Raw genomic sequence first — 121,896 nt, forward strand, 5'->3', positions numbered from 1 at the left:
TTTTCTTTGCCAGGGGATGGAGGGTGGCACACACCCGGCTATGCTCAGGGCTTACTCCTGGTTCTGTGCTCAGAGATCCCTCTTGGAGGTGCCCCAAGAACTCTATGGGGTGGCAGGGGTCGAACCTGGCTTGGCCGCTTTGGAGGAAACTGTCAAGGTACAATCAGATTTAGAAATTTAATTTTTTTCTTTTGGGGCAACAACCGGTGATGCAACAACTGGCTCTGCACTCAGGAATCACTCCTGACTGTGCTCAGGGGATCATATGGGATGCGGAAAATCGAACCCGGGTCGGCTGCGTGCAAGGCAAACACCCTCCCGGCTGTACTGGTCCCACATTTAGACATATTAAAGCCATGATGGATGCTCTTCACGTCCTTCCCATACGACGGCGCTGAGAGGCGAGGCTTTGTTGCCCCATTGCCAACGCGGAGGAGATCAACATCCAGGTCGGTCCGATTTCCAAGGCCCCTTTCCTTGGACTCGGCCCGCCCAGGCGGGGCTAGCGGACGCGCACTCCGCACCTAGGCCCCGCCCCCTAGACACGCCCATCACACCACGCCCCTAGAGGCGTGGCTTCCCGCGGCCTCCGCAGCGACACTCGGCGATTGGGCGGGACCGAATCCTTGGGTGGGGCTTCCCGCCGGTTGCGAGGCGGCGAGGGGGCGTGCCCCGTGGCTCCGCCCCTGCGCGCGGACTCAAAGTGGTCGCTGGCCCGGGGGGCGGGGCCAGAGCTCGGGCGGCCGATCCCGAGGCGGCCGCGGGGAACCCGGCGCCCGGCAGCGCCCCGGCGGGGCCCGAGCAGGTACGGAGCGGCCGCACGGGGCGACTCGGGCCGGGCCGGGCGCCCCGGAGCGGGGCGGGGGCCGCCGGGAGCCCCGCAGGGCCCGGTGGCGCGGCGCGAGGACGGGGGTGGGGGGGGGTCGTGGCCAGCGCGGCGCTTCCTCTCGCGGGGCCCCGGCCCCTGCCTCCGCCCCCGCCCCCGCCTTCCTGCCGCAAAGCCGGCTGCGGCGGGGCCGGTTGGCGCCTGCGCCGCTTCCTGCGCCCCGGACTCGGCCCATGCCATGGGGCCCCGGCGGGGGAGGGAAACTGAGTCACGGCGGGCGGGTAGCCGGCTTTATGGGGAGGAGGCACCACCCCGCCGCCGGGAGCCCCAGGAGGGACCCCTGCCCTGGCCACCCCCGGAATCCTTAGTCTCTTCCCCCTTATCGCTCCCTCTCCACCCCCTGTGGAGCCCTCATGGGCCCAGGGGTGCCCGCCTGGGCTCCCAGCCGCCTTGACCGATCCCGGAATGCCTCGGACCCACGCCAGCCGCCTCCCTTCCCACCCCTCCCCCTCGCCCCGGAGCCCCCGCGTGCTCCTCTGCTCAGTGTCAGTTTACACGCCTTATATAGCCCGAGCAGGCTCCAGTCCCGGCCAGGCCGCCGGGAGGAGCCCAGGGGCCCCTGACTCACCCCGCCGGCCTGGGGGGCGAGGCCCGGTCAGAGCACACCCCCCTCTTCCCTTCCCTCCCCTGCATGGGGGCCCCCTCGGTGCAGCAGCTCTCTGGGCTGGGTGCGGGGTGTCCGCCCCGCAGCCTCCCAGGGACCGCTGTTGGACCCGGGTGAACCCAACCTGAGAAGAATCCTCATGCCCTGGGCCCTGGGTGTGCATTGGGTGCCCGTGCGTGCCGGGCAGCGGCCCAAGGCGGGGCCGGGCCCCAAACCAGCCCTGACTTCCTTTCTCTTGTCTTCAGAAGAAGCAGGGGGGGACACGATGGAGTCGTTCAAGGTGGTGTTGGAGGGGCCAGCCCCGTGGGGCTTCCGCCTGCAGGGGGGCAAGGACTTCAACGTGCCCCTGTCCATCTCCCGGGTGAGTCTCCGGTGGGGGAGGGGGCGGCCCCAGAGCTCTCGGGGCGATCAGGGCTTCCAAGGGGTGATGACGGGAAGCATCTTTCAGCAGCAGTGAATCAGGGTTGAAAATCCAAGAGGTGTCCTGGAGCAGAAAGCAGCAGAGGAAGCCCCCCCTGGCCTGGCCCCCAGAGCCCCTCCCATCCCTCCTGGGACTGTACTTGATCTCGATCCACAAAGTTTTGAGGACCTTGAGGGTCTAGGGATGGAGGCCCTGAGCACATCCATTTCACAGGAGGGTAGCCTGAGGGAATATGGGAGCCTCTTAAAGGAGCAGTGCCTGGACCCAAGCCATAGGACAGCCGGAAGGGCGCTTGCCTTGCATGGCTTGGGTTTGGTCCCCGGCATCCCCTGGGGTCCCCCAATCATGGTCTGGAGTGATCCCTGAGCACAGAGCCAAGTGGAAACCCTGAGCATTGCCGGTGTGTGCCTTCCCCCGCCCCCAAATAATAACAACGACAACAAAATCACAGCCCGCGCAATAGGACAGCAGGGTAGGTGTTTGCCTTGCACGCGGCCGGCTCGAGTTCGATCCCTGGCCTCTCGTAGGGTCCCTCAAGCCCTGCCAGGACCTTGAGCATTGCCCGATGGTAGCCCCAAAACAAAAGAAACAAGACCAAGAAAAAAAAACCAAAACACCAGTCAGTGCTTGGAGCCAAGCCCCCGGCGGGCACCTTGGGGGCCCAGGCTCACTGCCCCCCAACCCCAAGAAGTAACCAAGCCCACCTGATCTTCCAGAGGAGGGAACCCAGATGCAACAAGTTGCGGGGGCTCCTTCCACGGGGTTTGAAGGAACAGCCCGGGATGGGTGCACTCTTGTAGCTAGAAGGGGGGTTCGCTCACCAGTCTCTGCGGGTCTCCATCCCTGTTCACCCCGGATGCACCGGCCTTTTACCCGCCCCCCCCCAGCTGGCTTCCCAACCCATGAGGGCCCACCCCCTTGGGGGCGGGGCCCGGGCATGGCCCCGCCCCTGGCCCGGGATTGCCTTATAAGCCCAAGAATGCAGCTCCACATCGTGATGGCCAGTGAACGTGGCCAGCGAACGGGTGGCTCGCATCTGCGGGACCTAAAAAAAGGCTGGCGTGGGCCCTTGAACCCCACGGGTGGTCCCCCTCCTTTGGTCACCCTCAGGGCCATGGCTCCGGGCCGTGGGGTCAAGTGGGGGCCACCAACAAACAAACCGCCTCTGGCCTGCAAGGGTGAGGCCAGACTCTGTGGCCGGAGGGTCAGCAGGGGGTGGGGACTTCCTGCCCCACATCTGCCTGTCCACAGAGACCCACCCAGGCACCCGGGGGTGGGCAGGCCGCTGCTGTTGGCAGGGAGCCCGGGGTCTGCAGGGGGGCAGAAGGTTTTCTGAAAGGGACTGCCCAGCCCAGAGACAGGGGCCCTCGGGTGGAGCCTGTCTGCAGCACTTGGGTCTGGTGGCCACTGTCCTTCCCAGGGGACCTCGCCACAGGGGTTCTTCTGGAAACAGCCGCGCCAGTACGGGAATGAACCCTTGCTCCCCTCCCCAGCCCCCCACTCTCAAACCTTGCCTGCCCTGAAAACCTATCCGGCGTCCCCCCTCGCTGGGAAAGTGCTGACCGCAGGGCTGGCGAGCCGGGGCCTGGCCCGGCCTCAGGCCGGGTGTCCGAATGGGCGGGCCTGGACCAACTCAGCGGCCCCGGGAGGTGCAGTTCCTGGTGCGGTCAGACGGGGGCGCTCTGGAAGGGGGGGTCGGGTGGGGCCCTCATCAGCATGTGGGCGGGGCCCCGCCCGTGCAGCCCCGCCCCGGAGCTGGAGCTGAGCCCCTCCCGGGCCTGGCCTGGCCAGCGGCGAGGAGGGTCTTTGCTGAGCTGGCCTGGCCCCCTTCCTCTCCCCTGACCCCAAGCCTGGAGGGAAGAGGGAGGGGCTAGGCCTGGCTGTGGGCCCGGGCCTGGGAGATGAGGTAACGTCTGGGGCTTAGAGGGGGGGTTGGGCTGCCCCCAGAGCCCTCAGGCTGACTCACCCCCACCCCAGGCTAGTGTCCACCCCCGAGCTTTTCCCCTCCTGAGTTTCTGCGCCTGCCCAGCTCATAGCACCGGACACAGACCAACTCCCCCACCGCTGTTCCTGAACACCCCGAAGCTCTCACCCGGTAGGCAGCCCCCGCCCCCCCACCCCATTTCCCTTGAACTGGCCCCCTGGGTTCTTTTTCTTTTTGCTTTCTGGGTCACACCTGGCGATGCACAGGGGTTATTCCTGGCTCTGGACTCAGGAATGACTCCTGGCGGTACTTGGGGGACCCTATGGGATGCTGGGAATCGACCCCGGTCAGCCGCGTGCAAGGCAAACGCCCTCCCCTCTGTGCTGTTGCTCCAGCCCCCTCCCCACTTTCTGAGGCCATCATGTGCGGGCGGAGGGGGGCAAAGGGACGCCAGGGCTGGAAGTTGGACCCCCGAGCCCAGCACAGGGGGGTTAGAGTCATGGGGCCTCAGGGCTGGGACCCCTTTCCCCCCAGCCTGCCCTGCCCCTCGCCAGCCGGAGGCCTGGGCAAACCCAGGAACACGTTTCCGGGGCGGGGGGGCGGGGAGCGTCCAGTGTGGTTGGACCGATCACTCTTCATGACCCTTCAGGCCCCTCCCTCCCCAGGGCCAAGCCCTGATTCTGTGCCCCTTCCTCCAGGTCCTCCCTGCTTCCTGAGGGGGCCGGCCCTCCCCCCCACACCCCTGCTTCTCCCCCAGCCCTCTTTCGTGGTTTCACTCCTGCTACGGGCGGCCCATTTTTTGCAGACCCGCTCTTGCCCCTCGGCCTGCAGGGTTGAGAGGGGAAGGTCACGTGATCATTGGGGCTGGGGTGGAGGCGTGGCCTGGGCTTGGTTGACCCTGACGGTCGGTTCAGGACTGGCAGCAGAGGTGAGGAAGAGCACCCAGGGGTACCGGGGAGGAAGTTGCCACACATGCCGGCCCGCGGGCATGTCTGGGAGGGGAAACAGGCTGGGCCCGAGGCCAGACGAGGCTTCGGACGGCAGCGGTTGGAGCCCCAGAGAAGCTTGGGGTGTAGCTGCTGACATCACAGGCTATTTCTGTGTTTTTTCAGTTTTGCTGGGGGGCCACACCCAGCGATGTGCTCAGGGCTCGCTCCTGGCTCTAGACTCAGGGATCACTCCTGGCAGGGCCGGGGCGCGGGACCCGGGGTGGCCGGGATCGAACTCGGTGGCGTGAAGTGAAAGCTCTGAGAAATAGAGCGTCATGGGGGCTGGGAGCATTGGGCCATGCTTGGAAGCTTGCAGGGGGCATGAGGGGGCAGTTGGGACAGAGGAGGGACCACTGGGACAATGGTACTTGGAAACGATCACTCTGGACAAAAACTGAGTGCTGAGAGGAGGGAAGGGGATACACATGATACCCTTTCCGGGCCTGGATTGCAAACCATAATGCCCAGAAGGGGGGAGGGGAGGGAAGGGGCCAAGAAGGAGGGGTGGTGGGAGCGACACTGGGGACATTAGTGGAAGAAAATGCACTGGTGAAAGGAAGGGTGTTGGGACATTATATGACCGAAACCCAGCCGGGAGCAACTTTTTAACTGTGTTTCTCACTTGATCCAATTTAAAAATAAAATTTTGAAAAGAAATGGGTGGGGGTGTCCTCCAGTGGTCCCCCCCACTTCCTTAAGCTCCACCTCTTCCCCTTCCTCCCCCCCTCCAAGGGGAAATGGCCCCCGGAGAAGTCCTTGGGTTCTGGGTTTTTTTTTATTGATTTATTTTTTGGGGGGAACCACACGTGGCTTGCTCAGGGCTCTGTGCTCAAGGATCATTTCCTGGCTGTGCTCAGGGGGTCCTGTGGGATGTCTAGGATCCAGCCACAAGCAAGGCAAAGCGCACTCTCACTCTTGCCCCTGCTTTTTTTTTTTTTTCCTGCTTTTTTGGGTCATACCCATTGATGCACAGGGGTTACTCCCGGCACTGCACTCAGAAATTACTCCTGGAGGTGCTCAGGGGACCCAGTGGGATGCTGGGAATCGAACCCAGGTTGGCCGCTGCAAGGCAAACGCCCTTCCCGTTGTGCTATCGCTCCAGCCCTTGGCCCCTGCTTTTTTTTTTTTTTTTTTTTTTGCTTTTTGGGTCACACCCGGGAATTCTCAGGGGTCATTCCTGGCTCTGCACTCAGGAATTACTCCTGGCGGTGCTCAGGGGGCCATATGGGATGCTGGGAATCGAACCCGGGTCGGCCGTGTGCAAGGCAAATGCCCTACCCACTGTGCTATCACTCCAGCCCCAGCCCCTGCTTTTATGTTTGTTGGGTTTTGGAGGCAGGGCTGCACCCGCTCTGCGCTCAGGCATGGCTCCTTAAACAGTGCTCTGGGCGGATCACAATGGGAGGCCGGGGATCGAGCCTGGCCGGCTGTGTGCCCAGCCAGCTCCCTCCCCGTTGCCCTGTCCTGGGCAGGGGGGTGGCCCGCCGCGGTGACCCTCCGCTCTGCTCCGCCCCGCGCGCACAGCTCACCCCCGGCGGCAAGGCGGCGCAGGCTGGCGTGGCGGTGGGCGACTGGGTGCTGAGCATCGATGGCGACCACGCGGGCGGCCTCACGCACATCGAAGCCCAGAACAGGATCCGAGCCTGCGGGGAGCGCCTCAGCCTGGGGCTCAGCCGGTGACTAGGGGGACGGGTGGGCGTAGTGGGGTGGGGGCCCGGGTGGGGGTGTTGTCCGTGGTCCCAGCTTAGCAACATCCCTGTGCCCCCCTTCTAGGGCCCAGCCGGCTCAGAGCAAACAGCAGAAGGTAGGGACCCATCTGGGTCGTCAGCGGGTGGCGTGGGGGTGGGCATGGACACCCTGATGGATAGAGAGACTGTCCCCACGGTCCCCGGTACCCGCCAACCAGGCAGGGGGGTGGCATTGGGGGCGGGAGGGGAGCAGGGGAGGATGCGGGCGGGGGTGTGGGGAGGTGCGCCAGGGGCTGCCGCATGGTCCGGGCACCCCACGGTCACGCATGCCTGCCTGTTTGTGCGTGCGCGCCTGCACCCCGCTGCCAGCTGCCCTCCGCCCTCCGCCCCAGGGCCGCGTGGGGGTGACATCATCCCCTCTCCCAGTCCCGGTCCGGCCCCTTGAAGCGCAGTCGCACCCCCACCCCACCCCACCCCACCCCACCCCCACCTCCTTCCCTGTAGCCTCCAGCCCCAGTGTGCAGGGGTGTAGCGAGAATATCCTTATCCTCCTGGCACCGGGAGGGTGGGGAGACCCATCCTGCCCCCACCCCCGCCCTGCCCGTGCCCCCACCCTGCCCGGCTCTGTCTCCTGCCCAGGCCCCGGCCCCCGCCGCGGACCCCCCGCGGTACACCTTTGCACCCAGCGCCTCCCTCAACAAGACGGCCCGGCCCTTCGGGGCGCCCCCGCCTGCTGATGGTGCCCCGCAGCAGAATGGGTATGTCGGCCCCAGCCTGCCCACTGCCCGCGCCCCGCGCCCCCTGCTACTCCGCCTTCTGCACCGCACAGCGCCCTCTGGCCAGGCGGGACCCTGCGGCAGCGACCCCTGGCGGCCAGGGCAGGGGCTGCAGGCACAGGGCGTGTGTGTGTGTGTGTGTGTGTGGGGCGTGACTGCTAGTTGGACCTCGCCCTCTGGAGGGGCGTGGTCTTGCTGTCCCCGCCCTCTAGGGGGCGGGCTCAGAAACAGCCCCCCTGGTTTTGTCCCACCCAGGGAGTGGGGTGCAGTGTCTTCAGGCCAGTGAATCCCAGACAGCCATGAGGCCTCTAACCCCCGGCGCCTCTGATCCCTTGCCGTCTCTCTTCTTCCCATGTCTGTCCCTTTCTCTGTCCTTCTGTCTTGTCTTTCACAGGTGCAGACCCCTGACAAGTCAGTACCCGCCCTCCGCCTGCCCCTGTCTTCCTTGCTTTTGGCACTCTGGGTGGCAGCCCCTCCCCTCACTCCTCTCACGGTGCCCCCCACTCCACCCCACGCCTGGCCCCTCCCCCACTCTCCTCACACCTCCCCTTCCCTCATGGGCGGGTTCCCCCATGGCCTGACCCCATCCCCGACCCTGGCAGGGGTTCTGAGCTCCCCCCCTACTCTCCACAGACAGCTGCTCCGGCCGCTGGCCCCGGACCCCAGCAAGCAGCGGCTGATGGAGAACACGGAGGACTGGCGGCCGCGGCCGGGCACTGGCCAGTCCCGCTCGTTTCGCATCCTCGCCCACCTCACAGGCACCGAGTCCAGTAAGTGTCAAGGCTGCGGCGGCGGGCGCCCCTGTCCCCCCGCCCCAGGGCCCTGGGCCGGTGGAACCCCGTGTCCACCTTCCCCAGGCCAATGCTTGCCTCTGCCCTCCCAGTGCAAGACCCGGATGACGAGCAGCTGAAGACATCAAGGTAAAAGGGGGCCAGGAGACCCTCTCACTGCAGCTCCTACCCTGCCACTGCACCTGGGCCTAGGGGTCCCCAGCCATGACCCCCCACCCCTCCTCCATCCTTTCATTCTCCCAAGCCTCCCTCCAGCCCACCCTCCTCCATCCTCCCCTCCCTCCTCCATCCTTCCTCCCTTCCACCTCATGCTTCTTCCCCTCCCTCCTCATCCTCCCCTCCTTCCTCATCCTCTTCCTCTCCTCCCTCTTCCATCCTTCCTCCCTCCTCATCCTTCCTCCCCTCCCAGCCCCTTCCCTTCCTCCCACCCACCCATCTGCCTTTCTCCTGAGCGTCTTCTGCCCTCCTTGTATTTCTCCTTTCCCCTCCCCCTTTCCTTCCTTCCCTCCCCTTTCCCTCTTATCTCTTATTTCCATGCATCCGTTCTTCCACCCCCTTCCTCTCGTCCTCCCATCTAACTCCCTTCCGGCTCTCCTTCCTTCCTTCTCTCCTGTCATCCATGTTTTCTTCCTTCTGTCCATCCATCCATCCATTTTTCTTCTGTTCTCCCTTTCATTCCATTTATACTACTTGTCTTTCTTCCACCCTTCCTTCTTCCTTCCATCTATCCTTCCATTCACCTCCTTCCTTTCCCCTCCATTTTCTTCCTTTCTTTGTCCTTCTATTCTTTCCTTCCTTTCTCCCTTCTCTTCCTCCTGCCTGCTTTCCTCCCTTCCTTTTCCTTCCTTCCTCCCTTCTCTTCCTCTCTTCCTTTCTCCTTTTCCTTCCTCCCTCTGTCCTTCCCTTCCTCGCTTCCTTCTTACCTTCCTTTCTTCCTTCCTTCCTCTGCCCTCCATCCTGCCATCCTCTCTCTCCCTTCCATCTCTCCTGCCTCGGCTCCTTTCTCCTTCTCTGTCTGCCCCTTTTCAGGGAAAAGTTCATCGCGGAGCTGCAAAGCCCCCGTTACACGCGCCTCCGAGACTGGCACCACCAGCGCTCTGCCCACGTGCTCAACGTGCAGTCGTAGCGGGGGCTGGCGGGCCGCGGGCCTCTCTCCCTCCCTGTCTGTCCCTCCGCCCCGGGCACCCCCTCGGTGCCCCCCGAGCTTCTGCCTCCCTCCCCACTCACCTGCCTGGGCACTGAGCCTTCTCCCTGCCTGGCACCGGGCCTGGCTTCTGTCTGCCACTCACTGCCCGTGCTCTGCCCCGCGGCTCTGCCGTCTGCCAGGTCTGTGCCGGCTGGAAAACGGAAATAAACGTTCTCAGCGCTGCTCTCTGCGCCTCTGTCTTCTCTCTCTGCGGGCTCCCCCTCACCTTCGGGGCGGGGGGGGGGGTGGGGAGGCGGTGTTGGGGTGGTGCCGTCTGGGGCTCCCCCTGGGAGACAGGGGCACTTGACAAAGGGGGAGCTGCCCTCCGGGCCGATGGGAAGCGAGAGGGAACCCTGCTTTTGGTTTAAAACTTGGCTCGGAGCAGCTGGACCCCCTCCGTGGTGGTGATGGCGGGGGCTGATGGGGAGAATCGGGGTCCAGCCCAGCCACGTGCTCAGCACCCCACCCCACCCCCCTGGACCGTGCCACGGGAGCAGCACTTTGGGGGTTCAGCCTGCAGAGCCTTGAACGACAGTTCTTGCAGCCAGGTGCCCGGGACAGAAACCCCCGCCCCAGCCTCCGTGACACCCCAGGAACCGTGGCCCGGTGAGACCATGGAGTGGGAAGGGTGGGAGGGAGGGATCGCTCCCCCCAACCCCCGCCAGGAATCTCCCTCACCCCCACTGCCCTCCCCTCCCCCCCGGAACTGGGGGAACCCCGCTGGAGCGCCCATCTCCTTGATCCCAGCAGGCCCCCCGACCCCCAGCCCCACCAGCCGGCCGCCCTGGGCCGTGGACCCCGACTTCGCCGAGCGCTACGCCCCGGACAAGACCAGCACGGTGCTGACGCGGCACAGCCAGCCCGCCACGCCCACGCCGCTGCAGAGCCGCACCTCCATCGTGCAGGCCGCCGCGGGGGGCCAGGGCAGCACCCCTGTGTGCCACCGGTGCCGCAAGGTCATCCGGTGGGTGGCCCCGAACCCAGGCCAGCCCCGACTCTCCCGGCCCCCGTCGGGGGTCTGAGGGACCAGGCCCGGGATTTGATGCATCCCAGGGGTGGATCCCAGTGGCGCCCTCGGGCTGGGCCCGGCCGTGCCCCCCATAACTCATCCTCCGTCCCCGCTCCCTTGGTTGGGTCCCCTAAGCTCATCCCTAGCTGCACCCCTCGGCTCTCTCTCAGCCTTGCTTCCCGGGACCTGGAATAGTCCTGCAGCACCCGCTGTCCCTCCACGCACCCACACGCAACAGCCTTGCTGCAGGCTGCTCAGCTTCTAGAACCTTCCTCGGCCGCCTGTTCTGCCAGGCACATCCCCCTTCAGACAGCCCCCCTTTGCCAGGGACCGGGACTGGCTCAAGTCACTGTGGGTCTCCTGGGTTCAGGGGGGTACTCGGGGGGGATCCCCGCCCCTCAATTTCTCCCTGGGGAAATCCCAAAGGCTGCCCCCACCCCCACCCCAGCGTGTCACCTCTGCCCGGTTCCTAGGTGCCCCCGGGCTGCCGCCTTGTCATCCACTCTGGGAGAACTTGGCAGGTCCCCCAGCTGACGAGTGTGCCCTCTCCCCCACTCAGGGGCCGCTACCTGGTGGCGCTGGGCCACGCGTACCACCCCGAGGAGTTCGTGTGCAGCCAGTGTGAGAAAGTTCTGGAAGAGGGTGGCTTCTTCGAGGAGAAGGGGGCCATCTTCTGCCCGGCCTGCTATGACGTTCGCTACGCGCCCAGCTGTGCCAAGTGCAAGAAGAAGATCGCAGGCGTGAGTGGGGCAGGGAGGCGGGCATCGAAGCTGTGTGTCCCACACACATGCATGCGCATGTGCACACACACACTCACACACACATACATACGCTCACACACACATACACTTACACACACTCAAATGCACTCATACACACACACACACATGCACATACACACACACACTGACAGTCCTGAGCCGCTAAGACCCCTGCCTCAGGGGCTATTCCCAATCCTTTTAGCAAACTCTCAGAAGCCCCTCAGGTCAAGCAAGAACAGCTACGGGAGGGGCCAGAACCAGAGACGTAGGACAGCGGGGAGGGCATTTGCCTTGCACACACTGACCTGGATTCAATCTCCAGCAACCCTGAGGGCCCCCCTAAAACCCCGCCAGGAGTAATTCCTGAGTGCAGAGCGCCAGGAGTAACCCCTGAGCATCTCCGGGTATGACCCAAAAAAGGGGGAAAAAAAAAAAAAAAGAAGAAGAGCTATGGGAGGACCAGAGCTGGGACAAGAGGGAGGACACGTGCTTTGCATACAGACACCCTAGGCTTGGTCCCTGCCGCCCTGAGCCCTGCCCTGAGCCGGGAGTCAGCCCTGAGCACTGCTGAGTGTGGACCCGAAGTAGAAAGACCCCGAGTTAGGAGGAGGACGCAGGAGCCAGCTCAGTGCTCTGGGCTGCGGATCTTGCCAGCAGGAGCCCTGGGTTTGATTCCCAGAAGCACATAGTGTCCCCAACGCCCCCCACCCTCAGCACTGAGGGGTGTGGCTTAAGAACTGGGAAAAAAAAAAAGGAAAAAACGAGGGCTGGACGGGGCCACAGTGAGGGGGGCACTTTCCTTGAGTGCGAGCACCCCGGTTCGATCCACAGCACCCCGCCCGGTTGGTTCCCTGAGCCCCGCCAGGAGTGATTCCTCAGTCAGCCCTGAGCACCGCCAGATGTGGCCCCCCCACCCCCCTGCAAAACACAGAGGACTGGAGCAATATCATACAGCAGGAGGGGGCTGGTCTTGCACTTGGCTGACCCAAGTTCAATCCCTGGTACCCCATAGTGTTCCTGGAGTGCCCCCAGGAGTGATCCCTGAGCTCAGTCAGAGCCAGGAACACCGCTGGGTGTGGCCCCCAAACCAAAGAACCCTGTGGTTGAGATGTTTCATTCCCTTTGCTTGGTTTCGTGTTTCTTGGCTTTTGGGTCCCCTCCTTTGGTGTTCACGAGGCCACTCCTAGCTCTGACCCCGGGCATGCTTTGTGTACCTTGGGGTGCTGGGATGGAATCTGGGCCTGCCATGGAATCTGGGCCTGCCTTAATTGCACTGAGCTCCTGGTGTTTCTCTCCAGCCCTCCTGCTGCTCAGGGTTGAAACGACAGGGTTTTGGGCCCAGAAAGATGATGGCACAGGGGGCTGGGCACTTGTCTTGCACCCTGCCAACCCGGGTTCCATCACTGCCACCCCCTTAGGGTCCCCCAAGCACTACCAGGAATGATCCCTGGGTGCAGAGCCAGGAGTCAGCCCTGAGCACTGCCAGTTCTAAGCAAAAAAAAAAAAAAAGTTAAACTAAACCAAAAAGAAAACAGAAAAGAAAAATCATAAAACAAGGGAGGATTGTTTCCCTGCCATCCAAAAATCCCGGAATTCTCGGGAATTCACAGCAGCCACTCAGGAATGCACTGGGGTGTTTCCCTCTTTCGGGTCGTCGGAAATGCTTGTTCTGTGACTCTGGGTCCCTAAGCTCTGAGCAGATGACCTGTGACCCCACAGCCCCTCGCCTTGTGGACTTGGGACAGGAAGCAGAGGGACAGGGCAGGTGCCATCTTTCTTCTCTTTGTCTCTTTTTGTTTGCTTTTGAGCCACGCCTGGTGACATCTCATCTCAGTCCCTTCCCTGAGCTCAGCCTTTCCCCATCCTTTGAAGATTCTTGGCCTTTGTCCTGGAGACCAGAGGGCACTGTTGGGGGCTGGATGAGAGGATGGATTAGGCAAGGAGGGTGCAGGGCGGCCAAGTGACCAGCAGGGGGCGCTCCTATCCTGCGTGGACAAAAATCTGAAGCCCAAGAGAGGGGCAGAAGCTGCCCCTCCGTTGCCCAGTGTGCCAGATAGCCAAGCCAGGAGCAGTCCCTGACCCTGGAGACACTCCAGATTTGGTTCTTTTTTTTTTTTTCTTTTTAGGTCACTCCCAGCGACACACGGGTTACCCCTGGCTCATGCACTCAGGAATTACTCCTGGCAGTGCTCAGGGACCATATGGGATGCTGGGAATCGAACCCAGGCCAGCCGCATGCAAGGCAAATGCCCTACCCGCGTGTGCTATCACTCCAGCCCCCAGCTTTGATTCTTCCCGGCACCACTACCACCGTCCAAACAAAATCCAGGGTGATGCCAGGGAATCAAATAGGGGTTGGCCACATGCGAGGAGAGCAGCCTGGCCTCCCGCACTGTCTCCTCAGTGTCAGTCTGAGTGACCTTGACTGGGCCAGTACAGCGGGGAGGGCATTTGCCTTGCACGCGGCCAACCCAGGGTTCGATCCCCACATCCCATATGGACCCTGGAGCCCCCCAAAGTGAACCCGGAGTGCAGAGCCAGGAGTATGCACTGACCACTGCTGGTGTGGCTCCCAAACCCAAAATTAAAATTATTATTATTATTATTTTTAGAAAAATGGCCTTAAGGGGCTGGAGCAATAGCACAGCGGGTAGAGTGTTTGCCTTGCATGCGGCCGACCCGGGTTCGATTCCCAGCATCCCATATGGTCCCCTGAGGACCACCAGGGGTAATTCCTGAGTGCAGAGCCAGGAGTAACCCCTGTGCATCGCCGGGTGTGACCCAAAAAGCAAAAAAAAAAAAATGACCTTAACCTGGGGTGGAGTACAGGGGGTAGACCCAAGTTTGCAACCTGGCACCCCAGAGCCCTCTCCCTCCCCCCCCCAGCACCACCATAAATGATTGATTGCAGACCCATGAATAAACTACCGGTTGTGACCCCTCCCCCCCCCACACACGCACCCACAAAATTTTGTTTTGTTGTTTTGGGGTCACACCCAGCAGTGCTCAGGGATCACTCCTGGTGGTACTCAGGGGACCCTGTGGGATACCAGGGGTAGAACCCAAGTCGGCCGTATGCAAAGCAAGCGCCTTACCCACTGTGCTATCACTCCAGCCCCCTGGAGTGCGTGCTTTGATTCCTCCGTGTTGCATTGCATGGTTCTTCCTGAGCACTGCCAGGAGAGCCCAGGTCGTGGGTTTGAGCAGCAGCCAGTTCCATGGATTCTGCAGTGAACTGCCAGTCCAGTTGGCTGAGCAGCATCACCAAGAGGGAGTGCCAGGACTCCTGACCGCTGCTTGGGAGCTCAAATAAAAAGAGAGAGGGCTGGAGCAATAGTCCATCGGGAAGGGCTTGTGTGACCCAGCATGCCATAGGGTCCCCTCAGTACCACCAGGAGTAATTCCTGCATGCAGAGCTGGAAGTAGCTTTCCCTGCCCATCACCAAATGTGACTCAAAAAGTTTTTAAAAAAGGGGCTAGAGCAATAGCACAGTGGGTAGGGCATTTGCCTTGCACGCAGCCGACCCGGGTTCAATTCCCAGCATCCCATAGTGTCCCCTGAGCACCGCCAGGGGTAATTCCTGAGTGCAGAGCCAGGAGTAACCCCTGTGCATCGCTGGGTGTGACCCAAAAAGCAAAAAATAAATAAATAAATAAAAAGAGGCGGTTGTGGGGATGGGGCTAGAGCGATGGCACAGTGGGGAGGGCACTTGCTTCACCTGGATTTGATCCCCAGAACCTACTCTGATTCCCCAAGCACCACCAGCAGTGATCTCTGAGCACAGAGCCAGGAGTTACCCCTGAGCACTGCCGGGTGTGCCCTCACCCCCCCAAAAAAAAAAAGAGAGCAAGAGGAGTTTGGAGCAGCTCACAGGTTCTTCCCGCAGGTGCTGGCAAGAGCCAGGACACCAGGCGTGGGCACAGAACCCATCTCTGTGCTCTGTGGGCTGTGTGATCTGGGCCAGGCGCGCTCTCTGGGGCCCAGGAAGAGGGGGGCGGTGGCAATTCCTCCTCGCTGTGGGGACCATGTGGGATGAGACAGACACAGTAGGCGGCACCCAGGGGGTCTGGGGAGCCCCAGAGGGTCAACAGAAAAAAATGTCATCTAACTTGGTGTTCACTTGTCTTTTTTTTCTGGGGGAGGGTCACATCCGGTGGCACTCAAGGTTGACTCTCGGCTCTGCACTCAGGAGTTACTCCAGGTGGACTTGGAGGACCCTAGGGGGTACCTGAGATTGAACCCGGGTCGGCTGTGTGCAAAGCAAGAGTCCTCCCCGCTGTACTGTCGCTCCGACCCCATCCGGTGGAACAGTTTGGACCAGCTCCCCAGCCCTGGCTGGGCGCTGTCAGGGTCTGTCCTTAATGGAGCGATTATCAGGCTGGAGAGGTAACACAGAGGCTTGCATGTGTCCAAAACTGTTGGATCCTTGGCAGGCCTCGGAGCAGCCCTCAGAGCACAGAGCTGGAAGTATGCCTCTGAGAACCTCCAGGGGTGCCCAACCCCCCCCCCAAAGAACTAGAGCTAGAGCTACTCTTTATATATATTTTTTTTGGAAGGGAAGAGATCCATACCCAGTGGTGCTGAGAGCTAACTCTTGGCTCTGCACTCAGGGATCGCTTCTAGCAGGTTCTAGGGAACCATAGGTCAGCCCCATGCAAGGCAAGCACCCTCCCACTGTACAGTCACTCCAGCCCCACGCAATTCTTAAATGTGCCCCAGTCTTATTTATTTATTTATTTATTTATTTTTGCTTTTTGCGTCACACCTGGCAATGCACAGGGGTTACTCCTGGCTCTGCACTCAGGAATCGCCCCCTAGCGGTGCTCAGAGGACCCTATGGGATGCTGGGAATCGAACCCGGGTCGACTGCGTGCAAAGCAAACGCCCTACCCGCTGTGCTATTGCTCCAGCCCCCATGTGCCCCAGTCTTCATGGTTAATCAAGGAGAAAGGAAGAGGGGCAGATGAGAAACCATTAGCCCCAACAGATCAATTACCTGGAGTGTGTGAGTCAGAGAATGTTCTAGAAAAAATAAAAAAAAGGAAGCCCTTTGGGAACATGGCACAGGGAGGTTGAGCTGGCTATGAGTGGGTGTCAGAATGGACCTCGCTCGAGGAGAGAATATTTGAGCAGAGCTGTAGAGGAGGTGAGGGTGGAGCCTTGCAGACATCTGGGACAGAGCTTGACCCAGCAGGGGGACAACCAGAATGACCCCCCCCAGGACAGCTGCACCCCGTGTCAGTCAGGGACAGGAGGTGTAGGGAAAGGAGCAGAGAGCCTGGATCTCCCCTGGAGACGGGAGCAGGCCGGGACCCCCACAGCGAGGGGGACTGTGCCCCAGATCAGGGTGACATTCGCCTGGTAGTGGTAGTGTGTGCCATCAGGAAGGACAGAGGTGTGTGGATCACCCCAGTGGTGCTCTGGGGACCAGGGGGTGCTGGGCAGGTAGTTAAACCGCTGCCCAATGCCTCCAGCCTCCAATTTTGGCTTTTGTGTGTGCGTGTCTGTTTTTGTGTCACACCTGGCGATGCTCAGGGCTAACTCCTGGCTCTGCACTGAGGAATCACTCATGGCGGTGCTTGGGGGACCCTATGGGATGCCGGGGATCGAACCTGGTTCTGCCGCTTGCAAGACTAAATACCCTCCCCGCTGGGCTATCGCTCCAGCCCCTCCAGCCTCCCATTGTGTAGCTGTCTGCGCCACAGTCAGCAGTGCTGGAGGCCTGCTCCCAGCTCTGCTCAGCGGTCACTGCTGCTGATGCTCAGGGAACCATGGGGGTGCCAGGGATCAAACTAAGGTTGGCTACATGCCCCCCCCACGAAGCGCCCCTAGAGCATCTTCACACCATTTGCCCCAAAAAGGTTCCTTGATGGCACTGACTGCAACTGTGAGGAAATGGGGAATGAGGCATCTGGCAGCCCTGAGGCTGTGATGTGTTTGTGGTGGTGGGGGCCGAAGCACCCGACATCCGTGGCCGTGGCGCCAAGGACCTCCAGGAGGCTCAGTGCCCTGGGGATTGTCGCCTCCTTGCAGGAGATCATGCACGCCCTGAAGATGACGTGGCACGTGCATTGCTTCACCTGCGCGGCCTGCAAGACCCCCATTCGCAACCAACCCTTCTACATGGAGGAAGGGTCGCCCTACTGCGAGCGAGGTAGGGACAGGTGGAGGCTGGCGGGGGCCACGGGAGGAGCAGGAGGGAAGGGCTGGCCGGGAGCCAGCTCGCCCTTCCCCTCCGCCTCGACCTCCCCCCGATCCCACCCCCTCCAGACTACGAGAAGATGTTTGGCACCAAATGCCGAGGCTGTGACTTCAAGATTGACGCCGGGGACCGCTTCCTCGAGGCGCTGGGCTTTAGCTGGCATGACACCTGTTTCGTGTGCGCGGTGAGTGTTGTCTCCTCCCCGTCCCCCAGAGCCCTTTATTCTTCACCGGCCTCCCCTTCCGCTTCCAGCCGCGCGACCCCCCCCCCCTGCAGTGCCATGTGACTGGTCTTGGCTGTCCCCAGATATGTCAGATCAACTTGGAAGGAAAGACCTTCTACTCCAAGAAGGACAAGCCCCTTTGCAAGAGCCACGCCTTCTCCCATGTGTGAGCCCCGCCCATGCATTGATTGAGCCCCGCCCACCGGCTCCTGCCCTGCCCATAAGTGCCTGCCCTACCCACCACAAGGCCCCGCCCAGCCCCACTAGCCCCTGTGGAGCAGTGGCTGGAAGGGGCTAGCATAGGTCACCTCAGCCCCGACTCCTGGCCCGAGCCTGGGGTTCCCTGGACCCTGCCTCACCCCCCCCCCCCCCGTCATCTGCCCTCACTTGCCCCACCTATACCATCGCACACCGGCCCTTGTTCACTTCCAGTGCCACAATAAAGATGTATTAGCCACGTGTCCTATATTGCGTCTCCCTGACCCCCCCAGCCCCATCCCACGTGTCGGGAATGCGGAGTTTGAGATGCACAACAGAGTGGAAGTTTAAGTTGAACTTCTCCAGGGGTCGGAGAAATGGTACAGCAGTAAGGTTCATGCCTGGCACGGCGCCTCACCCAGTTCCATCCCCAGCATCCCGTAAGGTCCCCTGCCAGGACTAATCCCTGAGCACAGAACCAGGAGTCCTACAAGCATCACCGGGTGTTGAGATGAAAGAAAGAACAAGCTTGGGGCTGGAACTCCAGTACCACAGTCGACCCAGGTTCGATCTCCAGCACCCAGTATGGTGCCTGAGTGCAAAAACCAGGAGTAAGCCCTGAGCACAGCCAGGTGTGGCCCAGAAACAAAAAGTGGGGAGAGAAGGCGGCCCAGGTAGGTGCCACATAGGAGTATGAGCTTTGCTTGCAAGAGCCCCAGGTTCCATCCCTGCACTGAAGGATTCCCTGAGTACCTTGGGTGGTGTACCCCCGCCCCAAGCAGAAAATAAGAGGAGGAGAGAGGAGGGGAGCAGAAAAAGCGGGGAGAGGGCTAGAAAGATAGCACAGTGAGTAGGGCACTTGCCTTGCATGCACCTGACCCGGGTTTGATTCCCGACATCCCATATGGTCTCCCAAGCCCTGAGTGACCCCTGAGTGCAGAGCTATGAGTAACCCCTGAGCACTGCAGGATGTGGCCCCTCCTAAAAAAAAAAAAATGAGGGGAGGGGCTGGAGCAATAGCACAGCGGGTATGGCATTTGCCTTGCACACAGCCAACCCCGGTTCAATTCCCAGCATCCCATAGGGTCCCCTGAGTATCACTAGGGGTAATTCCTGAGTACAGAACCAGGAGTAACCCCTGTGCTCGCCAGGTGTGGCCCAAAAAGCAAAAAAGAAAAAAAAAGGGGAGACAGCGTCTCAGTTGCCCAGGGGACTGGGAACCGCTCAGTGTCTTCAAACACCTGCCAGGCCTAAGGTCATGAGTTCAGTCTCCAAGGCTAAGTAAGGTCCTTACACATGCCAAATTAGATCCTGCCCGAACTGCTATTTGAGCTTGGCAGTCTTGCTGTCTGGCATCCCTGGGGCTGAAAGCTATTTCCGGCCTCTCTGCAGCCAGGTGTGTGCAAGCATCACGTTAAAAAAAAGGGTGTGGCCGCTGGCGAGCACCACCCGTGCCAGGAAGGCGATTTCTGGTCAGTAGCCCTGAGGTCTCTGCAGCGCCACCCAGCGAGCACAGCTAGGAAGTGCAACCCTGGAGTTAAGAGTGCGAGGGATAAAGCCCCTTTGCCCAGTGTGCTAGGTAGGATACCAGTTCGATTCCCACCACTACATGGTCCTCTGGCTGATGCTGTTCTGGGGGTCTAGGAGCACCTTGAATGACTCCCCCGGCCCAACTGAGAAGAGTTAGGCCAGATAGAACAGCAGGCGACGTGGGGCTGGAGAGATAGGACCGCCGGGAGGGTGGCTTGCACGCAGCCAACCCAGATTTGATCTCTGGCATCCCATAGGGTTCCCCCAAGCCCGCCAGAAGTGGTCCCTGAGTGCAGAGGCAAGAGTATGCCTTGAGGGGGCTGGAGTGATAGCACCAGCAAAGAGGGTAGGACGTTTGCCTTGCATGCGGCCAACCCGGGTTCGATTCCCAGCATCCCATATGGTCCCCTGAACACTGCCAGGAGTGGTTCCAGAGTGCAGAGCCAGGAGTAACCCCTGTGCATCGCCAGGTGTGACCCGAAAAGCAAAAAAAAAAAAAAAAAAAAAAAGGAGTATACCCTGAGAATTGCCAGGTGTGGTCTGAGAGAGAGAGAGAGAGAGAGAGAGAGAGAGGGAGGGAGAGAGAGGGAGGGAGGGAGAGAGGGAAATGGGACTGGAGACATAGTATAGCAAATAAGGTGCTTACCTTGCAGGCAGCTGACCCAGGTTCAATCTCCTCATCCCGGTGGGTCCCCCGAGCTACCATGAATGATCCCTGAGAGCAGAGCCATAAGAAAGCCCTAAGCACTGCCAGGTATGGCCCACAGAAGTGTGACCTATAGTTGGCCGACCCAGGTTCGATCCCTGGCACCCCATACAGTCCTCTGCGTATCAGCAGGCGTATCAGCAGGAGTGATCCCCGAGCGTAGAACCAGGAGTCAGCCCGGAGCACTGCTGGAAGTGGCAAAACAAAACAGAAACAAGGGGCTGGAGCAACAGCACAGCAGGTAGGGCGTTTGCCTTGCACGCGGCTGACCCAGGTTCGATTCCCAGCACCCCATATGGTCCCCTGAGAACCGCCAGGGGTAATTCCTGAGTGCAGAGCCAGGAGTAACCCCTGTGCATCGCCGGGTGTGACCCAAAAAGAAAAAAAAAAGAAAACAGAAACAACCCAGGGAAAGGCGGAGGGAAGGATCTCTGGGTGCTCCCTCTGAGGACCTGGAGCAGGCGCACCAGACTTCCTGTTTGTGTTTGTTTATTTGTTTGTTTGTTGCAGGGAGGGGCCGTACCTGGCAGTGTTCAGGGTTGCCTCCCGACTCTGCACTCCTCAGGGATACCGTAATGCAGTGCCAGGGATCAAACCTCCTGGCTCAGCAGTCTACACGGTGAGCTCTTGACCCACACACCCACAGTCTCTGTCTGGCCCTCCTGCTATTTTTCGGACCCTGCCAGAGCCCCGAAGCCCCCTTAACCGTTGAATGAATGAATGGATGAATGAATGAATGAATGAGGTTCGGGGGAGACATTCAGGCATGTGGGCAGCCAGTGACAATCCCAATGCACTTCTCCCCTCCCAGGCAATTCGCCGTTGAGCTGGGGGCAGGCTGGGGCCACTGATCATAGCTGGTTGTAATTGATGCCCCGGGAACGCTTGTGGGCGGGACGCGTGGGGAAACGGGGGGTGGGGGGGTAATTCAGACTTCAGTCACCCTGGAAGAAGGCAGCCGGCGTGAGCCTCTGCTTTCAATCTGGATGATCTTTCAACCCCACAAAGGAAAGTCCCCTCTCACTGTTTTCTTGAACCACCAAGCCCTCTGCGGCCATTCCCGGTTTCCATGGAGACAAGCCCAGCCGCATAGGGTGGGAGGTGGTCAGTACTTTGCAGAGCCGCAGACACTTCCGCCTGCTGGCCCAGTGCAACCAGAGATTCAGGCTTTTCTTTCTTTTTTTTTTTTTTCTTTCAGTCTGGGGACCTCACCCAGCACTGTTCTGGGTTTATTCCTAGCTCTGCACTCAGGGAGCACTCCTGGTGGTGCTCAGGGGACCCTCTGAGATGCCGGGAATTGAACCCAGGTCAGCCCTATGACTCTTTTTTTTTTTTAAATTTTTGGGTCACACCTGGCGATGCACATGGTTTACTCCTGGCTCTGCATTCAGGAGTTACTCCTGGTGGTGCTCAGGGGACCCTATGGGAAGCTGGGAATTGAACCCGGGTCGGCCGTGTGCAAGGCAAACGCCCTACCCGCTGTGCTATCGCTCCAGCCCCAGCCCTGTGACTCTTACTCGAGATACTGCAGGCAAAGCGCCTTGCCCACTGGATTAGATTATCCCTCCCACCCAGAGATTCAGACTTTTATATCAAATCTGGGTTTCACTGGTTGGATTTGGGCACAGGGGGAGAGGGGCAGAAGACACCCACCTGACTGGGACTCAGGGCTTCTTCCTGACTCTGTACTCGGGGATCATTCCTGGTGGGCTCAGGGCGGAAGGGTGGACCCTGTGGGGTGCCAGGGATCTAACCTAGATTGGCCGAATGCAAGGTAAGCAGCGTGCCAGTGGGGCTAGCTCGGGCTCATTGCTGAGAGAGCAGGGTTGGGGGGTGAGGGGGACACCTCCCTCAGATGCTGGAGTACCAGGCCGTGCCTGGGCTCAAAGCCAGATCTCTTCCAGGCAGACCATGTAACCAGCCTGCATCTCCACAGCCCCCAGATCCAATTGTTCAGACTTTTGCAGTGGGGGGTGGGGAAGAAGGCTTTACTCAGGGTTTACTCCTGGGTCTTTTTGTTTGTTTGTTTTTGCTTTTGGGGTCATACCCAGTGATGCACAGGGGTTACTTCTGGCTCATGCACTCAAGAATTACTCCTGGCGGTGCTCGGGGGACCATATGGGATGCTGGGAATCAAACCCGGGTGGGCCGCGTGCAAGGCAAACACCCTACCTGCTGTGCTATCGCTCCAGCCCCCTCTTTTTTTAAAAAAAGAAAGAAAGAAAGTTCCCTTGGTGTGGGGCCCACACCTGACAATGCTCAGGTTTAGTCCCAGCTCTGCACTCAGGGATCATTCCGGGCAGGCTTGGAAGACCCTATAGGATGCCGGGATCGAACCCAGTTCGACCGTGTGCAAGGCAAACGCCCTCCCCATTGTCCTGTCTCCCTGGCTCTGACTCTTTTTTGTTTTGATTTTGTTCACAAAACCATCATGATCAATACATGTGCCAATTCCATCCAAGGGGAGGATGATCAGCCGATGGGGGGAGGGGGAGGAGAGAGAGGGAGAGAGAGAGCACCGAGAGCTCACAGGACTGGGCAGAGAGAAGGGGAGGGGCCGCCAGGGACGGAGGGCCAGAGTGTTTCCAGAAGTTGCCAAAAAGTGTCAAGGCCAGATAAGGCCGAGGAGTCCCGCTGGGCTTTTGCAACGAGGTGGCCCTTGCCAGATCAGTTTAGCGAAGAGCTGGGGCCGGCTGCCAAGGTTATCGGAACCCAGGGCGAGGGTGGAGAGGAAGTGGATGGAGGGGGTGTAGACAGCTCTTTGAAGAGGCTTGGCCGCAGCTTCCCCAAGACGAGATGAGGACGCTGGAAGGATTCGCTGACAGTCACAGAGAGCAGAGTACGTGTGTCGAGATACGTTAAGGGGACCCAGAGAGCCAACTCCGTGTGCCAGAGTGCAGGTAGTGTTGGGGCCAGGTCAGGCCTGCAGGTTTTGCGTTTTCGTTGTTTTGGCTTGGTTCAGTTTAGGGGCCATACCCAGCGGTGCTCGGGGCTCACTCCTGGCCCTGTCCTAAGGGATCGCTCCGGGTGGGACTTGGGGGACCATGTGGGGGGCTGAGAATTGAATCCAGGTTGGCCACATACAAAGCAAGCTCCTTATTACCCTCCTTATGATGTCTCCAGCTCCTGTTTTTCTTTAAAAAAAAAAAATATATATATATATATATATATATATATATATATAAATAAGTGTCCTTAATTTTGGGGACACACCTGACAATGCTCAGGGCTTACTCCTGGCTTGCACTCAGGGATCACTCCTGGGAGGCTTGGAGGACCCTATGGCATGCCGGGGATTGAACCTGGGTCAGCTGCATGCAGGGCAGGCACCCTTCCCCCCCTCCACGCACTATGGCTTCAGCCCTCCAGCCCCAGTTTTTTAATTTTTTTTTTTTTTTTGGATTTTAGACCATATCTGGCTGTGTTTAGTGCTTCAGTCTCTCTGCTCAGGGATCACCCTTTATTTTTCTTTTCTTTTTTTCTTTTATTTTTTTACTTTTTTTTTTGGAGGGGGGGCGGTGTCACTCCTAGCCATGTTCAGGAATTACTCCTGGCTCTGCACACAGGAATTTACTCCTGGCGGTGCTTGGGAGACCCTATGGGATGCCGGGGATTGAACCCGGGTCGACCGTGTGCAAGGCAGATGCCCTCCCCACTGGACCCTCACTCTGGCCCCTCAGGGATCATGCTTGGCTGGGCTCGAGGGACCCTTTGGGTAGTAGGGATCAAACCCGGACAGTCTGCAGGCAAGGTCAGCGCCTTCCCCGCTGTACTCTCTCTGGCCGCGGGCTCTGGGATGCACACTTTATCTCTAGAAGCTCAAGGTTTGATCCCTGGCATGGCCCCCATCTCCCCCCGTCCCCCCTCTCCCACCACCGGGCATTGCCAGGAGCGGCCCCTGAGGATTAAGGGGGGAATTGGAGGACAGTCCAGTGAAGAGGGCACTTACCTTGCAGGTTCGATCCCCGGCATCCCACAGGGTCCCCTCGCACCCTGCCAGGAGTCCAGAGTGCAGAGCCAGGAGTCAGCCCTGAGCATCACCGGATATGACCCCTGCCCCCCCACCCCCATAAAAAGGAGAATGTTCTTTCCCTCTCTCTCTCGCTCAGCACTTGCTCAGACGTTGCCAAGATGAGGGTGTGCCCACGCCCGGATGCCAGGCAGTCGGGGCCCTGGGGGTGGTCCTGGAGCCAGGCAGGGGAGACCATTAGCACCCTGGGAGGGAGCTGAGCCCGGGCAGGGCCTGAGTGGGCTTCACAGTGGCACAGGCTGGAGAGGACATTTTCCGGCACGGAGCGAGGCTGGAGCTCTTTGGCGGAGCCGAGAGAGAGGCGGTGAGGGGGTTTCTGCGAGTACAGAAGCAGGAACTTGGGCTTCTGGTCCTGCTGCGTGTTCCCACAGGCACGCTGGTCCTACAGGATCCGGGGGACCCCTCCTGCGGACCCTGAAGGTCCTGGCACGAGGGCCGTGGCCCAGGGCGGGCTGGGGTGCTAGGACGCCAACTTCAGTGACCCGAATCCAAATGCAAGTCAGAGGAGGCTGGGAAGCTTCCTTCCGGCAGGGATAGAGTTGGAGGGAGTCCAGGCTGGAGAAGGGGGGTAAGGAGGAACTTGCGGGGTGCTCACGGAGGACTCAGGAGGCAGGGGCAGCCCAGGGAGATGGTGCAGAGATGAAATCACCCTGCATGTTGGAGAAAGCCCCGTGGCCAGCCTGGAGGAGGCGCCCCAGAGGTCAGAGCAGCTGATGGTGGGAATGCCTGCGGAGGGGCTTGAGGGGTAGGAGAGCGGGGAACATGCTTGCCTCACATGTGGCCAGCTGACTCAGATTTGATCTCCAGCACCACATAGGGGCCCCTGAGCACAGAACCTGGAATAAGCCCTGAAAATAGCAAGTGTGACCCCCCCAAACAAAAACAAAAAGACCAGTGCTGGGGCTCAGAGGGAGAGCACAGGGCTTATGGCGCTGACTCTGGAGTGACCCCTGCCCTCTCCCAAGCACTGTGGGGGTAGACATGTAAGAGTGGCTTTCCTTTTTCGGGGGCGGGGGATGCTTACTCCAGAGCACTCAGGAATTACTCGTGGCGGGGCCCAGCCTGCCATATGGGATGCCGGGCATTGAACCCAGGTTGGCCGCACACAAGGCAAATGCCCTCCTTGCTGGTCTATTTCGCTGCCCCCCAAAGACTGACTTTTATCTGGGGCATTGGGGAATGTGAAGGAACTTTTGTTGTTATTGTTTTGGGGCCGGACTGGAGCAATGGCGCAGCCAGTAGGGTGTTTGCCTTGCACGCGGCCGACCCGGGTTCGATTCCTCCACCCCTCTCAGAAAGCCCGGCAAGCTACCGAGAGTATCCCGCCCCATGGCAGAGCCTGGCAAGCTACCCGTGGTGTATTCGATATGCCAAAAACAGTAACAACAAGTCTCACAATGGAGACGTGACTGGTGCCCGCTTGAGCAAATCGATGAGCAATGGGATGACAGTGACAGTGACAGTTTTGGGGCCACAGATGGCAAAATGTTCAGGGTTTGCTGCTGGCTCTGCACTCAGAAATCACTCCTGGTGGCGCTCCAGGGACCATATGGGATGCCGGGGATCAAACCCGGGTTGGCCTCGTGCAAGGCAAGTGCCCTCCCCGCTGGGCTAGCTCTCTTTCTTCAGGAGGAATGATTTTAGGCAGGGTAGTCAGTTCCCAGGGATGTTATGCATACTCCCTCCCCACCCCCCAGCCACACACACACACACACACACACACACACACACACACACACACAGAGCTTTCCAAGGTCTGGCTTTATTCTCAAGCAGCTTTCCCCTGTCTCAGCAGAGAAGGGAGAGTTCTGGGCCACTTCCGGCCAGCTCGGAGTCCCTAGGGAACCCTTCCTAATGGTTTCAGCAAAAGTCCCAGGGCTGGGGCAGGAGAGATGCTAGCACAGCGGTTTAGGCGCTGGCCTTGCACATGGCAGATCCAGATTCAACTCCCTGACACCCCAGATGGTCCCCCCCTCCCCGAGCACCTCCAGGAATAATTCCTGAGAGTGCAGAGCCTGGAGGGGTCCCTGAGCATCGCCTGGTGTGTCGCAAACACCCTCCCCCACAAAAAAGTCCCAGGACGGACCCTCATTGGACGACACATGTGTCCATCAGCCATCGACCTGAGTCCCACAGACTGGATGGGGATCACATGGAAATCAGGTCTGACCCTGGGGGGCCCGGCACCCCTCGTCATACCTCCCCTTGTGTGGGGGCTTCCCTGGCACCTCCCCTCAACTCCTAATAACTCCTGACCCAGCCCAGCCTCCAGATGAGGAAACGGGGTGCCGGTGAGGAACTTGGTTTGGGGGGAGGAGGGCTTGGGGAATGCCAGAGGAGTACAGAACCGGGTCCCCAGGCTGAACTTGCCTCCTACCAGCTGTCTCTGTGTCTGGGTTTTCCCATCTGGGAAAAGTCCTGCCAGCTGAGCCAAGGCACTGAGGTCACACCTGGCAGGATCCAGCCGAGGCCACCAACAGTGCCAGGCAGGGTGATGTGATATTGGGGGGGGGGGTCAAACCCAGGGCTCTTGTTTGTGGCATGCTCCAGTTCTTGGAGCCATCTCCCCCCCCACCTCATGTTTTCTTGCGGGGTGCTGGGGATGAAACCCAGGGGCTCACACATGCAGGCAAGGGCTTGACCACGAATCTAGACAGATCTCTGCCTTATGCATGGGTCACTCTGGACACATTTGAGATGTCCTTTCAAACATGCTCTGCTGAAGGGCCGGAGCGATAGTACACCGAGGAGGGCTACTTGCCTTGCACGCAGCCAACCCGGGTCCTGTCCTTGGTCTCCCGTCTGGCCCTCCCCTAGCCTTCCAGGAGTGATCCCGAGCAAAGAGCCAGGAGTCAGCCCTGAGCACCTGCAGGTATGGCCCCAAAACAAATAAAATCCCTCTGTTGGGCAGGAGAGAGAATCCTGGGGGAAAGGCACTTGTCTATTTTTTTCTTTCATTTGGGGGGTCATACCCGGCGATGCTCAGGGGTTTCTCCTGGCTCTGTACTCAGGAATTACTCCTGGCAGTGCTCAGGGGACCCTATGGGATGTGGGGGATCAAACCCGGGTTGGCCGCGTGCAAGGCAAACGCCCTCCCTGCTGTGCTATTGCTCCAGCCCCGGCACTGGTCTTCTGTGCAGCTGAACCCCCAGCCCCAGTTGGATCCCCTGCACTGCCGAGGGTCTCTGGAACCCCCCAACCCTGGCCCAGGAGCAATCCCTGAGCACCGAACCAGGAGGACGCCCTGAGCACAGCCAGGTCTGCACCGCCTAGAAAAAGATAAAAGCCTCTGCCAGGTTCGGTGAGGTAGCTGGGTACCTCTGAGATACCGTCAGCACGCCCTCATCAGGTTCAGAATTGCAGATTAAATGACAGCGAAGCAACAGTGTAAGGTCACACGGTTATCAAGGTGTGTGGGCGGCCGCAATCCGCTTGGCAGGAGCTGATCTCCCGGCGGCAGAGAACTGGCCCCGTGCCAGGACCCCCCACCCCCAGAAGCACTGCCGGCGCCGGCGCCGCCACGGTGATGAGGGGGCACTTGGGCAGGTGTGCACTGGGAAGGAAGGAGGATGAGCTGGGAGGGGGGGAGCGTGGAAGTCCCAGCTGACGTCGTGTTGTTGCTCCCCTCCCAGAGAGCCTGGGAAGTGTGGGGGGAGCACAGCTCAGGAACGGGGGTGGTGTGGGACTTGGGGGGTGGGGTGGGGAAGGAGGAGGAGGAGGAGGAGGAAGGTGAGGCTCCAGGTTCCGGGAGGGAGTTCTCACTCCAGGTGACACTGTGGCACCGTATGCCCGACACACACTTCAGAGACAGGCTGGAGGGGCTGTGCCTTGGTCCCCCCCAAGCACTGCCAGGAGGAGTAATTCCTGAGTAGGCAGAGCCTGGAGGAACCCTCAAGCATGCTGGGTGTGGCCCCCAAACGGAAATTTTAAAAAGCAAAGAGAAAAACAAAACAAAACAAAACAAAAAAGCAAAGAGAAAAGGGGTAGGTGGGTCGTACGGTGGGTAGGGCATTTTGCATTTTGCACATGGCCGACCTGGGTTTGGTCCCCAGCACCCCTATCATCCCCTGAGCATGGCCAGGGGTAAATCCTGAGTGCAGAGCCAGGAGTAACCCCTGAGCGTCACCTCACCGGGTGTGACCTGAAAAGCCAAAAAAAGAAAGAGAGAGAGGGGGGAGAAAGAGAAAGGGAGAGAGAAAGAGAGAACAAAAGGAAAGAAGGAAGGGTGGGAGGGGGGAAGACAGCTCAGGCCAGAGCTCAAGTAAAACTTGAGGGAAACAACCTGGGTCCCCATCCCTCACACCAGAGGACCCCTTCAGTCACACCCAGCATCTCTCTGGGTGTGGCTCTGAACAATGACCATCAAGAGAAAAAGGAAGGAGAATCAGAGAGGAAAAGCATTTTGGCCAAGGTCACACAGCAAGAGATGTCTCTTCCGCCCAAGAAACTCAGAGCTGTGGACCCGTCTCTCAGCGTGATTGTGGTGGTGGTGGGGGGCTCATAATTTGGGGTGGAGAGAGACCCACGGGTCAACAACTTGACAGGTGATCCCCAGAGGCAGGAAGGCCTCCAGCACCCACTTGCACCCCTGCAGAGCTGGGTGGGGGGCGCAGGTTTTAGGGGCTACAGGTTTGCAGAGGAGAAGAGCGAACCGGACTTGGCTAGGACCCTTGAACTTGGCCATGTCATCGGGTGACCTCAGCCAGGGCAAAACCAGGGACAATGAAAGAGGCCCGAGACAAACAGCGGGATCTATAAATTTGCAGCCGGATCTATAAACTGGAAGACAAAGAGAATGGGGAGGTCCCAGATCCAGGAGCCCTGAAGAAGCGGAGGGGGAGGCAGTGCCAGGGCACATAAGCAGGGAACGCCCCCCCCCCCCGGCCACCCCTCCCCCCATGAAAACAGAGAAAACGGAGAGCATGGGTAGCTAGGGACATGATACTATCTTGGGAAGTTTTCTGGGGGAAAAAAAAAAGAGTCCCAAACTGTTCTAAAATGGAAAGTGTATTTTAAAATAGAGATGGTAAGGAGTGGGCGTGGCTGAGGGGGGCATGTGTCGTGGTAAGGCGAATGCTTCTGGGGGCCAGAGAGAGAGCACAGCAGGTAGGAGCTTGTCTTGAACCCTGCCCACCTGGGTCCGAGATCCTCCAAGTTGGCAATGATCAACTGAGCACAAAGTCATAAGTAAACCCCTCCCCCAAGCATCTTCGGGTGTGGCCCCAAAACTGAAAGGAAAAAGAAAACAGCAAGGGAAGGCTTCTTGTTGGAAGTGAACGCTAAGCCAGGATGAAGGGGGGAAGAGTCCCTTCCAGGAACCCCCTCAATACTTTTGGTGTCCTGGTGCCAGGAAGCCCCCTCCCCCAGCTTCCTGCAAGCCCAGCCTGGGTCTGGCTGTAAGTGAGGGCATTGGCGTAACCGGGTAGGGGGCACCTAGAACCCCCCCGCCCCCACCCCAGGTATGGGCTGGAGCGATCATCGGGGACAGCGGGTTGGGCGTTTGACTTGCATCCAGCCAACCCGGGTTCGATCCTTGGCATCCCATAGGGTACCAGAGCACCACCAGGAATAATTCCAGAGTGTAGAGCCAGGAGTAACCCCTGGGCATCCTGGATGTGACCCAAAGAGCCTAAATAAATAAATAAATAAATAAGAAATTCCCCAGTCAGGGATCTGTGAAAACTTTTGGGCTTACTACACCTGGTTCTGTGACGGGGATCCCTGGGCAGCCCCCCTCATGCAACCAAGGAAGGAGCTTTAGCCCTTTGAGCGAGACCCCTGGGCCTTCTGGATGCTTTTCAAGGGGTTTACCCACTTCCAGCTGGGGAATGCTCTCTCTCCTCTCCTGCTGGTGCAAGGAGTGCCCCACTTCTCTTTCCAGATTTTAGCTGATCTTTCGAAGGGGTTCTGTCACTTCCCCTGAGAGGATGGCGGGATGCTGGGTGTTTTTCAGGGTCTATCCCGCTCAGGAAGCTGCCCTGGTTACTGAGTCCTACTTCCCTTAAGGAAACTTCTTTCTGCCCCAGCTGGGGGCGGAGGAGCTGGGGAGAAGGGGGGAAGGGCCTTCCCCACTTGTGCTAAGAGCCTTGAGGAAATAAAGGTGTCAGAAGTTTGGGGTTAGATGCTGCTTTGGGGCTATTTGGGGCTCCTCTGGGAGGTGGGGGTCTAGAAATGGGTTTCTCGCGGGTGGGGACGGAGGCTAGGTAGAAAGGAAAGAACTGGGCGAGGCAGATGCAGGGGGAACGCTGTTGGGGTCTGGTCTGGGCGCTGGGAAGAGGGGCGCGGGCATGGGACAGTGGGGTATGGTGGGGGCCAGGCGGCAGGAACAGGGTGTAGCGAGGAGTGGGGTGTGGCGCGGGAGTGGCCGGGGGCGCACGTGGCAAGCTCCAAGACGGGACCGGGAAAGAACGGGGCGCAGGGCTGGGGAAGCAATTAGGGGCGGTGGTGGAGAGGCACGGGGCTGGGGCGGCAGCAGACGGATCGAACCCCAAAAAGCACGCCCGGGAGAATTCCCGGGAGGGAGCGGGCAGGACGGGGCTGGAAAGAGTCTGGGGATGCAGGATCCGAAAGTAGGGGGCGGGGAGCGGAGGACCGGGCAGCTGAGTTGGCAGCGGGACCGTCCGGCCGTGTGGACGCGCTCCCGGGAGCCAAAGGGAGGGGTAGTGGGAAACGGGAGTCGGGGGTGGCGCACGGAGGCGCCCCGGGGCGCGGCGCGCCGGGTGGGAGGCGCGGGGCGTGGGGGCGCCCCGGGGCAGGCCGGGAAGCGGGTGTGGGGGGGCGGGCCTCCCCCGGGGCCGGGCCAGGGCGGCGCTAGGACCGAGCGAGCCGGGAGGGAGGGAGCCGGGCGGAGCCAGCGCCCCCCGCCCCCCGCGGCCTGCTCCCCTCCCCCGGCCGCTCGCTCGCTCGCTGCGCTGCAGAGGCTCCGAGGCGGCGGCGGCGGCGGCGGCGGCGTCTCCCGGCTGCACCCCCTCGCGCCCGGCCGCTCCGTCCGTGCGTCCGTCGGTCCGTCCGCGCGCGCGTCTGTTTCCCCCCCCTCCCCTCCGCCCCCCGCCTCGGCATGGCCGGCGTGAGCTTCAGCGGCCACCGGCTGGAGCTGCTGGCGGCGTACGAGGAGGTGATCCGGGAGGAGAGCGCGGCCGACTGGTGAGCCCCCCGCCCCCCGGCCCCCGCCCCCCACCCCACTGCCGGCCCCTTTGTCCCCGCGCCGCCGCCGCTCCTTTGTCTCCCGCGCGCCCCGCCGCCGGTCGGAGCTGGGGGGGACCCCCCGAAATGGTGCAGCGGCCCGGGAGGGGCTGCCTTTGTGCGCGCCGGGGGAGGGGCCGCGCCGAGCCTGGCGGGGCGCTGCTGCGGGTGGGGGGGCATCCCCCCTCATTCTCCGCCGAGCGCCCCTGGGCGGCCCCGGGCGAGCGCACCGGCCCGACCGACGCGGGGGGCCAGGGGGGCGGCCCCGGGTGCCCGGGGGAAACCCAACCCCCCCGATGGGTTGGTGCTCGGGCCCCCCCTACCCCTCACCCGCGAGCCCCGGGGACAGGTGTGCACGGGGCGGCCAAGGGCACCTTCGCCACCTCCGAACTGGGCGAGGACCGGGCGGGGACGGGGCGGGGACCCAGCGAGCGGGGCCGGCCGGGCCGCGGCACAAAGGAAAAATCGGGCGGGGGAGGTGCGGGGCCGGCGGGGGGCCCGGGCGCCCCGCCCACCGGGGGGGCCAGGCTCGCCCACTTGGGTGTGATGGAAAAGGGGTTGGTGACCACATGGCCACCGCCGAGTGACTGGGGGGGTGGGGTGGGGTGGGGTGCCACCCTTCCCCCCCCACCTCCCGCACCTCCCCACCCCCTGGTGGCGGCGGCGGAGCCAGGGAGGAACCGCCTCATCCTGACCCAAAGGTGATCTGGAGGCTGCCTGGGCTGGGGCGCACACACGTGAGACGGAGGGAGCCCCTAAACAGGGACGGAGGGGCGCGTGGATTCCCCAGGGGCGCTCTTGCCCCTGGTTGTGGAGTTGGCGCATGTGCGGGCCGCGGGCCTCTCCCCCTTCCCAGCTGTTGCCTCTCCCTGCACGGAGAGGGGCCGCCACCTGGCCCGGAGCTGTGTCTGGGGGTGGGGAGGGCTCCCCAGAAAAAGCAGGGGCTCCACATACTGCCCGGTGCAGGAATCAGCCCTCACCCCCAAACTCTGTTCCAGGACCAGGTGCCGATTCCCTTCTGTTGTCACCCCCCCAAACATCAACGTCCCCACCCCCCCACCCCCCCCACACAAACACACACAAACACACAGGTCAGGCAGGAAAATTCAGAGCTGGCCTCTCCGGACTAACCTCCCCCATCAGACTGGGAAGAAGCAGAATTGGGGGCCAGAGGAAGGGACGGGCTGGCCAGCACCCCCATGCCTGGCTTACTGCAGCACTGGCCGCTGTCCAGGCCTGGAGGGATGGCCGCGGGAGACAGCCTCTCTCGTGTCCTGCAGGAGGAGGTCCAGCCCCGACCCAGCCCTGCCCCTGGGAGGCTGAGATCATGGGCGGGTTTCAGGGCAAGGGGCCCGGGCCCGGGCCTGGCTGGGGTGGAGGGACTCAGCCCTCCTCAAATCATCACCTCCCCTCCCGGCCCTGGTGTCACCAGCACCCCTTGCCACCCCACACCCCTGCCTCAGGCCACCCCGCACCCTCTGGACTGTCCAGGATCGGAGCTTCGTGCTCCCTTACCTCCCAGAGGACCCGCTTCCTGCTCGGCAGAGCCCCCACCGGCCCCCATATCTCACCCATGTGGCCAAAGCAACTTATTCATCGCTGGTTTGCGTCACCGCCCATCTGGGTTGTGTGTGGGGGACAGACAGACGCACCCTGCATGCTGTCCCAGACTTGCTCGCTCGAGCAAGGGCCCAGAGAGCATTTCGTACAAGGGGTGTAGTAATGACACCCCCCACCCCGCCCCTCTGCTTTCTGCCAGGGGAATGAATGCAGGTTATGAAGGGCCGCTTCCCCCCCCGCCCCCCCCCCACCCGCCTCAACTCCCTTGATGCCTCGCATCAAACCGAAGGGAACAGTGGGGTGGGGGTGGGGTGGGGAGGGGTCTCACCAGACTGCAAAAAACCACACTCGGAGACCAGAGGACAGCCTCGTGGGTAAATTGCTCTCTGGGCAAAAAGGGGGCTTGGGGGGAAGGCAGCAGAAGGCGCACTCATGGCTGGGTGGACAAACCACTTCCCTGGCCCTGGGGAGCAGAGACACCCCGCCCACGCCCCCCTCCAAGTCAGATCCCAGAGCATGGTTAGCAAGGTCCACTTCCGGCCCGGGGACCATGTGGTGCCAGGATGGTATCTGGGGCTCCCGCATATGAAGCCTGTGCGTTCCAACCCTCCACCCCGCTGAGAATGCGTCCCCAGGGGGCCCGCTATTCCCCAGTGCCCCCTCCCATCCTCAGCGTCCTTCCCCGCCCCCCTCCCCACTCCTGCCTCCCCGCAGGTCTGATGCTTTCGGAGTTGGTGAGGGTATCACGGCTGCCCCAGGCCACAGACAGTGTGGCATGTGCTAATCACTGAGTCAGACTCCTCGCCTTCCTCAGGCTGCTGCTGATCTTTCTAGGGTTTGGAACTGGTTAGACACCGGAGACTTCCGGGGTGTGTGTGGAGGGGGGGGAGCAGCCGGACGCCTTGTGCTGGTTGAGTGACATCTGGGGTTCTTCAGAGACTTCTTCAAGTGCCCTGGGTGGGTGGGTCAGGCTCGGTGGGGAAGTGGTGGTGGGGGGAAACGCTTGTGTGGGTGTTGGGCTAAGGGGCGCAGGGGTGGAGCCCAGGTCTCCTGCGAGCGCGTGCTTTAGGGCTGGGCCACCTCTCTTGCTTGGGTGTCCCTACATTTGGCCTTTATTTATTTATTTTTGGGGGGTGATGGGAGCAGCACTTGTAGAAGGCCCCAGCCCCGTGCCCAGGGAGTTTTGGGGCTCAGTGGGGATCAGAGCACCTCTCCATCCATGGTTGGAAGGGCAGGTAGGTTGGGGGTGGGGGGAACTCGATGGGGGCCCCCAGGAGGAGGGTCTTGAACCTCAATTATGGTTTCCCCTAGAGTGGGTGGGAACCAGGATTGCCCCCCCCTCCCTCCAACTTCACATTCTCCTCCGATGCTGGAGGCAGCAGCTCCTGCTTCTCGAAGGTTCTTTGTTCCCAGTGAGTGCAGTGGACAGGTGGTGGGACAGCTGTGTGAGGAAGCAGCTGCCAGGGCTGGGGTGTCCCCCCCCCCCCGTTTGCAGCTCATTACCCCACCTGTGCCCCTTTGGGAGGGGTTGATCCCAAGAGGTGGGGGTGGGGGTGGCTGAAGGGATCCGTTTGCACCCCACCCACCCCCAGCCCAGTGACTGCTGACCTCTGGGGTGGGATGGACCCTTTCCTTCTCGCCTCCCTCCTCTCCTCTATTTCGTCTTGATCCCTCCCCTCATTTCTCTCCTGCCAGCTCTTGGCTGAACCCTCCGGAGCGCCCCTCTGCCGCCACGGCTACCTGGGTACCCCGTTTATCCTCCGCGGCTTGCTTTTCCTCAGCCCGCACCCCAGTCCTCCCATCATCGGGGGTCCAGGGGCTCCCGGCTCCTTTCTCTTGGAAATGGTTGCGGCATCTCAGCTGCCTGGGGCAGAAAAAGCCAGGCTGGAGGAGGAGGAGGAGGAGGAGGAGGAAGGAGGGAGGGAGGAGGGAGGCGCTAGGTCAACGGCTTCCTGGCACCGGCCGCCTAGAACTGCAGAGCTAGGGGAGCTGTGAGGAGCGGGGGTGGGGTCGGGGAGGAAGCCAGGGGGGCGCGACCACCCTGCAGCCCGAGTGACCAGATGACCTCATCTCCATTTCCCAGAGGCGGAGCTGGCGGAGGGGGGGATGGGGGGGTGGGAGCAGAGCTCTGGCGGGTCCCCAGAGTCCTTTGTGTACTGGAGAATGCGGTGGGGGGCGGGGACGTGGTGTTGGTGGGGACACACACGCGCGCGCGCGCGCGCACACACACACACACACACACACACAGTCGTGTGCCAATTGCCGGGTTGCCGTGGTTACCGGGGGATGCCCAGAGCGGAGCGAGCACCGGGTTGTCGCTCCGCCCCGCTGGCGCCCTCGGGGCGGGGGGAGGGGCGGCGCATGCCCCAGGTAGGAGCCTGGCGCCGGCCAATGGGGCGAGGCGGAGCGCGGTCGCCAGGGAACGGTAACCAAGGAGCCCGCACGCATGCACACCCTCACTTGTTGGGTTGTAGACTGCCAGGACCCCGGGGTGCAGAGGATGCGATCTAGGGGAGGGGGGCAGATGCACCGCGAGCCAAGCCATGGGCTTCCCACTGCAGGCTCCCCACCTGATTCTGGCCTCCCTTCTCCCCCAGTTCCCAGGGGACCCCCGCTTCTACTGCCCCGGTGCTGGACACCCCCACTTCCCTAGCTCTGTCGTGACCAACCCGGAGCGCCCCAGAACCGCAACCCCCTCTTTTCCCACCCTCTATCCCTCCTCCTCCTCCTCCTCCTCCTCCCACTCCTCCCCCTCCTCCCCCTCCTCCCCCTCCTCCTCCTCTGAGCCGTCCCCACCCCAAATTGGCGGGTGCTGAGCTGGCCCTCCCTCTCCCCAGGGCTCTCTACACTTATGAGGATGGTTCGGATGACCTCAAGCTGGCCGCGTCAGGAGGTAAGAATTCCAGCCATTCCTCCTGCGCCTTCCTCCCTTCCCCTCCGCCCCCTCCTCCATTGTTCGCTCCCCGCCCGCCTGGCTTCCGGCCACCGCCTGCCGCCTGCAGCCCGCGGACCCACATTTGTCTGTCGGGTGTCATTCCGCCATGCTGCTGGTCATCTCTGTCATCCCCAGGATGGGGGACAAGGGAACCTGGTTGCCTTCCATGAAGACGGTTGTGCAGAGTGTCTTAGCCCGGTGGTGACAGAGGCAGGCTGGAAGTGGCTGGGCAGGGAGCCGCCCCGTGCTCCTCTCTCTCTCTCTCTCTCTCTCTCTCTCTCTCTCTCTCTCTCTCTCTCTCTCTCTCTCTCCTTTCCTTCCTTTTCTTCCTTTCCTCCCTTTCTTCCTCTTCTTTTCCCCTTCTTCCTTTCCTTTTACTTTCCCTTTTCTTTCGCTCCCTCCCTCCTTCTGTCTCTCCCTTCCTTCCTTCCTCTTCCTCCCTCCCTTCCTTCCTCACACCCAGCAGTGCTCGGGGCTTGACTCCTGGTGGGCTAAGCGGGGCTCTATCGGCCAGAAATCCAACCTGGGTGGGCCACGTGCAAGGCAACCTTTCTGCCTCTTCAGCCCCACCCTCCTGATTTCTTCAGTGCCCGGGCCCAGGGGTTACTAGCATGAGGATGTGGGGAGATCAGACACGTCCTCCGTCCGATTTGGGGGACCAAATCGAGACACGCCCTCACACCCCCATGCTGAAGCAAAGGGAGTTTTTTTTCCCCAGCAGCTGGTTAGGTTTGGGGCCACATCCAGCTGTGTTCAGGGCTTACTTCCGGCTCTGCACTCAGGGATCACTCCTGGCAGTGCTCAGACCCTATGGGGTGCTGGGGATCGAACCTGGCTCCAGTTTGTGCAAGGCAAACACCCTCTCCGCTGTCCTATGGCTCTGGCCCCTCCTGCTGCTTTTGACATCTGCCTAGAACCATGGGACCTTTCGGGCCCTCGACTCCGAAGACTCTTGCTGGTGGCAGCAGAACGGGGCTCCAGCCTCTTTGTAAGGGGGGTTTAGACATTGCGGTGGCCTCACGCCCTTCGGATTCCCACAGATGGGGGCTTGCAGGAGCTCTCGGGTCACTTTGAGAACCAGAAAGTGATGTACGGCTTCTGTAGCGTCAAGGACTTCCCGGCGGCTCTGCCCAAATATGTGCTCATCAACTGGGTATGTGCTGTGGGCTGGGGAGGGGCCGTTCGGGTCCAGGACCGGGTCCCCTCTGGAGAGAGCCTATTGTCATGAGTGTGTGTTTTCCCCGCGACTCCTCTGATCTTTTTTTTCTCATCTCTTCTTCACTGGATGCGTTGCAGGTCGGGGAAGATGTGCCTGATGCCCGCAAATGCCAGTGTGCCAGCCATGTGGCTAAAGTGGCAGAGTTCTTCCAGGTGCGATAGGGACTGGGCTCATGGGGCGAGGCATGGACTCCTGGGCTTCAAGGGCTGGATTTGGGTTCCAGGTGGAGCTGGGAGGAGCCTGGGATTTGAGGGCGGAGCTTTGATTGAAGGTGTGTGAGGCCAGTGCTGGGGCAGAAACTGGGGTGCGGGGCGGAGCTTGGACTGAAGGGGTGGGACCAGAGCTCCTAGGGCGGAACTTAGACTGTAGGGGCGTGGCCATGTTTCCTGAGGGCGGCGTTTGTGCGGCAGGGGCGGGGCCAGAGTTCCTGAGGGTGGTTTGGCCTGTAGGGTGCGTGGTCAGTGTGGCAGGGGCGGGGTCAGAGCTCCTGAGGGCGGGGTTTAGGCTGTAGGGGGCGTGGTCTGGGCTGCAAGGGCGGGGCCACACTGCCTGAACTTGCTGCCTTCTTGCTGGAGGGCGTGGACGTGATCGTGAATGCCAGCAGCGTGGAAGACATAGATGCGGGCGCCATCGGGCAGCGGCTCTCCAACGGGCTGGCGCGGCTCTCCAGCCCTGTGCTCCACCGGCTGAGGCTGCGCGAGGATGAGAACGCAGAGCCAGTGGTTAGTGGGCACGGACCCCAGGCTCCCTGCTTGCATCCTCCGGGGACCTCCCCAGGGGCGTGGGCAGAGCAGCAGCCCCATGTGCTCATCCCCCCCGGCCCTTTGCTCCTTTAGGGAACCACCTATCAGAAGACTGATGCGGCAGTGGAAATGAAACGGATTAACCGCGAGCAGTTCTGGGAGCAGGCCAAGGTCTGGTCCAGCCAATTGCACCCCGCTGAGTTGCCCCCTGCCCCGGCCCCGCCTACATCTTTGGGGTCCCAGTCCATGTGCAGCCCTTTGGGAGGGGGCACCCCTGAACTCCCAGGATCTATACCTTCCCAGGCTTCTAGGGTTGTGGATGGGTTGGAAAGGTGATGGGGGTGGGTGCGGAGGCCGGCGGGCACCACGACCCCTACACTGCCTTGGCTCTGGGGGTTGCAGAAGGAGGAAGAGCTGCGGAAGGAGGAGGAGAGGAAGAAGGCCCTGGACGAGAGGCTCAGGTTTGAGCAGGAGCGGATGGAGCAGGAACGGCAGGAGCAGGAAGAGCGGGAGCGACGCTACCGGGAGAGGGAACAGCAGATAGAGGAGCACAGGTGAGCCCCGCCCTGCTTCCCTCTAGGCTGGGGTGTGTGGGGGGGCGGGTCCTGGGGGTCGCCCCTTCCTGAAGGGGTACATGCCCGAGTCTCATTCCAGGAGGAAACAGCAGACTTTGGAAGCTGAGGAGGCCAAGCGGCGGCTGAAGGAACAATCTATCTTTGTAAGTTCCCTGCTGGACTCCCTGATCCTGCTTAGGGAAGGGTGTGTGTGTGTGTGTGTGTGTGTGTGTGTGTGTGTGTGTGTGTGTGTGTGTGTGTGTGTGTGTGTGTGTGTGTGTGTGTGTGTGTGTGTGTGTGTGTGTGTGTGTGTGTTGTGGTGATGCCCCGGTGTGGTTGGCTCTTACGGGTAGAGGGGCTAGGGGACAGTCCTGTGTGTCCTGTGGGTAGGGGGTGTCTGAGTAAGGCATGCCACAAGCCCCCATCCTGGCTTCATTGGACATTTCCTGGGTGGAACTAGACTCATAGAGTAAAATCCACATGAATTCTCCCCCCACCACAATCCCTTGCGCCTCCCCAATGTATCTTGAGGGATTCTAGTGGATTGGACACGTTGCCATATTTAAGGGGCTCCAGGCTTGATCCCTAAAGTCAGGGGTGTTGTCTGAGCCCCTAAACATGAGCTCCCAGGGCTAGTGGTTTGACCCATTGAAACCCTCAGCACCTGAATAGGAAGGACAGTAGAGTGGCAACCTGGGTTCCATCCCGGCACCCCATATGGTCCCCAAGCCCCGTCAGGAGTGATTCCTAAGCTCAGAACCGGGAGTTAAGCCCTGAGCACTACCAGATGTGGCCCCCCCCCAAAAAAAAGCAAAGAAACTTAGTGGCTGGACTGGAGAGATGCCTCAGCGGCCTAAACACAGGCTTTGAAGAAGACCTGGCTTCCATTTCCGGCACCCCAGGACCGGGAGTGCCCCCTGAGCCAGAGATCGTGTCCATTTCTTATTGTTTGATTTCGTTGGCTTTTTTCCTTATTAGGGCCACACTCAGTGGTGTTCAGGGGTTACCCTGGTAGTGTGCAGGGAACTGGGGGCCCATAGGATGCAAGCCAAGCACTTTACACCCACCCCCTATACTGTCTTGCTGACCCCCATTTTTTTTTGGGGGGTCTTTGGGCCACACTGGGCAATGCTCATTCTGCACTCAGGAATGACCCCTGAGTGCAGAGTGACCCTCAGGGAAGCACATGGGATGCCAGGGATCGAACTCGGGTCAGCCACGTGCAAGGCAAGCAAGCATCTTCTGTATGATCGGTTCGGCACCCTCTCCACTCCCCCTTCTCCCTTTCTTTTTATTTTTCGATTTTTTGGTTCACACCTCGTGATGCTCCAGGGTTACTCCTGGCCCTGCACTCAGGAATTATTCATGGCAGTGATCAGGGGACCCAATAGGATGCCAGGGATTGAACTCGGCTTGGCCACATGCAAGGGAAACGCCCCACCCGTTGTACCATTGCTCCGGCCCCGCCCTCCCATTTCTTTCTCAGCATCCTCACCAATGTTCAGGGGATTTAGGGGAAATGCCTGGTGGTGTTTTGCTAACCCAGCAAGTGGCTCAGTGCTTTTGGCCCCAACAACCCTGTCTTGGTGCTGTTTGGCCCGATTGCTGAGGCTACCGGGGCCATACCATACCTTATTGTGCCCGGGGGGTGCATGCAGTGCCCAGTGCTAACATATCCCAGGCATGCACTCCTGCCCCAAGCTATCCCCTGGGCCCTGCTTGCTTGTCTGCACGGGACATCTCGAGGGAGCTCTAGGGCGCCCCCTACAGGAAGTTTGGGATGAAGACAGGCCCGAAGCCCTGTGGTAATTGATATGGAGGGGTAGTTGGGGTCCATTTCCAGCTCCCATGGCGCCTGATGCTGAGGAAGTGATTTTGCATTGATAAATTCCATTCTCAGAAGTAAAACGGGCTGGGACCAGAGCAATAGTACAGCAGGTAGGGAGTTTGCCTTGCATGCAGTATACCAGGGTCCGATCCCCAGCATCCCACAGGGTCCCCCAGCACCACCAGAAATAATTTCTCAGTGCAGAGAGAGGGGTAACCCTGAGCATCGCCGGATGTGACCCCATAAAAGCTAAAAAAAAAAAAGAAACGGAGGCCAGAGCAATACTGCTGTGGGGAGAGCGTTTGCCTTTCATGCAACCGACCGGGATTCTAGCCCTGGCATCCCATTTGTTCCCCCAAGCAGATATTAAGTGCAGAGCTGGGAGTAACCCATGAGCATTGCCGGATGTAGGCCAAAAGAAGAAAAAAAACAAAACAAAAATAAACCTTTGCGTAACTTCTTTGTGGGGGTGTTGGTTCTGACCCACATTCTGGTGATGCTCAGAAGCTGGTCCTGGCTCTGCTCAGGAGGGACCCCTGGCAGTGGTTGGGGGGTCATATATGGTGCTGGGAATCAAACTGGGGTTCGTGGGATGCAAGGTAAGCTTCTTTCCCCCAGCCCCTAAATCTATAGTCCTTGATTTTGTTTTGGGAGGCCACAGCCGGCTGCTCAGAAGATACTCCCAGCAGTGCTCAGGGTCTATGAAATCTACCTTTATGGGCCAGAGACAGCTCGGTAGCCCTTGAGCACTGCCAGGTATAACCCAAAAGCCAAAAAATCAGTTCACTGAAGACTGCTGGGGAAATGGCTCAAAATACTAGAGCACACATCTGCATGCAGGAACCCCAACTCTGATCCTGAGCATTGCATGGTCCCCAAACACCATTAGTAGGGCCTGGAGCGATAGTACCATGGGGAGGGCGCTTGAAATTGCCTGTGGCTAACTCGGGTTCAGTCCCCAGCATCTCATATGATCTCCTGAGCATCACCAGGAATAACCCTTGAGCATTGCTGGGCGTGACCCAAAAATGCAAAACCAAAGCAAAAACAGCATTCTTTTATTTTTGGGTCAGAGCACATTCCAGCAGAGCTCTGGGTTTGTTCTTGACTATGATCTCAGTGATCACTCCAGGCGGGGCTCAGGGGACCCAGGGGACCGTATGGATTCTTGGGATCTAACTTGGTTAAACGGCATGCAAGGCAAATGCCTTTCCCACTTGTATTTGCAGTTGTTTCAGCTCCAGTCTGTATTAACGATAATTGATAACCGCGTTGCATAAACCCACAGGGTTAATTTTTACTTATTTATTTATTTTGCTTTTTGGGACACACCCGGCGATGCACATGGGTTACTCCTGGCTCTGCGCTCAGGAATTACTCCTGGCGGTGCTCAGGGGACCCTATGGGATGCTGGGAATCGAACCCGGGTTGGCCGCATGCATGGCAAACGCCCTACCCGCTGTGCTATTGCTCCAGCCCCCCACAGGGTTCTTTTATGACCAGAAGTCTGTACCTTTATTTCATTACCCCCTGCTACCTCCCAGCCTCTGATGGCCACCCACCTTCATCTCGATGTTCTTCGCAGTTCTGATTTTTTTTTTTTTGTTTCCCGGCTCTGCTCAGGAGCGCCCCCTGGTGGAGTATGAGGGCCCATATACAGTGTAGGGTTTTGAACAAGGTTGGTTGACTTTGAGCAAGGCGGGTACCTCAGTTTTGGGGTTGCACCCAGTGGTGCTCAGAACTTACTCCTAGCTCAAGGGTTACACTTGGCGAGCTCAGAAAAGGGTGCAAGGGATCGAGCCTGGGTTGACTGTGCAAAGCAAGCACGCTACCCACTGTCCTTTTTTTTTTTTTTAACTTTTTGGGTCACACCCAGCGATGCCCAGGGGTTATTCCTGGCTATGCACTCAGGAATCACTCTTGGCAGTGCTCAGAGGACCATATGGGATGCCGGAGATCGAACCCGGGCCGGCCGCGTGCAAGGCAAACGCCCTCCCCGCTGTGCTATCGCTCCGGCCCTGTACTCTCTCTCTAGCCTGAAGGTCATGCCTGATGTCTGATTCATTTCACATAGCCTTGTGATGTTTTGTTTTCGTTTTGGGCCCCACCCAGTAATGCTCAGGGATCACCCCAGGCAGTGCTGGGGGGACCATATGGGATGCTGGGGATTGAACCCGGGTTGGCTGCGTGCAAGGCCAACCCTACCCGCTGTACTATTGCTCCAGCCCCTTCTGGAGTCTTCTGCCTTCTGCGTCCCAGGTACTGAGGGAATATGGTGGCAAACAGATTTTTTTTTTAAGGGGCAAACCAGAGCACTTGGTTAAGCAGGTAGAAGCCCCAGAACTCCATTGCGCCCCCATGTTCCATACCCTGCAGCACAGCCCCACTGGGTGAGGTCCCCCAAAAATGAGTAGGAAACTTGCCTTACGTATGGCTGACCCGGTTACAATCCCTGACGCCCCATATGGTCCCTCAGGCCCACCAGAAATCAGAACAAGGAGTAACCCCTGAGCATCACCAGGGGTGGCCCGAAACCCCAAAACAAACCCCAAGTAAAGCCAGCAAAGGCAAAGCCAGGAGGGGAAGGAGCAGAAGTACCACCTCCAACTCCTTTCCTGCCCAAGGGAAACGTGGGGTCCAGAGAGACGCAGCTTTTGGGGGGGATGCCCAGGACACTCTCCTTTGCCTTCCAGGGGGACCAGCGGGATGAAGAGGAAGAAACCCAGCTGAAGAAGTCAGAATCCGAGGTCGAGGTGCGAGCTGGGGCATGGGAGGAATGGGATAGGGGTGACAGATGTCGGGGGTCACGTGGTGCAGCCCCCACCCCCGCCACCTGCCGCGGGTGGAGCCCAGCTGTGACCCTTGGCCCGGTGTCCCCCAGGAGGCAGCGGCCATCATCGCCCAGCGACCCGACAACCCGCGGGAGTTCTTCAAGCAGCAAGAACGAGTGGCCTCAGCTTCCGCCGGCAGCTGTGATGCGCCCTCGCCTTTCAACCACCGGCCAGGTAGTCTTCGTGCCCCTTGACCCCCGGCCCCCAGCCCCTCTGCGCCCCACCCCACCCCCTCCCGACCCCACTTCTCAGGTGTGGGCGCAGCCCCTCGTGGAACTGGCCCCTCGGAGCCCGCAAGGCCAGTCTGCGTGTTTCCGCCCGCCACCTGCAGGGGGCAGCACTGAGCCGTTGCCGCGTTGGGCTGACCAGCAGGGGGCGTGAGAGGCCAGCTGAGGAGCTGGGGCTTGCCCCCCCCAGCCCGGATTCTGGGCTGCAGTGAACTCTTGCCTGCGGAGTTTGCGGGAGGGTGCATGTGGGTGCTGAGTACCTCCCCTCCTCCCAGGCTGCCTTGCGGATTGGGATTCTCTCTGTAGCTTCTGCGTCCTCCTGCCCCCAAGTGCCCTTCTGCTTCCCCTCTGCTGGGGTGTGTGTGTGTGTGTGTGTGTGTGTGTGTGTGTGTGTGTGTGTGTGTGTGTGTGTGTGTGTGTGTGTGTGTGTGTGTGTGTGTGTGTGTGTGTGTGTGTGTGTGTGTGTGTGTGTGTGTCCTTGCCGTGTGTCCAGGCAGGGTGCTGGGCAGTGGGGCCCCGGCTGGCTACGTGCGGTGGGCAACTGGCTGTCTTGTCCGTGGCTGGCGTGGCACGAGTCGTTTTCAGTGGCTTGAGGCTGTGGCCGGCGGGGCTGTGTGCGCGCTCTTGGCTGAAGGCTGCTTTGGACACCCAGGGCCAGCCCTGGGCACGGGGCGAGGCCTTGGGGTGGGGGGTAACTGACCCTCTCTTGTCCTCTGTCTCTCTCTTTCTCTCTCTGTCTGTCTCTCTCGGCAGGTCGTCCGTACTGCCCTTTCATTAAGGCATCGGGCAGTGCGCCTTCCTCCTCCTCCTCTTCCTCCTCCTCCCCTCCACGGATTCCCTTTCCCTATATCACCTGCCACCGCACCCCAAACCTCTCTTCCTCCCTCCCATGTATGTAGCCCCAGGCCTCGGTGGCGGGGTGGGGGTAAGGAGGGCCCCGCTTCCCAGCAGCCCCCGACTTGCCCTCACTCTGGGGTTTGCCCCCCTTGCGCCCCCAAAGCATCAGGCCTGGCCTGCCCCTCTTCCCTGGCCCGGCGGGGGCGCTGGCTTCCCCCCCCCTCACTAAGGACCTGCCTTCTAGGGTCTCAAGCTGTGATCTTGGTCCCTGGGTGCCGGGGAAGCTCCCAGCCCCCAAGCCAGACTTCTCGTTGCTGGCCAGGACCCCAAGGTGGACCGTCCTGGTCCCTCCCGCCGGCTCCTGGTCCTGCCCTGATGCCTCTGGGGTTTGTTTCCAGGCAGCCATCTGGACAGTCACCGCAGGATGACGCCCACCCCCGTCCCCGCCCGCAGCCCCACGCACTCCAGCACGGCCTCCACTCCCATTTCCGAGCAGATCGAGCGGGCCCTGGACGAGGTCATCTCCTCGCAGCCGCCGCCACCTCTGTCCTTACCGTCCCCACCTGCCCAGGGTGAGCCAGGGGCCTGGGGACTACCCCCGGGCCCATAGCGACTGCTCCATACCCCCAGTCCGAACTGCCATGGGTGAACCTACGGTGGAGCCTTGGGGTCCAACTAGATCGACATCTCGGGTGGCTGAAGGGCTGGCGAGAGGGACTGGAGCAATTGCACACGGTTGACTGGGTTTGATCCCCAGCATCCCATAGAATCCCCCAATCCTGCCAGGAGGGATCTCTGAGTGCAGAGCCAGGAGTAAGGCCTGAGCACCATCAGGTGTGGCCCAAAAAGCAAAAAAAAAAAAAAAAAAAAAAAAAAAAGCAAAAAAGAGTTGGAGCATGCAGGGATCCCGAGATCTCACACATGGGACATCACTACCTAAATTGCCCCCAAACTGCCTTCTCAGTGCCAGAGAGAGAGAGTAGTGGGTCAGGCGCTGGCATTGAATATGGCACACGTGGGTTCCTGATGCTACATTGGGTCCCCTTGCACTCGGCCAACCCAGGTTCGATCCCCGGCATCCCGTAGGGGGTCCCCAAGCACCTCCAGGAGTAATTCCTGAGTGCGGAGCAAGGAGGGTCCCCTTGCACGCGGCCGACCCAGAAGGTCCCCTTGCACGCGGCCAACCCGGGTTTGATCCCCAGCATCCTGTAGGGTCCCCCAAGCACTGCCAGGAATAATTCTGAGTGCAGAGTGAGGAGGAGTAACCCTTGAGCGTTGCTGGGTGTGACCCAAAAAGAAAAAGAAAAAAAGAGAGAACGATTCCTGAGCGCAGAGGCAGAAGTGAGCCCTGAGCACTGCCAGGTGTGGCCCCAAAACCAAACAGGGTCATCTTCAATCAATGCAAGTGCATTAATATATCTCACGGACCCCAAAGCCTGCTTCTCCACGGGCTGGAGCGATTGTACAGCAGCTAGAGGGCTTGCTTTGCACACGGCCATGATCCCGAGCTTCCTACAGGGATCCCCACCAGGAGTGCTCCGTGAGCATCTCCAAGGTATGGCCCAAAAGGCAGAAAACTGAAACCTTCGGGTTAGAGAAGTGGCTCAGCAAGTCGAGCACTTGCTTTGCACACTGCTGGCTGACCTAGGTTTGATCTCCAGCATCCCAGGGGATCCCCAGAGCCCTGCCAGGAGTGACCCCTGTGCTCAGAGCCAGGAGGAAGCCCCGCGCATTACCGGGTGTTACCCAGAAACAACCACAAAAATCCTGAGCCCCAGTTTCTCCAGAGTGAGGAAATTCTGGGGTAAGCAGAAAACTCACAGGAGTGGGGAACTGATGCCCGCCCCGCCCCCGCCTTTCTGTGCTGTGACAGAAATCCAGGAGTCCAGCCCTGGCTTGGCTACTGAAGAGGCCACCGAGAAACTGGCCGAAGCAACACCTCAGGCTTGGGCCGGCCCCACAGAGGAGCCCCCCCAGGCCCCAGGCAGCTCTGGTGAGGACTTGATGTTCGTGGCGCTTCCCGAACCAGCCGCCGTCCTGGGCGCCCCTCAGGAGCTGGCCTTGACCGACAGCCTGGCTGACGACGCCGACACTGCCATTGCCGACCCTGGTGTTGCCAACCCCACCGCCAGCCTCGTCGACCTATGGTCCAGCAATGGCGCCGGGGCCTCTGAACCCCAGGCTGAGCCGAGGGCCCCCACCCCGCCCTCGGGGGCTGAGGTCGCCCTGGCCGAAGTGCCCCTGCTGGATGAAGTGGCTCCTGAGCCACTGGGGCCGGCAGGCGATGGCTGTGCCAACCTTCTCAATTTCGATGAGCTGCCGGAGCCACCAGCCACCTTCTGTGACCCTGAAGAAGACGTCGAAGGGGACCCCCTGGCCGCTCCTCAGGTCCCGACTCTGCCCTCAGCTCTAGAGGACCTAGAACAGGACCCGGAACTGGAGGCCGAACCCCACCTGCTTACCAATGGCGAGACCCCCCAAAAGGAGGGGACCCAGGTCCGGCAGGAGTAAACCCGGTGGGAAGGGGAGGAGTCAGGGCTGGTGCAGGCACCCCACCTTTTCACTATGACCCACATTATAGCGGGGGCGAGCTTTCCATTCCCCCTCCCTGGGCCAGCGCCGCCTTTGTTCCCCAGGCGCGCATCTGCGTCTCCCTGGCAACCACTGATGGAATAAGCTAGTTGCCAGGGCAACGGGCTCCCGGGTCTGGTTGGTCCAGCCGTGGCGCTGGGTGGGGCCAGGTGACCTGGAGCTTTCTTCCCCGCAGGCCAGTGAAGGCTACTTCAGCCAATCACAGGAGGAGGAGTTTGCCCAATCGGAAGAGCTGTGTGCGAAGGCTCCGCCCCCTGTGTTCTACACCAAGCCTCCAGGTAACGCTGGGAAACCGGAGCTGGGTGTTCCAGATAATTGAGTGGGTGTGGGTGTGGGGGGAGGGGGGAAGAAGGGGGGTGTTCAGGACAGAGGTGTTGGGTGCCAGTGTGGGCTGGCAGTCCCTCTGCTTGTGCCCACACAGCCTCCAGGAGTTTGGAGGGACTTATTTTTGGTTTTTTAGTTTTGATTTTTTTTTTTCTTTTTTGGATAATTGAATCACCATGAGCTAATGCTGAGTTCTTCCTGGATCTCTCCCCTGCCCACACCCTAGAAATTGACATCACGTGCTGGGATGCAGACCCGGTACCCGAAGAGGAGGAGGGCTTCGAGAGAGGTGATTAGTGGCGGCGCCCACCCTCCGGCTGCCCTCGCCGAGGTCGCCCACCCGCGCCTGCCTCCTGGCCACACGGCCCGGACGCGTCTGCGCCAGCAGCTGCCCTGCCTGGCCCCCCAACTCCGGATTCCGGCCCTGGCCGGGGACTTGGCCGCTTCCTGACCCACAGGGCCCCCACTTTTACAGCTTTTCTCTCCTCTTTTTTTTAAAACTTGATAGACTTGTACAGTTGACCGGTTTTCCTCCCGTTGGTAGTTGAGACGCTGTTGCAAAAATGCCGCCCTCACCCCTCCCCGCCCCTCGCCCCCTGTTCCTCCCCCCCCGCCCCCCGCCCGGTCCGGAATGTAGCTTAGTGATTTTCCTGTGCGCTCAGCGGGCTGGGGTGGGGGGACTTCCCCCGGCTTGGGGCCTGTCGTGGGTGTGGGGAGAGCTCTGGTGGGAAAAAAAATGTCCCCCCCTCCCCCTCTTTCCTAGTTTTATGTTTCTTGGAAAAATATCACTTTGTATTCTCTGTCCAGGGCTTCAGATATTTTGCACGAATTTTAAAACATGGCAATAAATGGCTGGTGGGCCCTGACTCCCTGGGACCCCGTCCCCCGCCCCGCGCCCTCCTTCCCCAACTCTTGATCGTCCTCCCCGCCTGGACCAGAGGAATTATCAGGCCCTGCCGGGGGGGCCCCATGGCGTTCCAGCTCCCCTCCTGCTGGGCAGGTCCCAGGCTGGAGGCCCTATGCTTGCGCTTCAGGTCAGGGCGCGGGGTGGGACCCGGGGGCTTGCGCGACCCCTTTCCAATTCCTCCCTCTTTGCTTGGGTTCCTTTTTCACGTTCAGTACCTGTTTTTTGGAAAGCACAAAATTTATGTAACGGGTCGTGCTCATGTCTGTTAATAAAGAAATCCAGATCCCTCCGGGCCTCAGGGGCTGAGCTGGGTGGGGGTGGGTCGCCCACCCTCATTCCCGTTTCCAACTTCCCACCCCCGGGGCAGAAGTGGGTGGGGTGGTTGCCCTCAGCGATAGATCAGGGATCTGGAAGGTGGAATCTGAGGCTTGGGTAGGGTATGGTGCTGGGTTTGGTGGTGGTGGTGGTGGTGGTGAGGGGGCTGTCTAGGGTTTGAAGCCTCTGGAACGCGCTTCATTTGGCATTTGGCACTTGGCACTGGGGGTGCGAGCGGGTCCGACCGTCCTCCCAGGCCCTTGAGCGCAAGCCCCCTCCGCTTGTACCAAACCAGATCACACACCTTTATTATCCTCAAAATGTAACAAACAGGGTAAGAAATCCATCCCTCCCTCCCCACCCCCACCCCCACCAGCGCCCCTCCGCGCAGTCCAAGGGAAGCATATTTTTTTATTTTTTAAAAAAAGCCCCGCAATCAGGCCAAAAGTCCGCGGGTCGGGCCCCCGACGCGGGCGCCCCTCTAAACGGCTGTAGTCCTTCCGAACAAGGGCATGGAGACGGGCAGGCGCCAAGCTCCGTGCTCCAGCGGCTCGCGGCTGCTGAGCTCCGAGTCGGTCCAGCTGGGGAAGACGCGGCGGCCGCGCTCCGCCTGCTGCAGGCAGAGCGCGGGGCAGGGCGCGGGCGCGGGCCGCGGCGCGCTGGGCAGATGCAGCGCCGACGAGTAGCCCCGGTCGAGGAAGAGCGGCTTGTAGCTGGGCGGCGGCTGCTCCTGCTTCTCGGCGCTGTCGCGGCGGCTCAGGAAGGGCGTGACGATCTTGCGGTAGAGGCCGCGCGTGTCCGTGAGCACCTCGCTGTAAGGCGGCGGCGGCTCGGCCATCAGCACCGCTTCTTCGTAGCACGGTGGCTTGGTCAGGTCCGATTCGGCTGCGGGGCGCGCGCGCGCGGGTTGGGGGGTGAGGGAAGCGGCGTTAAGTGGGCAGCGGGGGTGGGGCGCAAGGGCGGTGCGAAATCGCGATCACTGGCCCGCTCCCACCCTCTTCCCCCGCCCACGCCCCCGGGGGTGACCGGGGGTGGGCCCCGGCGGGAGATCGGGGTATACTCACTTTGGCGCGGGTAGCTCCAGGGCCGCGGCGGCACGGAGAGGTGCGGCGGCGGCGGGTGCGGCAGCGCGTGGTGGTGGGCGTGCGGGTGCGCGTGCGGCGGCGCGGGCCCGTGGTGCAGCAGCGGGTGCACGTGCACGTGCGGATGCCCGTGCGCCGCCGACGCCTCCAGCCGGCCGCGGTGCGGCTGCGGCGGCGGCGGCGGCGCCAGGCCCGGGGGGCTCCCGGCCAGGCTGCCCTCGAGCTCCAGCGGCTCCAGCTCGAGGGCGCGCAGGTTCTGCTCCCGCAGCCGCTCCTCCTGGCGCCGCTTGAGGCGGCGGCGCAGGAAGCTGCAGAAGCAGCACAGGAGGACGATGAGCCCCCAGATGAGCCAGAAGCCCGCGAAGCACGTGAGGAACGTGTAGGTGCCCTGGGACATCACCATGGCGGCGGCGGCGGCGGCGCGGGCGGCGGCTTCACTGGACGCTGGGCTCCTCCACGTGGCCCCGGGCCCGCGCCACGCTCGCACGGGGACCCGCGGCCGGGGGCGGCCCGCGGCGGGGCTCGGGCGGTGCGCGCGCCGGCGGGGAGCAGCAGCAGCGGCGCCCGCTCCTTCCCATGGCGCCGGCGGGCGCGCGGGGCGGGGCCTCACCCGGGGCCGCGCGGGACCTGTCGGGGGGAACAGACACGACACGGGCCGCGCTGAAGGGGCGCCGCCGCCCCGGTGACGTCCTCGCGCGCGCGCGCGCGCGCACACACTCACGCCTGCACGCGCCCCCGCGCGCGCGACACGGGGAAGCCGCGGCCGGAACCCCCGCGCTCCCCGGGGGCGGTGACGTCACCGCGAGGATGACGTCACGCCCCGAGGTTTCCCCCGGGCGGGCCGGGTTTCCCCGATCCCGGGACCCGGCCGCTGCTGCCGAGGTGCCGAGGGACCTCCCGGAGGCGGCCGGCAGGGGGCGCGCGAAGGCCACGCGCGGCGGCGGCCGCCGGAACCCGGAGGGAAAATGAGTTGAATGAATCACGCCCGGCCCGCGTGGTCCAGCCGCACCCGGCAGCCCAGCTCGAGACCGGCCCCACGAGCCTAAGAGGAGTCTGGGTACGGCGGCTTTGAGACAGGGAAGGAGGGGTGCGCCTGAGACTCCCGCCGTGTGCCCGGCCGGCCCCGGGGGCTCATTCCTGGCAGCCCCTGGCACTTGGAGCGCGTTCCTAGCGCCCAGCCCTGGCTGCACGACGCAGGGAACGCTCTGGCCCGCTGGGCAGCCCGGGGGTTTTTGCCGCGCTGGTGGCGAGGCTGGGCGGGCACTGTGCCACCGGGGGCCTGGCGCAGCTCACGTCTCCCTTCTCTGCGCCGCACCCCTGAGTCCGCCGCATCCCCTGCCTGACCCCACGTGCCGCCCCATTTGGTTGGTCCTGCTGCCCTTCCTCGCTCAGGGCCACTTTCCTCCCACTTCCTTACCCTTTCTGCAGGGACCGGAAGTTGCCACTGCGCCACTCTAGAGGCATCTATTAGCACAACCTGACAGGAACAGAAGGTGCTCTGGGCGCCTTCCAGCTCTGTGCCCACATGGGTGCTGGGGATGGAACCCGGGTCGGCTGCGTGCAAGGCAAGCGCCTTACCCCCCTTGTAGTGTCTCTGTCCAGCCCCGGGGCCCTCGCGGGCCGCCCTTTGGGGTAACTGTAGTCATTGCTGTCCCACCAAGGATAAAGGATGGGTCATCAGCGATGTCAAGGGGCAGCCACCACTTGAACCCGACCCTGCAGTTGGGAGAGGATGGGTGGGCTGTTGGGGTGCAACAGGGGCGCCTCTGCAGGGCCCCCGGGGCCCCCTTGATCACCAGCGGGCTGAAGTGAGCTGCAGGCACCAATCAGAGCCGAGCTGTGCGGTCCGAGCCAGGAGCCAGTTGGGGGGAAGCCAGGTCACCGCCTCCCTTCCTTCTCCCCAGATGGCTCCTGCCTGCCTCTCTGGCTGCCCCGTGCCATGTGCCACTCTGTGCCCGTGCCAGCCCCTTCCTGCGGCCCGAGTTCCAGAACAGACAATGGCAGGAACAATAGCTCCACCCGCCCCCTCCCTAGCCCCATCATCAGGCTGCCATGGAGACGCAGCCGGGAGAGAAACTCAAGGTTGCCAGTCACTGGGACTTAATTAAATCTGTTGTTCTCCTTCCTCTGAGCCCACAGGAATTTTCAGGAATGCTCGGAGGAAGCCGGCACGAACTCCAGGCCCCGTGGGCTTCCAGGGCACAAAGGATTTGGGGTCAGAGCAGGCATCTGTGGAAGCTGGGGACAGTGGGGACCGAGGTGCCTTAGACATCGAAATAGTAGGGCTAGACAGATGCCACAGCAGGCAGAGCGCTGCAGCCGGCCCCGGGTTCAATCCCCGGCACCACACAGTGACCCCTGAGCATGGCCAGGGGTGGTCCCCCTGCCTTAAAAAAAAAAAGGGAAAAAAGATCATAATAGAGTGTCTCTGCTCTCCTTGCCACAGCATAGGGTGGTTGTCACTTTGTCATGTTGTGGGGCTGGTGCAGGGCTGGGAGGATCAGAGAGGGACAGGATTTGTCCCAGGCTGCACAGTACTTAAGGGAAGAAGTTAGAATCACCTTTGAGTTTAGGTTGTTTTTTTCAGAATTAAAAAAAAAAATCGGGGGGCTACTCCTAGTGGTGCTCAGACTCTGTTCTCAGGGATCACTCCTGGCTAGGGGTTGGGGGACCCTATGGGGTGCTGGGGACTGAATCCGGGCTGGCGGCATGGAAGGCGAGAGCCTTCCCTGCTATACCATCACTCCGGCCCTTCTAAGCCTGAGTCTGACACCAGGTGAGAACTTGGTGGCCCTGCAGGAGGCAGCTTCAGAGTGAACTGGGGGCAAATGACAGGGGTTCCTCCTGACTCTGCATTCAGGAATCACTTCTGGCGGTGATCCAGGGACCCTAGGGGATGTCAGGGTTTGAACCCAGGTCGGCCGTGTGCAAGTGTGCAAGGCAAACTCCCTACCCACTGGATTGTCGCTCCAGCCCTGGGGTGTGGGGGCAGGATTTGAAGCTCAGTAGCACCCCCAAACCTGAGGGCGGTGTCTTCACTCATTGGTGCCTCCTCGTCTGCTCCACCCCAGGGCTCCAGGCCTAAGAGGCCTGGGCAGTGGGTTGAAGGGGTGACCACTGGCGTGGCAAGGCCTCGGGTACACTTGGTGTTCTGTTTTCTGGGCCACACCCAAGAATGGTCAGTGGTGACTCCTGTCTCTGCACTCAGGGGTCACTCCTGGCAGTGAATGATCTCTGAATTCACCTGGCAGCTTGGTGAACGCTATGGGGCGTCGGAGATTGAACCTGGGCTGGCTGCATGCGAGGCAGACACCCTCCCGACTGTGCTATCTCTCCAGCCCCGAGGGGCCTGGCTCTGTAGGAAGCCTCATGCAGTGTGGCTGCAAGTCACATTAGACTTTTCTCTTTCGTAATTTTTTTTTTCTTTTTGGGTCACACCTGGCGATGCACCGGGATTATTCCTGGCTCTGCACTCAGGAATTACCCCTGGCGGTGCTCAGGGGACCCTATGGGATGCTGGGAATTGAACCCGGGTCGGCCGCGTGCAAGGCAAACGCCCTCCCCGCTGTACTATTGCTCCAGCCCCTCTCTTGTAATTTTTGAGGTCATACCTGGTGACATTCTGGGCTTACTCTGGCCCCGCAGTCAGGATTCCCTCCTGGCAGGTGCGGAGCACCAGGTATGGTGCCGCGTAACAAACCCAGGCGGGCACCCACCTTACCCACTGTTCTATCTCTCTGGCCCCAGTTCAGACTTTCTTTCCCGTTCAAGGCCTGTCCTCACTGTCATCTCTCTCCTGCTTTTTTGCTGAGCTGTTTGTTGGTTCTGGTCCGTCTGGGGGCCACACCCAGCGGTCCAGGATCACTCTTGGCAGGGCCCGATGGGCATGCAACCGGATTCAGGCCTCAGGGCAAGCAAATGCCCCAGCCCTGTGTGCGCACTCTCTCTCCCCGGCCCACTCTTCTGACCTTCTTGTGCATTATGGGAACATTTTCCAGGGTTCCATGGGGCCCTAGGGCAGCGCTGGGGTGGGGTTTCTGCCATTTCCATGCTCCTGTTCTGATTTCCCCTTTCAGGACGGGGGAGGGGAGCTCGTCCCGCACCGAGGACACCGGATGAGGAAGGTCACCCCCTGTATCCCTAAGGTACCCCCAGTCCCGGACTTACTCCTGGGTTCCCCGTTGGGCGGATGAGAACAAAGAGAGTGAACGACACCAGGGCCCGATCGCTCTTTTCTGGGCCTGCACGTCGGCACCCCCCACTGGCACCCCAAAGTTTAGAGGCTGGGCTACACCCAGTGGTGCTCAGGGGTCACTCCTGGTGGGGCTCAAGGGATACGGTGTGGTACCAGGGGTTGAACGGGGTCGGCCACATGCAAGGCAAGTGCCCTACCCATTGTCCTTCCTTTAGGATCCTGTTTGGGTTCTTTTTATTTATTTTGGGGGCTTTGGGGCTACACCAGAGGTGTTCAGGGCAGACTCCTGGCACTGCACTCAGCGATCACTCCGGGGGGGTGGGGGGCGGGAAGGGGAAAACATATGGGTGTCAGGGATCAAACCCAGGTTTGCCATGTGCAAGACTTCCCTGCTGGACTAGTCTCCGGCTCCCTGCTGGGTTCTTTAAGGACCCCCCCCCCATTAACTCCATTGGCCAAATCCTGCCTTGCTTTTGTTTGGGGGTCACAACCGATGGTGTCCATGGCCCCGGTGGTCACCACAGGCAAGGCTGAAGCTTGGGGCTCAAATCCTGGAGGTTGGACCTTCAAGACCAGTTTGCCTGCTCCTGCCCTGCTCCCCCTGGGACTGACCACGGTGCCCCCCCACAAGCCCCGCAGGCCCCATCCTGGCCCGTGTGTTCACCCCCTCCCAGGGGAGTCTACTTCTGTGCCCTGCAGGCGGGAGCCCCAGGTTCCATCCCTGACACTTCAGGGTCCCTCTGAGCGCCACCAGGAGTAGAGGCCACCGGCAGCAGTGGCCTGGGAACGGGAGTTGGGGCGGAGGGGGAGCAGTCATGAGGGGTCAGGGTCAGGGAGGGATCGAACTTGGGGCCTCTCGCCCTTGCTGGCTGGCGGGTGCCCCTGGGCCACCTCCCCGGGCCCGGATCTGGGCGTCTGTCTGGCCGCGGGCCCGGGGAGCTGGAGCTGCGCGCAGCGCCGGAAGGCGCCGGAGGGGGAGCCCGCACCCGCCCGCCCGCCCCCCACGCGGGGCAGGCGGCTCTGAGCGCTGCGGAGCACCAGGCATCTGAGCGGCAGAGGAGGGAAGGAAGAAGAGGCAGGTGAATTCGGGGCCAGCCAGACACGGGGGTGCGGATGGGGGACAGGGCTGGGAGGTGGCAGCAGCGTGTGCGCATGCGCGCGCGCATGTGACAGTAGCCAGAGCCTGAAGCGCGGCCAGCTCCAGCCCGCGGAGCCCCCCGCCCCACCACCATCCCGGCAGAATGACCTTTCTAAGAGGCGTGGGTGACATTGAAAAAAGAAAAAGAAATTTTGGGAAGGGGTATATTGGGCTTCCACGTGGCCCTGCACTCGGGGATCACTCCTGGTGGGGCTCCGGGGTGGGCAGGGGGACCCTGTGGGGTGCTGGGGATGGAACCCGGTTCTGCCAAGCGCAAGGCAAAGCGACCTCCCCGCTGGATCATGGCTCTGGCTCCTGCTGACAATTTGGACGCTCCTCCCGTTGTCCCCAACCCCTGGCTAGGGAGAGCTGGCAGGGATGGGACCTGTGCCGTCCTCGAGAGCTGAGTCCTGGCTTGGACCCTGGTCCAAAAAGGTGAGCCCCATTCTGGCCCCGGACCAGTCCCCAGGGCTCGGTGGCACAGAGGACAGCGTCCCTGCTCCATGGAGAGGGGACTGTGTCCAGCTTCCCTGGCCCACGGAAGTCCATGCTGAAGGGAGCAATTCCTGCAGAGTGTGTGTGTGTGTGTGTGTGTGTGTGTGTGTGTGTGTGTGTGTGTGTGTGTGTGTGTGTGTGCAATTCCTGGTGTGTGTGTGTTTGCAACTCCTGGTGTGTTTGTGTGTGTGTGTGCAATTCCTGAGGTGTGTGTGTGTATGTGTGTGTAGGAGGGGGGGTCAGCAAAGTCTCCCATTCCCTTCTGTGCCTGGACCCTCCTGTGCCGAGGGGTGAGTGGACCTCCAAGCAGTCACCCCAACCCCGCCACCCACAAGATCCAAGTCAGCACTGGGAGCTCCGAAACTCTCGCTTGTTTGTGCGTTTGGCCACACCCAACGGTGCTCAGGGCTCACTCCTGGCTCTACACTCAGGGAACACTCCTGGCCGTGCCCACAAGCGCCCTCGCCGCTATACTATTGCTCCAGCCCGAGGAGGAGGGACCTCCAAGGGCCAGAGCACCTGGTCACGCAGGCTCCGTCCCAGCACCCTGCAATGACCCCTGACCCTTGAGCGTGATACCTGAGCACTGCACTGGGAGGAGCCCATGAGCCGTGCCCCAACCACCCCACTGTCACCTCTGGCTGGAACCACAATATTATCGGGAGGCTGAGGGCGGGGGGGGGGGGGGAGAAGTGGCCACACCTAGCGATGCTCAGGGGTTACTCCTGGTGGGCTCCAGGGCCCATATGCAATGCCCGGGATCGAACCCAGGTCGGCTGCGTGCTAGGCAAGGGCGCTCTCTGCCGTACCATCACCCCGGCTCTGGGAGCCAGATTATGTGAGATTCCATCCCACAAGAGCCCATGGGCCCTGCTGATCAAAACTCCGAGGCTCTAGGACCCCCCCTCACTCCCCCCTCTGCCCTGCCACAGCTTGGGGGTAGGGGGGTTTCAACCCCCCAAGTTAGACTGAGCCCCTCCAGGAGCCAGACGGAACCCAAGGGGCCATCTTCTCTCGCTCCGTCCCCAGTACCCAAGGCTGCGTGGCAGTCACGGCAGAGCCAGGATCTGGGGGAGGCTGTCTGGGAACCCAGAGTTCAGGGCTTAGCGCTCAGTCTCCCCCGGACAGAGAAAATGGGGGAGAAGGGAGCGGGGCGCAGGGGGGAGCACTGCCACACCGCCACCAGGATTTACGGCACGCACAGATCTGGGATCAGCAAGGGCCAGGCGGGATGTCCTTGGTGGGGGGGACAGGGAGGGGATGTGCAATAACGATGCTCTTCTGGAAAGTTCAACACCTTTCTGCCTGAATCTCCAGAGCTACAGGGTAGAGGGAAGGAAAAACCCTGCCCCTGAGAGAAAGCGAGTTCTACTGGTTCCTGGCTGTGTGACCTTGGGCAAGTCACTTAACCTCTCTGAACCTCAGCGCCCAAGCCCCCCCTACCCCCAATCCAAATGGTGTGCATCAACCTGACCTGGCGCCTGGCTGGAAGGCTGAGGCAATCATGAGGATAGGACTCCCAACCAGGTGCTCCCCAAGGGATGGGGGGAGACTGGGGGGGAGGGCTTAGCCTGGTGCCATTCAGAGAAGGGCATCTAGGCTGCCGTTGGCCCCTGGGCAGGGTCAGTTGCAGCGGAGAGCCAGGACAAGCTCCCTGGGCAGGAAAAGGAGCCTGGGGCGGGTGGTGCTTATGGAGCATGAGGGGTGGAGGAGAGCTGGGGTCTGCTGAGTCAGGCCTGGGAGCACTGACAGAAGGAGCATCTGTGCCCCAGAGGTCATTTCCTCTGACTCAGCTGCCCTTCCCCTCCCCCCAGGGAGCGCCCCTGGAGGACAGGGCATCGCGGCGGGGCGCAGGGGCGCTGCACGCCAGCCGCCTGGGAGGGGCTTTGTCCTCAGGCAAGAAAGGGACGTTTGTCAGGCAGACAATGGCCTTCGGCTACCCTGGGTTGGCTGCGGCCCACGCGGCCGCCACCCCATCCCCGGGTGCCCGGGACCTCCCGCCCGGACCCCCCCTCCCTACCTCCCTCCCCCGCGTCTTGCTTGGGCCCCTGCCCGAGGCCACGAGGAACTGGCCCCGGCGCGTAGGAACGTCGCCTTCTGCGGGGACCTCGGGGTAGGTCCCTTGGGCGGTGGTGGGGAGGGGATGGTGATGGGGGGAGGGGGCGCCTCTAAACCCCCCTCCCGCGCCGGGACTGGGCCGCCCCCACGCTGACAGACAACCCCCACCCCCACCCCGCCCCTGTAAGCAGCAGCCGCGCCGCCGGGACGGCAGCCACGTGGGCGCCAGCTCGTGCCCACGGGGTCCCCCCCACCCCCACCCTGGCACACCCCGACGGGCCCGGGGAGGGGCGCGTCCTCCCCCCCAAACCACCACCCGCGCGGCCCTGCGCCCGGGGGAGGGGGGATTGCTGCGGCCCCGAGTGCTGGGGGGAGGCGGGCGGGGGGAGGGGGCGTCGCCGCCCCGCAGCCGCGTTGCCGGGGAGCGCAACCCCGTTGCCGTGGCAACGGTTTCCAAGCGAACCGGTGGTGGCTGGCGCCCCCCCTCGGGCTCCCTCGCTCGCGGGCGCCCTCCCGCCTCCTTGGGTCCGTCGGTCTGTCCGCGCGGCTGGCCGGGGCGCGGGGGGCGCCGGCTGGGAGCGGCTCGGCCCCGGGGAACCCTCCTCCGCCCGCGCTCGGGGCGCGCCCGCCCCGCCGGGGGACCCCTCCGCCCCGCTCCCCTGCTACTCACGGGCCCGGGCATCCTCCTCCTCCTCCTCCTCGAGCTCGTGGTCCCGGCTCCGGGGGGGAGGGGGCTCGGGGCGCACGGGCCCAGCGGACGGAGTGGCCCCCCTCCACCGGCCTGGGGAGGCGGCGGCGGCCCCCGGGAGCTGCCGGCGGCAGCGAAGGCAGCTCGGAGCGCTGGGCTGGAGGCGCGGGGCGCGCGCACGGGCGCGTCCCCGGCGCGTCCCGGGCACGACGTGCGCGCGCGCGGCCGCCGCCGAGGCCTCGGTCCGCCCCCACACCCCCCAGCGCCGGCGAGGGGGCGGCTGCGGGGGTCCCCGGGAAGAGGACCTGGACACCGCCCCCCACGGTCTGCCTCCCGGGTGCACCTGGGCATCCCACCTAGCCCCCCCCAAAAAAAATCAACTTACAAAAAAAACGGGCTATTCAATCCAAGGCGCAGAAATCGGGACCCACTGCCCACACGCGCCCGGCACCCCCCATGGACACCCACTCGAGTATGCATAGTTTTAGGGGTCCGAGAAAGAGTCCAGGGCCTGAAGGCGAACCCTCCGGTGGGATCCCTGGCACCACATGGTCTGCGCCGCCGCGTGCATGCGCTCCGGGGCACCGCCAGCACCGCGGCCAGCCCTGGGGGGAGGGGCCTAAGAACAGCGCTGAGGACAATAATCACCATCCTCTCAGCCCGAGAGATACTGGACAGGAGGTAAGGCGCTTGCCTTGCCAGTGACCAATGCAATTTCCAACCCCCGACAGCGCATAAAGTGCCCTTCCACCCCAGCACCACCAGGGGTCGCTCCTGGGCCCAGGGCAGGGAGGAAGCCCTGAGCACTTTTAGGTGCAGTCCCAAAGCAAGCCGACTCCCAAATCCTTCCCACTGTGCTTCCATTCCCTGGCCCCCCTAATGCCCCTGCTCCATTAGGTGTCCACCGTCCACGATGGGGTCCAATCGGAACTGAACTATCCACCCGCCTCTTTTGGAGGGCAAGGCACATACCCGTGTTGCTCAGAGGCTATTTTCTTTCTTTTTTTTTTTTTTTTTTGCTTTTTGGGTCACACCTGGCTATGCACAGGGGTTACTTCCTGCTCTACACTCAGGAATCACTCCTGCGGTGCTCGGGGTACCCTATGGGATGTCAAGGACCGAACCCGGGTCGGCCACATGCAGGGCAAATGCCCTACCCGCTGTACTATCGCTCCGGCCCCCTCAGAGGCTATTTCTTTCTCCCAGCTCCTGGGAGATGAAAGCAAAGTGTCCTGCAGGTGAAGTCTTTTTGCCGGGTGGTGGGGACACCCCTGGCGTTGCTCAGGAGTTACTCCTGGCTCTGTGTCAGGGATCACTCCTGGAAGGCTCAGGGGGTCCAGTGGGGTACCAGGGATCGAACCTGGTCACCCATGTGTACGGCAAACGCCCTCCCCACTGTACTCTCGCCTGACCCCGCTGCAGGCAGTCTGAAGTCCAGCCCTGGAGGTTTCTCCCCAGTCCTATGGCCCCCTCCCCCCAAAGCTGGTTTTGTAGTTTCTAGTTCATTTTCAGGACCCCGTAAGGGCGAAGGGGAGAAGGGGTGCCTCAAAAACTCCCCTCCTCCACCTGGCGAAGAGCTGGAACAACCAGGCTTGCAAATAGTCCATCCTTGGCAGAACAGAGACCTGATTCTTTTTTTTGGGGGGGAGGGGCACACCTGGAGGTGCTCAGGGCTTCCTCCTGGCAGGGATCAAACCCAGGACAGTCACATGCAAGGCAAGTGCCCTCCCCGCTGTATTAGCTCCCCAGCCCCATGAACTCCACACCCAGTGGCCCTGGCGGTGTTGGGGAGACCAGAATCTGGGTCTGCCAAAAGCAAGTGACTGTTGGGGCTGGAGCGATAGCACAGCGGGTAGGGCGTTTGCCTTGCATGCGACCGACCCGGGTTCAAATCCCAGCATCCCATATGGTCCCCTGAGCACCGCCAGGGTTGATTCCTGAGTGCATGAGCCAGGAGTGACCCCTGTGCATCGCCAGGTGTGACCCAAAAAGCAAAAAAAAAAAAAAAAAGAAGAAGCAAGTGACTGCAAGGCAAGTGTCTTATCCATATAGTCCCCCTCCAGCCCCATGAACCCCACCAAGCCTTTTCCAGCACCTCTCATGAATCTTGCTTTGTTTGGGGGCCACACCCAGCGGTTCTTAGGGGCTACTCGTGGCTCTGCACTCAGGAATCATTCCTGGCAGGGCTCCGGGGTCCATATGGGAGGTGGGGGATTGAACCTGGGTCAGCCCGGTGCAAGGCAAGCCTCCTTCCCACCGGCGAGATAGCTCCGCCCCCTCCCCCTCCAGTGAATCTTTGTCATGTGCCGATTGGATTGCAGAACCAATCCCCCTGGTCATGGTGGGGGCTGGCACGTGGTCGACCCCAGTTGAAGTCTTAGGTTGTTGGATTCAGTTCTCCAAAGAATCCAGCGAGCGTGGCCACTGCAAATGGCCCCTTGGGGACGGGAGCCTGGTGAAAATGGGGTCTGCAGGGGCCGGAGCGATAGCACAGCGGGTAGGGCGTTTGCCTTGCACGCGGCCGACCCGGGTTCAATCCCTGGCATCCCATATGGTCCCCCAAGCACTGCCAGGAGTAATTCCTGAGTGCAAAGCCAGGAGTAACCCCTGAGCATCGCTGGGTGTGACCCAAAAACAAAAAAAAGAAAAAGAAAATGGGGTCTGCAGTGGAGTCCTGCGTCTGGTTTTCCTGTCTGCTAGCATAGTATCCCCCTCCCCATTTCCTTTCTTGGGGAGGTGGACCACACCCTGTAGTGCTCAGGGATTACTCCTGGTGGCGCTCTCGAGACCATATGCAGTGTCAGGGGTCAAACCCAAGTAGGCTACATGCAAAACCAGCGCCCTACAGTCTCCACTCATCAGGAGCTATTCGTGTCGTGGCTGTGCTCAGCAGTGACCTCTGGTGGCACGCAGGGGAACTGACCATAATGCCGTGTTAGGGAGATTTAAATCTTAGGGGATTTGAGGAAATGTAAGACAATACTTACCTCTGTACTATCTCTCCAGCCCCCTTCAAAATTTTCCTTCTTCCTGACCACACCCAGCAGTGCTCGGGGCTTGGTCCTGGATCTGTACTCAGGGATCACTTCTGGCAGAGCTTGAGGGTACCAATGCGGTGCTGAGGATTGCACCCTGGTAGGCTGTGTGCAAGACAAGCGTCCCACCCGCTGATCGCGCCAGCTCACTTCAGCGCTTTTCTAAGCTGGAGGACAGTCCTGTCGCTTGCCTCACCTTCCCTAAAAGTGCCACCGAGGGTCCCGCGTTTGAGGTGTATGTGGGCAAAGGGTGTTTGCCCATCCTACATCACGAGGGTTGATAGCTGAGGGGACAGTGAAATTAGGGTGTTCCTTCAGTCATTCTGGGTCTCCCAGCCCAGCACAACTAATTAAAGCCCCTTAGGGGTTTGCCCACTTTCTATAGGATTCTAGAATCATGACCAGCACCCCCGTGCCCCCCCCCAAAAAAAAGAACTCCTGCAGAAGCTGGAGAGATTGAACAATTGGGAAGGGATCTGCCTTGCACCCAGCTAACCTGGGTTCCATCCCAAACACCCCATATAACCAGCCGAGCCCTTTCAGGAGAGGGTAGAGCCAGGGGTAGGCCCCAAGCACGGGCGGATGTGGCCCTCAAGTCAACCAACCCACCCACCCCTGTGGGGTTGAGGGCCAGAGTGACGGCACAGCGGGTAGGGCACTCGCCTTGCATGCGGTCGACCCAGGTTCAATTCCCAGAACCTCCTTATGAGTCCCCCAAGCCCGCCAGGAAGTGATTCCGGAGCACAGAGCCAGGAGTCAGCATTGAGCTTCACTGGGTGTGGTCCCCGAGCAAACCCCGTAGACTTGAGTTCCCCCAACCTTGGATCTGGACAGCCCCTCTTCACCCTGCACCCCACAGCCTGGAGAGGCCGTTCAGTCTGGTCATATCGGCTCCTGCCTCCAGAGGGCGCTCAAGCCCACCCCTCCGTTTGGCACAGGTGCCCCCACCCCACACGCTTACAAGCCTTCCGATTCTAACACCATCTCTGTGCACAGGTGTCCCGCGCCTCCCCCCAAGGGTGCTTTCCTACTGGACTGAGCTCCAAACTGGCACGGGGTGGGAGGGGGTGGTGGTTTTCTTTTTTTTTTTCTAGAAACAAAATTTCTTTTCAGGGGTGGTGGTTTTCATCTGGGGATCCTGCTCCCCAAGAGGCTGGCCGGGGACGGAGGTGAACAGTGGAAACTGGACCGAGTGTGCCCTCTGACCTGGATCCAAAGCCAAGAAGGGCCCAACTGGCCTCGCTGGCCCCAGGGGAAGCCTGGCGGGAACAGCACGTCCACCCAGTGGACAGTGAACTCACCCTCCCTTCGTGTCCTCCCTGCCACTAGCAGAGCCTGGGGCAGCCGGCAAAGGCAGGTCAAGGGCCCCAGGCTCACCCCTCCTAGCAAGTTCTGAGTTTTTGTGGGGGTCACCGAGAGCCGTACTCACGGTGTATTCCTGGACCCCAGCTCACTCGGGGTACCCTACGGGATGCCGGGGATTGTACCCAGGCCGGCCGCGTGCAAGGCCAACACTGTCCCCACTGGACAATCGCGCTGGCCCCAGAATCGTGACAGTGTGTCCAAGGCTGGACAAGGCATCCCGGGAAGGCAGCAAAGGCCAGGGTACAGGGCTAGGGCGCCGGCCTGGCCTCTGACCCCTGGCACCATTAATGGTCATCGCTGGGCACCCCCTGGCATGACCCTCCCCGCTCCCCCACCACAAGCGCCAGGGTCTAGATGTTCGCGTCCTTTTTTTGGGGGGGAGCCATACCTGGCGATGCTCAGGGGTCATTCCTGGCAATGCTCTGGGGACCATATGGGATGTGGTGAATCGAACCCGGGCCAGCTGCATCCAGGGCACACCATTGTAGTATAGACAGGCCCATGTGTTTGGTGGCAGTGCCAGGCATGGGGTCCTGTCCGGGGCTTCCGGCGGACCAGTAAGCTGCTAGACCAGGGACAGGGTATTGACCACCAGGGCTCCCCTCCCTGTGCTCACTGCCCCCCAAGTCCAGCCATCAAGCCTTGATCAGCTGCTGGGAGGTAGAGGGGAGGAGATTCCCTGGTTCCCCTATCCGTCTGGACACAGCTGCACTGCCCACTTGATTTGGGGGCAACCACTTTGGCGGTGCTCTGGACTTCCTCCTTGTCTGTTGCTCAGAGAGCACTCTCAGCGGCGCTCCGGGGACCCCTATGGGACGCTGGGGATCCAACCTGGGTTGGCGGCATGCACGGCAAGCGCCCTCCCTTCTGGAGTCTCTCTGGCCCCACTGCCTGCGTTAGAGCAGAAGGGCAGTCCAGCCCACCCCCCACCCCCCGCCCACCCCCCCAAGTTTGGGTTCCTCGTAGCACCTCCCACGTGCTGGGACATCTCTCCAATACAGGCCACGGAGCTCACAGTCCCTAGGCCTCATCCCATCTGGGGACCAGGGAACCCCTAGGAGGGCCCCACGTGGAGAAATAACCCCATGCACAGGACCCCCGGCACCCCACGAATTCCTTCCCCTGCTTACAGCCCACGGGGGGGGGGGAAATCAGGCACCTGGGGGTGGGGAGGGCGGCCCCAGGAGCAAAAAAGGCAGGCAGGGGGGGCGGTGCTCGGTCTATATTCACACAGACACACGCGGGCAGCTTGCAGCCGACAACACGGAGTAAGAAAAACCGGCTTTAAATAATGGAAACAAAAACAAAATAAAACAATGAAAACATAACGCGGGCCCTGGGTTCCCACTGGACCCTCAGACGGGTGGTGGGGGGAGAACCCCGAGACGGCCCTCACAGTCTGGGAGGGACCAAGGCTGACGGGTGGGGGGGCGGTTCCCGTCGGACGCAGCCCCCCGCCCCCACTGCGCGCACGCACGCACACGTCCCGGACTCCCGCACAGGGGTGGGTGGATTATTGCTGGGCACGTGTGTCTAGGGCGAAGAGGGGACTCTGGAATGTTCGACGGGGGCAGCAGGGATGCCTTGGCCCCCCACCCCTGCCCCCACCCCCGGCGGGGGCATCTCCGGAAGAGGCGCCTTGGCATCAGGACCCAGCACGTGTGGGGGGTGCAGGGGCGCCCCCCGGGATTGGAAGGCGGAGGCCAACCCCCTGGGGGAAGCTGGCAGTAGGGGGCTGGGGGGGCGGGACAGCCCCACTTCCGGTCCCACTTTGGCACAGGCCTTGGGGGCTGCAGGGAGAGGCTGACAGAGGCGTCCCCACCCCCCACCTCGAATCCCCCCCCAGCTCCGGCAAGCGCTGAGAAGGGTCCGCAGGGCGCCTCGGCGGCGGGGCGGGGCCTGGAGTCCGGTGAGGCACGAGTGTCCAGCGGGGCAGGCACAGTGCTAGACCCCGGGGGTCCGGGCGACCTTGGACTGGGCCTTGGAACCCCCCCACCCCGGCCCCCACTCCGCGAAGGCCTGTGAACACCGGCGGCGCTCTGCGCATCGGTCTCCGTCCACCTGTCTGTCCATCCGTCTGTCCGTCCGTCCATCCCGGCCTGCGCCGAAGGGCGCCCCTGTCCAGGAGGAGCTCAGAGCAGAAGACGCAGGCAGGGGCGGGGCAGGCGGCTGGCAGGGGGAGCACACCGCTCCTCCGGCCGTCCCCCCTCTTTTCCCCTGTCCATGGTGGTGGGGGGGCCGCCCCGGGCACACCCCGCCGGGCCGACAGCGCGGGGCATCATCGCCGCCGCGGGGGTGGGGGGCGCTCAAGTCGAGGGGCTAGAGGCGGGTGGGGAGCTCGAGGTGGGGGGGGAGCTCAAGGCGGGGCGGAAGCTCTTCCTCGCTGTCGCTGCAGTTGGCACAGCAGTCCTGGAGGGGCGGGAGACAGGTGGGGGGAGAGAAGGTGGGGCACGCCCCGTTAGCCAGACAAAAAGCATACAAAGTGCCGCGTGGGGTGGGCCGGCCCTTGTCCCCTGGGGGCTGTGGCAGCTGGGCCCCCCCAGGGCCCCTCAGCTAAGCCCCGTTAGCAGCTTGGAGGTGCCAAAGGTCGGGGGGCAGGGAAGGGGACGGGGAAGGAGCTGGGGGGGTGGGGTAGGGCGGGCACCAGCCTTCTTCTGCCCATATCTCGCCTCTGCCATGGAAGGGCTGCACGGGGGTGTGGGGGGGCTCCCCAGGCCGGGCAGCAAGGCCACCCCACGGGGAATGTGGATGCTCTCACCTCTGGAAAGAGAAAACAGGCCATGAGCCCGGCCAGGGGCGGGGCAGGGCGGGCAGGGCAGGGCGGGGCGGGGCGGAGGGGGGGTTGGGGAGGGGAGCCTGCGGCTAGAGACCTCCCACCTACTGTCCCCCCCAGCCAGGTGTGTGTGTGGGGGTGGAGGAGGCCCCCAGAGGGAAGCGGAAGGTGGGGTTACCTGGCGGCTGAAGAGCCTCTGCAGCAGGCCCTTCTTGGGGGGCGCGGGCGGCAACCCCTTCCAATCCAGGTCGGGGGGCACGGAGCCATCCAGTCCGAAGACATTCAGCTCCTGGAAGCACTCGGTTTCCACCATCTGTGCAGGAAGACGCGGCGGTCAGGGTTGGGGTGGGGGGCAGGCCGGGGCAACCCTCCTCCCCCCCTCAACCTGCCCTCACCACAAGGGTGCACCCCACCTCATTCTGCCAGGGGATGGGCACGCTGCCCGTGGCGAACTTCTGGTAGAAGTCCTGGTCGGCGGGCTCCAGCTCCACACCCTTCACCGTGGAGAACTGCTCGATGTCCAGGACGTCTTTGCAGTAGATGGCCTGAGGCTGGGGGAAAGCAGGGGTGGGGGGGTGACAGCGTCAGGCAGCTCCCAGGACAGACAGCACAGGTAGGACACAGAGACAGAGAACTACAGACACAGACAGAAAAGAACGCACAAATTCACACAAGGGCAGACACATGCTATACATGGACACACAGACACACACACAAACACACACACAGAGTAATAGAGCAACACAGAGTTGTTGTTGTTGTTGTTTTAATTTTTTTTTTTTTTTTTTTTTTTTGCTTTTTGGGTCACACCTGGCGATGCACAAGGGTCACTCCTGGCTCTGCACTCAGGAATTACCCCTGGCGGTGCTCAGGGGACCATATGGGATGCTGGGAATCGAACCCGGGTCGGCCGCGTGCAAGGCAAACGCCCTACCCGCTGTGCTATCACTCCAGCCCCTGTTGTTTTAATTTTTATTGGTTCACCCCAGGCATTGCTCAGGCGCTACTCTGGGCTCTGCACTCAGAAATGATTCCAGGGGCTGGAGTGATAGCACAGCAGGTAGGGCGTTTGCCTTGCATGCGGCCGACCCGAGTTCAAATCCCACCATCCCATATGGTCCCCTGAGCACTGCCAGGGGTGATTCCTGAGTGCATGAGCCAGGATGAGCCAGGAGTGACCCCTGTGCATTGCTGGGTGTGACCCAAAAAGAAAAAAAAAAAAAAAAGAAAAGAAGAAATGATTCCTGGCGGTGTTCAGGGGATCGTACGGGATGCCGGGGATCAAACCCGGGTCAGCTGCATGCAAGGCAAATGCCCTACCTGCTGTACCATCCCTCCAGCCCCAACACAGAGAGATTTTGACTCACAGACACACAGAGACACCAATACACGGGGGCCAGAGCCACCACAGGGCAGGGGGTAGGTAGTTGCCTTGCATGTGGCCAGCCTGCATTGGATCCTGACACTCTGTGTAGTTTCTTGAGCCCCGCCAGGAGTGATTCCTGAATTCGGGAGACAGGAATAAGCTCTAAGCACAGTGAAGTGTAGCCCCCTGCCCAAACAAACAACAGTAAAAAAAATAATAATAGTAGTACAGCGGGGAAGACCAGTTTGCATTGCACGTGGCCAACCCAGGTTCGATCCCTGGCATCCCATATGATCCCCTGAGCACTGACAGGAGTCATTCCTGAGTGCAAGCCAGGAGTAACCCCTGAGCATCGCCAGGTGTGACCCAAAAGCAAAAACAAACAAAATAATAAAATTTAAAAAGGACACAGATCACACAAGGAGATGCACACACACACACACACACACACACACACACAGACATACAAGACACATATACACGCACACACAGATGTGTGCACTGATACACACAGATACATACAGCACACACAATCCCCAGCAGTGTGCACGCAAAGAGAAAGACAGCCAGACAGGGACCAAAGCGATAGTCCAGTGGTTAAGGCGCTTGCCTTGCATGCAGCTGACCCGGGTTCGATCCCTGGCATCCTATAGGGTTCCCTGAGCACCGCCAGGTGTGAACCCTGAGCACCGACTGAGCCAGAAGGAGTAAGTTCTAAGTATCGCTGGGTGTGGCCCAAAAACCAAAACAAAAGAGGGGGAAAAAATAATAAAGCCAGAAAAAACACATACACACTATACACACAGTTCCACAGATACACGGATACAGACACTTCCATGACACACAGACACGAAGACCCCCATGCATGGGCCCAGGCCTGTCTAGTGTACCCATCTCCCCCTGAGGATTCTTCCCCACGGCTGGGGATCCCACCACCGCCCCCCACCCAGGAGGCTGCCTACAGGGCGCTGTTCCTCTCCCTCTGCATCTGAACTGGGGAGCAGGGCTGAACCTCACCTGGGCCCCGGCAGGCTGATACCAGCCCTGGGGAAGGGCTGCCCTTACTCCCGGTCCCCACAGACCAGCCCCCAACAGGGGTCCCCCCAAACACTCAGACTATCACCCACTTTGGTTTGGGGGCTACATCCAGCAGTGCTCCGGGCTTTTTTTATTTTCTTGTTCTTAAGCCACACTTGGTGGTACTCAGGGGTTACTCCCAACTCTGTGCTCAGTGATGAGTCCTGGCAGGGTTCTGGGGATCCCCTGGGGAGCCAGAGATCAAACCTGGGTTGCCTGCATGCAAGGCAAGCGCCCTCCCTGCTGTACAATCACTTGGGCCCCCAAGGGCTTGCTCCTGGCTCTGCTCAGGGATCAGTGCTGGCGAGATGCGGAGGGCTGTAGGGGGTCCTGGGAGTCTAACCCCGCCAGGAGTGGTCCCTGAGCACAGACTCGGGAGTATAAGCCCTGAGCACTGGGTATAGCCAAAATCAAAACGAGGCATGTGGGTTGTTTTTTGTTTTTTTGTTATTTTTTGCTTTTTTTGGGTCACACCCGGCGATGCACAGGGGTTACTCCTGGCTCTGCACTCAGGAATTACCCCTGGCATTGCTCAGGGGACCATATGGGATGCTGGGAATCAAACCCGGGTTGGCCGCGTGCAAGGCAAACGCCCTACCCGCTGTGCTATCGCTCCAGCCCCCGCACACTCTTTTGTCACACCTGGGATGTCAAACAAGAGTGCCACCAAGATGGAACTGAACAAGGGGACGGTGCCAGGGCTCAAACCTTTAACCTTGCATCTGCCAGGCAGGGTCTCACCACCGAACCCTCTCAGGCACTCTGGCCAATTTTCTTAATCTTTATTATTATTATCATTATTATTATTATTTTAAATTAAAAACATTTGATTTGGAGGTTTTAGGAAGGGGAAGGAGGGAGCCAAAGTGAGAGAGTAACGCACTCAGAGAGACCATGGGCTTCCCCGAGGGCGGAGAGAGCCCCTCCACACACCTCAGCGTCAGATATGGAAGCAGGATGTGGGCGCCACACTTGCTCGGCCACATGGGCACGGCAGCATATGTGCCCCTAGCCCGATATTCTAACATTTTTATTAGGGGTTTGTGAGGCCACACCCAGCAGTGCTCAGGGCTCCCTCCCGGTGGGGCTCGACGGTGCGGGGGGATCGAACCGGGGTCGGCTACATGCAAGGAAAGTGCCCATCAAGGTGACTTCTGCGGTCGCTGATCTTGCAAAGCTTTTCCCTTTTGTAACTTGGGGCCAGTGGGATGACTTCTAGGTCAAATGACAAGTAGGGGGAAAAAAAAAAAAAGGGCAGGAGTTCACTTTGGGGCAGAGGTGACAGTCCCAGAAGGGCAGGTGACACTGGATGTGGGGTCAACTGCCTGCGGTGAGGTGCTCTGGCAGGGGTGCGGCCACCACACACCCACCATTTGGAAGCAGCAGCCCCTTTGCTGGGTAACCTTGAGAGCCGCACCCCCCACTCCTACTGGACACTACCCAAAGGCCTTGTCACCCCGAGACTTCGACCTCAACCTCCTCCACTCGTGTCTCCTGGCTGGAGTCGGGGCGCCCTGCCAGGCCCTCCACGCCTTCCTCCTCCTGGGTATGCTCACACCCCACTTTCTGGCATGACTCTCCACATAGCTGAGGTCCCTTGGGGACCATCCCATCTAAAAATACCCCCTTCATTCGTCTCCCCCCTCCACCCCCCTTCCCTGCCCTTTTTTGCTGATGTTCTTATTGCCATGACTGAGAGCGGGGTCTGGGGGGGCCTCCCTCCTCTGCCCACATACACACGGGCCTGCTGTTTGCTGGGGTGGGGGCACCCCTCAAAATTTGATGCTCACCTATGTTCTGGGTGGAGTATTCCCTGGGGCTGCCTGTCCTGGCCCTGGGGACTCGGGTGGCTTTTGTTTATGTGGTTGCGGGGCAGGAGGGGTGCTGTCATACTCTTTTCAGCTGGGGTGCTCCTACACACGACCAGAAACGCCTTGAAGGAGCCAAGGGTCCCAGACAGAAGCATAGACAGGGGTCCCGGGCATCCAGTGAAGGCTGGAGCTGCGTGCTCCAAGGTTCCGAGCCCAGGCTCTGCACGCGAGGGGCCTGGGTTCCACCCCCGGCACGGGGGATCCCCCGTACCCCACTGCAAGTGACCTCCTGAACACGGAGCCAAGGGTGGCTCCCAAATTCCCCGGCCTCCAAAAAGAACCTCACAGCCTCGGGCCAATGACATAGGACAGTGGGAAGGGCGCTCGCTGTGCACGAGGGGAACCGGGGTTTGATCTCTGGTACCGCACAGGGTCCCCCAAGCACCACTAGGTGTGATCCCTGAGCACAGAGCCAGGAGTCAGCCCAGGTGTGGCCGAGCAACAGGCACCCACGTGCAGCCTCGAGTTTGCAAGGCCATTTGCTGTCACCCGTCTGTTTCCCCGCGCCCTTAACTTGCTTGATTTTGGGGGGGAGGGGAAGGAGAAGACACACTCAGCGACGCTCAGGGCTGTCTCCTAGCTCTATGCTGACGGACTGTTTCCGAGGGGACCACACGGGGCTCAGGAGCCCGTGACACTTACGTCGGGTTTGAAGGGAGGTTCCAACATGCCTGCTCCCAGCCGCTTGAAGTTCAGCTTCTTGAAGAGGGGGTGCTCCTTCACCTCACGGGCGCCGCCCCCACGACAGCCCAGGCGCTCGCCAGGGTCCTTACAGAGGAGCTGTGGCAGGGCAGAGTGCCTGTCAGTAGGGCCCCCGGTTAAGGGCACAGGTGCCCCCCATTGCAGTAGACGAGGGGCAGCTAGTCACGGTGGGCGGGGCCCCACCACTGCGTGGAAAACCAGGTGTGGTGGGCGAGGCTTTAAATTGGTGGGTGGGGGGGCTGGAGCGATAGCACAGCGGGTAGGGTGTTTGCCTTGCACGTGACCGACCCGGGTTCGAATCCCAGCATCCCATATGGTCCCCTGAGCACCGCCCGGGGTGATTCCTGAGTACAGAGCCAGGAGTGACCCCCGCGCATCGCCGGGTGTGACCCAAAAAGCAAAAAAAAAAAAAAAAAAATGGAGGGTGGGGAGCCCGGGTGACAGTCCAGCGGGGAGGGTGTTTGCCTTGCATGCCTCGAACCCGGGTTCAATCCCCAGCCTCCCATACGTCCCCCGGGGCACTGCCAGGAGTGATTCCTGAGTGCAGGGCCAGGAGTAACCCCTGAGCATCGCTGGGTGTGACCCAAAAAGCCAATAAATAAATAAATAAATAAATCACGGTGTCACTATCACCCGATTTGTTCGAACGGGCACCAGTAACGACTCCACTGTGAGATTTGTTGTTGCTGTTTTTGGGATATCGAATACGCCACGGGTAGCTTGCCAGGCTCTGCCGGGCAGGCGGCATACTCTCGGTAGCTTGCCAGCTCCTCCGAGAGGGAGGACGGAGGGAGGAATTGAGCCTGGGTTGGCCGTGTGCAAGGCAAACGCCCTACCTGCTGTGCTATCACTCCAGCCCAAACAAATAAATAGATAGATAAATTGGTGGGCGGGCTCCAGGAGCAAGGGAAATCTGGTCAGGGATTCAGGACAGTGGGTGGGGCTTTTAAGACGATGGGTGTGGCTTCAATGATGTGGGCGGGGCTCCAAAATTGGGTGGAAGATCTGGGGGATTCACTATAATGGGCGGGGCTCCACAAGTGACGGCGGGGCTAACCTGGGAACAAAGGGAGCGGGCCAAGGGTGAGAAGTGCTCCGAGTACTCCTCTGTCACTTCCTTCACCAGCCGCTCCACCTCCTCCCTCTTGATTTTCTTCTTCCTCTGCTGAAAAGGCGACTGGCCGGCGATCATCTCGTACAGCAGGCAGCCCAGCGCCCACCAGTCAGGGCTGAAGGTGTACCGCTCATTCTTGACCACCTCCGGAGCTAGGGGGAGGGTCACGGCACGGGGGTCAGGAGGGGGCCACCCTGGGCTGGAGCGATAGTACAGCAGACAGAGCATTTGCCTTGCACACACCCGACCTAGGTTCGATCCCCGGCATTCCAGAGGGTCCCCTGAGCACCACCAGGAGTAATTCCTAAGTGCAGAGCCAGGAGTAACCTCTGAGTATTGCCGGGTGTGACCAAAAAAATAAATTAAAAAAAAAAGAGGGGGCCACTAGGTTCAGAACCCCTAGAATGGTGTTCATTCAGCAAGAAACATATTTGCGGGGGTGGAGGGGAAGAGAGATCATATGATGTACCACAGGTTTGGGTCACACCCCAGTGGTATTTCAGGGAACATGTAAATCGAACTGAGGTCACTGCACTCGGGGCAGCAAAGGAACTGAACCCCTATACTATCTCTGTGATCTATAACCTGCCTTTCTTCCTGTTTTTTTTTTTTTTTTGCTGTTGTTTTTGTTGTTGTTGTTGTTTTTGGTTTTTGGACTACACCTGGTCATGCTCAGGGATAACTCCTGGTTGGCTCTGTATACAGGATTTATTTCTGGCAGTGCTCAGAGGGCCCCATGAGATGCCAGGGATACAATCTGAGTCTGCTGCATGCAAGGCAAATGCCCTCCCCATTGTACCACCTCTCCAGCCCCCTCCCTTTCTGTTTCTGGGTGCAACCTGTTTAGGGGTTACTCCTGCTCAGTGCTCAAGAGTTGCTTCCAGCGGTGCTCAGGGGACCGGGAGGTGCCAGGGATGATACCTCCTACGTGCCAAGCTTCTGCTAAGCTCCTTGAGCTAACTCCCGCCCAGCATGTAGGGCGTTTGCCTTGCATGGCGGCTGATCCCGGTTCAATTCCCGGCATCCCATATGGTCCCCTGAGCACCACCAGGGGTAATTCCTGAGTGCAGAACCAGGAGTAACCCCCGTGCATTGCCAGGTGTGACCCCAAAAAAGCAAAAAAAAATAAATAAATAAACAAATAAATTTTGTTTTGGTTTTGTTTGGAGCCACCTCTGGCTGTGCTCAGGAACTTGCTCCCGACTCTGTGCTCAGAAATCACTCCTGGTGGGACTCAGAGGACCCTGTGAGGGGCCAGGGATCGAATCTGGGTGGGCGGTGTGCAAGGCAGATGCCCTCTCTGCTGTACTATCACTCCAGCCCCCGCGCCCCAATTACTCAAAGAAGAAGAATACTTCCTGCTTGTCCCCAGAGCACAGGAGACTGCAAACAGAAGGGGAGGGGCTTGGGGGGACTGGAGATGGGGTGGCAGGGGGAGGACTCACCCATGTAACCCACGGTGCCCACGCGGCCCTTGATGGTCTGGCCCTCGGGCACGTGCACGGCCAGGCCCAGGTCAGAAATACGGATGTGCCCTAGAGGTGTGGGGAGAAGCCAGGATCCAAATAAGCTAGTGAGCTAGATGCCCCCCAACCTCCCCCCCAACCCCCATGGGGCCCCCACCCACCGTGGTCATCCAATAGGATATTCTCTGGCTTCAGGTCCCTGCAGGAGAGAAGGGAAGGTCAGCAGAGGCCCGGTCCACTAGGGACGCAGACGGGGTCACCCCCTGTCCGAGCTCGCTTGCTGGCTGAGTAAGGGTATGGAACGAGGGGTGCAGATGGGGCCACAGATGGCCCTGACCCCTCCCCCTCCTGTAGACTTGAGAGGGCAAAGAAGAACCTGGGGCAAAAGGGGAGCACATGCCATGGAGGAGGGACCAAGCCCAGTTGGACTTGCTCACTCCCCATGGGCCAGTCCTTCCCAGCCTGGGTGGCTGCTGTGACATTCCCATCTGTCCAATGGGGCCACCCAAATCCATTCTCCTCCTGAGGCTGGGCGGGGCACAAACGAAATTATCCAGGGGGTAGCCCGGGCATGTACAAGGCCCGGGGCTGGATGCCGAGCACTACAGAGCATTGCCTGGTAGGCCCTGAGCAACCTCCCACCCCCCCATCCCGCTCTCCACCCCCGCTTCCCGCCCCCCATCTCTGAGAGGCCAAGCTGTCAGGAGTCACCCTACACCCCCAACACTGCTGGACCTAGCCCCCAGAACCACAATAAATATATTTGGGGGTGGAGGGGGGAATTCTCACAAGGGTTGAGAAGATAGAGCTTAAAGTTGAAATGTACATCAGGCAAATACAAGAGCTCAGATCTGATGCTCAGGCACCCTGTGACCTCCCAATAACACGGGGTGTAGCCCCGGATGCCCCCAGCACCCCAGACCCAACCCAGTGAACAAAAAGACCCACAACACAAAAAGGATCTTTTCTTCAGATCGAACCCTTGGTCTCGTGAATGCCAGACACATGGTTCATATTAAAGTGCCATCACCAGGCTGGAGTGATAGCACAGCGGGTAGGGCGTTTGCCTTGCACGCAGCCGACCCGGGTTCAATTCCCAGCATCCCATAGGGTCCTCTGAGCACCGCCAGGGGTAATTCCTGAGTGCAGAGCCAGGAGTGACCCCTGTGCATCGCCCGGTGTGACCCAAAAAGCAAAAAAAATAAATTAAATAAATTTAAAAAAATAAAGTGCCATCCCTATATTCGCTCATTGAACCCCCTCGTAAACTGCGAGTCAGGAATTTTCCCGGGTTTCCCACTCAGAGTAGAGAACAGGGAGCGGGTATCATCTGAGGTCCCACACAGAAGGGACATTTCCCACCACGGCCAGAGCACCCCCCCCCCACTGCGCGCGCGTGTGCGCACACACACACACACACACACACACACACACACACACACACACACACACACACACACACACTCTCTCTCTCTCTCTCTCTCTCTCTCTCTCTCTCTCTCTCTCTCTCTCTCTCTCTCTCTCTCTCTCTCTCTCTACCTCTTTCTCTCTCCCCCTCCAGGTGCCCGCCTACCTGTACACGATGCGTTCCCGATGCAGGTCCTCCAGGCCACAGCAGATCTCGGCGGCGTAGAAGACTGCTCGGGCCTCGGTGAAGCCGGCCTGGCCCATGTGGTAGATGTGAAACTTAAGGTCCCCGCCGTTCATCAGCGTCAGCACCAGACACAGGGCGTCCTTGGTCTCGTAGGCGTAGGCCAAGCTCACCTATGGCCAGGGGACCCAAGCCTTCAGGCAGGGGGGTCGAGGTCTGCCTGGTGGCAGCTGGCCAGCCACCCGAAGAGTCCTTCAAGCCCAGCTTCTTAGCCAGGCCTGGGGGACCAAGAGCCTTGGTCATCTCTGAGGGGCGGGGCGGGTGGGGCGGGGCTCGAGGCATGGAGGGAACGGGCCAATGGGAGGCAGGGGGCGGGGTCTCCTGGATGTACTTACTACAAACCTACTGTTCACTTTCTCCAGGATCTGCTTCTCGTTGAGGGCCATGGCCTCCCCCTTCCGTTTCTTGATCCGTTTCTTTTCTAGTTTCTTGCAGGCATACATCTTGCCTGTGGCCCGCACCTGGCAGGCGCAGACCTGGAACCAGGGCAACGGGGGACAGGGAGATGGTTCATGTGGCGTGGCATGATGGGTGGGTGATGGGTGGGTGGGTGCGTGCGTGTATGCATGTGTCTGTGTGTGTGTGGGGGGGCGGGTGCAGACCTGCAACCAGGGCAAAGGGGACCAGGGAGATGGTTCATGTGGTATGGCATGATGGGTGGGTGGGTGCGTGCGTGTATGCATGTGTGTGTGGGTGGGGGGGGCGGGTGCAGACCTGCAACCAGGGCAAAGGGGACCAGGGAGATGGTTCATGTGGTATGGCATGATGGGTGGGTGCGTGCGTGCATGCATGCGTGTGTGTATGTGTGTGTGCATGCGTGTGTGTGCGTGCATGCGTGTGTGTGTGTGCATGTGTGTGTGTGTGCGTGCGTGTGTGGCAGGCGCAGACCTGGAACGAGAGCAAAGGGGGCCATCTTGGCATGATGGGTGGGTGCGTGCATGCGTGTGTGTGTGTGTGTGTGTGTGTGTGGCAGGCGCAGACCTGCAACCAGGGCAAAGGGGGCCAGGGAGATGGTTCATGTGGCATGACATGATGGGTGGGTGGGTGTACATGCGTGTGTGTTTGTGTGTGCGTGTGTGTGTCTGTGTGTGCATGTGTGTGTGTGTGTGTGTGTGGCTTCCAGGGCTTCAGAGAGGAAAAGGGGGCCACGTGCAGACCTGCAACCAGGGCAAAGGGGGCCAGGGAGATGGTTCATGTGGCATGGCATGATGAGTGGGTGTGTGTACATGCGTGCATGTGTGTGTGTGTGTGTGTGTGTGTGTGTGTGTGTGTATGTGTGGCTTTCAGGGCTTCAGAGAGGAAAAGGGGGCCAGAGAGATGGTTTATGTGGCAGAGCATGAAGGGTGCACGCATGCGTGCTTGCGTGGGTGTGGGTGTATGTCTTCCAGGGCTTCAGAGGGGCCCCTCCCCACCCCGAGCCACCCTTCATCCATCCACTCACCTCCCCAAAGCCGCCTTTGCCCAGGACTCGGTATTGCCTGAAGGTATTTTTGGTCACCGGCTGCCTATAGCCAAGGGGGTTGGGGAGCAAAAGGGGGGGGAGATGAGCAGGCTGCCCGCCCCCCCAGCCCGATCAGGGCCCCAGCCGCCCCTCGCCGCAAGGGTCTCACCTTTCCAGCCATTTCCACTGCAGGAAACGATTGAAGTAGATGCTGTCGAGGTAGTCGGCAAAGGGGGCCATGCTCAAGAACTCGTGAGTGAGCCTGTGACAGGGTCCAGCTGAGCCCCGGGTTCCCCGCGTCCGAGGCCAGGCACCCCTACTCCCGCACTGGGTGCCTGCCTAGCCCGGAGGGCCTCACCCTGGGGCCACCCCTTTGCCCTGGCCTTCCACCTCGCACTGCTGCTGCTGCTGCTGTGCCGCCGCCCAGAGAAGGCAAGCCGCCTGGCCCAGGGCACACAGCAGAGCAAGCCCCCGAAGAAGGCGGCGGCTGGGGGGGGTGGGGGGGTGGGCCTGTTCTGGGAAGCCTGGCGGAGCGGGAGGGGCAGCAGGGAGGGGGCGGCACACGCTTACCGGGTGAGCTCCTGGAAGAGGTCTTTGCACGGCCCCTGCTCCAGCCGCTGGGCACAGTTTGTCACCAGCTGCCGGGGAACCTCGGGGATGAGGTCAGGACCCTGGGGACGGGCACAGACAGGTCAGGGCAGGGCAGGGCAGTGGGGGGGGGGGTGTTCCATGGGCTGGCGGACTCCCCCGCCCCGTGGCTAACGCATCTGCGGTCACCCCTTCCCCCAGCGTCGAGCCTGCCCCCTGCCAGCGCCAGCAGCCACTGAGTGGCTCCCTCACCGTGTGGCTCAGAAAATTCTGTATCAGCCGCCGCCCACACGCCTTCCGCTTCTCGTCAGGGGTCACCTCATACTCGGCCTGCAGCGGGGGACGGGGAAGACAGCGTGGAGGGTTGGGGGCCTGGTGCGGCGGGGGGGGGGGAGGGGGGACAGAGCTGGCCTGAGGCGGGGAGAGGGGGGTGCAGAGGCGGTAGGGAGGTTGAGGTTGGGTCTTGGCCAGCCTGGCACTCACCACCCCGTCCAGGAAGGCGATGCAGTGGGTCAGCTCAGGCCGGGTGGCACAGAACTCCCGGAACAGCAGGCGGCCGATGGGCTGGCGCTCACACAGGCTGTGGTAATCATGTTCTGGGGGGGGAGGGGCCGAGAGAGGGGGTGCTGGGTGCCCAGGTTCCTGCCCCGGCTCCCCGCCCCTTCCGAACCCTGAGGTGGGCAGCACCTGCCATTGGAGAGGAACTTGGCATCCAGCGGCCCAGAGACTGCAAGTAACTAGCCCAAGGTCACACAGCTTTGGATTCTCAGTGGCGCCCCGCCCTGCCACGCCCCTTCCCCCCCCTCCTTCCCTCCCTGCCACTTTCTTCTGGGTTCTCTGGCTTCCGTCCAAGCTGGGGCTGGGTGCTGTGTGTGTGGGCACCTGCTGCTGTCTGACAGGCTGGGAAATCAGGGAGGAAACTGTGGCTTCCGGGGAGCAGGGCCCGGCTGCCTTCCCAGGCGGGGCCCCGGGCGCAGGTGCGAAGGGGCTGGGATCCTCCTGCCCCTCTCAGAGAACCTGTCACAGCATCTGTACTGAGGGCCCCCCCCCAGCCCACGCTCCAGGGCTGAATCATAAGTGGGGACCCCAAGGCATTGCGTCTGGGGGGATCCCCAGCATCCCCACTGCCTCTGCTATCCCGGGGGTCTGGCTCACCCACCTGACTGGCCCCTTTCTTGACGTCTCACAGAAGTGGCCCCAGGGGCCCGAGCAATAGTGCAACGGGGAAGGCATCTGCCTTGTGCACAGCCGACCCTGGGTTCGATCCCTGGCATCCCACAGAGTCCCCCGCCCTCCCCCCAACCCTCCTGAGTGCAGAGCCAGAAGGAAACCCTGAGCATCGCTGGGTGTGACCCAAAACGCCACAAAAAAAAAAAAAGAAGAAGTTGCCCCAGATTTGGGTTCAGAGAAAGTACCAGGGAAGGGCCATCTGCCTTGCATGCCACCAACCCGGGTTCGATCCCCGGCCTCCCATTAAGGTCACCCTGGGAACACCACTAGGAGCGATCCCCGACAGAGTCAAGAGTGACCCTTGAGGGGCTGGAGCGAGAGCACAGCAGGGAGGGCGTTTGCCTTGCACGCGGCCAACCCGGGTTCGATTCCCAGCATCCCCTAGGATCCCCCGAGCACTGCCAGGAGTAATTCCTGAGTGCATAGCCAGGGGTAGCCCCTGTGCATCGCCGGGTGTGACCCAAAAAGCAAACAAACAAACAAACAAATAAACAAAGAGTGACCCTTGAGCATCACTGGGTGTGGCCCCCCGAAAAAATGTTGCCCCTCCCCCAAATGTGACCCTGCTCTCCCACCCCCACCGGTCCCCTGTGCCCTCTGCCAAGTCTAGAAACAGAACTGGGGGCGAGTGAAGTCTTTCTGCCCCTGCCCCGGGAGGGGGGTCTCCCGAGCCCACCCCCCGGCCCCGCCCCGGGCCTCACCCAGGTGCTGCCGCAGCTCCTCGCACTGGCTGATGTGAGGGAACTGGAGCATCTGGCGCCATTTCTTGCTCTTGCCTTTTCGGGTCCCGCCGCCGCCTGCGGGAAGGAAAAGGGCAGAGGATGTGGCGGCCCCGTGCCACCGAGCCTGGGGACATCCCAGCCATGCTCAAGGGGGCCACTCTCATGTGGGGGAGAGGGGGCTGGGGATCGAACTCCGGGCCTCGCACACGGCCCGACACCAGCTTCGACCCTCCCGGCCCTGTGCCCCTGGTCCAACCCTGCCAGCGTGGGGCGTGGGGCGGTACACGGGCCGCCCCTCCACAGGAGCCGCCTCCTCGGGTTCTTCTGAATTGTCTTTTTTTTTTTTTTTAGGGGGGGGGTCACACCCAGCAGTGCTCAGGGGCTACTCCTGCACTCAGGAATTACTCCCAGAGATGCTCGGGGGACCCCAGGGGAGTGCCAGACTCTATGGGGATCGAACCCGGGTCAGCTGCCACATGCCCGGCGAGTGTCTTAGCGGCTGTCCTATGCTCCAGTGCCTCTCTGGGTTCTAAAACACAGACGCGGGGCTGGAGCGATAGCACAGCGGGTAGGGCATTTGCCTTGCACTCGGCCGACCCAGGTTCGATTCCCAGCATCCCATATGTCCCCTGAGCACCGCCAGGGGTAATTCCTGAGTGCAGAGCCAGGAGTGACCCCTGTGCATCGCCAGGTGTGACCCAAAAAGCAAAAATAAATAAATAAATAAATAAAATAAAAACAAAACATAGACGCTGGGCCGGAGTGGGAGCACAGAGAGGAGGGCACTTGCCTGGCCTGCGGCCAGCACTGGCTCAATCCCTAGCCCCTCCTCCCCCCCCCCCAGCCAGGAGTGTTCTCCAAGTGCCAAGGCCCGAAGGAAACCCTTGGCACAAGTGTGACCCCGCCCCCCAAAACCTGAAAATAACTGGAATCGCCTAGATCCTGGCACTGCCTGCCTCAGAGACATCAGAGATGACAAGACGGGGTGGCCCTTGAGCCGCCACTCAGGATGCTGTCTGAACCCACTGAAGGGTTCCCCTGGGCCAACTGCCTGCTTCAGTTTACCTGACACAGCACCCCGCTTCCCGGTTCCCGGCTCAAATGCCGTCTAGAGCCAGATGGGAATGGTGAATGGGGCCAGAGGTGGGCAATAAGGAGTGGTGGGGAGTGCGGCCAAGTGGTCGTCGGGGCAGGCACCGGCCCACCAAAGACTCGCCCAGTGTCAGGCTCCATACTGCCCACGGTGACCGGAGCTTCTGATGACTCAGATGCAGCTGGGGAAGCCAGCCTGCCTGTCCTCCGGCCTCCCCGGGCGAGGGGCAGGGCAGCTGGCAGAAGCAGCGGGCATGCGGCCAGCCCGCTGGAGGGTCCCAGCTCCAGGTCCCTGAGCACTACCAGGCCTGGGCCCCACTGGGAGAGGCCCCCATCAGAGAGACCGAGGTAGAAAACACACAGGCACACCCACAAATAAGCAAGACGCGTGAGAGTCTGGCCGGATGTGGCCCCCAGGTAGCGACTGGAAACTCTTCAAGGCTGGGTTTCAGCTTCCGGTTCTCAGCACTGACTTCTCCACAGGGGCGATTTCTCCAGAACAACGGCAAGCCACCAGGAGAGGTGCCGGGAGGGCACAGGAGCCCATCAGTCCCGCTCTTCGTAGGGGGCGGAGGGTGGGGGGGTGGGGATCAGGGAGGGGTCAGGCCCCAGCTCCCTCCACTTGGTGGCCCCCTGCAGATAACCATTCTCGCTCGCTCGAGGGGCCTGGCCTCAGTTTCCCCTCAGGTTTCCCGGTGATCTTCAGTGAAAGCTGGGCATGGGGGGGGTGGGGAGGCGGAAGCAGCCAGGGGGGAGGAAGTAGACCCGGGCAACCCCATTGGGCAACCTCTCTGCAGCCCCCTCCCCCTGCCCCTCCCCCCAGAGCCTGGGGCCCCCACACCCCAGGCATTGCTTCACCCGGCAAGTGAGCAACAGAATCACTTCTCGGCCAGGGCCAAGGCCCCACCAGAAGGGGAACTCCTCCGCTGCCCCCGCACATCCCTCCCCCCCAACCTTCATCCGCTGCTCCCCCCCACAGCCCCCCCCAGGCGGCTACTTCCTCCTCTCACTCCCCTAGACCACATCAAGGCATCTGGGACTCAGACTCCCATGCAAATTGCCCACTCGGAGGTGGCCCCTAGGAGTACCCAGGCCAGCCTCTCCCCAAACAGGGCTCATCCCACCACCCCCCACTCCCCCCCCACCCCCCCACCCCGATTTCCCAAACCTCGCTGCTACACCCAGAACTAACACGGGTCCCGAAAAGGAGGTTGGTTCTGCCAATGAGCCATCGCTGGGTTCCAGGAACAGCAGAGAGAGCGAGGAGGTGACAGGGCAGGCCGGGAACCCAGCTGGCCGGGCCAACCTCCCCATGCCGCCGCCGCCAGGCGTCTCTTAGATGCCAACAACGGCCACCAAGTCTTCCCACACCCCAGCGGCCAGGACGCTCGGGGAAAGGCAGCCAGCCAACGCCGGTGCCCGGGACGGTGCCCAGGACGCGGTGATCGGAGATCCTGTATTTCTCTCACTCCACACGGCGTGGTCAGTCCAGTGCCGTGCCGCTGGGAGGGGACGGAACCCTGGGTCTCGCTGTATCCCCCTCCCCGAGACACACACACACACACACACACACACACACACACACACACACACACACACACACACACACACACACACACACACACACACCTCAGCCCCTTGCCCCTGGCTGAAGGCGGCTGCCCACACTTCAGCGTCATCTCTGCAGACCTGAGGCTGAACTCGCTGCTGCCCTGCCCCGCTCTCCCCACCCCTCCTCCCTGGCAGGCTGGATGACGAGGCAGAACACAATCATGGGGAGATGCCCCCAGAGGCTGGCAGCACAGCAGATAAAGGAGGTTCCGCATGAAGAAGGCAAGGCTGGCAAGGGCGGGGTGGGGGGGCGCACTTAGAAGGCGCCCAAGAGCATCTCAGCACCGGAGGCTGTACAGTGGGGGGGGGGCCCCAGGTTCTTCTACGATTCCTCGAGACTGTGTGGAGGGCAGCCCACGAGAGCATTGGCCCTGAGCCTCAGTTTCCCACCTGTGAAATGGGCAGCAAGCAGCAGCTCCACTAAGAATGGAGAAACGCTTCTGGGCCCCCTCCGAGCTTGGACCCCATGCCAGCACCGCTAGCTATTCCCATAAGACTGGGTCCGGGCCCCTGGGGAGGGGGAGACCCAGCCAGAGGGAGAGGGGCAAGGGCAGAGGGAGGCAGGATGGCCAAGCCAGTGGGTCCTGCACCCGGCTGGGTGGGTGGGAGCCGGGAGCCGGGAGCGAAGGGACAACCCAGATACCCAAACCCCGGGGCCAGCTGGCCATGCTGGCCTTCCAAGCTCAGCTCTCCTTAACTCCCCTGCCCCGGCGCCCCACTTGTGGGTTTCCAGGGGCCAAAATGGTGACTCATTCACTTCTGTTCCCAGTGATCCAAGGCACCGAGCAAGGGGCTTCGGCACACGGGGCAGCTATGCTGGGTGGCGGTGCCTGGGGATTCCTTTCCATTCATTCTCCAAACCGTACCCCAGCACCGACTTTGCGCCGGGTCCGGCCCGGCTGGGTGGCCGGGGGTTCCCGGGCACGTGTTGCAGAGTGACCCGTGTGGGGGGGGGGGGGTGGGCACGGGCCTCCATGCGGCGGGGAGCCGCTCCCCTGGCTCACGTCCCACCCTGCCCTCTTCCTTCCTCTCGGCCTCTCTCACCCGCTCACCCTTCGCGCACCGCCCCCCCACCCCCGCCCCGTCCGCCCGCCCCGAGGGCGGAGGCCTGACCCCCGCCCCTTCCTGGGCCCCAGCTCCCCGGGGCAGGTGCGGAGGAGGTCAGGGGTGGAAGGGGGGGGAAGCCTGAAAGGGCTCGTGTCGGCACGGGGTGCGGCGCTCCGGGCGCCCCGCGGGGCACCGAGGCCGCGCGCCCAGCATGGCCCGCACCCGGCAGCCTCACCTTCCCGGGCCTTGAGTAGCACCGTGTTCGCTACGATGTTCTCGAGCTCCATGGGCTGCGGCGCCACCGGCCCCGCGCCGGACCGCGCCGCCGGCCGGGATCGCGAGCGAGGGCCGGGGGCCGGATGGCGATCGGCGCGGCTCGGCTCGGCTCGCAGTGACCGCGCCGCGGCCTCCCCGGCCTCCGGGCCTCCGGCCGCCGCCGCCGCCGCCGCCCGCGGTGCTCTCCCCGCCTCCTCCCCGGGGGCCACCCCGGCTCTGGTGACGCCCCCTCCCCGCCCACTGTTTACTTTGCTCAGCCAATAACCAGAAGGGTGCTCCCCGCGCCACTTTCCCATTCGTCAGCGGCTGCGGCGGTCCCCGCCTCCTCACCAAGGGATTCGCCCAAAGGCGTGTGGAGGCGGGACTTATACGTCATCTCTTCCTGGTTGGCCTGCGGGTGCGGCTCAGCCCCTAGGTTCGAATTTCTGGACCGTGATAGGATAACGAACTGCCAATTAGGGCCGAGCCCTCCGCTGGGGCTGCGGAGGTGGGGCGTCTAAAGTCACGCCTTGGAGTCGAGCTCTTTGATTGGATACAGGAAGCGTCAGTTATTCCCAGCCCTGCACTCTGATTGGAGCTTCGTATGGGAGTGTGGACCTGGTCCTAGTAGCTCGCCTTTGCTTTTCTAGGGTTTGTAGGGGACGCGCTTAATATCATAGGCCTCCAGTGGGCGGGCCGCGCTTTCTTGGGCCCTGGATCCGGCCGTTTTCCTCTGCGTTGGCCCATCCGTGAGCTCCCCTGGGAGCGGGAAGAGGCCCAGAGTTACCGGCCACCTCCCGAGCTGCTCGCGGGTCTCCGACCCGGCCGCCGCGGGCATCCCCTGCTTCGCCCCCGCAGCAGGATGTTATGATTTCTCTCCACCCATTCGGCCTTGGGCCTCCTGCTACCTTATAAGGCAGCGCTCTTACCAGGGACTGGCTCACACCCATTATACAGGTGGACAGCTGAGGTCCTGTAGCTGGCTCCGGGCCGGAAGACTAGAGAAGAATCCTGGGCTGACATTGTGCGGCTAATCAACACCTTCAAGTTCAACATCCTCCCACTTCTTACACACCAGGAAGCGGAGGCTTGCCCCAACTCAGCTACTCCGGCAGAGCCAGATTCCCCATCCCATTCATCCAAAACGAAGGAGCATGCGCTCTCTGCCAGGCACCAAGCCAGATGCAGGGGAACCTTGTGTATGGGGTCAGCCCGAGCTCCCTGCTTGCAGGCTAGAAGGGGGGCGAAAGGGGATCACTCTAAACAGAGGGTCTCCAAGAGTAAGTGCTATTAAGACATTCCGGCAAAACCCGGCCGGACTGACAGGACAGCGGCTACAGCGCTTGCCTTGCATGCAGCCGGCACGGGTTCAATCCCCGGCACCCAATTAGGGTCCCCGGAGTCTTCCAGAAATGATCCCTGAGCGCAGAGCCAGGAGAAAGCCCTGAGCACCGACAGGTATGGTTCCCCACACACACAAACATTCCTGAAGGGAACCAGAGGGTAAAGCACATGATTTCTGAGTGCAGAGCCAGGAATAAGTCCTGAGCCTCGGGGTGTGCCCCCCCAAAAAATTTCTTTTTAAATCCCGGGAACCGATCTTGAGCATCACCCCAAGTCACTCCTGAGCCAGTGCCAGAAATAGTCCCTGAGCATTACTGTTGGCCCTAAACTCCCCCCACCCTCAAAACCGTCAGAAATTGGACCCAGAAAATAGTTTGAAAGGGCTGGCATACATGTTTTACATGCAGGAGGCTTTGATTTGATCCTCTGAGCACCAGGCTGGGAGTAGCCTGCCCAAGCACTGCTGGGTAGAGCCCCCAAACCAAACCAAACTGAACAAAACAAAACTCAAGAACTGAATCGCCAGCAATCCCGAAGATGCTGTGGTCGTCCACCTATTGCCCAGCTGACTCACTTCCAATGGCCACTTCACTTTTAATGGCCACTTCAGCTCTACTCTAGCTTCAGGTTCTTCATATCTGAGAAAGACCAACTGTAAGGAGACACTTTTCCTTTCTGGAGTTCAGATGTGATTCTGGGAGCTGTGGCAGCCATCATGTGACCACGAGGAGAGGGTCAAGGTCAGCCTGAGGATCTGCACACTGAGGACCACAGAAAAAGATAAAGGACTTGGCTTCTTTTTTTGGGGGCGGGGGGTGCACGCTCATGAGCTACTCCCACATCAGTGCTCATAGTTCACTCATTGTAGTGCTTGGGGAACCAGATGATGCCCCAGGATCCCTCTGAACTATCTCTTAGCCCAGAACTTGGGTTCTGAATGATATTATTTCCTTTGTTTGGGTTTTGGGTTTTGGGTCACACCCAGCGGTGCTCAGAATTTACTCCTGCCTCTGCACTCAGGGATCATTCCCGGCGGGCCTGGCAGATTCCGTGTGGTGCTGGGTATCGAACCTGAGCTCACCGCATGCCAGACAAGCACCCTACCTGCTGTCCTGTCTCTTAGGCCCCCATGTCTCCTTTGGCGTACCAAACTCACATTTCTGGAAAGATCTTCCTTCCCTCGCTCACCTCTAAGTGCCTACTCCTGGCCAAGTCTTCTCCCAAAAGCCTTTTAGATTCTGGCCTAGAGAGATAGGACATCAGGGAAGGGGCTTACTTATACGCAGCCTCCATTCCAGCACTGCCGAGGGTCCCCTGAACACTTAGCCAGGAGTATTCAGACGTGCACTTCCTTCAAAAAATAATTTAAAAAAAAAGGCCCTCTTGCATTTAAAGCTGGAATTGGCCCTTCCCCAAAGGGAAGTAGCCGTGCGGGACCCAGCACAGGTCAAGGTCTGTACTCAGGAGTAATCAGCCACCAACGGGGCTGCCTTTACCAACCCCCGGAGTTTCCACTTTCAGCCCGAACTGCCACAGCTAAGTGTTACCTTTGAAACAATTGTCAGCAAGGTGCAGCAGGGGGTGTGGACTGCCCGCCCCCTGGGTATCTGTTCCACCCTTGGCTAATCTTGGAGTCCAATTAAGAAATATTATGGGGGGGCTGGAGCGATAGCACAGCGGGGAGGGCATTTGCCTGGCACGCGGCTGACCCGGGTTCAATTCCCAGCATCCCATAGGGTCCCCTGAGCACTGCCAGGGATAATTCCTGAGTGCAGAGCCAGGAGTAACTAACCCCTGTGCATCACCGGTGTGACCCAAAAGCAAAAAAAAAAAAAAATATTATGTTCGTTTGGGGCCAGATAGTACAGTAGGTAGGGCATTTGCCTAGCATGCAGCCAACCTGGGTTCGATCTCCAGCATCCCATAGTGTTCCCCAACACCAGGAGTCATTTCCTGAGTGCAGAGGCAGAAGTAACCCAGAGCATCACTGTGTGTGTGACCCAAACCCCTCCCCACCAAAAAATTTACGTTTGTTTGGGGCTGGAGTGATAGTACAATGTTGGGGGGTACTTAAATGTGGCTAACCCGGGTTCGATCCCCAGCATCCCGTAGGGTCTCCTGAGCCCACCAGGAGTGATTCCTGAGTGCAGAGCCATGAGTAAGCCCTGAGCACGGTCACGGCTGCTCCCCCAAAACCAAATCATATATTACATTTGTTTGGACTACAGACATAGTACAAGACAGATCAGGGTGTTTGCCTTGCACATGGCTGACGAAAGTTCCATTCCTGGAACCCATAGATTCCCCCCCAAATATCCCAGGAATCATGTCAGCAGCCTGAGAGAGAGAGAGAGAGAGAGAGAGAGAGAGAGAGAGAGAGAGAGAGAGAGAGAGGGAGAGAGAGGGAGAGAGAGAGAGAAGGGGCTGGAGCGAGAGCACAGCGGGTAGGGCGTGGCATCCCATATGGTCCCCTGAGCACCTCCAGGAGTAATTCCTGAGTGCAGAGCGAGGAGTAACCCCTGAGCACCACTGGGTGTGACCCAAAAAGCAAAAAGAGAGAGAGAGAGAGAGAGAGAGAGAGAGAGAGAGAGAGAGAGAGAGAATGACTTTCCCCGTGGACTCTAAGAGCCCCCTAAAGTGCAGAGGCTTCTCCCCCTCCCCCTCCTCCTTCCCTACTGGATCCTGGGAACCCAAGAATGTTCCTTGTTGAGATCAGAGAAATGGTCCAACCCGCATGGCCTGGCAGGAGGCCCTGGGTTCGATCCCTGACATCACAGGGTCCCACCACATTGCCAGACCCAGCGCCAGAGCACAGGAGACCCCAAGTCCCTCAGGCTGTGTTTTGTTTTGATTTGGTTTGAACTTGGGGGCCACATCCGGCAGTGCTGAGGGCTAACTCCTGGCTCTGCACTCAGGAATCACTCCTGGTGGGCCTGGGGGGCGGGGCGGGGGGAGCCCTTTGGGATGCCGGGGACCGAACCCAGATCTGCTGTGAGCAAGGCAAACAAACGCCCTCCCCCATGTCCTATGTCTCGGGCCGCTCATGCTGCTTCTGAGTGTCCCTTAATTCAGGCATGAGAGGGGACCCCCGAGCTCACCGTTTCACTCCCGTTCACCAACTCCCAACTCCACACGCGCCGGGGGTGGGGGGTGGGGGGGTTCCGGCCTCTGCATAAGAGAAGAATCTGACCAATCCCGCTCCTGCGGCCTCGGGACCTTGGTCCACCCCTATTGATCTGGACTCCAGGACAGTCCGGCCAGCCGCCATGAGGTTCCCGTTGCTCCTGGGGTTCTTGCTGGCAAGCCTGGAGTCCGCGCTTTTGGTGAGCCCCGTGGGGATCAAGAAGACGGGACAGGGGGTTTCTAGGTTAGAGGTCAGGGGTCGGGGTCAGGGGTGCGTGCCCGGGGCTCCTGGTTGGACCCCAGCACCGCAGACCCACCTCCCAGCACTGCTGAGTGTGTTTCTGGAGGTTCAGCCAGAGGACACCCCTCAGGACGAGGAAACGGGGGGCTCAGACGCCAGCCCTGGCCTCTGACTCTGATCTCTCAGTCCAGGCCCATTTTTGGGGAGCGGTGGGGGTGTTGTGGTTCAGTTTGGGGACCAGACCCAGCTTTCTTTATTTATTCCTGGCTCTGTGTTCAGGGGTCACTCCTTGGAGGACCCTAGGCGGTGCCACAGGTTGAACCCAGGTTGGCCACGTACAAGGCTGTACTATGGCTCAGGACCCAAGGCCTGATATTTTTAGGGTGGGGCCCTAGAGGGTGGTGTTCGGGGCATGGGGGGCGTCACTCCCAGCTTTTGTGCTTGGGGGTCCTTCTAGCAGTGCTCAGAAGACCCTCTGTGGTGCCAGGGATGCAACTGGGGTCGGCGGCATATAAGGCAAACGACTTCGCCTCTCTCTTCCCTCTCTGTAAGGCCCAGCCCAGGCAGAGTGAAGCCAGAGGGAGTCAACCGCAGGGGGAGGGGCTGCGTTTCTGGAAAGACCCAGAGGCGAGTCTCGAGGAGAAGGGGGGGGCACGTGGAGGCGCTAGGTCTTGCAAGGAAGGGGGCTGCATTTGGGGGCTTCGGGAAGAAGCTAGCAGAGTTGGGGCTGGAGCGATAGTCCAGTGGGGAGGGTGTTTGCCTTACACATGACCGTTGCAGGTTCAATCCCCAGCATCCCATAGGGTCCCCTGAGCCCACCAGGAGCCGTTCCTGCCTGTAGAGCCAGGAATAACCCGTGAGCATCAGCAGGTGTGGCCCAATGAAGGAAAGGGGAAAAATTAAAAAGATGGGACGGGGGACCGGAGCGATAGTCCAGCGGGGAGGGCATTTGCCTTGCATGCGGCTAACCTGGGTTCAATTCCCAGCAACACATAGGGTCCCCTGAACACTGCCAGGAGTAACTCCTGAGTGTAGAGCCAAGAGTAACCCTTGAGCACCGCTGGGTGTGACCCAAAAAAAAGCAAAAAACCAAAAAAAAAAAAAAACCAAAAATTGGGACTGGAGCCATAGTCCAGTAGGTTAAGGTGGTTGCTTTGCAAGTAGCTGGCCAAGGTTTGGTTCTTGGCATCCCGTAGGGTCCCCTGAGCACTGCCAGGAGTGGTTCCTGAGGCAGAGCCAGGAGTTATCTCTGAGCATCATTGGATGTACCCCGCCCCCACCCCCAAAGATACTAGAAGAGAAGAATCCAGGGTTGGCTCTGATGTTCTGGCTAATTCCCCACCCTGTAGATTCCCCGTTGGAAAAGCCGCCAGGAGCAGAGCCAGGCGACGGCAGGGGACACCGTGGGTAAGTAGCCGGCCTGCTCCAAAACACCCCTGCGCGGCAGAAAGGAAACTCCAGAGGCTGGCTTTGCAGCAGAGAGGTCCAGACCCCATCCCCACCCCAGCCTCATCTACTGAGCACCGAGGAACTGATCCCGGAGCACCACGCTGGGAGCAGCCCCTGAGCTTTGCCCAAACACTTCAAGAAAGGGCCAGAGAAATAGACCTGTGGGGTAGGCCCAGGTTCGATCCCTGGCACCCCAGAGAGTTCCCTGAGCACTGCCGGGAGTGATCCCTGAGCACAGTGCCAGGAGCAGCCCCTGAACACCACCAGGTGTGGTCCCAAAACATGAAGAAGAAGAAAACTTGGGGCTGGAGTAATAGCACAGCGGGTAGGGCGTTTGCCTTGCATGCGGCCGACCTGGGTTCGATTCCTAGCATCCCACATGATCCCTGAGCACCGCCAGGAGTAATTCCTAAGTGCAGAGCCAGGAGTAACCCCTGTGCATCGCCAGGTGTGGACCCAAAAGGCAAAAAAGAAAAAAAAAAAAAGAAGAAAACTGGGGGCTGGAGCGATAGCACAGCGGGTAGGGCATTTGCCTTGCACGCAGTCGACCCAGGTTTAATTCCCAGCATCCCATAGGGTCCCCTGAGCACCACCAGGAGTGATTTCTGAGTGCATGAGCCAGGAGTAACCCCTGTGCATCGCCAGGTGTGGACCCAAAAGGCAAAAAAAAAAAAAAGAAGCTTCTTTTTTTTTTTTTTTGCTTTTGGAACCACACCTGGCAGTGCTCAGGGCTTTCTCCTGACTCAGTGCTCAGGGATCACTCCTTGGACAGTGCTTAGGGGAGCTTTTGGGGTGTCATAGATCAAACCCCAAGTCAGCTGCGAGCGAAGCAAGCATCTCAGCCACAGTACTATCACTCTGGCCCCTTCCATTTTATTTTAAGTTTTGGATCCAAAAAGCCCAATAAATAAATTAATTAATAAATAAAATTTTGGACCTATCAGAGGTCCACACAGAAGAGTACTTGAGGGTACACAGTGGTGCTGGAGGGGGGGATGACAACGTAGTTTTAGGGATCAAACTCAGGGCCATGCACAGGCCACACATGCGCTCTGCCACGGAACCACATACTCCACACCTCCAGGCTCCCTTGCCATTCCCCTTTTATCTCTGTTATTATTACTGTTACTTTGGTTTCCGGCCACACCTGGAAACACTCGGGGCTTGTTCCTGGGTCTGTGCGCCGGAATCACTCCTGTCAGAGGCTTGGGGGAATCTTCTGGGGTGCAGGAGCTTGAACCCGGGTCAGCTGTGTGCAAGCAAGTGCCTCCCCCTCTGCTTCCCTCTGTCCTATGACTCCGCCCCTCTTTTTTTTTTTTCTTTTTGGGTCACGCCTGGCAGTGCACAGGGCTTATTCCTGGCTTTGCACTCAGGAATTACTCCTGGCGGTGCTCAGGGGACCCTATGGGCTGCTGGGATTCGAACCCGGGTCGGCCGCGTGCAAGGCAAACGCCCTAACCGCTGTGCTATCGCTCCAGTCCTATATTTCTCTATGCTCAGAAATCAGTGGGGCTGGAGCAATAGTACAGCGAGGAGGGCATTTAGTTTTGCACATGGCAGAACCAGGTTCGATTCCCCGGCACCCCATAGGGTCCCCCGAGCACCGCCAGGAGTGATTCTTGAGTGCAGAGCCAGGAGTAACCCCTGAGCATCGCTGGGTGTGACCCGAAAAGCCAAAAAAAAAAAAATCACTGCTGATGGTGGGATTCAGAGGACACTCTGGGCCACCAGGGACAGAGCCCCGGTCAGCAGGGTGCGAAGCACATGCTCCACCCGCCGTGCTCTGTCCTCCGGCCTCCAGACTCCCCCCGGAGGCATCTCCCTGTGTCTCCAATCCGGCCGCGGAGATTGGAGAATAAATATTATTCTCCGGGGCACTAAATATTTACCTAGAGATGACAACGAAATGAACTCTGCCCTCGGGAGCCCAATTTGGCGGGGCCGGCCCAGCCCCGGGGCAGGGAGCCAGGGAGGCCAGCTCACAAAATCTGAGCCTCGCCCCTCTCCTTATCGGCACTCCCCGAGCACGGCTCTCCTCTTTTCTCCTTTTTGGGGTGTGTGTGGGGAGAGCTACTCAAGCAGGGGTCAGAAGCCTGAGGGGGTCACCCCCTGTAAGACTTGTCCCGCTGGGTTGTGGGTCCAACGCTGGGTTTGCTGACCAGAGGCCACACCGGCGTGTACGGGCGGAAACGCCTCCTCAACGGTCCCCTCTGGCCCCTCTGGCCTTGTTCTTTTCTTTCTTCTCTATTTTCTTGTTTTCTTTTTTCGGTTTTTTTTTTTGGGGGGGGTGTCACACTTAGCCATGCTCAGGGGTTACTCTTGGCTCTGCATTTAGGAATTACTCCCAGCGGTGCTTGGGGGACCCTATAGGATGTCAGGGATCGAACCCGGGTCAGGCGTGTGCACGACAAATGCCCTCCTGGCTAGACTATCGCTCTGGCCTCCTTTTTTCCTTTCCTTTCCTTTCCTTTCCTTTCCTTTCCTTTCCTCTTCTCTTTTCTTTGTTTTTCTTCTTTCTCTATCTTTTATCTATTTTATTTTGTTTTTTGAGCCACACCTGGCAATGCTCAGGGGTTACACCTGGCTCCCATTGAGGGGCCGGAGCGATAGCACAGCGGGTAGGGCGTTTGCCTTGCCCGCGGCCGGCCTGGGTTCGATCCCTGGCATCCCATATGGTCCCCCAAGCACCGCCAGGAGTCATTCCTGAGTGCAAAGCCAGGAGTAACTCCTGAGCATTGCTGGGTGTGACCCGAAAATAAAAAAAAAAAAAAGAGCCCTTCCCATTGTACTACAACTCCGGTCCCATTTTTCTTTCTTTCTTACCTTTCCCCTTCTTTCTCTCTCTCTCTTTCTCTCTCCTTTCTCTCTCTCTCTCTTTCTTTCTTCTTTGTTTTGGGGCCAGACCCTAAAGTGCTCAGGGGTTACTCCTGGCTCTGCACTCAGGAATTACTCCCGGCGGTGCTCAGGGGACCCTGCAGGATACCGGGGATCGAACCCAGGTCTGCTGCGTGCGTGCAAGCGCCCTGCCTGCTGGACTATTGCTCCAGCTGTCCCTTTTATTTTCTCTTCTTCTCTTCTTCCCTTTCTCTTTCTCTCTCTCTCTCTCTCTCTCTCTCTCTCTCTCTCTCTCTCTCTCTCTCTCTCTCTCTCTTCCTTTTTTGAACTACACTCAGCAGTGCTCAAGGCTTCCTCCTGGCTCTGCACTCAGGGATCATTCCCAGAAGGGTCTGGGGGGGCCCAATCCCCTGGGGGTGCTTGATCACCAACAGCAGGGTGGCCGAGACTGCACTCAGGGTATGTGGGCAGCGCAGAGGATTCAACTCACAGCCTGGCGTCCTCCGAACTATCTCTGCAGCCCAGAAATACATTTTGGGGTGAGAGGCACATCCATCAGTGCTCAGCGCTTACTCCTGGATCTGAGCTCAGGGCTCACTCCTGGCAGGGCACGGGGGCGGGGGGCGGGAATCCTATGGGGCGCCAAGGATCAAGCCTGGGTCAGCTCCGCACAAGGCTCACTCCCTCCGGGGCCGGCCGGAGAGAGAGTAGAGTGGGGAGGGCACTTGTCTAGTGCACAGCGGACCCGGGTTCCGTTCCCGGCATCGCCTGGGGTCCCCTGAGCAGCGTCAGGAGAGATTCCTGAGTGCGGAGCCCGGAGTCAGCCCTGAGCATCACTGCTGTGGCACAAAACCCAAACCAAACCATCAAAGGCCAGTTCTCTACCGTGTGTCCTATCACTTCCGCCCCAAAGGCAGTGATCTTTGGGGGGGGGGCGGGGAGGGTGGTTAACGCCTCTCCCCGGCACGAAGACGTCGAAGAGGCCGTGCTGGGGCAGAGGGCTCGACGCGTGCTCTCTTCGCAGTGCTCACCATCGACGGGGAGCTCTGCCACTTCCCCTTCCAGTTCAACCGTCGGCTCTACCACCACTGTACCCAGCGGGGCCGGCCGGGCTCCCGGCCCTGGTAAGGCTGCCGGAGGGGGTGGGAGCAGAAGCCCCACGGGAGAGGGACGCCACCCCCCAGAATCCTCGCTTGGAGGGGAGCCAGAGGGGGCCGCTAGCCCCTGGGCAGAGCGAGGGAGCTGGATCTCTTCCAACAGGTGTGCCACCACCCCCAACTTTGATCAGGACCAGCGATGGGGTTACTGCCTGGAGCCCAAGAAAGAGAAAGGTGCCATCCACGGCTGGGCTGGCCCAGGGGCCTCTCCTCGCCACTTCCCTCCCCCCACCCCGATTGTCCATTGACACCCCCCCCTACGTAACCCATCCCACCACCCAGCGTTTGAACCCACCCTGTCCCTTCCCTTCCTCCCTGGGATCGAGAAGCTGTGGGAGGGGGGATCAGCCCATTTGGCAGATATGGAAATCGAGGCTTGGTTTAGAAGCGTCCAGGTTTCGAAGACAAGAGGGTTCAGGCAAAGACTTGGGTGGGCGGATGGGAGGGGCTGGTCGAGGGGTCAGACTCACACCCCCTCCCTCTCTTCCAGACCACTGTGGCAAACACAATCCCTGCCATAGGGGGGCTACCTGTGTGAACACGCCCCACGGCCCCCGCTGTCTCTGCCCTGAGCTCTATACCGGCAAGCACTGCCAGAAAGGTGGGGGTGCCGAGGGTCGACCCAAACCGAATTGGGGTGCACGGACTCAGGGGACACTCGACAAGGTCCTCTGTGTCCTCTGTTCCCCACCCCCGACTCCCCAGATTCTCTCTCTCTGTTCCCAGAGAAATGCTTCGAGCCTCAGCTTCTCCGATTCTTCCATGAGAATGAAATCTGGTACCGGGCGGAGCAGGCCGGCGGGGCCAAGTGCCAGTGCCGGGGGCCTAAGGCCCAGTGCCAGGTGCTGACAGGCCAGGGTGAGGGCATCGGAGGGCCGGATGTGGGTGGAGAAGCTGGCGGGAGGCTGGGGAGCAGGTGGGCGGGAGATGCCATTTAAGGGGCTCTGCGCTCAGGAATCTCTCCTGGCGGTGCTCGGGATCGAACCCGGGTCGGCCGTGAGCAAGGCAAGTGCCCTCCCCGCTGTGCTGTCGCTGCAGCCGTATATGGGGCTCTTAATCGGCCTTTCTCCCAGCCTGCCAGACAAGCCCGTGTCTCAACGGGGGACGCTGTGTGGAAGTGGAGGGGCACCAGCTCTGTCACTGCCCTGAGGGCTATTCTGGAAGCATCTGCGACGTGGGTGAGTAGGGCAGGAGGTGGGACAGGGAGAGGAGAGGTCCTGGCCCACGTGGGGTGTGACAGCAGAGGGGATGAAGAGGGGTCAACCTCCTGAATATCTAGGAGCCTCATTCCTCCCCTTTTTTTTAAATTTAATTTAATTTAATTTAATTTAATTTAATTTTTTGCTTGTTGGGTCACACCCAGCAATGCTCAGGGGTTACTCCTGGCTCATGCATTCAGGAATTACTCCTGGCAGTGCTCGGGGGGACCCTATGGAATGCCAGGCATCGAACCCAGGTCAGCCTCATGCAAGGCAAATGCCCTCCCCGCTGTGCTATCGTTCCAGCTCCTATTCCTCCCTGTTTGGGGCCACGCCTGGCTGTGCTGAGGACTTAACTCCTGGCTCTGTACTCAGGCATCACCCCCTGTGGGTGGGCCCAAGGGACCACATGGAGTGTCGGGATCAAACCCTGGTCCACCATGTGCAAAGGCCAACGCCCTCTCTGCTTCTCTCCTCTCCCTGAAATTGTTGGCAAAGGCACGGCTCAGGGCTTACTCCTGGCTCTGTGCTCAGGAATGCTAGGAGGATTCTATGAGGTGCTAAGGATTGAACCTGGGGTGGCCGCAAGCCAGGCAAGCACCCTTCCTGCTGTATTATAACTCCAGATCTTTTTTGGGGGAGGTGTTTGGGCCACACAGCCAGAGGTGCTGGAAAAAAACGATTCCTGGCTTTATGTTCAGGGGTGATGCCTGAGTTGTCAGAACAATACTGGATGGTTCTTTTTTTCTCTTTTTTGGTGGGTGATTGTTTCTTTTGTTCTGTGGGCACTCTTGGCAATGCTCAGGGGTTACGCCTAGTTCTGCTCTCAGGAATTACTACAGTGGGATTGGCCAAATGCAAGGCCAGCGTGCACCTTACCGGCTGTACCATCTCTCCAGTCCCAAACGCCTGAAGTGCTGTTATAGGACCACAGCCGGCGGTGCGCCGGGCTCCCTCCTGGCTCTGAGCTCCGGGATCTCTCCTGGAGGGATTCGGGGGTGCCAGGGATCGAACCCGAGTGGACTGCGTGCCAGACAAGCGCACTCCCCGCTGTGCTATGTATCTCTCCTCCCACTCCCGGTTAGATATTGGGGCAAATTGCTACGAAGGCCGGGGGCTCAGCTACCGCGGCAGGGAACGGACCACGGTCTCGGGCGCTCACTGTGAGTCCTGGACCTCGGAGGCCAGTTACCGCAACGTGAGCGTCGAGCAAGCGCGCTCCTGGGGCCTGGGAGACCACTCTTTCTGCCGGTGCGCCCGCGCGGGGGGGGGGGGGGGGGCTGGGCAGAGCTGGGCAGAGCTGGGCAGGGCTGGGCAGGGCGAGCCCGGGACGGGGCTGGGGTTCCCACGTTCTCACCGCGCCCCCTTCTGGCGGCCACAGGAATCCCGACAACGACACCCGTCCCTGGTGCTTTACCTGGGTGGGCGACCGTCTGACCTGGGAATACTGCCGCGTGCCACAGTGCCAACCGCTGGACCGACTGACGCCCCAAATCCGTCCCGCGCGCTGGAGGCCCTCGGGGCACCCGGAGCTGCCCCCTCCCCCGCCTGCGCCCGGGCTTCCCGAGTCCCTGACCCCCGCCGCGAGCTCAGCTCATCTCCCGACCCCTGGTAATCAACTGGAGACGGGAAGAGACCGTGGAACGGGAAGGGGAACGCCCGAATGTTGCCATTTCAGGGGTGGGTTAGAGCAAAGTTTGGGGTGAAGGGGGCGCTTGCTCAGCCCCGGCTCCTCTCGCAGCCCCGCCCACGTTGCCCCAGCAGCAGCAGTGGGTCCCTGGGTCCAGCGCGCGCCAGGCGGAGCCGGAGAGCTGCGGTCGGCGCCTCCGGAAACGGTTTTCCTCGATGCGCCGCGTCGTCGGGGGGCTGGTGGCGCTGCCCGGGGCGCACCCTTACATCGCAGCGCTGTACTGGGGCGACGGTTTCTGCGCAGGCAGCCTCATCGCCCCGTGCTGGGTGCTGACGGCGGCGCACTGTCTGCAGAAACGGTGAGCACCCCGTCTCTGGCCCCTGCCCACCCCCACCCCCCCACCCCCCAGCTCCAGCCCTCTCGCTCGGGCTCGGCGCCCCACTTGACTCCGCGCGCTCGCCCATCCCGAGTTTCTGAAACCCAGGGGGCAGGATGATGCAGAGGGGCCTTGCAGCGGGGGGTAGGGGGATAGCACCCTCTGAGAGCGCATCCCCCTCCCGCAGGCCTGCGCCGGAGGAGCTGACGGTGGTGCTTGGTCAGGAGCGCTATAACGAGAGTTGCCAACAGTGCCAGACGCTGGCCGTGCGCTCTTACCGTTTGCACGAAGGCTTCTCGCCCTCGACCTACCAGCACGACCTGGGTGAGCAGGGTGGGGGTAAGGGGGTCGTCGCGCCCGCGAGGATCGGGCTGCGGGGGAAGGGAACCGAGGCACGGAGCTCCGAGGGGCGTCTCACCGGGTTCCCGCGGGCGCGGGTCAGCCCTGCTGCGCCTGCAGGAGCGCGCCGACGGCAGCTGCGCCCTCACGTCGCCCTACGTGCAGCCCGTGTGTTTGCCCCGCGGCCCCGCGTCGCCAGCCCAAGAGGAGAGCGCGGCCTGCGAGGTGGCAGGCTGGGGCCACCAGTTCGATGGTAAGCGGAGCGACTGGTGTGGAGGGGTGTGTGTGGGGGGGGGATGTTGTAGGGGCAGGAGGAGGGGGGGTGCTCGGGAGGGTCGGCAGCACTGATTGTCTTGTTGGATTTTGTTTGGGAGCCACACCTGGTGATGCTCAGGGGGTTCCTATGAGATGCCAGAGATTGAACCCGGGTTGGCCACTGCAAGGCAAGTCCCTTCCCTCTCAAAACTGAATTTGTTTGTATTTATTTTTTGCTTTTTGGGTCACACCCGGCAATGCACAGGGGTTACTCCTGGCTCTGCACTCAGGAATCACTCCTGGCGGTGCTCAGAGAACCATATGGGATGCTGGGAATCGAACCAGGGTCGGCCGCGTGCAAGGCAAACGCCCTACCCGCTGTACTATTGCTCCATTGTACTATTGCGCTGGCCCCTCAGTGCAAGTCATTTCTTTTTTTATTATTTTTAAATTTATTATTATTATTATTCTTGCTTTTTGGGTCACACCCGGCGATGCACAGGGGTTCCTCCTGGCTCTGTATTCAGGAATTACTCCTGGCGGTGCTCAGGGGACCATATGGGATGCTGGGAATCGAACCCCGGTTGGCCGCGTGCAAGGCAAATGCCCTACCCACTGTGCTATTGCTCCACCCCTGCGAGTCGTTTCAATCCCACTTTTTCCCTGCCTGGCCTGGGCAGCTGCCTGCGAGGGAGGGAGGAAGTTGGAATGTCTGGAAGCACCTGGACGGCGCCGCCCACCGAGCATGGCGCGCGCGCACAGGGCGAGCCAGGTTGGGCTGTGAGTGAGAAAGGCGCTCTCGGTCGGTCGGCAGGGGCGGAGGAGTACTCCAGCTTCCTGCAGGAGGCCGAGGTGCCTCTGATCTCCCCTGGGCGCTGCGCGGCCCCCGAAGTGCACGGGACCACGTTCCTCCCCGGTATGCTGTGCGCCGGATTCCTGGAGGGCGGCACCGACGCGTGCCAGGTGAGTTCCCGCGGCCCGGGGTGTGTCTCCTGTCCCTGGTCCAGGTCCACAGGGACGTGATCTGACTCCCCCGCTACCCCCAGGGGGACTCCGGGGGTCCGCTGGTGTGTGAGAACGAGGACACCGAGGACCAGCTCATCCTTCGAGGCGTTGTCAGCTGGGGCTCCGGCTGTGGGGACCGCAATAAGCCAGGTGTCTACACCGACGTTGCCAACTACCTGGCCTGGATCCAGGAGCATCTGGCTTCCTGATCCCTCACCCAGGGATGCGTCTTTTGCTCCTGGATGAGATCATGGAGGCGGTCTCGGCAGGAGTGTGGACGGGCAAGCATTGCTCCTGGCAGCGTCATGCATGCCACAATCAATAAATAGCCTTGTGAGGGGTCCGGAGAGGTAGGACAGCAGGGAGGGTGCTTGCCTCGCACACTGCCAACCCGGGTTCGGTTCCCAGCATCCCATAGGATCCATCGAGACCTCTGAGAGTGATCCCTGAGCACAAAAACAGGAGTGTAAGCCCTGAGAACCTCCGGGTGTGGCCAAAACAAACAAACAAACAAAAAATTACTTTATAAAAGAGCTTTTTTGAGGGAAGGAGGACATATACTCTCAGTTATATCCCCGAGCACCGCCAGGGGTCACTCCTGAGCACGGGGCTAGGAATAGTCCATCAACATGAATGCGTGCAGCCCCCAAACACACCCGGTACTCCTAATAAAGTGCTCTTTGGAAATATTTGAGCAGCAGAGTCCTTTAGGGGTTGCACTAGAAAATTCCTAGTGTGAACAACATCTGCCTCATACTCTGCACAAATCCTCCCTCCCCCCACGTCCCCTTCCCTCTGTTGTGATACTCAGTTGCACAAGTGGTGTCTTGGGCATGTGGGGGATAGTGCCAGGGATTGAACTGGGGGTCTGAGGCTGGCAAGGGGGGATTCTCTACATATACAGCCAAGCTGTACCCTGGCCCCAATGATCTATGGGTTTGGTTTTTGGTTTGTGTTAGCTTTTGGGGTCACTCTTGGCAATGCTCAAAGGTTACTCCTGGCTCTGCATTCAGGGATCACTCCTGGTGGTGCTCGGGCCACCCTATGGGATGCTGGGGATCGAACCTGGGTGGGCCGCATGCAAGGCAAACATCCTCCCCTCTGTACTACCGCTCTGCCCCCATCCCAGTGATCTTTGGACAGCTTGTGTAAGACTTTGATTCTTTTAAAATATGTTTTTTTGTTATTTCTGCTGGAGCAATGGTACAATGGGGTGTTTGCCTTACATGCGACCAACACAAGTTCCATCCCTGGCATCTCAGCTGGTCTCCTGTGCAGCATCAGGAGTGATTCCTGACTGCAGAGCCAGGAGGAACCCCTGAACACTGTCGGGTGTGACCCCAAAACCATTTTTAAAAAAGTTCTGAGTTAGGGGCTGGAGTGATAGCACAGCGGGTAGGGCGTTTGCCTTGCATATGGCCGACCCGGGTTCGAATCCCAGCATCCCATATGGTCCCCTGAGCACCGCCAGGGGTAATTCCTGAGTGCATGAGCCAGGAGTGACCCCTGTGCATCACCAGCTGTGACCCAAAAAGCAAAAAAAAAAAAAATTCTGAATTATTTGGAGGGAGCCACACCCAGTGACACTCTCGGGTTACTCCTGGCTCTGCACTCAGGAATTACTCCTGACAGTGCAGGATTATATGGGATGCCAGTGATTGAACCAGGGTCAGCCACATGCAAAGTAAGCACCCTACCCACTGTACTAATCGCTCCAGCCCCAAGATTTACATTCAACCCAAATGGTACTAGATATGGACAAGCCTCAGGCAAGATGATTCTCTATATCATTTCCTCTAAAATATTTAGTAAAAGTGGAAGTGGCCCACAAACAAACAAACAAAAAAAAACTTCATTCTATGCTTGGCAGACCACAGAAGTTGGTTTGGGAAGTGGTTTTTTTTCCTTTTGATTTATGTGATACTCAGCTTAAGAGTATCATATAAGTCAGAGTTATTCAGTACTCAGGTTAAGACTCCATCCAGCGCATATTAGTGTTGATGGCAACACAGTATTAAAATTAGGAGGAAGGTAATTTACAGCTTGGTCACTCTGCAGCGGAAAAACCCAGTGAACAGCCAGCATTTAAGAAATGGCCTCGGAAAAAAAAAAAAAGAAATGGCCCCAGGGCTGGAGTGATAGCTCTGCAGGTAGGTAGGGCGTTTCCCTTGCACTCAACCGACGGGGATTAGATTCCCAGCATCCCATATGGTCCCCAGAGCACTGCCAGAAGTAATTCCTGAGTGCAGAGCTGGGAGTAACCCCTGTGCATCGCCGGGTGTGACCCAAAAAGAAAAAAAAGAAAAAGAAAAAAAGAAACGACCCCTTTGCATGCTTGGATACCCCAACAAAATTAGAGTTACTGGGGCTGGAGTGATAGTACAGTGGGTAAGGCTCTTGCCTTGCACGCAGCCATCCTGAGTTTGATCCCCAGCGTCCTATAGAGTCCCCCAAGCCTGACCAGGAGTAATCCCTGAGCACAGAGCCAGGAGTAAGTCCTGAGAACCACAGGAGGTGAACCACCCCCCTCACCCCCCCAAAAAAAAAGAGGAGAAAAAAAGAGTCCAGGAAATGGAGAGCTAGTCCAGAGTTTAAGGCGCTGTCCTTGCACGTTGCAGATTCGGGTTCAATCCCCGGCAGCCTTTTAGGGTCCCCCAGGCCCCACCAGGAGGAATCCCTGAGCACCACCGGATGTGGCCCAACCCCCAGCCCCAGCCCAGCCAAACGCGCACATTCCCAGCTTGCTCAGCCGCTGCGTGACGTCACACCCTATACATCACCGTGACCCTTTGGCAATCCTGGCAATGGTACATCACAGTGCCCCCTGGCGGTCACCCGTCACAGTGCCCCCTGGCGTCACCCGTCACAGTGCCTCCCAGCGGTCACCCGTCACAGTGCCCCCTGGCGGTCGCGGCGCGCCAGCGAAGCGGGAGGAACCAGACTTACCCGGAGCCGGAATGGGCGACTGGAAAGGTTACATCTGTGCGGTGCTGCGGGACCAGCGCATCGACGACGTGGCCATCGTGGGCCACTCGGACAACCGCTGCGTGTGGGCCTCGCGGCCCGGGGGCCTGCTGGCGGCCATCTCCCCGCAGGAGGTCGGGGTGCTCACGGGCCCGGACCGGCGCAGCTTCTTGCAAACGGGCGTGAGCGTGGCGGGGCGCCGCTGCTGCGTCATCCGCGACCACCTGCTGGCCGAGGGCGACGGCGTGCTGGACGCGCGCACCAAGGGGCTGGACGGGCGCGCCGTGTGCGTGGGCCACACGCCGCGCGTGCTGCTGGTGCTCATGGGCTGCCGCGGCGTGCACGGCGGCGTCCTGAACAAGACGGTGCACGAGCTCATCCACGGGCTGCGCACGCAGGGAACCTAGGGCCCCCGCGGGAATAAAGCCCGACCCTCCACGGGTGGTGCGTGGCGTCCTTCTCGGCGCAAGGGCGCGCGGGGCGTGGACGCGGCTTACCGGAAGCTGAAGCTTTATTTACTGGGTCTGGGATTTGGAACCCGGGTTACATGCTCCCCACCTGGTATTTTCCAGGCCAGAGATAAGGACTTGGAACCGACCCTTCCTTCCTTCCTTCCTCCCTCCCTTCCTTCCTTCCTTCCTTCCTTCCTTCCTTCCTTCCTTCCTTCCTTCCTTCCTTCCTTCCTTCCTTCCTTCCTTCCTTCCTTCCTTCCTTCCTTCCTCCCTCCTTTCCCTTCCTTCCTTCCTTCCTTCCCTCCCATATTTCCTTCCTTCCTTCCTTCCCTCCCATATTTCCTTCCTTTTTTCCTTCTTCCTCCCTTCCTCCTCTCCTTCCTTCCTTCCTTCCTCCCTTCCTCCCTTCCTCCTTCCTTCTTCCTTCTTCCTTCCTTCTCCCTCCCTCATTCTTCCATCCCTCCCTTCCTCCTTTTCTCTCTCCCTCCTCCCACTCTCCCTCTCTCCCTCCCTCCCTTCCTTTCCTCCTTCCTTCCCTCCCTCTCTCCTTCCCTTCCTTTCTCCCTTCCCTTCTTTGCTATTCTAGGGGCTCACCATCCTGTGGTGACCTGAGGGTCCCCTTGGTGTTTTCGGGGCCAATCACTGTTTCCCTGGCTGGCTGACAGCAACAGACGAAGGAAGGAGGTCACAGGCTGGTTGGTAATCAGTAATCAGTGACCATTTATTCCAGTCTCAGCGCTAGTGATAGAGAAACCATGAAGGGTTGGGGGCTGCAATTACACATAGGTGTGGTTGAACATTGCCATAGCAACAAACAGATGCAAAGCCCTTCCTTCAGGGGAAGTTCTTGGCGATTTACCCAAGGACAATATCTCAACTGAGGGTTCAGCACTCTAGATTACTAGGAGATCTGCCCAAGGGCAGGATTCCATCTAAAGGCGTATTGCTTTCTCCTTTCCGTAGCTAGTAATCCATTTAAACAATCATATTAAATTTATTTAATATATTTCCAGTCATTTTGCATGAACACAGTAAAAGATATATTAAGCTTAAAGGGTGGCTCTTCCTGGGGACATCTCGCTATATATCCCAGACTTCAGTCCTCAGGCCAGGTTAGTCTTTCCTAACCCCAGCAGGGTCCTTATTCAGTTACTTCTTTTTTGGGTCATGACAGAGTTTGTTCCATGACCGTGCTCTTGTTCCTCTCTTATGCCAGGGTAGTTTACGGCTTACCCGGGGTCCATCCAAGTATCTCGCCAGGACCCCCCTTTTGGGGTGTTAGGAAGTAAGGGAAACTGAGGCTTAAGTCAAGTGAATATGACAGATGCCCCAGAGTAAATATTATTTGGAGTCAGTTAACTCCCAAGTTACAAAAGCATAGCATGAACTGTCTTCCTGTGTCTACACAAAAAGGACATTGTTCTAAAGTAAACTATGCAAAGGACATAAAGGAAAGAGAAAAGTAATATTTCACTTACACAGACACAATCCAGACCCCTCAGAAGAATTGACCTACACATTACAGGGCCTGGTTTGGGGATATTTGTGATTAACAAATAGGGGAAGAAGGGCACAAAGGGGAGCTTAAGGATTAACAATATTACAAGTGCATGGTGGAATTGGGTTGCCTTGGGAGCACTGTGATGAGTGTAACTCAAAAACCTAAGCTCCCTTCAGGAGGAGTAAGGACAAATCAGTGTTACTTCTTAAAATGCTTAGAACTGTAATCTAACCCTCCCTCTCTCCTTCCTTCCTCCCTCCCTCCCTCCCTCCCTCCCTCCCTCCCTCCCTCCCTCCCTTCCTTCCTCCCTCTCTCCCTCCCTCCCTTCCTTCCTTTCTTCCTTCCTTCCTTCCTTCCTTCCTTCCTTCCTTCCTTCCTTCCTTCCTTCCTTCCTTCCCTCCACCCTTCCTTCCTTCCCTCCACCCTTCCTTCCTTCCCTTTCCTCCCTTCCTTTCCTTTTTCTTATTTGGGGGAGTGCACATCCGACGGTGTGTCCTACCTACTACACTATCCAGCCCTTCTTCCCTTTAAAAAGGTTTTGGGGGTGCCAGAGCAATAGTACAGCAGGTAGGGCATTTGCTTTGCACCCAAGTTTGATCCCCATCATCCCATATGGTTCCCCGAGCACTGCCAGGAGTAATTCCTGAGTGCAGAGTCAGGAATAACTCCTCAGCACCGCTGGTTGTGACCCAAAAAGCCGAATGGGGGGAAAAAGTGTTTTGGCGATACTCAGGGACCATATGGGAAGCTGGAAATCTAAACCCTGGTTGGCTACATGCAAGGGAAGTGCCTTCCTCACTGTACTATCACTCCGGCCCTGCTTTCTTGTCTTTCTGTTTTGGGGCCACACTTGGCGGTACTAAGGGCTTACTCCAAGCTCTAGGCTCAGGGATAATTTCTAGTGGGTGCCAGGAATCATGGGGTGCCAGGGGCTCAAACTCAGTTTGCCCATATTGCAAAGCAAGTATCCTACCCTCTGAATTCTCACTCTAGGCCATGGGCCAGGTCAATTGTTGGTGTGATCTTGCAGCCTGGCTTCCCCAGCATAGTGGGGGGAGGGGTGTGTGTGTGTGTGTGTGTGTGTGTGTGTGTGTGTGTGTGTGTGTGTGTGTAGGAGTGGGGGAAAACACTGCTGCACCCCGAGTCTGGGTGTCTCAATCAAATGGGGAAAATTATGCATGCGATTTCTTTTTTATTTTTTCATCAGTGTGGGAAAGGCAGGTGGAGGGCGTGAAGCTGTAATGCAGAAAACTCGGATGACCGTCTGGAGAGCCGGGGAGGGCGCAGGGAAAACGGCAGGACCGACGCAGGCGCCCACATCGAAAACGCGCAGACTGCGACAAGGCGACAAGTCATCCGCGCGCACAGGACTGGCACTCGGCTCCGTGGGTCGGAGTGGTGTGCCCGCCAGGACCCTGCACCCCCAGACGGCACAGCCCGCGCCTGCGTCGACCCCCGTGCACAGGCTCTCCCCAGACCGGCCCCCCGCGTGCACCTGCACCGACTCGGGCGGCTCGCCCAGCCCCAGCCCTCGGGGGACCTGCAGGTGGCGCCGCGGCGCGCGCTCGGACGGCGGCGCAGACGCGCGGCTCTGCCCATCCTCCCTGTGGCACCGGGTACGGGTCCACCCCGCCAGCGGGCGGCAGTCTAGAGGCGCGTGGCATTGTGCCGAGCCGACGGCGCCAGGCGCGGGGAGGGCGTGGCCGGGGGCCGGTCCTCCAGGAAGACCCTGGCGGGGAGCGGCGGGGAGCGGGGCTCGGGCCGGGCGCAGCACAGGGTGGCACGGGTGATGAGCCGGTCCAGGGGCTTCAGGGAGTGCAGCCAGGTGGGCAGGAAGTCCCACGTCTGCAGCCATTTGGGCAGGCGCCCCGGGTCGCGGCTCTGCAGGACGCTGACCAGGGCCACGAAGGCCAGCAGGGCCCCGAAGGGAGCGCCCACCCCTACCATGGCCTGCCAGCCGGCCATGGAGATGCCGAAAACCAGCGAGGGCAGCAGCAGGAAGCAGAGGAGGAGGTAGAGGACCGCGAACCAGCGGTACTTGGCGGTGCGCTTGCCCAGCGCTTTGGCCATGCGGATGGGCAGGCGCGTGCAGGGCACCGGGTACCACAGCAGGATGCCCGAGATGTTGAAGAAGAAGTGGCACAGGGCGATCTGCAGGGGGAGAGGGAGAAGGGCTGGCGTGGGCTCCAGCTCACTGGGATCACGGGAAAATCAGCCAGGGATTTCCTGCTGAAGGCTGAGGGCAAGCATCACTTCACAGCCGGTGATGCTCAGGGGTGACTCCTGGCTCTGCCCTCAGGAATTACTCCTGGCGGTGCTCGGGGCATCCTATGGGATGCTGGCGATCCAACCTGGGTCCAACGGGTGCAAGGCAAACGCCCTCCCCGATGTCCTATCGTTCCCACCCTGAATATGGTAACTTTCTAGAGGCCGGAGTGGAGCACTGGCATGCAGTGCTGCATGCAGCCGGCCCGGATTCAATCCTGAGCATCCCATAGTGTCTCCTGAGCACCACCAGGGGTGATCCCTGAGCATGGAGCCAGGAGTAACGCCTGAGCATTGCTAGGTGTGGCCCCAAAGCCTATATATATATATATATATATATATATAAAACATATATAAGCTATATAAGCTATGGGCTGAAGCGATAGTGCAGCGGGCAGGGTGTTTGCCTTGCACACAGCCAACCTGGGTTCAATTCCAGGCATCCCATATGGTCCCCCAAGCACTGCCAGGAGTAATTCCTGAGTGCAGAGCCAGGAGTAACCCCTGAGCATCGTTGGGTGTGACCCCCCAAAAAAAAAGTGGTGCTGGGGTTTCCCCCATGCCCTCCTATACCCCCTCAAAATAGTTATGCTTAAATTTCCCTGTGTGTGTGTGTGTGTGAGATTGACACCCCAAACTGTCTTCATCATAGATCAAAGCCCACGATCTCTGCTAGACGCTGCCCCTCTCCAAGGCCCCTGCATCCCAGCCCTGCCCGGTCCCACTGGGCGCACCTGGAAGGCGCTGGACAGCTTCTCCCTGGGGCTGGCCAGGGCGGCCAGGATGGCAGTGGTGGTGGTGCCAATGTTTGAGCCCAGGGTGAGCGGGTAGGCGCGCTCGATGCTGATCACACCCAGGCCTGAGGGAAGAAGCAGAAATGGGGGAGGGGGGCAGGCAGCAGCGACCAGCCTGGGCAGCTCCGGTCCCTCCAGCCCCCCACCCCCACCTCAGCCTGGAGCCGGGGACTCACCAATGAGCGGGGTGATGGCCGAGGTGAACACGGAGCTGCTCTGCACCACGAAGGTCGTGCCAGCACCCACAACCATGGCAAAGTAGCCGGTTACCCAGGTGAAGGGGGCGGGGAAGTCTGCGAGCAAGGGGGTGCAACGCGGGGGTGGGGGATGAGCAGAGACGGGGCACAGGAGAGAGGGGGTGTTGGGTGGGGAGGGAAGCAGGGGCACGTTCCTCAGGAAGGGGGTACGTCCTGGAGCTTGTGCGGCAGCCAGGCTGTAGCCCCCAAAACTTAAAATGAAAATCAGGGAGGGGCTGGAGCAATAGCACAGCGGGTAGGGCGTTTGCCTTGCACGTGGTCGACCCGGGTTCGATTCCCAGCATCCCATAGGGTCCCCTGAGCACTGCCAGGAGTAATTCCTGAGTGCAAAGCCAGGAGCAACCCCTGTGCATCGCCGGGCCCAAAAAGCAAAAAAAAAAAAAGAAAAGAAAAGAAAACCAGGGACACCTGGTCTGAGCATTTCAACAGCAGGTAGGGGCACTTGCCTGGCACGCATCCCACCTAGGGTTGATCCCTGGCATCCCAGAAGGTCCCCTGGGGGGCTGGAGTGATAGCACAGCGGGTAGGGCGTTTGCCTTGCACGCGGCTGACCCGGGTTCGAATTCCAGCATCCTATATGGTCCCCCGAGCACCGCCAGGAGTAATTCCTGAGTGCATGAGCCAGGAGTGACCCCTGTACATCGCTGGGTGTGACCCAAAAAGCAAAAAAAAAAAAAAGAAGGTCTCCTGGGGCCCGCCAGGAGTGATCCCTGAGCACAGAGCCAGTAGTATGCTCTGAAGATTGCTGGGTGTGGCACAAAAACAAAAAAGAAAAAGAAAGAAAATCCCAAGGGGTGGGGGATACACGCTTTGCATGGGGTGGAGGGGTCCCTATTCCATCACCAGCATCACCTGGTCACCAAGTGCCAAGCTAATCAGGCCTCACGCCTGGGCTGGGCACTGGAGAGGGAGGGGTGTTGGGTTACATCTGGCAGTGCTTGGGGCTCCTCTGAGCTCTGTACTCGGAGATCCACTCCTGAAGAGGGGCTGGGGGACGGGGGGGGGACCAGGGATGGAACTGAGTTGTCTGTGTTCAGAACACTGCCTTTAGCTCTTTACTCTCTGGTCCAGGGTTGCCAGAAGTGGCCCCACATTCCCAAGGACTGTTGGGGAGCCCCCCCCCAAAGAAAATCAGGCGGTATCACCCTGCCACCCCAACTGAGAAAGTCCACCGTGCTGGAGTGATAGTGCAGCAGGTAAAGCACTTGCCTGGCAAGCCGCCAACTCAGGTTCGATCTCCAGCATCCCATAGGGTCCCCTGAGCACCGCCAGGAGTAACTCCTGAGTGCAGAGCCAGGAGTAACCCCTGAGCATTGCCAGGTGTGACGCCAAACCAACCAAACAACCAATCAAACAAACAAAAAAGCCCTAAAACCAACTGAGAAAGTTCAGGCTCAGAGCCACAGCAGTAATACAGCAGAAGGGCGCAGCAAACTCCGGTTCGATCCCCAGGACCCCATAGGGTTCCCCAGCCCCGTCAGGAATGCTTTTTTTTTTTTTTTTTTTGCTTTTTGGGTCACACCCGGCGATGCACCGGGGTTACTCCTGGCTTTGTAATCAGGAATTAACTCCTGGCGGTGCTCAGGAGACCACATGGGATGCTGGGGATCGAACTGGGAACGGCAGTATGCAAGGCAAACGCCCTACCCGCTGTGCTATCGCTCCAGCCCCAAGGAATGATTTCTTAGCGCACACCGAGGAGGGTCTGCTCAGGGCATCTCTGGGTGTGACCTCACTCACCCCGTAAAAAAATAATGGAGGGGTTTTCCCCAGGATCCCCCAGCCAAGCTGAGGTGCGACCCTCTGGGATAGGAAGGCCCCGCCCTCTCCAAGGAGACCACAGCCACTCCCGGGAAGCCACGCCCACTCTCGGGAAGCCACGCCCACTCATGGGAAGTCACGCCCGCTTTGAGAAGGACCTGCCCGCCCGTTCCATGGGGCTCACCCGTGTTGATGACCTTCTGGATGACCTTGGCTACCTGGCCTTTGAGCAGGGAATTGAGCATCTTGACCAGAAGGATGAGACACGTGCAGAGCACCACCAGGGAGCCCGCCAGCAGGATCAGCCCCACGGCCAAGTCCGGCAGCCCCGTGTCCACGAACATGTGGTGGCCTGCAGGGGGCAGTAAGCTGCTGAGAATGAATCCCCACACCCAGCCCTCACTTTTTTTTGGGGATGGGGGGAGCTGCCTCAGCAGCTCTGGGGACCACCAGGGCTCTCTCCAACAGTGCTGGGGATTGAACTCGAGGCTTTGCACGCCCCGGGCAAGCTCTGTAGCTTTTTGAGCGATGTCCCCCCTCCTCCGTCCTAACCTCCACAGCCTCCCACTTTTGCCACCCCCAAGGGCTCAGAGCTCAAAGCCCCCTCAGGGAAGTGGGTCTAATCCAAGCCCAGAGCTGGGAGGGCGTGGCTGAAGCCACAGGGCTTCAGGGAGGGCTTTGGCGCGGGGGAGGGAGGGGCGACCCTTCTAAGCTGGACACTCACATTTCTCCAAGCTAGCGTTTCCCAGGGTCTGGCTGGAGTTGGCCGCTGCCTGGGGCACGGGCCTGGGAGCCTAGAGGAAGAGGTCAGGGGAGTGTAAGGTTCCGGAGAAAATTGCTTGGCCAGTGACCAAGGTGGGGTGGAGGGTAGGTGTGTTTGGTCTGGGGGTCACGCCCGGTGGTGCTCAGGGCTTGCTCCTAGCTCTGAGCTCAGAGGTCACTCCTGGAGATGCTTTGGGAACCCTATGGGGTGCCGGGGATGCAACCCGAATTGGCCTTGTGCAGGGCCAGTGCCCTACCCACTGCACTTTCTCTCCAGCCCCTGGTAGTGATATTTTTGCTTCCATTGTCCTCAGAGGGTTTTGCTTGAGCTGTGAGCCTGTTCGCCCCCACTCCAGTGGGCGGGGTCTCGGGCCAGAGAGAACCGCCCTTGCCGTGTCTACAGCGAGCCCGGATTTGATTTGCAGCACATGAAGTGTCCCGTCGAGCACCGCTAGAGGTCGCTCCTGAGCACAGAACCCGGAATAATTCCTGATGCACAGTGGGTGGGAGTACCCCCCCCAAAAAAAACCCCAAACAGGAATAGTGTCAAATTTCAGCTATACAAGAATGAAATAGTCTGGCTCTGAGAGATCTGACAATTTGGAGGGACTACCACACTGGAATGATAGCACACTGGGTAGGGTGTTTTGCCTTGCACGAGGCCGACCCAGGTTCGATTCCTCCGTCCCTCTCCGAGAGCCCGGCAAGCTACCGAGAGTATCTCGCCCGCATGGCAGAGCCTGGCAAGCTGCTCGTAGCGTAATTCGATATGCCAAAGAACAGTAACAAGTCTCACAATGGAGACATTACTGGTGCCCGCTCAAGCAAATCGATGAACAACGGGATGACAGTGCTACAGTGCTACGGCACTGGTGGTGCTCAGCGATTGCTCCTGGCCATGCTGGAGGGTTACCCCCAATATACTCGGGGGACTCTGTGGGGTTGGGGATGTGGGAACTGGGGTTCTGGCGGGCCAAGCCTGCTCCCCACCCCATTAAACCATCTCCCCCAGCCCTGAGTGATCGGACTTTCCCCACATGCGTCTCCTGCAATAAAAAATGGTTCCTTGGGGCTGGAGCAATAGCACAGCGGGTAGGGCGTTTGCCTTGCATGCGGCTGACCCGGGTTCAAATCCCAGCATCCCATATGGTCCCCCGAGCATCGCCAGGGTTAATTCCTTAGTGCAGAACCAGGAGTAACCCCTGCGCATCGCCGGAAGTGACCCAAAAAAAAACCAAAAAAAAAATGGTTCTTTGTGGATATAGATGCCCAGCAATCATAATCTGTTTTGGCGGGAGGGCCACACTCATGGGTGCTTGGAAGACTCTGTCGTGCCAGGGACTGAACCCAGGGCTCATGCATACAAAGCCGGAGCTGACTCCCCTGAGTCTTCCCCCCACCCCCTTTCTTTTTGGGTCACACCTGGCAGTACTCAGGGTTTACTCCTGGTGGGCTTGGAGGACCATAAGGGATACTGGGGGTCGAACTCAGGTCGACCACTTGCAAGGCAAGCGTCCTACCCACTATACTATCGCTCTCTCCCCTCCCCAATAAATAATTTTTAATTAAAAACTGCAGCCTCGGGGCCAGAGTGATAGTACAGCGGGTAGGGCATTTGCCTTGCATGCTGCCAACCTGGGTTCGATTCCCAGCAACCCATATGGTCCCCTGAGCAATGCCAGGAGTAATTCCTGCGTGGAGAGCCAGGAGTAACCCCTGTGCATTGCCAGATGTGACCCCCCCCAAAAAAAAGGAAAAATCCTGCAGCCTCTGGAGCGATAGCTCAGCATTTGCCCTGTACGCAGCCGACCTGGGTTCATTCTTTTTTTTGTCACACCCGGGCAATGAACAGGGGTTACTCCTGGCTCGTGCACTCAGGAATTACTCCTGGCGGTGCTCAGGGGACCCTATGGGATGCTGGGAATCGAACCCGGGTCGGCCGCGTGCAAGGCAAACGTCCTACCCGCTGTGCTATTGCTCTAGCCCCCGACCTGGGTTCAATTTCCAACATCCCATAGGGTCCCTCGAGCATCACCAGGAGTAATTCCTGAGTGCATGAGCCAGGAGTAACCCCTGTGCATCGCTGGATGTGACTTAAAAAAGGAAAAAAAAAAACTAAACAAAAAACAAAACCTACCGCCTCTGTTTTGCATTTGTTTTACCTGCACCCCACCTGCACCCCAGGACTCTAGCAACCAGGCACAGGGAAGGAAGGCTGTGGGCAGGGCTTGGTTGAGTCGAAGGCATCTTACAAGGAGGATTTTCTTTCAGAAAGGGCCAGCTCCTCCCAGGTGCCCTGGCGGAGTGCAAAGGATAAACTTCTCCATGTCTCTGCTGGAGAGAGAGCGCCAGGCACGGGCTTCGACGCGGCAGATCCAGGAATGACCACAAGGGGTCACTCCAGAGCAGAGCACAGAACCAGGAATCCCCTGAGCATCCCGGGTGCATGGAGGTGGGGGTGGGGGGAAAAGAAAACGCAATTAAAATGAACTTTCCCATGGCCTCCACATTCTGTCTCTCCCAGGAACTGACCCGGGCCCATTCCCTGGGGAGTTCAGCACCTCACTTTTCTCCAACCTCCGGGTGCTCCTGACATTTTAACTTTAGGAGGATCCTGAGCTTTGATTCTAAATGATATGTCATTGCATAAAAATAAAGAAGGGGGCTGGAGCAATAGCACAGCGGTGAGGGCGTTTGCCTTGCACGCGGCTGACCCGGGTTTGATTCCCAGCATCCCATAGGGTACCCTGAGCACCGCCAGGGGTGATTCCTGAGTGCAGAGCTAGGAGTAACCCCTGTACATCGCCGGGTGTAACCCAAAAAGCAAAAAAATAAAATAAAATAAATAAAAATTAAAAAATAAAGAAGGGACGTCAGAGAGTTTGGTGGCATCTCACTTTCTGTCTGGGTTGCATTGGGTTTGCAGAGTGCCACTATTGGCAATGCACAGGGCTTCTTACTCCTGGCTCAGTGCTCGGGAGGGAGGTGGAGAGTTGCCCCTGGTTGTATGGGGGCGGGGGGATCATCAGTGCTGGTGAGGAAACCTGGGGTTCATGCACAAAGCCATGCCTGTGTGCAGGTCCATTGAGCCATCTCCCTGGCCCTCAATTTGGGGGTGGAGTGGAACAGTGTTCGGGTACCCAGCTGGACAGTCCAAAGCCTGCGGGGGTCTCCTCAAAGCAAAATCTCAGGCTGGAGCGATGGTACGTTGGGGAGGGGGTTTGCCTTAAAAGTGGCTGACTGGGGCTGGACTTGCATGCGGCCAATAGTATAGTGGGGAGGGTGTTTGCCTTGTACACAGACAACCCGGGTTCAAACCCCCAGCATCCCATATGGTCCCCCAAGCACCGCCAGAATTAATTCCTGAGCTCAGAGCCAGGCATACCCAAGAAGCAAAAAAAAAAAGTGACTGGATTAAAATCCAGATGACCTGGATTTGACCCCCAGCACTCCCTAGGGTCCCCCTGGATGACCAGGAGTGATCCCTGAGAGCAGAGCCAGGAGGAAATCCTGAGTACCCCTGGGTATGCCTCCACCACCCCCCCACCCCAAATAAACCAGAATCTCAGGCTGAGGAGCCAGGAGAGAAGTCTCTGGAGCCCTAGGTTGATTGGAGAGTTGGCTGGGGTCCGAGTCCCAGTGTAGCTTCTGTGGTTGGCTCCCTGGCACGGCGTGGGGCCAGAGTGGTAGCACAGAGGGGAGGGAGCTGGCCTTGCACACGGCCCACCCGGACTCAATCCTCTGCATCCTATAAGGTCTCCTGAGTTCTACCAGGAGGAATTTGGATGCAGAGCCAGGAGTAACCTCTGAGCATTGCCAAGTGTGCTCCCTGCCATGAAAAAAAAAAAATAAAAGCAAACAGGGTTGGAGATATAAGAGGGCAGTTAAGGCACTTGACTTCCATAGGGTCAATCTCAGTTCCATCCCTGATACCTTGTGTGTATATGTGTGTGTGTGTGTGTGTGTGTGTGTGTGTGTGTCTGTGTCTGTGTGTTGGGCCGCACACCTGGCAGTGCTCAGGGCTTACTCCTGGCTCTGTGCTCAGGGGTCACTCCTGGTGAGCCTGGGGGACCCTGTGGGATCCTGGGGATCAAACCCAGGTTAGCCATATCCAAGGCAACTGCCCTCCCCGCTGTACTATCGCTCCAGCCCTAACCCTCTTGGTCCCCTGAGCTCCTCAGTGTGTGACTTCCCCCCTACTCTTGCCCTGGGGGGAGGGGGTTGTGGGTAGGGACCCCCCAGATTGGAGGAGAGCAGGAACCAAACAGGGTTCCCACCCAGGGCTGGCAGGAAGTGGAAAATCAGGGCAAGGCTAAGAGCTGAGACCCCTGGGGGTCGCAAATTTTGCTGCCTGCCTGGATTTGTCGGGGTCTCCCAGAGAGGAAGGCGAGCGGAGGTGGGAGGCACAGGAGGAGGGACACCTCAGACTTTCTTGGGGATTCCCACTCAAGGAAGAGGAGGGGGAGAAGAGAGAGTGTGAGCTCGAAGGGTTAAGTGCAGGCTTTGCATGCAGGAGGACCAGATTTGCTTTTGGTTAGGTTTGGGGTGACACCCAGCAGTGCCTTCACTCAGGGGCCCCTGTGGGATGCTGGGAATCGAACCTGGGTCTGTTATATGCAAGACAAATGCCTTGTCCACTGTGCTATCGCTCCAGTCCGTTTTTATCTTTTTTTTTTCTTTTTGGGTCACACCTGGCGATGCACAGGGGTCACTCCTGGCTCTGCACTCAGGGATCACCGCTGGTGGTGCTCAGGGGACCATATGGGATGCTGGGATTTGAACCCGGGTCGGCCGCGTGCAAGGCAAACGCCCTACCCGCTGTGCTATCACTCCAGCCCCCCGTTTTTATCTTATTTAGGGGGTTCACACCTGGCTCAGGGCTTCCTCCTGGCTCTGTGCTCACAGATGATTTGGGGGGGAGGTGCTTGGGGGGCTCCTGTGCAGTGTCAGGAATCGAACCACCCAGGTCAGTCGTGTGTTGGGGAAATACCTTCACCCCTGTCCTATCTCTCTGGCCCTAGGATTGCGTTTTGCTTTTCTTCCGTGCAGTCGGAAGCCTGGAGGAGCGGGTGGTGGAGATTCCGGGAACAGAGATTTGGAGAGTCCGCAGAACTCACCCAGACCGCCAAGGCTCTGAGCATCATCTCGCTCTGTCAATCCTTCCCACCAGACCCGCTTGGGAACCTGTGGCGCTACAGCGCCATCTGGTGTCAGAGACAAGAACTGCTCAGAGGGGCAGGAGCTATAGCATGGCGGGTAGGGCGTTTGCCTTGCACGACCTCGGACGACCCAGGTTCGATTCCCAGCATCCCATATGGTCCCATGAGCACCACCAGGAGTAATTCCTGAGTGCATGAGCCAGGAGTAATCCCTGAGTGCATGAGCCAGGAGTAATCCCTGAATGCATGAGCCAGGAGTAATCCCTGAGTGCATGAGCCAGGAGTGCATCACGGGGTGTGACCCAAAAAGAAAAAAAAAAAGAAAAGAACTGCTCAGAAACTGCATTTAACCACCCCAGGAAGCATCTCATGGGCGGAGGTGGGGGCTGCTTTCCCCCGTGGCTTCCAGGCCTGATGAGCGGTGGGAAAGGCTCGTGTTGGGGCGTGGCGGTGGCGGGGGGCGGGGGTGTGTGCAGGGAATCCACGCTGTCCTCTGGAGGAGGCAAGAGATGCAGAGTTGGGGCTGGAGCGATAGCACAGCGGGGAGGGCGTTTGCCTTGCACGCAGCCCATCCGGGTTCGATTCCCAGCATCCCATAGGGTCCCCTGAGCACCGCCAGGAGTAATTCCTGAGTGCATGAGCCAGGAGTAACCCCTGTGCATTGCCGGGTGTGAGCCAAAAAAAAAAAAAAGAGGTGCAAAGTTAGGGGCGCGAGTTCTGGACTTCACTAGAATTTTCATTCGGTTTCCACCCCACGGCCCTGGGGGTGAGCCTCGATTTCTTCATCTGTGAAATGGGCAGATGATTCATACCTGCCTCTCAGTTTAGGGCTCTTCAAAAGATGTTTCTTGGGCAGTAGGTCCCCCACTGGCCCTTACATGGACCTACCCACGAGGTTGGCTGGACATTCGCGGGGGTTGAGGAGCTAGGGTACCCAGGAAACCCCTGTGACCAAATAACATGCTTCTTTCTGCCAGGAGGGCACGGTGGACAGTCCATAGTGCCAAGCGAGTCCAACCTGCTAATCCCCACAAGACAATGTCAGGACCTCAGGGTGTCAGAAAAACCATCGCTGCCTCTGATTTTCCTTTTGGGGGGGCCCACATGCAGAAGTGCTCAGGGACTGCTCTCAGCTCAGTGCTCAAAGGACCATGAAGTCTGAGAAGGAGCCTGTGCTCCACTCCTGAGTCACCTCCCAGGTTTGGTTTCCTATTTGGGGGGGAGGGAGTGAGGTGGGGTTACACCTGGCCATGTTCAGGGCTTACTCCTGACTCTGCATTCAAGGATCATTCCTGGCAGGACTCGGGGGACCCTATGCAATGCCAGGGACAAAACTTGGGTCAGCCGTGTGCAAGGCAAGCGCCTACCCACTGTACTCGCTGTCGGGTCCCCTAATTGTTCTTTTTCTTTCTCTTCCCCATTTTTTGGGGGGGGGTTGGGATCACAGCCAGCAGATTTCCAGGTTTACTCCTGACTCTTTGAAGGACTCAGGGGACCATGTGTGGTGCCAGGGATGGAACACAGAGTAACTCTGTGCACGGCGAAGATCCTACCCTTTGTACTAATGTTCCAGTGCCTTCTTTCCTTATTTTCTTCCTTCCATTTTTCCCTTCCTTTCCTTCCTTTGTTTCTTCCCTTCCCTTCCTTCTTTGCTTTTTTTTGGGGGGGGGTCACACCTGGCGATGCTCAGGGGTTACTCCTGGCTCTTCACTCAGGAATCACTCCTGGAGGTGCTCAGGGGACCGTATGGGATGCTGGGAATCGAACCCGGGTGGGCCGCGTGCAAGGCAAATGCCCTCCCCGCTGTGCTATTGCTCCAGCCCCCCTTCCCTTCCTTCTTTCTCCCTCCCTTCCTTTCTACCCTCCCTCCCTTCCCTCCTTCCTCTTCTCTTCCTTCCTTCCTTCCTTCCTTCCTTCCTTCCTTCCTTCCTTCCTTCCTTCCTTCCTTCCTTCCTTCCTTCTTTCTCTCTTCCTCTTTCTCTCTTTCTCCCTCCCTCTTTTCTTAGCTTTTCTCCTGATATGCCCGCTGCCCTTACTTGCAAGTGTTCGCACACTTGAACCATCTTGTTTGCCCACATCGGGGCTGTCATGTTTGCGGGGGGGCACACACCTGCCCAAGGGGCACCAGACATGTCCACCTTGTTGTGGCCCCAAACAACAGAATCGGGAGGTTCCAAACCACAGCATCGCAGACGTCACACCGGGCGGATGTGGGCAGTGCGGGGAGTCAGGGATGGAACTCACTGACCTGCCTGCAAGGCATGCGTTTCACCACTGACCCTTTCCCTGGGCCTCCCTGTCCTCTGTCCCCCCCCCGCCCCCCTCCTCACCTTCTGGAGAATCTGAGATTCCCAGTCTTCCCCTTGGAGACTGGGGTTCTCTGGAGAATACTTTAGGCAAGGTCAGATCCAGCTCTAGAAACGTTTTTTTGGGGTCACATCTGGTGTTGCTCGGAGCTGACTCCTGGCTTTATGCTCAGGGACCACTCCTGGCAGTGAGTGTTCCGGGGACCAAATGGGGTGCGGAGGATCAAACCCCGATTGGCTGTGTGCAAAGCAAGCATCTTCCCCACGGTACTATCACTCTAGTTCCTCTGTGCAAGACTAGGAGGTAAACAGAAGCAGGCGCAAGGAGATGGCGCCAAAGGAGAAGCACCTCCTTGATTGCAAGAGACACCAAAACATCACAAAAGAGCAAGGCAACAGCAGAGTCATATCACTCCGCCCCAGCATCTGACTTCCGCCCTGCTTGAGTGACACCTGGTGATTCTTCCGTGCTTTCCCTGGTTCTGTGCTCAGGAGCGACTCCTAGTGGTCTACAAGGGTGGTGCAATGCTGGGTATTTGAATCAGGGCCCCCCGGCCGGAAACAAGGCAAGCACCTTACCCTTGGATTATCTCTCCAGGACTCACCCTGCTCTTGGCAGGGCTTGGGACTGAGCGGGTAGCTCAGAGAGTCAATGCTTTGTATGTGCAAGGTCCCGAGTTCAATCCCTGACACCGTCCCCCATCCAGCACCAGCAGCGAAGGAATACGAAAGGGAGGAAGAATGGGCTGTTCATGCTGAGATAAAGGTTGGTAAATCGTGGTGAGTGGAGAGAAAGCAAGGGTTAGCTGTGTCTCTGGCTTCAGCAGTCCTTTGTCTGGTTGCAAAAGGCTTGCATTATAACAGCCCAGGGGGCTGGAGCAATAGCACAGCAGGTAGGGCGTTTGCCTTGCACGCAGCCGACCCGGGTTCGAATCCCAGCATCCCATATGGTCCCCTGAGCACCGCCAGGGGTAATTCCTGAGTGCAAAGCCAGGAGTAACTCCTGTGCATCGCCAGGCGTGACCCAAAAAGCAAAAAAAATAAATAAATGAATAAATAAAATAACAGCCCAGCACGCCAGAGCACATGCGAGGAGACTGAGAGTCTATTCCAGGCACTGCATGTTTCCGGAGCATAGGGCTGGGAGCAGTCCCTGAGCACCATTGGGTGTAACCAGAAAACAAGATAAAGCAAAATAGCAAAAAGAGAATCTTTGGGTTTGATCGACCACATGTCAAATGCAGGTTGATTGATAGTGGCTACCTAAAGCCAGTTTGAGTCTGGGAGGAATTTAGCAATATCTGCCACTGCCACGGTGTCAGTGAAAGAGGTGAATTTGAGGGGCCAGAGAGATAATACAAGGGTCCGGGCATTTGCCTTGCATGCAATAATCACATTCAATCCCCAGCACCACATACCATCCCCTGGTCCCCTCCACGAGTGATTCTTGAGCTTAGAGCCAGGGGTAAGCCCTGAGCATTGCCACAGTGATCCCAAATGACAAATTTTTGCCCACTCTACACTAACTGATCTCCAAAGTCTCTCGGAAGCTTTTTTTTTTCCCTTTGAGTGGGGGGTACAACCAACTCAATGGAGGGATAAATTAATTCCCATATATATGTATATAGGGCTGGAGCGATAGCACAGTGATAGGGTATTCGCCTTTCACACGGCCGACCAGTGTTCAATTCCTCCGCCCCTCTCGGAGAGCCCAGCAAACTACCAAGAGTATCGCGCCCGCACGGCAGAGCCTGGTAAGCTACCTGTGGCATATTGGATATGCCAAAATCAGTAACAATAGGTCTCACAATGAGAGACGTTACTGGTGTCTGCTCGAACAAATCGATGAGCAACGGGATGACAATGACATATATGTATATGTTTTGCTTTTTTGGGTGACACCTGGCGATGCACAAGGGTTACTCCTGGCTCTGCACTCAGGAATTCCTCCTGGAAGTGCTCGGGGGACCATATGGGATGCTGGGAGTCGAACCCGGGTACCCGCTGTGCTATCGCTCCATCACCTCAAGAATCACTCCTGTCAGAGCTTGGAGGGCCACATGTGGTGCTGAAGATCGAACCCTTGCAAGCTGGCCACGTGCAAGGCAAGCCCTTCACCCGCTGTACTATTTCTCCGGTCCCCAACTCCCACAGTTGCAGGCAAAGAACACCTTCCAGCTCTCTGAGCCGTCGCCCCCGTTTCTTGGGAGCATTTGCCCGGATGACGATGCCACCAGTAAGCTGCCTGATGAGGCGCCCGCTTACCAGAGCTGGGACTCACCTTCGCGGTGTCCGGGGAGCACCAGATCCTGATGAGACTGTGGTTCCGCAGGGACTCATCCCCGGTGGCGATGCTGGTGATCACGGATTTGTCCAGCTACGGGCCACACGTGGGTGGGACAGAGCGCAGGGGCGGCGCTTTCGAGTCCCCAGCTCCACCCCCAGGCCCACCCCCACCTGGATGATGAGCTTCGTGAAGGGCTCCGTGATGATCTTGAGCAGATCGGGGGCGTCTTGGCCGCCGCGGATATTAAAGGAGGCCACCACAAGGCCGGTGACGTGGTGCAGGTAACCGGTGGCAGCCTCCAGGGGCAGTAGGACGAGGACCGACAGCCAGTTGAAGCAGTCGTGCACCGTGGCCCCCGCGAAGGCCCTGGGCAGGGAGCTACTTTGCCTGGTGGCTGGGCAGGGTTCTGGCCACTGGCACTGCCCTCTTCAGCCACCAAGCACAGACCCCATCGCTCCCCACGCCCTGCCCCTACACCCCATCCCGCCACACACCCTCGCATGCCCCCTTACCACACCCTGCCCGCCCTGACCCTGTACCTCTCTAACTTTGCCAAACGTTTACCTTGCTAAACGCCCGGCGACCACCACTTTACCATGCCCCCTTGCTATGTCACACCACTCCCCCCAGCCCTGCACCATGCTCCTATGACCACGCCCGTCGCTCTGCCCCACCCTACATCCATCCTGCACTGCACCAGGCCCTTAGCACTTTCTCACCCCACGCTGTGCCACGCCCCTTACTAAGCCCAGCTCTATCATGCCTCCCCTATAACCACCGGGTCCCACCTCAAGCCACGCCCCTTCAACACAGCCTTCTCTACATCCTGCCCCACCCTGCATGCACCTGCCCCATGACTGTCCCCCGACCATGCTCTTCTCTGCACCACGCCCCTGTGATCGCCCCACCCCATCTCAAGCCACGCCTCACGCCCTTCTCTGCACCACGCCCCTATCAGAGACCCGCCCCACACCACGCCACGCCCACTATTACATCACCTGCACCACGCCCCCATGACAACCACGCCCACACTAGGCCACGCCCCGTGCCATACCTGCACCACGCCCCTATGCAGCCACGCCCATCCCTAAGCCACGCCCAGCACTACCTGCTCCACTCTAGGCCCTATGACAGCTCCGCCCATCCTAAGGCGTGTCCCCACGTTCTTCTCTGCACCACGCCCCTCCACCCTGCTCTATCCCTACTACGCCCCACGCTCACGCCCCTCACCGCCGGAACTCTGTCCTGTCGCCTGCCTGCATCAGAGCCACGATGGTGTTGGTGACCGAGGTGCCGATGTTGGAGCCCATGATGATGGGGATGGCGGAGCTCACCTCCAGCACTGGCAGAGAAGAGGGGGAGGCCTCTGGACTTCCTGGGGGGGCAGGTCACTCGACGCTTGCTCTCAAGGGACCTCCTGGCCGACCCTCCACCAGATCCCAGCCCCCAGCCAGCGCTCTTGCCTAGCTACTGACTCTGCACGACCTTGAGGCGGGCAAGCGCCCGTGACAGACGTATTTTGTGTGCACCCCTGAGAAAAGGCAGCGGGGCCGGAGCGATAGCACAGTGAGTAGGGTGCTTGCCTTGCACGCGACAGACCCAGGTTTCGCTCCCCAGCATCCCATAGGGTCCCCGGAGCACGTCAGAAGTGATCCATGAGCACAAAACCAGGAGTAAGCCCTGAGCGCTGAAAATAGTGGGGAGGGAGGTGTCTCAAGGGACTAGGGGACAGACTTTGCATTCCGGAAATCCCAGATTCCATCTCTGTCACCCCATGGTTGCCCTTAGCACCAACGAGTGTGGCCCAGAAATAAAACAAAGAAAACAGGTGCCAGGGGCTGGAGCGATAGCACAGCGGGTAGGGTGTTTGCCTTGCACGCGGCCCACCCGGGTTCGATTCCCAGCATCCCATAGGGTCCCCCGAGTAACCCCTGAGCATCGCCGGGTGTGACCCAAAAAAGCAAAAAAAAACCAAAAAAAACAGGTGCCATGTCTTTTTTTTTTTTTTTTTTTTTGCTTCTTGGGTCACACTCGGCGATGCTCAGGGGTTACTCCTGGCTCTACACTCAGGAATTATTCCTGGCAGTGCTCGGGGGACCCTATGGGATGCTGGGAATGGAACCCAAAGCCCTACCCGTTGTGCTATCACTCCAGCCCCATGCCGGGGCTTTCTATGTAAGGAAACTCTCTTGTCTTTGCAAGAGCCTACTTGAAATTAACTAATGGTTAATTTCCCTTTGGGGGGGGCTGGGGGGCACACCCAGCTGTGTCCTGCCTGGGGCCACTCCAGTTCAGTGCTCAGCCAACCGTGTCAGAGTTGGAACTGCCTGCATCAAGGCTCCCGCCCTTTGAGCCTTCCCCCCTGCCTGGTTTCGGCTCAGTTTCAAGGGTCTGAACACCTTGGGATTAGGAACGCTGATTCCTGCCCAGTTGAAAATCTGTCTGCCGCTTTCTCAGTTTCCCTCGCTCCCACGGCCCCAGTTTAAGAAGGACAGGGCCCTGTGTCTGGGTTTCCGCTCCTGTGGATTGAAATCCCAGAAGAGAATGGTTAAGTATATGAGTGTGGATGCCAAGGAATATCAGAAGTGGGCCTGGACCCCAGAGTGACAGCAGGTCAGGCGCTTGCCTTGTACGTAACCAACTCAGGTTCGATCCCCAGCACCCCAGATGTTCCCCCAAGTCCTCCAGGAGTGATCCCTGAATGGAGAGCCAGGAGTAAGTCCTGAACACTGCTGGGTGTGGCCCCCTTCCTCCCCCCCAAAGTGAGCTCATTCCAGGGGGGGGGCCCTGTGGGGAATTAAAGATCAGGTGTAGATCCTTTTTTTTTTTAGTTTTTTTTTTGGGGGGGTCACACCCAGTGTTGCTCAGGGGTTACTCCTGGCTCTGCACTCAGGAATTACTCCTGGTGGTGCATGGGTGGACCATTGGGATGCCGGGGATCGAACCCACGTTGTCTGCATACAAGGCAAATACCCTACCCACTGTACTATCGCTCCGACCCCTGTGGGTCCCTCTTTCTCTGGCTGTTTCCTGGACTGATGGTATGAATGACTGCGTGGCATTGTGGAAGTGAGCCTTCCTGGGACGGTGTCTGGTGCACCCACCACCCTTGTCAGTTTTTGGGGGTACCCCCTGAGTGAATCCTGGCATGCTTCCGGGGAGATGCTAGAACCGTGTGGTTTGCCCTCAATATCCCCCATCCTGGTCCCTGATAGGTTCTCGTGGGGTCTCCACACCCTGTCCCCTCCCCCGACCCCCGACTCACAGCCGGAAGAAACCATGCTGACGATGATGGATGTCGAAGTGCTGGAACTCTGGACCAACACCGTCACCAGGATGCCCACCACCAGCCCAGCCACGGGGTTCGAGAGGATGGCGTTGTCCTTAAAGATGTCGCCGGCCACCTTTCCTGGGGGCAGGTGTCAGGTTGTCCGAGTCCCCTGGGAGCCCGGCCCCGCTCTCCCCACCCCTCCCCAGCCCTACCTCCGGCCAGCTGGAAGGCAGAGCTGAGCACGTCCAAGGAGCAGACGAACAGGTACAAGAACGCGAGCATCAGGGGGACCTTGAGGATGGTCACCCCAATCCGGCGCAGCTTCTGGGGCCACCCAGGCTCTGGGGACAGGTTAGCCCCAGCTGTGAGTGGTGGTCTCGGCAGTTACTACCACCCCCACCCCACCCCGCACCTTCCCGCCGCCTCTCCTCACCCAGACCCACCTGGCTGCTTCCCGTCATCCAAGGCCGGCTTCACTGGCATTGGGTCGTGGCGTTCCAGAACCTCCCCAAAGGGGCAGCCGTGCTCGGTGAGGGCCACGGGGCCCAGGCTGGGGAAGCCATAGGCTGAGGGGCCCGGGATCCTGTGTAGGACTGAGACAAACGCTGTGATCTGAAACCTCGCAGCCCAAATTCCCAGGCACCCCTCCTAACTCTGGGGTGTGGGAGTACACGGATGGGCCAGGTTTTGGGGGGGTGCACTCACCCTGGGGGCTGGGGACATAGGCAAAGGCCGTCCCATGCATCACGTGTCCCCCGCGGACCGGGAGTGGGGAGACAGCCGGACCCCCCAATCTCTCTCCATAGGACATCATCATGGGGGCGCGTGGCAGGTCCTGTATGGGGGAGAGGGGACCATGTGAGCCCGATGAACCTCACTGTTGCACCTGGGAACTACACCACCCCATCCCGCCAATGCCCACACACTGCTGTACCCCAACACCCAGAGTGTGGGGGGCGGGAATCCCCAACACGTGCCTAGCGGAGCACCCAGAGTGGTGACCAGCCCAGACCACAAATTCCAAGGTCTCCTTCGTGAGAAAATCTCTTTCTCTTGGGGGGGGGTGCTGGAGGGAAGTTGGGACACTCCCTGCCGTGCTCAGGGGCTATTCCTGGCTCTGCGC

General features: G+C 59.9%; 7 protein-coding genes across 13 annotated transcripts; 4 read left to right on the forward strand and 3 right to left on the reverse strand.

The window, feature by feature from the left end:
- Nucleotides 1-620: 620 nt before the first annotated feature.
- Nucleotides 621-17,894, forward strand: PDLIM7 (PDZ and LIM domain 7). 5 transcript variants are annotated; one of them, XM_055126728.1, is made up of 13 exons: nt 621-805; nt 1,736-1,851; nt 6,349-6,500; nt 6,598-6,628; nt 7,683-7,699; nt 7,922-8,058; nt 8,172-8,208; nt 9,810-9,871; nt 10,013-10,229; nt 10,834-11,014; nt 17,070-17,190; nt 17,307-17,422; nt 17,545-17,894. In XM_055126728.1, the coding sequence occupies exons 2-13, from the start codon at nt 1,756-1,758 to the stop codon at nt 17,629-17,631; spliced, it is 1,254 nt and encodes a 417-aa protein (XP_054982703.1). In that variant the 5' UTR covers nt 621-805; nt 1,736-1,755; the 3' UTR covers nt 17,632-17,894. The 5 variants fall into 5 exon arrangements, with proteins under 5 accessions (XP_054982703.1, XP_054982704.1, XP_054982705.1 ...); XM_055126729.1 differs by having other exon boundaries at nt 622-805; nt 10,016-10,229; XM_055126730.1 differs by lacking the exon at nt 7,683-7,699 and adding an exon at nt 7,152-7,270 and having other exon boundaries at nt 623-805; nt 17,545-17,892.
- Nucleotides 17,895-30,713: 12,819 nt separating this feature from the next.
- On the forward strand, nt 30,714-47,951 carry DBN1 (drebrin 1). Of its 2 annotated transcripts, XM_055125531.1 has the most exons (15): nt 30,715-31,068; nt 35,505-35,560; nt 36,643-36,755; nt 36,899-36,973; nt 37,397-37,543; nt 37,658-37,735; nt 37,967-38,118; nt 38,219-38,282; nt 42,640-42,699; nt 42,828-42,951; nt 43,758-43,895; nt 44,240-44,413; nt 45,715-46,337; nt 46,609-46,711; nt 46,984-47,951. In XM_055125531.1, exons 1-15 carry the CDS (start codon nt 30,983-30,985, stop codon nt 47,052-47,054), a joined length of 2,064 nt encoding a protein of 687 aa, XP_054981506.1. In that variant the 5' UTR covers nt 30,715-30,982; the 3' UTR covers nt 47,055-47,951. The 2 variants fall into 2 exon arrangements, with proteins under 2 accessions (XP_054981507.1, XP_054981506.1); XM_055125532.1 differs by lacking the exon at nt 43,758-43,895 and having other exon boundaries at nt 30,714-31,068.
- Nucleotides 47,952-48,334: 383 nt separating this feature from the next.
- PRR7 (proline rich 7, synaptic) lies at nt 48,335-57,826 on the reverse strand. Its single transcript, XM_004611429.3, has 3 exons — nt 57,618-57,826; nt 49,044-49,688; nt 48,335-48,864 (listed from the first exon to the last, which is right to left on the reverse strand). The coding sequence occupies exons 2-3, from the start codon at nt 49,462-49,464 to the stop codon at nt 48,461-48,463; spliced, it is 825 nt and encodes a 274-aa protein (XP_004611486.2). The 5' UTR covers nt 49,465-49,688; nt 57,618-57,826; the 3' UTR covers nt 48,335-48,460.
- Nucleotides 57,827-63,304: 5,478 nt separating this feature from the next.
- Nucleotides 63,305-82,242, reverse strand: GRK6 (G protein-coupled receptor kinase 6). Of its 2 annotated transcripts, none has more exons than XM_055128601.1 (16): nt 82,022-82,242; nt 78,016-78,111; nt 76,568-76,680; nt 76,337-76,414; nt 76,067-76,167; nt 75,666-75,707; nt 75,497-75,560; nt 74,391-74,531; nt 73,978-74,168; nt 72,566-72,603; nt 72,384-72,473; nt 70,882-71,090; nt 69,765-69,902; nt 65,222-65,359; nt 64,987-65,121; nt 63,305-64,444 (listed from the first exon to the last, which is right to left on the reverse strand). In XM_055128601.1, exons 1-16 carry the CDS (start codon nt 82,071-82,073, stop codon nt 64,355-64,357), a joined length of 1,716 nt encoding a protein of 571 aa, XP_054984576.1. In that variant the 5' UTR covers nt 82,074-82,242; the 3' UTR covers nt 63,305-64,354. The 2 variants fall into 2 exon arrangements, with proteins under 2 accessions (XP_054984576.1, XP_054984575.1); XM_055128600.1 differs by having other exon boundaries at nt 75,666-75,758.
- Nucleotides 82,243-86,651: 4,409 nt separating this feature from the next.
- Nucleotides 86,652-97,649, forward strand: F12 (coagulation factor XII). Its single transcript, XM_055128174.1, has 14 exons — nt 86,652-86,708; nt 88,099-88,156; nt 92,058-92,157; nt 92,294-92,364; nt 92,681-92,791; nt 92,917-93,048; nt 93,264-93,368; nt 94,475-94,640; nt 94,771-95,000; nt 95,131-95,377; nt 95,583-95,719; nt 95,838-95,987; nt 96,804-96,952; nt 97,036-97,649. The coding sequence occupies exons 1-14, from the start codon at nt 86,652-86,654 to the stop codon at nt 97,201-97,203; spliced, it is 1,881 nt and encodes a 626-aa protein (XP_054984149.1). The 3' UTR covers nt 97,204-97,649.
- Nucleotides 97,650-99,951: 2,302 nt separating this feature from the next.
- On the forward strand, nt 99,952-100,365 carry PFN3 (profilin 3). Its single transcript, XM_004611430.2, has one exon. The coding sequence runs from the start codon at nt 99,952-99,954 to the stop codon at nt 100,363-100,365; it is 414 nt and encodes a 137-aa protein (XP_004611487.1).
- Nucleotides 100,366-103,558: 3,193 nt separating this feature from the next.
- SLC34A1 (solute carrier family 34 member 1) lies at nt 103,559-121,587 on the reverse strand. Its single transcript, XM_004611431.2, has 12 exons — nt 121,479-121,587; nt 121,217-121,366; nt 120,986-121,114; nt 120,768-120,911; nt 118,733-118,844; nt 117,673-117,868; nt 117,497-117,592; nt 107,713-107,782; nt 107,173-107,340; nt 105,147-105,263; nt 104,911-105,035; nt 103,559-104,062 (listed from the first exon to the last, which is right to left on the reverse strand). Exons 1-12 carry the CDS (start codon nt 121,585-121,587, stop codon nt 103,559-103,561), a joined length of 1,920 nt encoding a protein of 639 aa, XP_004611488.1.
- Nucleotides 121,588-121,896: the final 309 nt, after the last annotated feature.

This window comes from Sorex araneus, chromosome 2 (genome assembly GCF_027595985.1).
Source record: "Sorex araneus isolate mSorAra2 chromosome 2, mSorAra2.pri, whole genome shotgun sequence".
NCBI lineage: Eukaryota > Metazoa > Chordata > Mammalia > Eulipotyphla > Soricidae > Sorex > Sorex araneus.

Coding starts and splice junctions, on each gene's coding strand:
- PDLIM7 (XM_055126730.1), top strand. CDS start 1,756: ATGGAGTCGTTCAAGGTGGTGTTGGAGGGGCCAGCCCCGTGGGGCTTC. Junction 17,191..17,306: donor GTCGCCCTACTGCGAGCGAG/GTAGGGACAGGT, acceptor CACCCCCTCCAG/ACTACGAGAAGATGTTTGGC. Junction 17,423..17,544: donor ACACCTGTTTCGTGTGCGCG/GTGAGTGTTGTC, acceptor GGCTGTCCCCAG/ATATGTCAGATCAACTTGGA.
- DBN1 (XM_055125531.1), top strand. CDS start 30,983: ATGGCCGGCGTGAGCTTCAGCGGCCACCGGCTGGAGCTGCTGGCGGCG. Junction 36,756..36,898: donor AATATGTGCTCATCAACTGG/GTATGTGCTGTG, acceptor GATGCGTTGCAG/GTCGGGGAAGATGTGCCTGA. Junction 43,896..44,239: donor CCTCTCTTCCTCCCTCCCAT/GTATGTAGCCCC, acceptor GTTTGTTTCCAG/GCAGCCATCTGGACAGTCAC.
- PRR7 (XM_004611429.3), bottom strand. CDS start 49,464: ATGGTGATGTCCCAGGGCACCTACACGTTCCTCACGTGCTTCGCGGGC. Junction 48,865..49,043: donor CTGGAGCTACCCGCGCCAAA/GTGAGTATACCC, acceptor CGCGCCCCGCAG/CCGAATCGGACCTGACCAAG.
- GRK6 (XM_055128600.1), bottom strand. CDS start 82,073: ATGGAGCTCGAGAACATCGTAGCGAACACGGTGCTACTCAAGGCCCGG. Junction 72,604..73,977: donor CGGGAACGCATCGTGTACAG/GTAGGCGGGCAC, acceptor TCTCTCCTGCAG/GGACCTGAAGCCAGAGAATA. Junction 71,091..72,383: donor GGGCACCGTGGGTTACATGG/GTGAGTCCTCCC, acceptor CCCTCCCCCTAG/CTCCGGAGGTGGTCAAGAAT.
- F12 (XM_055128174.1), top strand. CDS start 86,652: ATGAGGTTCCCGTTGCTCCTGGGGTTCTTGCTGGCAAGCCTGGAGTCC. Junction 92,158..92,293: donor CGGCCGGGCTCCCGGCCCTG/GTAAGGCTGCCG, acceptor CTCTTCCAACAG/GTGTGCCACCACCCCCAACT. Junction 93,369..94,474: donor TGGAAGCATCTGCGACGTGG/GTGAGTAGGGCA, acceptor ACTCCCGGTTAG/ATATTGGGGCAAATTGCTAC.
- PFN3 (XM_004611430.2), top strand. CDS start 99,952: ATGGGCGACTGGAAAGGTTACATCTGTGCGGTGCTGCGGGACCAGCGC.
- SLC34A1 (XM_004611431.2), bottom strand. CDS start 121,587: ATGATGTCCTATGGAGAGAGATTGGGGGGTCCGGCTGTCTCCCCACTC. Junction 107,783..117,496: donor GCTCCCCGGACACCGCGAAG/GTGAGTCCCAGC, acceptor CTCTTCCTCTAG/GCTCCCAGGCCCGTGCCCCA. Junction 107,341..107,712: donor AAACGCTAGCTTGGAGAAAT/GTGAGTGTCCAG, acceptor TGCCCCCTGCAG/GCCACCACATGTTCGTGGAC.